Source organism: Pithys albifrons, chromosome 9 (assembly GCF_047495875.1).
Source record: "Pithys albifrons albifrons isolate INPA30051 chromosome 9, PitAlb_v1, whole genome shotgun sequence".
In the NCBI taxonomy this organism is placed as follows: Eukaryota; Metazoa; Chordata; class Aves; order Passeriformes; family Thamnophilidae; genus Pithys; species Pithys albifrons.
In genome coordinates, this window is record NC_092466.1 from 12,979,413 (window position 1) to 13,083,354 (window position 103,942).

At 41.7% G+C, this 103,942-nt stretch overlaps 2 protein-coding genes across 8 annotated transcripts; one reads left to right on the forward strand and one right to left on the reverse strand.

Annotated features, from left to right (window-relative positions):
• Positions 1–15,012: 15,012 nt before the first annotated feature.
• On the reverse strand, positions 15,013–72,099 carry CFAP58 (cilia and flagella associated protein 58). Its single transcript, XM_071563812.1, has 18 exons — positions 71,847–72,099; positions 69,720–70,001; positions 64,579–64,715; positions 62,629–62,785; positions 60,477–60,671; positions 58,248–58,385; positions 55,927–56,086; positions 55,616–55,698; positions 54,283–54,474; positions 49,864–50,025; positions 46,896–47,042; positions 43,285–43,425; positions 42,708–42,931; positions 40,564–40,675; positions 38,299–38,403; positions 20,917–21,036; positions 19,282–19,415; positions 15,013–15,136 (listed from the first exon to the last, which is right to left on the reverse strand). The coding sequence occupies exons 1-18, from the start codon at positions 71,853–71,855 to the stop codon at positions 15,013–15,015; spliced, it is 2,622 nt and encodes an 873-aa protein (XP_071419913.1). The 5' UTR covers positions 71,856–72,099.
• Positions 72,100–79,543: 7,444 nt separating this feature from the next.
• On the forward strand, positions 79,544–103,312 carry ITPRIP (inositol 1,4,5-trisphosphate receptor interacting protein). 7 transcript variants are annotated; one of them, XM_071563580.1, is made up of 3 exons: positions 79,544–79,603; positions 83,958–84,059; positions 97,285–103,312. In XM_071563580.1, exon 3 carries the CDS (start codon positions 97,298–97,300, stop codon positions 98,945–98,947), a length of 1,650 nt encoding a protein of 549 aa, XP_071419681.1. In that variant the 5' UTR covers positions 79,544–79,603; positions 83,958–84,059; positions 97,285–97,297; the 3' UTR covers positions 98,948–103,312. The 7 variants fall into 7 exon arrangements, 5 of the variants coding, with proteins under 5 accessions (XP_071419681.1, XP_071419684.1, XP_071419680.1 ...); XR_011698508.1 differs by lacking the exons at positions 79,544–79,603; positions 97,285–103,312 and adding exons at positions 79,611–79,863; positions 85,379–85,607; XM_071563579.1 differs by lacking the exon at positions 79,544–79,603 and adding an exon at positions 79,611–79,863.
• The last annotated feature ends 630 nt before the right edge of the window (positions 103,313–103,942 follow it).

The window sequence follows — 103,942 nt, forward strand, 5'->3', positions numbered from 1 at the left end:
CAGCACAGCGACAGAAGGCAATGGAGAAGGAGGTGGGGGACCAAGCCCAGGGCCCCTCTGTACATGCATAGTTGGTCCTTCAGCCCTGGCTCCTGCCACAGGCCCTGACATTCTATTGCTTCTCCTCCATTCTTCCACAGCTCTGACCTTTCCCTCTCTCCCCTACAACCTCTATGTTTAAGCCTGTGCTAAACCCTGACAGCCACCCACACAGCCCATTACTGAGACAGGATCCAAATACTTTTGCCACCCTTAAACCTCGTGCCAGGCCGACCTTTGGCCAAGCAACCAAGTGTGGAAGATCACAACCCCTCCAGGCTGATGTAGTTACCACTGTACCCCATGTGCACCAGGAAATCTTGGCAGCAGATAATGAAAGCCATCCTGTCTTTTAAATATGTGCTGTGCTTGTGCTATCCATACATCCATCACCAACACGATTATCTTCTAAGTATTTATGTCACTTGCTGCAGTACTCCACAATAAATCATACTGCAGTATCAACATCAAATCATAAGGGAAGAACATTTTATATAGTAAAGTAGTACTTTAAAATTGCTTATGACTGCTGCATTTTAATAAATAAATCCTACTCAATGTTCCAAACCAGTAATGACTTTACCTTTAAAAATGAAAATATTAAACCAAAATTAGAGCCCCAGAGGGAATAATTGTTAAAGTGTAACAAAATAAAATAAAATTAAGAGGAAGATGGGAAAATATACCTTCAGCTCTGTAAATCAGAGCTTTCCCATCCTAAACACATCGCACCACTGAGGAGCGACATGTTGGCATAGCTGTGCTGTTTTCCTTGTTTCTTAATACCATTTTTGGTTAAATTAAGAAAAATGAGACTCAGAACAAGTATGTGCTGTGCCCCTGCCCAAGCAATCAGAGAGGAGGAACCCTGTCAGCAGCAACATGGCGCAGTCAAGTCTCATCTGAGAGTAATGTGGTTCCGGGTGTCTCGAAGTCCTTTGTTGCCACTGCCTACCCCCAGGAAAGAACCAGGGAGATATGTACCCAGGAGCTGGGGAAGAGCCACCCTGGCAAAGCAGCTCTCATGTGAGGCAGTTTAGGACTCTTACTAATGTTATTTCTTTAATAAAGAATGATGCTGCTTCTTTCAAGAATCAATGTCCCTGTTATTTCTCATCCCATAATGTCTGGGTACGTGTAGGGTCACTCTTGAATGAGTGGTGGAGAGAGGATACTCCAAATAAAGAAAAGAGGTGCAAAAAATCAAATTTGCTCCTACCTGCAGAGGTCTCCAAAGCAGTGAATCTGCCCCAGGATGACAGGGCAGATCCAGGAGGATGCTGCAGTACTCAAAGTCCCATCACCCGCACAGTTTCTCTGCAGGACCAGAGGCCTACTGGCACAGCAAGGGAGCCAGGACACCTTAACAAAGGACCATGTGGGATGTAGGTATGTCATGTCCACAGAAATTCTCTAAGTCAGAGCACTCACCAGAGCCTGGTGCTCCCAGAGAGAATGACAACCACCCTCTTTCTCATCCAACTCAAATAGCAGAGTCCTTACAGCTCATCTGGACACTTCAGACATTCTTGCAGCCAGGGAAAGTCTGTTCTGGTGGCTCAGTTACCTCACATGTCCCTTTATTCATACTCTTTAGCATGTGCTCTCCTGAGCACCATTTTAAATCTCTGAGCCTGTAAGGTCCTTGCAAGTCAGGTTGCCTCTTGGCTGAGCATTCGGGTGGTACATCACACCTGGGATAAGACTTTGCAGCCACAGCATGAGAGATGTTCCACACTGCGCTAAACCCGCTGCATGCCTCATCCTTCCTTCCTCTTCTCTTGCAAACACCCACTATTAATTCTCCTGTGCAGAATATAGTCATTACACTCTCAGATTACACTATATACAAGAGAAATCCAGTTGTGCATTTGAAACACTCTTAACCAATTCATCAGGCACTGGCAGCTTCCCCCAACCTTTAATAATAGTCCTGTAAGAGCCATTACAAGAAAAGCACAGTGGATCAAGGAGTGATGGGAATACTCTGGCATTACATGAGCAGGACTTCAGGCTCTGTGCTTGCAGGTGTCATCCCAGGACACCTGACACATTTCAGTGCTCCAGCAGCTACCACCTGTCCCTACAACATCCTACTGCCAATACTGCCATCAAATTCAGCTATTGCACAGGTACAGGTATAGCTTTCCCTACCTAAGGGTGGCTTTCCCAAGTGTAATAAGCTTAGGAATAAAGCAGAAACAACCATACTGTACCAGGTTCCTGCCCACCCAACAACAGCAATAGCCGCCAGTGAGCAAAGGTCAGCCCTCACCCACATGGCTGCAGCTGAGCTGCTCAGGACCTGTTGTAATGGTGATGAGGATGTCTATCACATAGGCAGAACCCTTGTAACACCACCACAAGTAGCTCCAGAAAGGAGCAGTAACAGCCAAGAGCATCCCAGCAGATCCCAGCTTACATCAAGGCAAAGCTAATCCTGTCTCCACTCTCCTGTCCAGAGCCTGACCTCCTGACACACACACAGCTGGATCAACAGCTGGCATCAGGCTGTCCCAAGCACAGTCCTGCCTCCTCTCCAGCAGACCAAGAGAACCAGTGAGCCAGCAGAGCCCCTCACACAGACGCACTGCTGCTGCACTATGAAGTGCAAAGAGGGACTGCAGAGGGAGGGGAGAGGGAGGCGCTGTTACAGCAGCATTCAGAGGAACAATTTGTGAAGTTCCCAGAAAGACAACTTTGGGGATATGGGACAAAGAAAGATGTTAAGATCATGCAAATGTTCCTCATGTGTCTCCCAGGAGTCCCTGGCTTTGCATCCCAAATTATTCCAGCTCCTCATTAGTCTTTATGCCCTGCTCATCAAGCAAGAAAGTGTCATCCAGCTGTCAAAAACTAGCACATATCACAGAGGAAACATACTTACTCCTTCATGCTCACTCTCTGTGCCAGAAAGACTGACCACACCTTTCCTTCTCATTCCTTACTTTAATTTACCCAGCTGACACTATTTGAATGTGGGGAGTTGTTGCATCTGCACAGCCTGGCTCCTTGTGTTCCTTCCTCCCTCTCAGCACCTGGAAACACACTGGGCCTTAAGAGAAGCTTCCCACCACAACCACCTAGAAACTTCTCCCACTTGGTACTTACCATCCAAGGCAATGGGCATAGCTTTAGGAACAACCTCCTAAACTCACCAAGAAATAATTCAAAACCTTCAGTGCAGCAAGTCTTGACCCTGGGTTGGCACAAAACCATAGGCTGCATAATTAGTGCTTCTGTGGAGGAAGATGTGAACGACATGGACCCCACCCACCCCAGAGATCTTCCCATCCTATGTGAGCACTGCAGTTTCATACCCATCACAGCAACACCCCCAGAGCTCACATGGCCCACGAGGATGCACCAGGTAAAAGACAACGAGCAGCAGAGTTACTAAAGGCACTCGTAAGACAGACAGCTCAAATATGTCTGGCAAACACACTACTCTGGGAGCAAGATCAGCACAGGGGTGAAGTCCTTTTAAAGGAGAGGCAGCTTCTACCACCCTTAAACAGGAAAGCCCAGGAAGCTGAGGCCAAAGGGGCTTTGGCAAGTGAATGGCACAGTAAATTAAATTTAAAAGAGAGAGATGGCATGAAAGGGCCATAAATGCACCACAGTGATTTATGCAAAGCCCTGAGCTGTGGTTAAAATCCCGTGATCCAGACGGTTTCATTTATCACCACAGCATTCACTAAATTCTGCTCCAGTTCTGGGAGCAGTTGTCCTGGAAAATGGTTCATGTTTCTAGGGTTGCCATGTCTTTCACTTTTTGGTTCTTCTGTCTCTCTACCTCTTTTCTTTTTTTAATGAACAAGAAACTCTTCAAAGTCCTGATGTTTGCTCAGGCTCCCAGCCCTTCCTACCTTCCATGCTGCCCTTCTCCTCAAGGGGTTTTCAGTCTGTCCCACTCTAAAAATAATTCCAGAGAAATTACAGAGGAGTTGTACTCCATCTGTCTCTAAAAATGGTTTTTGTGCTCATATTATTCGCCAGTGACACTCCATCCCCACAATTACCCCTGCTATTTTATCTCTTGCTGCCTGTAATGCTGACGGAGAGAGCAGCAAACAGTGCTGGTGTTTAAGCCGAATAAGTCACTTAAATACATTTATACCCTCGGATCACAACATACAGCATAAATATAAGCATCTGTCATGCACTGACTTTATACAAATACTCACCATGATATCAGGCACAGCAATCACAAGAAAAATGCAGGATGATTTGAGCTGTAGCTGCCTGGAAGTCTTTGACAAGGGTATTAGATGAAAAATTTTAAAAAAGGAATGAAGCATCTCACCTAGATGTGGCTTTTTCTGTGCTGATTCTACAGGGAAAGCAGTGACTTGAAAAACTTCTTACTAGATTTGCAGCTATGCTTGTAATATCCTAATCCAGCAAGGGACTGCCCAAGGCTCAGCGTTGAAACTGGGTTCTTTTCATGAAGAAATCAAAGAAAAAGTGCCCAGGGCCAGCATGCTTGGTATGGGGAACCTGGCTCTGGTTCTGCCTGCAAAGCATCTCCCAGTTGCCATACCCAGCCTTGCCCCACTGCCCAGTCTGTGTGCCAAGGCTGGGAAGCCTGTCCTCACCACTGCTGGGCCAGAAGATGGGAGATAATTGGAATGATGCTTGGATTCTGCACACCTGAAACACTTCTCTGAGGGACTCCACCATAGATTTGACTGGGAAGAAATCATCTTGTGCTGCCAGCTGCCTGTCAGAGATGTGACACTGTCTGCACACGGTTGTTGTGATGTGGTTGTTCCTTGTAGTCTTCATCTGGAATAGGCTAGAGAAAAGTGAGATGTTGTTATGGACTTGACCATGTGTGCAGTCAGATGTGCTTTGTGAAGTCCACCCTCTCCTGCAGCACCACTGAACCAGAGGACAGTGGTGGAAGCAAATTTCCTGGGGGACAGATGAAGCTCATCAGAGTTCAAGTGCTTTGCAGTGGTCAGGTGAACAACTTGGTGGTGATGGTATGTTGATCCTAGGCAAGATCCATTCTCAGAGCAGGCAATTAACCTGACACTTTTGATCCAAATTTCTTCTCCCACAGCCTCAGTGAGTCCAACACAAGAACAGGGAAGATGTGAGCCTTGATCTGTAAGCCTGACACAGTAATAACACTTTCGCTTTTGCAGGTGCTCAGAGAGCAGAGGGATGAGGGTACCGCACACTCAGACTGGGGACAACATTGCAGCCTCTCATCCACCCGGGGGATCTCTGCTCCCAGTGATTGCCTGCTCACTGAGCAACATTTTGCACACAGCACATCACTATATGGACTGTGTTTTAAACTGAGGCAATTCCTAGGGGCAACATTTTTCAACAATCCCAGTCTTATTCTTTTTCCAAGAGTCTAATAAAAGCCACAGAAATGTTCATTTTTACTCTTGGGATTGCTGATTGTGGGCTCTCCCTTTAGGCATCTGCCAAGGGCAGTTTTCCAAGGCTGCCCTGCAGCCCTATGGGAAGACTTTCCCCACATGCCACTTCGTGGTGGGTTTAAGTAAACCCCACTGGCTTCTCAACAAACCCAACCTCTCACAGAGAGCTGGGGAAGAGAGGAGGAAAGGGGAGCTTTGCAAAGTGAGCCAGCAATCCTGCCCATCTCAGTTGTGGGGGATATGTCTGTGCATGCACTGGGCTGGGGGCAGAGGTGACAGGAGGGAAGCGGACAGGTTACAGTGTCACCAGAGCAGGAAAAAGCTGTTAAGTCTGACATCAGAGGCAGGGTTGTATCACAGAACCCAATACTTCTCTGTGATGTGCTCAGGTGAACTTTAGCTCAAAATTTGGCACTAAAAGTCTCAGGTTCCCATGCTCAACTCCAGAAGAAAAAAATCTCAGTGACCTGTCTTACCCCTGGTGCCCCAAGAGCGCTAAAGGCAGAACACGGCCACTGCCTCCTGCTTCTCTTCTTCCCTCAAATTCAGCTTCCACCTAGTAAAGGCAGATGTCTGCATGAAAGCAGAGTGCAGTCCTGGGGTACAGCAGAAAGTACCACCACTCTTCCCTCAGGCAGATCCTGGGCTAGTTGGATGAATCAGCTTAGGGACTGGAGGAAGCCAGGGGCAAAGCAGACGCAGCCCTGGGACATGGGATGGTGCTGGGGAAACTGGCACTACGTGGAGTAAAAAAGCATAAAGAAAGCAAGGCCCCAGCTGCAGAACGTGATCAAAGCCCAGCAGAAATCTGCACACTGCCAGCAAAGGGAACAGGCAGGGGAGGTGTGATGGGTGGCAGAGGGCTCAGGAGCTGGCTGCCAGCTTGCACTGAAGCAGCTAGGAAAGAAAAAAAATCAGTTATCCTTCAGCCTGAAGTAAATTATGAGACACATCCCTCAAGAGCACAAGGTGAAGCTCTTGATCAGACAAGCGATGCTGGCATGTAATTCCCCTTGATATCACCTGATTTGAATTTTAGTGCTTATGAAGGGTGCATGACTGACAGCTCTGGAAACTGCAGGCATCTGTTCCCGTGCAGAAGGAGCAGAGCACACAACCCTGGGCATGAGCATCCCTGTGCCAGCTCTGCTGCTGGTTGGAGCTGCAGGGAGAGGTAGCTTCTCTGGGGAAGCAGAACAGAGCTCATTCCTTGCTCTGTGCCTGGATCTGGGCACATGGGGTCCCACTGATGCCTTGTGGGGACAAGCATCTGCCCCATGTTAGGCAAAAGAATCTAGTTAGCCACCAGAAGTATAAGATCTCCCAGGGTTATGAATCTCATCCTTCTAATGCCTATCCACACCACAAGAGCTGGGTGGGAGATGCTGAAGTAGAAGGGAGCATGTATTCCAACACTGGCCTAGTACAAAAGACATAATAATTTTGATACCCATTCTCCCTTCAGACTTCCCCAGAGCAGGATCAACCATGGAGTCTACCAAAAGCTAAACCCATCAGAAACACCACCAGCACCAGAGGCCCCAAACTTTTGTAAGACAGAAGCACCTCCTTGCTGAGGATGACCCTCAACGTATCCATCCAGAGCATCAGGCTGCTTACCCTGTATGACTTGCAGTTAAATGCCACCCTGACACCCGATCCTGTCAGATCTCAGAAGCAGAGCAGGGTCAGCCCCAGTCAGTACTCGAATGGGAGATCTCCTGGGAATACCGGGGACTGTAGGTTCTAGTCCTGAGGACTTCACTGTTACCATCCAAGCTCACTTAACTGTGGCAGATGAACCTTAAGAGTTAAATGGTGGGGCCAGTTCTGCGCACGCTGTGCCTCACCTAAAAAAATCTACTGTGCAGGCTCGAAGGACACACCCACGTGGGTAGAGCCCTTCCCAAATCTTTGTTCACAAAGCCTTGCCATGATGATGATAATGTAGCACCATGGGACAGCTATTGCCCTAGGAATGGTTTGCAAGCCATCAACAATCAATATAAATGGTAAAATTCAGAAAAAAAAATAACATAAAATGAGTTGTAGATCCAGTAAACCCAAACCATTTTAGAAGCAAAGTAGAAATAGTGTCTGTTTAACTGCAAATGGAATATGCTAAACGCTCAGCTCATGTACTCAGGCAGAAATCTGTTGACTCCTGTAACCAAAGTTCACATAATTGCTCACTTCTTTCAGTTAATGCATCTCACTCTCGCTCACTGTGTTGCATACCAATTGAAACATGCATTTCTGCAACAAGGACAACAGGATCCACTCCAAAACCAAGCCACAACAGAGGCTGCTTTAAGGAATTTTGAAGGTAACTTTTGCAAGAGAAGCTGACCAGCAAAGCTGCTGCAAATTCAGGACTAGTGCTAGCATCAGGTGTTAGCAAATAGCTCACCACTGAGCAAATAAATCAATGCTGGGCTGTTAAAGAAGGCTGGTTGAAGACATTTCAGGTCTGCTTGGCTTTTTCCTCTACAGCACCTGAATCAGCAAGGGACCTGGCAATTTCTGAAGACTTGTGTACACTCAGTTGAAATAAAACTCCAGTGATGAGTTTTCCTAACCAGCCAGGAGGGAATACACCTGAACGATAGCACAGAAATTGCAGGGGATGAGGGAGGCCAAGTGGGGACTCAGAAGCAAGAACAATTATTACCCAGGCAGCCCCCAGTGTTTGCCCTGTCATTCAGCCACACCTCGAGGCTCTGCACATCCTTCATCAAAGGGAGCTGCACAGCAGCACTGCAGCTTTTGCAGAGCAAAACCAAGTGCTTCTGAGGATGTTACCAAATTTATGAGTTACTGAGCATGTGTTTGCTCATAGCCTGCCCTGATTACAAACTAAAACAGGCTTATTTAAACGGCTGCTTTGGGCATCTTTTAATTTGAAGTGACAAAGGTGGTTTAAGCAAACACATTTTACTTAGCGGTTGGGGTCAGCTAAGTACCTGTGGTCAGTTCCTGCACCTCAGATGCCACAGAATAGCTTTTCGCACGATCACATGAATACGAAAGCAGTCCTAGAAAATTATGCTTTCTGGCAGGAGCTAAGCACATCACTCTAAATATTTTTTTTAAACAAAACCAGTGGGTTTGCTGCAGAAACACTCTGTGCTTAGGATAAAATTTCGGGGTGTTCATAGGGAGGGGAGACAGGAACTCATGTTAACCATTCTTTCCTACAAAAATTATAAGGAAACTGGTAAATCAGCTACATCCCAGGGATGATGCCGAATACACCACTACCATAGTACTTTTGCTTTTATCACCCTACAGTTCTCCATGAGTCTAAGCTATCACTGAGTTTTGCCATTACACAAACATGCCTTGTTTCTACAGGGAAATCTGGAAAATTAAAAGAGATCAACAAAAGTTGCAAATACATACTTCACTTGAAGTGCATTCAAACCCCATGTAGAGATTCTCATTTCAGATTAAAACGGCCTTAAATTACTGCTTAGTCTTCTGCCAAGAAAGAGAAATGGCTCTTGCTGTGAAGAACAGTGAAGTTTAAATAGTCAAGACTGGCTGAAAGCACAGTTGTTATATCCACTTCACACCTGGGCATATTAAAAGTGCCCACCATCAGAAAGGGAGGCTCCTGGCCACACTGGAATGAAATGAATCTGTCAAGATCCAGTCTGCAAAAATAACATCCTTCAAAACAACGTTTGCGCCTCTTTCTTCCTGGATCTTAGGTAAGCTGAAGAGCTTACCAAACAAACAAACCAACCAACCAACCAAACAAAAAAAAACAACAAAAAAGAAAAAAACAACAACAAAAGACAAACCACCAAAACCCCAACAACAATAAGAATACTAAAAACAGAGAAAACAACTGGTCTAGAACTCAAAAAAGGGAGCATAACTACCCTTAAAGCCAGCATAGGATGGGCAACCAGGAAATTCACTGTTAGGAGAAACCTCTGTGCAGCACTTCATTGTCCCTTGAGGATACAGTACCTCCTCAAAAACCACAGAGTCTCCTTTAGCACACTTAGGCTATAAGACAAGAAGGATCCAAACCAGAAAATTCTGGTTAAGAAACAGTTCCACAGTTTGCCTATGACTTAGAGGTTGGGGTCCACGATTTCCCTCTCAGACAGGAGGGGAGCACTGCACAAGCCGGTGAGGCAGCAGAGAAATTTAGAGCCCTGGCAGCAATTAAAGCAAGAGCTATTGGATTCACAAAGTCACGAGGAATACCAATTTTTCTTGAAAACCAACTCCAAACCACCTCTGTGGCAGTGCCTCTGTACTGCCAAAGCCTTGGCTGACAGCAACCAACCTGCAGAAAAGCAGCACTAATGGTGTGCATTGGAGCTCCATGGTCAGATACCACAGCCTAAGAAAACTGCTGCTTCTAGCCAAGGCAGACCACAAGAGCAAGGTTTACCTTCACCTTTGTTTCAGAGCGGTCTGCAGAGTTCAGAACTTTGTTCTTCCCCTTCAATTACAGCCCTATTACCCTAAAAATCAAAGCATCTTCCCCTCCTCGGCATCCTGCTTGTAATCACTTGCTACCCAATTAGCACCGAGCGGAGACACTCACCCCCCATCTGCATCGTGATCCTGAGATTAGCTCGGTTGGTTAGAACTTGGTACTACTAACTCACTCATTCCAACTTCTCCAAGTGGCTCTATACACTTGTCATGAGATACACAAACCCACTGAGGTCAGTAGAGGGACTAAAAAGTATATGGGTTCAATAAACCTACATTGTTGCTCCAGTTCAGGGAGAAAGCACACTGAAGTTAAGGCTTAGCAGAGCAGCAGGCAGCTGCTTTCACCTGACCCACATGCAGCATAACCCACAGGTCCTGCCCTATCCCATCACACCCACAGGTGCTACAGGCACAGTTTCACTTTCATTTTGGAAAACAGGGCTCCTCAAGCAAGCCCAAGGGATGAGATTCTGACATCTTTCTGTACGCTGAACAGCACAAGTAGCTGATCTGTGTATGGCTGCTTACAAAGCACTCAAGTAGGGAACAGAAAGAGCATCAAAATCAAGTGCCTGCTTTTAGAAACACACTAAAAATACATTCTGCTAGAGGAGATGGCACAACAGCTAAACCACCTGCTAGAAAAACAATACTCAATTGCTAAAGTGCCTAAATACAAATATACATGACTTAGATACTCTAATTTGGATAAAGATAGTTGGGATAGGCCAATTTTCAGGACAAGTCATTAACGCTTCAGAGATGGTAAGCACTGGTTTTGCTGCTCACATTCTCTTTTTGACTCCCCTATTAACTTTGTCCTCTCTTAATCTCACATCGACAGCAGGGAATAAGGCAAAGGTCTGTTTCTCTCTGCTTTACCTTGTAACTTCTTTAGGACAAAGCAGCAACCTGAGATATGGAACTGTGGACTCACATGGTTACTGGCAACCCACCTGCAGGCAGTGCTCTGGGCCACGCTGCTGGACACCTCTGTAGCCATTCCTTTTCCAAAGGGCTGGGAAGAAAATCTTTCCTCCTGTTCACCTGGGCTTTCACACCCACAGATGCCTTTCCTGTGCCATCTATCCCTCTCCATCCGGCAGCCACTTGCTCTTTGACAGCATTTAGGAAAGGGAACTAAATTGTTCCTATGTTTTGCTGTCAGTGCACAGCAAGAGCCAGGTCCTCCCTAAAGGACACCAGAAACTCATCTACAGGGCTGAGCTCGTTAAATTGTGCCCAGGTGGATCTGATCAGGGTCCTTAAGCCCCATCAGTGCCCCAGAGCCCAGCACCTGCTGCTCCCCTCACAGCAAAGCCTCTGCTCTGTGGTGCTCGGAAAAGCCTCTGAGTGCCAAGTTGCCAGCCTTTCTTTCTGCCTCCCTAGTCCTGGGGTTTGTGGATCCCAGCACAATACAAGGCCTGAGTTGTGTCCTGTTTTTCACTGCTGTTGATTCAAAGGGTTCCCAGATTCACAGCAGCAGGACACCTTACTGGATGTGTAGGATGTGTAGAATTCATAAAGCAAGTGTAAATTAAGGACTGGATTTTTGTGCTGTGTCTTTGGTAGCTGACAGGTGACCACAGAAGGGTCGTGCTCCCACATTTGAACTTGATAGCTCAGTGTACACTGTCTTGGTTGTGTTCTGCTTGTGCAATACACTGAATACAGACCTGCCAGACAAGATCAGAGCTTAAGTTAGATGTGAAATCACTTAAAATATTATCTACATATTGCAAGAGCTCTGAAAATGAATAATATCACATACTTTACTCACTGAAAGACTTCAGGACAGATTTACTGTGCAAGCTCCAATCCGAAGCAATTAAAGGAAAGAAAGATTTCCTCTAACTTAAGTGCCATGGATCATAGCCCTTCACCTCCATCTTTTCACATATCCTTACAGGAACAAGAAGTCAAAGATATACTTGCTACTTCTAGGCTTACATCTTGCACAGACTGGAATTCAATTAACATTTTTCTGCAACAAAACTTGGAGAAGCACTTCAGAGCTGCTGCTCACAATGCAGAAGCCACTGAACAAATGATATTCTCATTAACGCTCTGCCTTTCCCTGCTGTGCAAGCCAAATCCTTGAACACTAAAAGTACCCCAGCATCATCTGGGTTCACAGACATCCAGAGCAATTCTTCAAGCTCCCTGACTTTTATAGAGCAGGGGGAAGGGATTTGGTGTGCTTTAATCCGTTCTTTTATATGAACTCAGAAATGGTTTTCACTCTCTAGCACTATAAATTAAACTGGCTGCAGTTATTCTATTCCTGATTATGCTGGAAGTTACTGGCAATAATTTGATGACAGTATTTTCTTGGCTTTTTTTTCCTCTTCTTTTCCAAATTAACCTGTGAATTTAGGTTCCCTGGTAGTAAGTAAATAATGCAATAAAATTGGACACAGTTTCCAACACTTTCACATCTCTGTGCCTGAAATTTTGGATGAACAAGTAAAAGCTTCTGTACTTCGTAGGTGGAATTTACTGTATTCCCTTCACAGCTCTTTAGTCTGGAAGAAAATATTGTATGAGAAAATCACGATTTTTTGCACTCCAATGTGGGGTTTTTTTCAATCTAGAAGACTAACCACTTTTCCAATATAAGTGAATTTACCTTTGCAAGTCTTTAGACAAATACTATCCCACTTATTTTAGAGGCTGGAAAAACTCAGGTCAAGAATCATTTATGGATGGAGGTTCTTGTGCAGTGCAAGGTACTATTAAATACAGCAAAAAAAGAAAAACAATCTTTTTTTTGTACTCATTATATGCAAGTAGGGAACAGATTCTATTTGCTTGGCTTTCCCTCCTTTCCTCTGACCACTGTAACAGCTTCTCTCCTAAACGGATAATAAACAGAGAGAAAGTGAGGCTACTGGTGAGGCCACACTGGTGAGGCCACACCTCGAATGCTGTGTCCAGTTCCGGGCCCCTCACTATAAGAATGACATTGAGGTGCTGGAGTGAGTCCAGAGAAGGGCAGTGAAGTTGTTGAAGTGTCTGGAGAGTAAATTCTATGAGGGGAAGCTCATGGAGCTTGATCTGTTTACTCTGGAGAAAAAGAGGCTCAGGGGTGACCTTATCACTCTCTACAACTACCTAAAAGGAGGTTGTAGCAATGTGGGGATCAGCTCCTTCTCCCAGGCAACGAGTGACAGCACAAGAGCACATTGCTTTAAGCTGTGCCGGGGAGGTTCAGGTTGGACATCAGGAAGAATTTCCTCACTGAAAGGGTGGTTAAGCATTGGAACAACCTGTCCAGGAAAGCGGTGGCCTCACCACCCCTGGAAGTGTCCAAGAAATCACTGCACATGGCGCTTAGTGCCATGGTCCAGTTGACATGGTAGTGTTTACTCAAAGGCTGGACTCTGAGGTCTTTGGAGGTCTTTCCCAACCTAAACAATTCTGTGAAAGATGTACACAGACCACTGGGTAAGTTAAGGGGTACAGTTTAGCATGTAGTACCTAAGTTACATTTCTACAGAGTGATGGTATTCTGGGAGTCTAACTGTGCCTCTCACATTCATGTGAATTAATAAACACGGCTTTGATGACTTATTTCAATACAAATTACCTGCCAGTGTCAGTAGCAGAGTCCAGCTCCAGGTTGAATACTCAGGACCTTAACAAATATCAACTTCTCAAAGTTTCAGTAAAACCTACCTGGGATTCCATCAAACTCAAGTGCTCATGTCAGCTGTTGTCAATTATTCTAACTATAAGGACATGTCAGGTACACAGAAGACAATTGAGGCAGCATGACTGTCCTAAAATGATAACTTTAGCATAATGCACTTGACAGTGAAAAAACAATAATAGCTATTTTGGGAACAAAAGAAAGGTACAATGGATCTGATGACTAAGTGTTCTGGTCCCCAGTGTAAAAGCAAGGTAGATTCCCATCGTATTTAACTTGATTCCTTTGAATTAAACACTTCCATTAAAGTTTCCCACAGTAGCTTTAATATTTAATTATGTATTCCACCAAAGGAAAGAACAAAAGCTATGCAAAGGGTTTTTTGGTTTGGGTTTTTTTTTTCTGCATGTGAAATATTTATCAGCATATCTCTTTGGACTAGTATTTTTATCCCCCAGGCAAGGGAAAAAAAATTCCACGTACAAATCAGTTTCAAAACATTTTATTTTACAGCTTGAAAGTTTTCTATACTTCAGCACCTCATGCCGTGACTTTGTTATTTCACTTGTTAATGAATGGTAATTAAATCTCTTTTGGCTGAAAAGGTTGGAGGGCTCCTGCTGCATTACAAAAACAATTTCTGAAAGTTACAGAAATGCCCAAGTGTCTAGAAATTAAGGCGTAAAGTTTGCCATGTTTTGAGTCCAAGTTTGAATCGCTTGGAAGGATTTAAGTGAGAGAACAGCATGTCCCACTCAGTGTGCACAATCTCCCCAGTTGAAGAGACATAATTATGTCACTTTGTATCTACCAAAGTAAATACAGTTGTGCTCTTAATAATGTACATTGTGGCCACAAACTTCCTTGATCTCACTAACAACCATAGCAAACACTGCCTAAATCCTATTATATACTACCTACACAAAGAACTGCTACATGTGTACATCTAAGACTTTAATTCTGCATTTGCTCAGCAGGGCTTGAAACATCAGCCTATTAATTTTTCTTTTTTTCTGTTTTCTCTTTTTTTCAGGTGCTTTGAGTCAGAAGATAAATGAGTGAGTGCTTACAACAGAAGTAGATAAAAAGGAAATAACTACATATTAAGGCATTTGGTAGTGTTACAGTGCTAAATAGAGACACATTATTGAAAAATAAGTATCTCCACTATTCACTTACATCAGTGCATGCTTCTGCTGGCATCAAATAGGCAGATTTGGTCCACAGCTTGTAAAAAAATTATGTTAATTTCAATATAAAATGCAATACAAAAGGTAAATGCAATATTAAATATACTTCCAATGTAAAAAAGCATTTTATTATATACAATATATAAAATTTTTCTGAAGGTGATACAGTGATTTTAGTAGATTCTGAATCTCTTTCAAAATTACAGTTTCTCAAACAACACACAAATAGGGTTTAGTAAGAAACTGGGAATGTGACTAGATGAGTCGATTGTTAGGCTGCAATTTTGGGAAGGGGTTTAGTCAAAGGAAAGCCCCCTATAGTGAACTGAGGTCTATCATCAGGCCTGAGGGGTGGTAATTTCCTCTTCATATCCAGGCAGGATCTCTCCTTCTCCCTTTAGGTAGAAACAAAGGAACAGAAAATACATGTTTCATTCTGCAGCCCAGAGATGTTTACAAGCTAAGGAAATCTGTGTCCTCCAGAGTATCTTTGATGCAACCATGTTATCAAGAGATCATTAAAAAAACATTGATTAAAGCCTGTTAGGCTAAACCACCAAGACTAGGTGCTGTTTGGACCTAATTACAAGCCTACTGATGGGTTTTGGAATTATTAAACATCAGAAATAAATGAGCTTTCTTTGTGCTACTCCCCAAAATGGTCAGAGCACCTCATTAGAGCAAGTCTGTACATGAGCTCCATGACTTTAGATTTCTAATCACCATCCCATCCTAGCAAGAATACGCCTGTTTTCAAACAAACAGCTACATTCATCAAAGGCACAATGGGAAGATACTTTTTCTTTGTTGAATTTTAATGAATATAGAGTGTTATCTGTCTTCACATTTTAACAAAGTTCCAGTGATAATTACCCTGTCTGTGACATTTGCAGAAAACTAACAGTATGCTCTAGGTGCACTGATAGCCCCAGGAAGTTGTTCCATCTGAGGATCCAGGAGGTCTTGAATTTGATGGCATTGAGAGGAGGGAACAAGGGTTAGCTGGTTCCACTCTTACATGCTTGGGGAGATAAGCACAGCACTACAAATATGAAAGGCAGTATTTCAAACTCACTGTGATATAACTGGATGCTTCAGAGAGAGGTCCCAAGGTATTTAAGATTAACCAAGTGGAGCTTTATGAAGTACTAGTTTATCATAACAGCAGAGGTCTCAAGACTTTACAAGAAGGTCAGTGCCATTACTTTTATTTCATGGTCACTGAAATTGAGACACAAACATGAGTGCAGCCACAATATTAGAACCTTTTCTCAGTCCCCAGTAAGGTAAAAGAAAACACTTGTTGGAATTAATACTTTTCTTTGTCCCTAAATAATTCTCATGAGAGGAGAAAGTTCAGACAAACCCTGCAGGATGATGCATCCTTTTCCAAATTTAACCCATACAGAGGTGGGAGAATGGCCAAAAGATGGCAGAGATGAATGTAACCAAGAAAACCATTTATAACTGTTTGTATCAATGTAGCACTAATGGATATGCCAGCTGACAGCACTAAAAACTAACATGCTGTATTTAGATGGCTCACCCTATCTCACTGTTGAGCTTCCAAGTTTGGGGAGAGAAAATGATCCAGAATCCATACTCATTCTTCCTTCATGCTCCCATGGAGACCACAAACAGATGTGCTCATCAGTATGGAAAATTCAATGCAACTGAATATTTGTAATATATTATGCAGAATTAATGTGCAAGCCATCACATGCAAAAGCTCCCAGTTACTACTGACACCTCTTAGTGCAGTTATTTACATATATAGGACTGCTGGATCAGGTCTCTGGTGTGAATTTAAGCTTCATATTTTCTCACCAATCCTTATCAAGATTGAAGTGGAATCCAGGTGCTAGAAGCAACTAGGAAAAGTAGTGATGCTGAAGAGGTGCAAGAAGCAGAAGGAAAGAACAGGAAGAGATGGAAAAAGAAAGACCAAGACAACTGGGAAACACAACATTCAGAATCAGAGAGCAGAAAAAGAGATTTCAAATTCACAACTAAAATCTTCAACATTCATTTTTCACTTTGAACAGAAAACAAAGCTCCTGCTGTCACTCATATTCTTTCAGCATCATATGGAAAGCTGCATTTGTTCAGTACCAAGACTTTAAATCACAAATCAAAGCTATCTTGTGCAAATCAATAAAAGCTTTAGATGATAACTTTGTGTGTGGTTATCTGAGAGTATTAATTCTCTTTCACAGCAGGGTAGTCAATAATGCTGTTAATGCTATTGTCCTGACAGGATCCTCTTTTTATTAGCAAAACCAGCTACATTTATTTCAGACATGATGTTAACATTAGCCAACAAGATAGAGATCAAGTTGGTGGTTTTGTGTCAGCTGGGATTTAGAGCAATCTGAGATTGTAGGAAGCAAATGGCCATGGCTCTTTGGCTCCATAACCTGGCACTGCCTGTCCAGCCCTGCCTGAGGTGTGGGATGGCTGGATGTGAGGGGAGAAGGACTCCTTCTGGGGAAGGACCTGACTGCACAACAGGATCTTTCTATTACAAAGCCAATGACATGTGTCGCACAATTGGCAGGTTGGAGAAGAAAAGCTGCACGGGGTTGTTTCCTCTGCACTGCTGATGGCCAACACAAACCACAGCCCAGAGATTACAGAAGTTGCTGTTATCCAGGACTGATATGCCCAGTTATACCTTTGTGTCCTTCAAAGGAGGATGTAGTCCAACAGGTTTAACTGGGGAACAAAACAGTGAAGGACAGAGCACCTGGACACCCCTCAGCAGCCACAAGACATGAGAAGTGCAAGCCAGGGCTGGCTGCACAGTGTTGATGCCTTCTGAGCCTGTGGTGGGAGCAATGAGACAATACCATCCTGCAGAAGCAGCAACAGCATCTGAATGCACTTCCAAAACAAAGATGTCACAAAGATACCATGTGCAGACACTTGCCCACAAGAACAACTTGACAAGCTGCACTAATGGCAGATACCTACCCTGAACCTGTAAACAGGGCATCCAGCACTAACTGACCTGCAACATGAAATACCATCCACTGTGTGTGATTAAAACTCCCAGTTCAGTCACCATCAACTCACGTAATATTTTTTTTTTACTTTAAGGCAGTTGTGTCTCTAACATGTAGAGCTTTTATGACAGCAATTAGTTCTAGGTGAAAGATAACAAAAACACATGGGTGAGTTTCTCCTCATCTGATGAACAAAAAGAGACACAATGCCAGGCTCCAAAATGGAAACATCAAAACTACTGTGAAGAGGACACTTAGCTGCTGAAAATGGATTATCAGGCATTATAGAAGCCTCACATATTGATCCTAAAGCTCCAGGAAGGCCATTAGCACTGCACAATTGTTGCTAATTCCAAACATTAAGGTAACATTATGCAATTTGTAGATGGACAGAAGTCACTGTTTATCACTGATTATTTTGCTAATTTAGTCATCAAATTCATTTGCTGGCTGAAACAGGATTAAGGAAGAAAAGATACAGGCAGCCTTGAATTATATTCAGCAAGGTAGAGAACTGCTGGCTTTAGTGTGTGAGGGACAGGATGAGGATGGCACCATGTGGAAAGACAAAGGGCTTTCTGTGTATACAGAAAAATTTGGTAACAGATCACATCGACTGACTGCAGAAATACAAGAAATTTCTCTTTAAACATAAAGTCCACCCTCAACACCCTCAGCAGGTTTTCAGATGACACTAAGCTGAGTGGTGCAGTTGACTCACCTGAGGGATGGGATGCCATCCAGAGGGATCTGGACAAGTTCAAGAAGTGAGCCCATGGGAATATCATGAGGTTTAATATGGGCAAGTGCAAGGTGCTGCATCTGAGTTAAGGCAACCTCTAGTATCAACCCAGGCTGGGGGATAACTAGACCAAGAGCAGCTCTGCTGAGAAGAACTTGGGAATGCTGGTGGATGAAAAGCTGGACATGAGCCGGCAATATGTGCCCACAGCCAAGAAAATCTGCTGCAATAGGACAGGGGGAAATGGTTTTAAACTACAGGAAGGTAGATTTAGACTAGATATAAGGAGGAAATTTTCTGTTATGAGGGTGGTGAAAGGTTGAAACAGGTTAGCCAGAGAGGTGGTGGATGCCCCATCCCTGGGAACATTCAAAGTCAGGTTGGATAGGGCCCCATCTGGCTGAAGATGTCCCTGCTCATTGCAGGGGGATTGGCCTAGATAACCTTCAAAGGTCCCTTCCAACCCAAACTATTCTATAATTCTCTGCTTTGATGTGAAAGACCAGACACTAATCTGTGTCCTCTGGGTATCATCTCATTGATATGAATAATTTAACAGGACTGCAGAGCATGTTCAGCACCATCTCTGCTAGATGTTCTTGTCCTGGCCATAGATCATGGTAAATCTAAGCCAGACTGAAGTAATATGAAGGATAACATTCAGGAAAATTAGGCAACAATACTATATCACCTCAGTTAAATATGGCAACATTCTAATCAGAAGGGAAAAGTAGGGTCTAAAAAATCTACTTACACAGAAGTTTTTGTAGACAAAACTGTTGTTTCCCCATACTTGTTCTGTTGTTCCTTGCGTTTCTGAGCTAGGTATTTCTTTTTCACATTTACAAGCTCGTTTTTAAGTCTTTCAATTTCACGTTTGTATTCTTTGCTCTGTGCTTCGTACATATTCAGTTCTGAGGACAAAACCTAACAAAAAAGGGACAAATAGCAGAAACATGAGATGTAGATTCACTTACACGTAACTGAGTATTTTACAAGCACTTTCTCCTTTCATATGTGACGATGTAAGACATCACCATTTTATACTCTTATTCCATCATGCTTCATTTGATCACTTCTGTTCACCTAAGGACAACTTAGAAAATTGAGGTTATGCCATTTAACCACAACACAACATGTAAAATATGCTCCAAGTTTTATGGGAATGGTATTAATATATACATTAGCTCTTAATTTCTGGGACATAAATTCAGGTGAAAACTCACAATGAAGGTCTTAAAAAATAATGTATCAGGGAATTATTTAATAATAATAATAGGGTTATTCACAGGGATCCACTGTTAAGTGGAGTAATTCAATCCTCACAGGCAAAGTAGTACCAGGCAATGTAAACATTAATACAATTCCACTTTCATGGAAATCGGTAACATTTTTGAAATGTAGGAACAGGCATAGTGATTTTTCTTCCTTTCAAAAAGGAGAATAGCTTGACCTGGCACCCCAAAATGTTACACACACCAGCACACTATAGCAGACTGTGCCTGAAATACACAGTCACAATTGACTGCATTAAGAACAAATAAGGCCTGTATAGAAAACTTCAAATCACATTCAGTTTAGCTCAACTTTGGCTTCTATTTTACATTTTCTACATTGTTTTTCTTCTCCATGGAAAGCTAAGATTTGCATAACAGCCTTTTTGTTTCTTAAGAGCCCATCTGCTCCTGCATTTTTTTCCTCATGGTTAGTATAGACGTGATTATGATGCAGTGAACAGGAGATGATGACTTCAACAGAGAGAGGAGCTGTAGAAGTCGATGAACTCCTTGGGAGGCTGATCTCTCATGCAGGAAAGAATATGGGAAGATCAGCTTATCCATGGAGTATCATAGAATTCTATCAAAGAATCACTTTTTAAGATCATGCTTTTAAAATTTCCTACAAAATTCTTTTGGAACCAGGAAATCCTCCCTTCTACTGACAAGGGGTTCCTCCCATCACCCCTATAAAATCTGCAAATCTAATATACATGTACATGTTGCCAGAGAAATAACAATAATTTAAGACTAGATTCTCAAAAAATTCCCTTTAGTTAGTTAAAGAGAAAATTAAATGGCTTTGATTTGTTCCTTAAAGATCTCAGTAGTTTAAGAAAAGGGAAGGAGAATAAGCTTAATGAGAAAGCTCACGCACAAAACACATTTATAGCATTGTGCTGCACACTCATATTTTAATAAGACTTCCTTTATTTTAATGAAACAAACTAGCCCAATGTTTAAAACAGTTCTCTTGCTGCTACTGGTTCTCCCTTGAGGAGATGCAGTATTAACCTCAATTTCCTGATCTAATCTACCAGGGCGTGCACTCTGTTCATTGGAAATCCTCCTGAAGCCTCACTGCCCATGACCCTGAGTGCAGCCACCTGCAAGGCTGCAGCCCCTCAGCCAGAGACAGGAGCAGCTCTTACTTTCAGCTGTTTAGTTTTCTCCTGCAGAGAGTGTCGGTGCTGCTGCAACTGCTCCCTGGCTTCGGGCCCGGGCTGCCGGGCCAAGACTTGCCTCAGCTCCACATACAGCTTCTCCTTCTCCTGAGAAAAAGACAAGAGGAAGAACTCTTTAAAAACTATTATAGCAGCAGCACAGCCTGTGATGAAATCAACCTCACTGAAAACTGAAATTCAATCAGGAAGATATGTGGAGAAACAAATCTGCCTGTGTGTCAGTCTTTCCTCGCTAGCCATAAGGTATTTAAAGTTGTTGTGATAGCAATGGGAGAGCTCATTATGAGAAACATCCAGCTACCTTGAACCACGAATGAAATACTCTTAAAACACCATCATCAGTGAGCACACTCCATCACAGAGAATGTACAACAGTCACTGTAAGGGTATCCAGGGCTGGGAAATGAATTACCAGTAACTGTGCTTATTGCAATCTTTCTTCTGAGTCACACTGCCTTACATGAGGGATCAGAGCTTCACCCAGCAGGATGTGAGCAGGCTACAGAAATGTCAGGGAACAACTGTACAGAAGAATAACTTCTTCCAAAGAAAATCCTGCAAAGCACGTGTACACATACACACACGCACAGACTTTTATTTATATATTTATATATAACCTCTCAGTTTAACTGCAGAGGCTCTGGGAAAGGGAAAGAAAGTATAAACAGCAACTATCACTATCACAATTACCACCAAGTAATTTTATTTTGTCATCTGTCTCCTCTTCCTTTATGTTGGAACAGTAATACTTGTGGGAATTGCGTATAGTCATGCCTGAACAGAAACCACACCATAGATCCACTTACAGCTCTCTGTACTGAAATGCTGCTTTCAGCTGTGCTTTGAGAATATACTTGTTTTTAGCATGAAGAATAAAGCTGTGAACAAAGCCACCTTCATAGTTTTGCACATTGCAATAGTTTTAGTATCTAGCCTGACAAACTAAGATCATTATTATTTAACATTATTTAATAAGATCACATCCTTTTCTGGTACCTGGAGAGCTGGGATTAAAAAGGAGACTAGCAGACAAAAGATTTAATTGAGGAAGACAAAAATGCCAAGAAGAAGGTACAATAGCTGATTATTTACAGTGGATTTGACAAAAATCTTCTTAGCTTTTCTATAAACTCCACCTACTACTCTTACTGCAGAATTCTTCCACCGATGTGGGAAACGGTGCCTCCATATCCTCTAGAATTGCTACATTTGGTCCTGCTTAATGGTTGAGCCAGGATTTTCAGAAGTGGCTTGTAATTCTGAAGATGTAAAATTTTAGGGGCCCAGTCTTCAAGAGCGTAAGGAGTATGGAGTTTTTAGACCTCATAATTTTATGAAAACCATGCACTACAATGGCCACAAGCTGGGACCCAAAAATGGAATTACTTGAAATCATGCATTACTTTTGCAAGCATTGCCCTTAAACTCTGAAGATTACTGAGGAAGAGTTCCTTATAGTTGAAGTTGTTCACAGTTTATCTCTGGAAAAATCAAAGCCTCCTGTGACTCAGACTGAAGTTTGCATAGTAGCAAAAATTAAATTCGTAATTCAATCTTGAGTAGAGTTGTTATGCCACAAAAAGTGGTTTCCACTACTAGCTTTTCTTTCTGAGGAAGTAAGATTTCAGGTAAAAACAAAGAAAAAGAAAAATCTGTCTTGCCAAAATCTGGCTGGTCAGTATTAACATTTCACCCCTAAACGGATCATAGATTTGTATTTTGGAAGAGTGAAATGGTAATTTGGATAAATATGGAGCAGTAGATGGATTGAAGATCTTACGTGCAATTGTTTTCCAATTTTTTTCTCTTCTAACCTTCTACAATGGCCAAGTAAGCTCTTCAAACATTGTGCAATGGTGTGTATAATAACCTCATTTAGAGACAAAGCATGCAATTCTATTATAAGGAGAATCTATGTTATGCAACAGAGACTCGTTAGCTGTCCAATGCATATTGTCTCCATAATCCAACAGAGGCACAACCAGATGTCTTGTAATGCATATCCTGTCCTTCCTAGCTAAGCACTGTCCATCTCTTTTACATTTAGTCAATTAATTTGTCACTGGGTTAGAAGCACCATATGTCAGCAAAACATTAAAAGAAAATCCTGGATCCTTCTTTCCTCATCAGCAGAAGTTTGTATTCACAGGTCAGCACTTCTATAATTTCTGACATTTAACCTCAGGATTGAAAAAAATCAATTAATTTCAATTAATTTTAAAACAGCAACCACCAGAGTAAGTCTAAGTGAGTTGCATGGTAGACGTAGTTCTACCACCAAAAATACATTGCTTAGAGCAGTGCTTTTATCTTTACACATAAGAAACCAGGAATGCTCAGGAAAAAGAATAAGCAAATTAATTTTAAAAAAGTTTTCTATAATAGATTAATTCAATCCATTATGATTGGGTGTCTTTGGCTTTTCCCAAACTGGCTCCCCCCCCCCTTCCCTCTGTCCTCACACCAGGCTGCAATCACAACATACATCTTGCCAGAGTTATGCAGTTTTGAGATTAAAAGAATTTAGAGTCGCAAACACACTGTGAGGCACAACTCTTCTTCTGGGGGAGGTGAAGGAAGATCCATCACATATCACTGTAACTCCATGCTGTTAAGCCTTCTCTGGTAAGAGTAATGTACACATGTTCAGATCAGGTCTAGGGTGGTAACAAAGCTTTTTTACATGATCCTTCCACTGTGAAAATCCCATGGAATTCAGCAGGTTTTTGACTGGAGGCCTGAACCCATAATGTCAACAAGCTTTGCTGGTTTATGACATAAACTAAGGCATGGTGATGGTGGAGAGATGAAGGCACATTCGTTTCGTGTATGTAGGGCACGCAGGGACACGCAGATTGAGGGTTACAGTCAAATTTCAGGCATTCCAAGGAGAATTTCAGCACCTCTGTGAATACCTGCTGTAAAAATTGTATAAATAAAACTGCACATTACTTTTAGAATAGCCTTCCCTGTCTTAGATTTGTTTTCCAGGGGATTTCCAAGGAGATCGCAGATCTGCCTGTAGGCCCAGCCATGAAAATAAATTTCTTCATCTCTAAGTCTCTCACCCATTAATTTGGTGAGGGGGAGGAGGGGGATGGTGCTTTCCCCTAAATTTAACTAGGTGCTGTCTCAGCCACATTCAGTAGTCCTCCTGGCCTGCTCACTGTACAGCAAATTAAGAAAAAATAATTTTCTTCTGCAGAAAACTGGCTCGTGCTTGGCAAATTTTGATTCATTCTCCAGGATAAAGTGTTCATGCACTGGCTCAGACTACAGCAGGAGAATCACTTGTGCCAGCAAAATCCTTCAGAAGAAGCTATTGCTGCTGACCACGACAGCCCAATTTGTTTTTCCCAGCGAGAAGGACCATCAGCACCATCAGGCACATCCCCAAAGTGACAGCAAGACATTCACTGCTTTGACAGGGAGTGGGAGGCAGTTCCAGGCTGGGGAGGGACCACTGTACCCAGTATTAGCTCTCAAGGTGTGACTCCCTTTTATGTCATCCTGTCCCTCATTGTGATACCGGGAGACTCCTGAAATGGCCCATCTTATTAGTCAGCCCAGAGTTTCATTCTGAGCCAGAGACAATGGACGACCATACATTTAATGAAGATGTATTCACAGCAGAAATACGCCCTGAAGTCCCAAGTTCCTCATTTTTATCAGACTTTATTTCCAAGTAGATAAATCAATACATTTACCTGGCATAGCAGCACCCCAACAACCTTTTCCACTAGAACCACAAAAATCCTCTTGTTCATGAAAAGCTTTCTATCATACAAATTATTAAAAACAAACAAACAAAAAACAACAAAAAACTCAAACACTAAAAGAAACAAGCACACAAAAAATCCCAAAGCCTTTGACTCAGAGTAAATTTCATTTATGTCAGCTTCTCTCTCCAGCAACTGAGCTAAAGAAAAAACACAAGACAAAGATGTAGTGCAAAAGTGTGCAATGTAGTGTATGGCAGCAAACCCCAAAATATTTAGCCTAGCTGAAAATCCTTATTTAAATTAGTGAGGTGAAGAAAGCAATATAGTAATCATGTAAGAAACTCCACAGCTCCTCATGGCTTTGGTGAGGATAACAAGTCAGTCAAGGTGCCACAGGAGGGTTTCTTGTTTATTGGCATTATAACCAAAATGTCAGCACTGTGCTGAACTCCTGAGCCATTTTGTTTACGATGCCAGGCAGCAGCAGAGCATCCTTGAGGGGCTGTGATTCATTTTCAGAAGTGTTAAACAGGACACTGAAATCTGGATTAAACACATACATAGACATACACATCTAGCCATTTTACCTGTATAAGCTGCACCTTTGTTTGTATGTTTGTATACACCATAACAATAGCTGTTGGCTCAGGACATCTATCTTTAAAAGTTTTAGGAGGGGAAGATAAAAATTAGCATATAGTATCCTTCACAAATTTTATAATAACAGAAGCAAGTTGCCTCAAGCACTGTGAGAAATGTGCAGTATAAACTTTCTGTATAAACACTTTTCAAAAGCTCCTGATCTTTCTTGTCTATTGCACATCCATCAGCAAACACCTTTGCAAGTATGCAGCTCCCTGCAACAGTTTCCATTTTCATCATCATCTAGACACTTATTTAACTGTCCAGTGTGAGGTTTTTTATTGGGTAAATTAATTATGTTTGAAACAAGACACTGAGGCCCTTTCACAGTGTGGCAACACTAACACTGCATTAGATGCTTTGGGTGTTCTTGTTAAAACACTGCCACCAAGTTGAAGAAAAGGCTGAGATAATCCCATCTTTGGTGAAATCTGCACCACCCAAGATGGAGTTAAAATAAACCTGTCTTGTAACTTGTCGCTCCAGTTGATAACAATGATTCTTAAGAGCAAATCTGTCTCCTCTGGCATGGACACAACTGCACCACATTGACTGGCATTTTCAAAACAGCTTGAAGACAGAGGGAAAAACACTTTGGACCACCTTCTAAGTCTTCACCCTTGCTTTTTTTTTTTTTGCAAGAGCAAGAGCTGAATGCTGCTCTATTATCCTCTTCCAGGAAAAATAAAGTATGAAAAATTCCAGTCAAGTGCAACTGTGACTTTTTCTTATCATTGCTAGGTACTGTGAGTATTGGATATTTCTTAGGAAGGTTGTGGGAAAACAGGGGGGTTTTCCCAACGAAGAAACAAATAGGTTACATACACTCCACTCCTTTCAGCTTCTGAACTCTGAGACACCAGGATAGCAATCTATCAGAACAAAATGGCATGGATGTGTCTTGCTGAAAGAACATCTGCAATTCCCTTTTTACTACAGACATTACACAACAGTTTATAAAATCATTAATCACAGTAGCTCATTTAATCACAGTTATATACTTTACATTGCAGAGGATGATCAATTAATTATCTCCTGTTCTATATGAATGAGCAGAAACACACACACGTATGCACACAAAAGAAAAAGGAGCTGTTCCTTGAAAGTGAGAATTATCCCTGACAATGACATGGATTGATGTAAATATTCCAACTATTTCCACAGAGCCTGCAGCTTGACAGCTGGGTCGAACACAGCTCTAAACAAACCTTTGTTTCACAATTTAGTAGCAACTCGTCTTAAAGTGTCCTGGAGGAGATTCAGAGGTTGACACAAATCTTATCAACAAAGGCATCTAAATATTCTAAGTGAATAAGTCTACAAAGCAAACAATGGGGAACCTTTGCTGTGTAATAGTTACTTTATACAGACCTTCTAGCAAAAAAAATTGTCTCTTCTTCAAATCTAGACTATTTGACCTAAAACCTCTCTATTATAATGTCAGTGTAACAGCCTGTGTTTTAGCTATTCAATAGGCATTTCAATTTTTAAAATATCAGATGAATCAAAGAAGAATTATCACAGCTCCACTTATAATGACGAGCTGTTCCTGCAGGTGTAGGCTTGGGATGGGGATTCGCAGCAGACCCAGCTTCTGCTCTCACTTCAGACTGATCTGACAGATGACCTCAAAGGGTCAGAGAAATTGCAGAGCTCCTTCTAGAAATACTTATTTGTAATTTAGGCACCCACATCTCTTTAATCACCTGCATGACTTAAATCCTTAGATTTCTCTGAAAGATGAGAGCACTTTGCTTCAAGTCCTTCGGTGTTCTGGAATTGCTACCTCTGAACAGCTGTCTCAAAGTCAAGCCACTACTTAAATCTACAAATTCCTGTCTAACAAGGCAGTAAAGCTTACATACATCTTTCTGACAGGATGGCAGAGTTTCCCTGCATATGTCAAGTACCTCAGGGAAGAAAGACCAGTCTCCTTGTTACACTTTGAAACCTATTAAGAAATAACAGTACATCTAAGAAACACACACAGCAATTCTGAAATCATGAAAGTTTTAATGCATGACTTCCTTTAGACTCACTGTAATTAGAGCTACCCTTCGAGGAGTTCTGTTTCGGCTCCCCTTGCCTGCTTCTTAAAATTCAAAGAAACTGAAAGAGGACTAAAGGAAGGGGAAAGACAGTGAATCCTAATGCCCATGTAAAGACAACTGCTGCACCCAAGTTTGTCATGCCCTGTTAAAGATCACAGCTATATCTACTAAGACAGGCATGGGAAGACTTGAGCTCTGAGCCTAGAAGCTGTGGAGCAACTGGCTGACTGATGACATTCTGGATGTCTTGAGAGAAGAATGGAGAAATGACGCTCTTTTGACACCTGTTTGTGTCCTCATGTGTCCAATTTTAAGCTCCCTTTCTGAAAAAAAACAACCAAATACTGTAACTCTGCCTGCCTCTGAACTGCTGCAAAACAGCCTTAGCCTGAAGCATCTTTCCGCATGTGTTCTCTCAACAGCACCATTCACACTCCTATAAGTATGAAAATAACTGAACTGGAATAGCTAAAATCTAGTTTGTCCCTGTGGAATGACCTTTTTTTTTTGTGGGGTTTTGTTGTTGTTGTTTCAACTGTCATATAAAACAGTAATCCATCACTGAGTGGGATGCTGTAGATTGTCCATATCTTGCTGCTGAAGGAAGAGAACACCTTTGCCTTAGTGGAAGAACACCTGAACAGTAAGGATGTACATCTGGCTCTGGGCCACGCTGTATCACCTGGGCTTGTGAACATATTGCTACATTGCTGTCACACTTCTCCACTATTTTAACTTCTCTAGCAGCTTCTGGATGGCTGACAGTCAGTATTGGATTGCTAACAGCACTGCAAAGTTTGTGCACTGCAATGTATTCAGTCAGCACAGACTCATTTATTTTCCCTTAACAAGATAACTGGTTGATTAATATACTTTACCCTGGGGTGCGCAGCAGATTTATTTCCTTCCCAGATACATGCTGAACACAGGAATGAGGAGTAAACAAGTTTGTTTTCAGTTATTTGTTATTTACTGGAACAATTCCTGATCTTTTTGCCCAAGCTTTATTCTAGCAAAATAATGGTGAAGCTAAAGGCAATTCTGACTGAGTAAGAACTTTAGGAATGGGTAATTTTACAAAATATTTCCAGTCTAATGACACAAAGTGTCCATGCTCAGGATTTCTGGGCTCAAACCAAATGTAATTCATTTGAATAATTTGGTGATTACTGTTTCTGTTTTTCTGATGCAGATTTCAGATGACAGTACTGTATCTTAGGTTTTTATATGGCCTCCTCATTTCAGTATCTGAATGCTATTAAATCTTAATGTACACAGGCTGAAGTGTTGCTACCAGCCAGGGCAGTGATCCCCTTCTACAAGAGTTCTGGACACAAAATGTTGCTACATGAATTGCCAAACTTCACTAAACTCCTTGAAGATACCCAGAAATGACACTCATTCTCCCAGTCCTCCAGAACCACCATGCTGAGTGGGTCAATACATCTGCTCCTGACTTCTCAGACACACCAGGCCTAGACTCCAACAGTGGGTTAGAAGTGTGGGACAAAACCCACAGCCATAAACCACAGTGTACTTGAAGCCAACAATCTCTTCACACGCACTTAACTTCATGGACTGGGAGCATATATATGAGAATGCAGCAAATAAATCTATACCTGACATTCATCTATCAAGGAGAGTATTTGTGTAATTAAATCAATTTTGCATGACGTGGAGGGATGGCATCTGATGACCCAACAGAGTTCTCTTTCAGGCTCAGTCTCAAGTAAATATATCAGTTCTCCTAAAAACACTTGTAAAACAGATTAAGCATTCATGTACATTTGCCACCTATAAAACCTAAGGGATTTTTACTCTGCCTGCAAGTTCTTCATCTTTGTAAATGGCATCTGAATATTTCTGATTAAAACATCATTAGAGGAGCTAAAAATGGTGCAGATCACCAGAAGTCATTTTGATCTGTTTTCTTACGATTTCTCAAATAAATTTGCACCTTGCATCTGTCCACAACCATTTATCATGGGAAACATGTTTTGTTTATGAGGGCACTGTAGCTCCACAAAGATTCAGGAAAAATTAAACCCTTCCACTAAGAAAATTATTCATCAAAAATGTTTTGTTTGATCACTAACTATTCTGATTGTTTCCCATTTCTCGGTGTCAAAAATATTTGCAGGATTTTTATTGGAAAATTATTTCATCACTCTAAAGAGCAGACTCTTACTGTCTTCACCTGGTGACATTAAAGTGATCAGCATCTTTCCTACCTGATTTTTAAAAAACCTGTTTAAACAAACATAGTAAAAAAAAAAAGTCTATTTTCCTGGGAAGACTTTATTCTCTTCCATTTGAATTGCAACATATGTGGGAGGAGGCAATGAATCTAAATGTCAGCATGTTTTTAAGAGTAATTTATCATGCTGTAAATTTCTATAGCATAGAACATCTAATTCTAGATGGACTGAGATTAGAAGGGCTAAAATAAACTAATGCTCCAAGCAGCGTATTCAAAATACACAGAAATAGAAATCAAATCCTTTCTGAGAAGAGCCAGGGCAAGAACAGAACATGCCTCAAATAGCTTATGAATTATTAAGGCTTACACAAAACATTCAGGTAGATATGTAGACCGTCAACAGACCTCCACACAGGTGACTCACACCTTTCCTGGTTTTGAGATATGATTACTTGTTCCATAATTACAGGATCGTATATGAGTCCTGGTAAGCTGCATCAAGAATTAACACAATGATCCTACAACAGGCTCAGTGTGAGGAGGTCTACCATACTCACAGAACCCTACTGGCTACACAATCCGTTTTAAAATGAATAAATAATTAAATTAATTGGGAAAAAGTCATCATTGTCAGAACAAAAGGTACTAGAGAAATTCAATTGTATGGAAAAATCATCATGCCTTACAGACATTAATCCTTCAATTTAAAACCAATACCAAAATAAAAAACATTTCCACTTACAGTCAAAGCTAAAATCCCCAGTGACAATCCTAGTTCAGCAATGAACCCTTCAAACAACAAAAAGGAAAATAAAAGAATTGCATAAGAAGGAAAGAATCTGGAAAAGTCGTTCTGAAGGATGATGTGATGCATTGGGTACCTCCATATGTCACTTTATACTCATTGGAGACTCCTGTTGAAATAAGTTTCAGGATGCTGGACTGAAATTAATTTGATGGCATTAACTCACTAGACTGTTCTGCAACACAATATTGAGCTGGCAATAAGTTATTTTTCATTCATCACTAGTTAGAACTGGGTTACAACCAGAGTTCATGGGCATAAATTATGTTTTCATTTGAATAAAAAAAAACCAGCCATTGTCTTTGGAGTCTTAACTTTAAATCCAGGCAATTCTTACAGTGTGGCTTTGACACAACAATGCCTAGTTCTGCATGACACTGGGGAAGTAAACTATGATTCATACTCAGCTGAAAGCCAAAAAGTAAATGTTAGACCTTGCTGTATTTCTCATTTCTATATTTCAATACAAATCCCCTGAAATTCTGGCTACCAGCTTATAACTGGAGTCATTAACTCAAAATCCACACTCCACCAGGTACTTCTTTCTCTCTCTTGCTTCCTTAAGGTATATAACAACACTTTGGTTTTTATAAGGACAGGAAAGCATTTTTCTGCTTTTTTTTCCCCATGTCAGGAACCATTTGATCAATGGTTAGAAGTTTTAGCAGCTTAGATTCCACAGAATACCAGGCTGGAAGGGAACCTTGAAAATCATGTGGTTCAATCTTTCTTTCATTCTCCTTTGTTTACATTGACAACAAGTATACATCTATAAGAGTAAGCAGTAAGTTTGTTGTCCCTTAATAAGACCTCTCAGGCAAGGGCTTTGGGATTAGATCTTCAATTGGCACCTTTTAAATCTCTGAATCATAGAATACCAGGCTCTAAGGGGACCCCAAGGATCATGTGGTGGTCCAGTCTTTCTCAGCAAAAACACCATCTAGACAAGATGTCCCAGTACACTGTCCAGATGGACCTTTAGTGTCCAGCATTAGGGAATCCACCACTTCCCTGGGGAGGTTATTCTAATGGCTTCCAAACATTCTCATTGGGAACAAATTTCCTCTTGTGTCCAATTAGAATGTCCCTAGGAGTAACCTGTACTCATCAGCCTCATCTTTTCCACATGACTCCTTGTAAAAAGAGAGTCTCCATCTTCCTTTTAGCCACCTTTTAAATATTGAAACATAATTACAATGTTTCCCCTAAGCCTTTCTTTTTTCCAAGGCGAAACAAATCCAGTTCTCTCAGTCTCTCCTCCTATGGCAAGCTTCACAGTTCTTTGACCATCTTTGTGGCCCTTTTCTGGACCGTCTCCAGACAGTTCACATTATTTTTATATAACAGGGACCAAAACTGAACACATTATTCCATGTGTGGCCTGATATGTGCTGAGTAGAGTGGGGTGGTCTCTGCTGCTGCTGCTGCCCCTCTTGGTGCCACTCAGCATCCTGTTGCCTTTCTTTGCTATAGCAGCAAACTGTTCACTAATACTGAGCTTGTTGGTCACCAGGACCCCCAGGTCCCTTTCCACAGAGTTGCTCCCCAGCTGGGTAGATCCCAGGCTATGTTCCACTCCTGGAGTAAATTGGTCAGGTGTAAAACACTTGCCCTTGTTGAATTTCACACCTTTTCAGGGTTGTTGTTGACCATTTCACTTCTCCTAACAAAGAGTGGGCCAATACTTTCCTTCTGTTTCTGCTTGTTGTTACCTTAGGAATCCTTTCTTGTGGTTTTTGACATCTCTGGCCAATTTCAATTCATTTAGTGATGCAATTTCTTTGTGCTGACATGGCTATGCCAGCTACTGGCTATGCAATTAGATGCAATTTTACTGGCAAGAAAGTCTTCTGCCATTCAGGAGCTGGTATAAGCCAAATCAGAAAAGGGACCTTTTTGCTAGTAGGAATGGTGCTTTTAACTATAGAAAAGGCCTAAAGCTCAATATACTCACTCCTTTAATTGAGGGCTGAAGAACCACTAGCCTGAGCTGCAAGATAGAGCATTAATCCAGTGCTTCCAGAGGAAGTCAAATCCTCCAGGAAATAGAGATAGAAAAGAGCCAAGTCCTAGTACAGTATAAAAAGCTAAAAAGAAAATTTCTCTTTTAATTTTTGAATGGAAAAATCCCTTCAAAAGGCTGACTTCATATATAAATGATAAAGGAGCAGTAAAGAAAGGATTGGATTTTGCAGTGCATTTTGCAGTTCACCTGTAAGTTTTAGTGCATACAAAGCGCTCTCCCAAACTACCTCTGTTGAAATTTCTCTAAAGGCAAGATGACAGAGAAACAATAATGGGCAGGTCAAAAAAGACTTTTAGGGATTCTACAGTCATTAGTTTCCTGAAGCGAACTGCAGTTATTTTTACAAAAACAGACAATTCTGCCAAAAAACTCCCCAACTCAGACTATCGACTTTACATGTAACATCCAAGGTAGTGATACTCTCAAATCCAAGCAGAATCTACGCTGGGCACCAAAAATATGTACATGCTGAATTTGAGAATCTCATCCGTGTTGAAGATGTAAAGATAAAATCTAAGATAAAACTGATCTGAGCCTTAAGAATACCAAAATAAAAGTAGGTGATAGGAGAGTATTCTCATTTTTCCTAGCAGGCTGTCAGATGAGAAAATCTCTTACATCTGACCACACATTTCTGTATTATGTGCTGTATAATGGAAGCTACTTGAGCACTGTGAGAGCAATGAAGGACCTAACACAAGTGAGCATCATGAAACTCCCAAGCTGGGGAAAGAAACAATTTTCAGAAGGACGAGGCTCTCATACATTGGGCCAAAAAAACATTATACAAGATCGAAAAAAATAGTATTTTTTATAAGGAGGGAGGGGGGGATTGGGAAGCAAATAAAGGTAAGCAAATCCCAAAGCTCCTTCATTTCTTGGTAGAAAACTTTTATTTCAGTAGATGCCAGTCTGCATACGCTCACATGGTAACACACTGTTCTAAAGGAGATTTCTTTATGAAACTATAGTACCAGCTCTGAGGAATAAAGATGTTATATATCTGTTCGGACACTATAGCCACGAGCACCTCAAATTGGACAGAACAGCTCTTCTACCAAGTTAGCACAAATGAAATAAAACATCTGCCTATTTTGAGTGTTTATCTACTGAATTGAGTCATAGCTCTAATATATTCATTCACACACCACTGTAAGAATGGAAATTATTTTATTCCCTTTTAACTTTATGTGAGGCATGCAAAAGCTAAGTAACGTGCCAAAGGTCACAGAGAATCTCTTGCTTCTCCCTTCCTGTATCTCACAATACCTGACATGGCATTCTGCTGGAGACAGCAGCATCTCTTCTTCTCCTCCTACTCTCTGTCAGTGGGACAGTCAGTGCTCTGGAGGGATTGAAACAGCTCAAAACTTGGCTTTATACAAGGACATGTGGGTGCTATCTGACTGTAATCTCTGAGTCAGATACATGAGCTAAGCATGCCTTTTGCCCTTCCACTCTTTAAAACTATGAGCTCAAGACACTAACAGTCTGGAAGCATCACATCCTGACTGCCCAGTCTCGGGCTTTGATTGCTGACAATTAAACTATAGTGATTAAAAATGTACAGAAAAGCAATGCTTTCACTATCACATGCAAGCATTAAATAAGGTACATTTGCCTCTGCCTCCCTGCACAAATAATCCAGGTTGCACTTCTTTTTTACATCTATGAACACTCTCCTGAGATGACGGACAAAGAGGTAACTGACATATAATGTGGATCTTTACTCTGTTATCCATTCCAAGACATGCAGCTGAGTAAAATTCTGCTCAGTCAGACATAAAATCAAATTAGAGGAGTTCACTCTGAAGAGAAAGAACTAAATTTGAAACAAATAAAGCAGTGCATAATTCACTTTTAATGGGATAAGTTCTTAAAACCACACTAATCATAATCCTAACAAGGTAATCCATTCCACTGCAAGTTTATCACATCACTGCTCAGTACACAGCAGAGTAGTAGAGCTTCAGTCATGTGAGGGATTTGCCCCACATGCAAAGTGAGCAACTGTTTTTTTGCAGTCAGGATTTGTTCAGCAGAGCACTCCTGTTTATTAATAATTATACCCTATGGCCTTACAATACGTGTTGTTCATCCCACATGAACACGTTGTTCACAAAGACTGACCCACCACTGAGATCCCTTGGCTAACACACAATTTATTTCTCCACAAAGCCCTGCAATATTACTCAGTTTAGAAAAGAACCAAAAAATGCTTCATCTTAACTGCACAAATTCAGAAGGACACTAATGACTCACACAGGAGAGCTGGCTAACCCTGAAGTAATATTTCCTATGTTTTAAAAAAATGTCACTGATTTTTGTTGACCATATAAGTATTCAAGACCTTGGGTTTGGATCTGATTTTTAAGACAGTCTTTTTCTTCAGCACAGCAACTCACAACTGTGAGAATGCCTGAGCTAAAGGAGAAAGTATGACCACCTGCTCTTCAAAGTAGCATCTCAGGATGTTGACACTTATTTAGTATATGGGAGCTGATAGCTTATAACCCAAGATGCTGTAGCTACAGGGCACAGATAAATCAAAACAAAGAAAAGAGTTTAATAATTTCTAGAACATGGGATATCTTTTTACATCTTTACTAAAGTGTTCAACTCCGAAAAGTTGTTCCAGCAAAACCCAACATTCATCATGTTTCATATTCACTACCTCTCAGCATATATCTGATTCAAAAATGTGTTCTGATGACCAGTTAAGAGATATTTTTGTATGATATTTTAGAGTCAAGATGGGTTTTTCCCGTACTGTCAGAATCCAAATATTCCGACTGGAACGTAGCGAATCATTCTGTTAATCACATAGCAGGGATTGTAGCTTGCTTCTACAGCTGCCTCATTTTCAAACAACTGACAAGTGAGAAATAATGAAAAGGCTAATAAAAAGGATGTGATTAAATACACATCAGGAGCAGGAAAAGTAAAAAGAGGCTTTTCTACATGAATCTATATACGGTGATACTTACTTAGCACAAATTTCCATTTACATACCCAGCTGAAATCTTGTTCCCTGCATAAACCAACTTTTATTTAAAAGACCATTGACAAAAAAAAATGAACAGTCACAAGACAGAACTACAGTGCATACAATACAAATGGAATTATTTTTCCCTTAGACAAACATTATGGCTCTGCATGAGTATGCAACAAGGTGAATACCCTACAAAACAAACTGCAGGTTGCAGACACCAGGCTCAACCATTTCCAGACATGGGTTATTTCTAAATTCCAAAGGTGTTTTTAATACACAATATTCAATCTGTGGAGATTTTTGCACTCTATTTTATTGCTACACTCTGATGTGAGCGAGTTTAAGTTATATAATATGCACACACAGAAATCATGGACACAGGCACTCACAAGCTTCACCTTACACAGATATCCTATTTTCTAGCATGGCCAAACACATGAGGAAAGGTTATGTACAGTAAGCAAGAGATTAAGACCATTTTAAAGCAGGGTAAGATGTGGATGAAGATGACTAGGAGTGAGGAGGTGTGACATGAAGCAAACACAACATGGGGAAAGCAGTAGCTCTCTGACTTAAGAAGTTTGCATCCCTCTCTGACTCCGAGTATGGAAGATGTTACGCCAACCAGGCACAGGGCAAATCATCAGCAATTCTCCCACTCCTGCAAGTGAGCAGCAACTGAACTGAACTGAGATGAATTCCAGAAGAGACACATAATAAAAAGACATTAAATGCCTTTAAGCATGAGGGGACTTACCAGGATTTTAAAAAAGAGAGAAGAACTCACTATGCAAAACCAATTATATTGAGGGGACAAAATTAAAAATTCCAGAAATGGGAAGTAAATTGCTGATGTTTCCCATAATTCTACAGTTCACTCAAGATCAAACCTTAGATGATCTTTTGAATAAGGACACACTGCCAAAAGGGGGTCTGGTGAAGCAACCCTCCTGGTGCATGCAGCCCAGCTCTCTCCAGAAAGTTCATGTTACTGCTCTATTCATTTCCTTCTGCTGGAAATGTTCCTCAGGCTCACTCCTTCATCACAGGAGTTTGGAACATCATGGCATCAGTTTAAGAAGTTATTAGCAAATGTTTTGTTTTAGTGAGTATCAAGGTGTCATTTTACAAAAACAGGTATTATCATCATATCAAGGAAAACCAGTCCAAAGAATAATAAAGTTACTTGCACAAGGTTATCCAGACATAAGTGTACAGCTCAGCTAGTACACTTAACTGGCGAGCCCTATGCTAGTGACTGACCCAGCAGGTCATACAGCCCTCCAAAAAATGAGCTGGGGGTTTTCCTGCACCTCTGGTTACATCTCATTCCCCACACCCTACTACAAAAGAGCCCTATTTCAGTCATTGGGGAGGACTAAAAACACTGTGGAAAAACAGAAAAGAGCTCAGAAATGTGCATGGTAAATCCCTGGAGACCTTAATTTAAGAATTGTTGCACAGGAAATTGGTGTGTGAAGTAAGGATACAAAGGAACTAGCTAACAATTCTAGCTATAATGATTAAATTTTATATAGCCAGACTCTGTCTTAAGTCCAGGAAAATAATTAAAAAACCATTAGAGTTGCCATAGAAGGACTGTTGCACAGACAGAAAGATTGTACCAATGGCTAGTAAAGCAGTGTGGGCTGAAACACCTACTATTTCAAAGATTTCCTTGGGCAGGCAACCTAATACATCTATATCTCAGTTCTTCAGCTGAAAATAAGGATGACAGCAAAATGGGAGTATACTAAGGATAAGGCAAGATACTGTATAGACTGTGTAAAAATCCAACAGAACTAGGTTTGTGCATGGGTAAAGCACAGTAAATTTGCAGCTATTTTTACTACATTTTAAGGTAACTATTTCACTGACACCATTTCAGTGCTATGAAAAAAAGACCATATTTTTCCAAGCAAAGGCATAATACACCATACATTACCTTCAAACAAAATTGCAGTTCTATTTTTTCCTGTGAAACAATAAATAGGGACAAACCCTGCCTTGATAACATCTGCTGAGCTTCATCTCAAGACAGAAGGAGGTTCCGGTCACATTCTACTCTCCACTGAGTGATACCTAACACAGGTATAAAGACTATTAGTGTATTTAAGACCAAGATGTTAAAATCATACCTAGAGCTGGTAAACTGTAGCTATTCCTACAGTCACCAGAATGAAGGAGACAGATTTTCCAGTTTTACACCTATGGATAAAGCTGAAAGAGTCCTTTTGTGTTACATCTGGTAGCAATATTTGCACTAGAGGAATACAATCTCTCCTTTGTGTTACATCTGGTAGCAATATTTGCACTAGAGGAATGCAGTCTCTCCTCCATCCTACAACATAAATCTTACTGGTATCACTGGGGTTAAGGGGCATCTGATATAGTTTAAAACAAATAAGTTATCACAAAAAATATTTTTGGCAAAGTTCAGCACAAAAAGCTTGAAATCAAACATGTCCCTGACTGCAACATATCTAAGTCACACAAACTCTGTAGGATTTCTTCTGCCAAAAGTCAAGCTAAGCACAAATTAAATCGAAGAGGGATTTTCCTTCATGTTCTAGTCATAGCAGGTTTGTTTAAGAGAACAAAAAAAAGCCTTTCAAAAAGCCTAAAACTGACTTGAAGACTAATCTATGGCATGAATAAACTGAAGCCAACCTTTAATTGTATTTTCCAGAGTTGTCCAGGTATCAGTAACAAGAATATAAAAATCAACTAATCAGATGCTGTTTGTTCTCGTTTCAGTGAGTCAGTGCTGCCACCTAAAGCTGTCTAAAGGGCATGCAAGAGAAATTCAAAGTCATGCATATAAATAACATTCAGGAAACACATCAGTAGACAGAGAATGCAGAGTAAGTCTGATACATAATAAGGTGCAACAACAATTACGCTGCAGTACCTGAAGGAGAAATTCTTTCTCTATAACTTCACTTGTCTTGCTGATAAGCCTCTTCTGTAGTCTCTGTACTTTCTGAATTAGCTCATATGTAGTGGGGTCACTGGCCTACAAAAGAGCAAAGAAGTCTCAAAAATTATACACGATAACAAGTTAGTGTTTCTTGTTTACAAATGAAAGCCATAATATCTAAGTGTTCAAAAGTAACAAACATAAAAGGGGAGAGTTGGGAGTGTTTGGTTATTTTTTTTTAAATTGCATGCATACAAGCAGTCCTGAAATTTAGTATATCAATTTTAGCAGCAAGTGAAACTTCCCACTGACAAATGAAGGGCAGTGCAAGTACTTCCACTGTTTAAGAACCTCAACAGTTGCTTTGAACAAAAGATAGAGTAACTGCAATAAAGTCTTGAAACAGGTTGAGAAGTTAAGAGGAACAAATTTGTGGGGTACACTGATAAATTATGATGAGGCTCTCAAGTGTCCATAGATGTGAAATCTCATTCTTCAGTGAAATCGAGTGCTTAAAATGGTGACAGAATGTATGAACTGTACTGCTGCCCTCTATCTACATAGCCCATAAAGACCAGGAGCTAGTAGATGTCTGTCTCTCTATTTCTCCTCACTCTTATGTCACAGATTGAATCTGGAGGAAGCTCTAAGGAATAAAGAAGTAATTCTGTGAGGAGCAGCCAGCATTCCCCACTACTTCATATCTTCTTGTTGGATCTTTTACTGAAGGGCACACTCTGACTGAAGCCTCTCCGCACTCAGGGATCCATAACACGCCTCTCCCATCTGGTTTCTCTGCTCTCATGTGGTGTCTCATAAGGATTAAAGTCACACCACAGTAAAGGCTCCAATAAAGTCCTGCTCTCTACATATTTGCTTGAGTTTATAAGGAACTTGGTATCTCATTGCTCCTAATCTTTTATCTGATTTTATCTAAATTGACTAATCAATTCAAGCATAACTAGGACACTAACACAGATATGCACACAGCACTCACAACACAAAACTATTTCCTCAGAAATCAGGCTAAAAAGTAGATCAGTCCCCATGATCCACTCAGTCCTTGATTTTTTTTTATAGTGCTTCCCAAATGTGGTGCCAATTGTGACAACTGTAGAGATACAAGGGTGTTTGTTCATTAGGAATTGAACCAAAATCCCACCAGGATTATTTCACATGGATCTGGCCATCTGCTGGCCTTTCTGTGTTCCAAATACAAACCAGTAATGCAGAATGGAAAGACATGATTTCCCATTATCAGTTTCTTAATACATTCATTTTCCCAATATTGGAAGTTTTGACTTGCCTGATTTTTCTTTGTTTACAAGGTAGTGCTGGAGTTTGCACCTACACATGTTTAACCCAGTTCAGCATCCTGCATTATATCTCCCTTCCATGAGAAAAGCAAATCCCACTGTTCACCTTTAAGCTCAGCATGGAAAGATCTGAAATTAACTACAATATTAGTAAGCACAGTCAAAGTACTCAGCTTTGCTTCTATAGAGACCGAGCACTTTACCACTCATTATCAGAGCAGCTAAGCAACCCAGGCTGGCATCAGATCACAGGCCCATGCAAGAGAGGAATCTCAGATGGCTCTGAGTTACATCAAAAATATCCAGTGATGCCGACTGATGTTCATATATTTGGTCTATGCTTGATGGATTTTTTATTTTTCCCCTTCACTTGACAGGTTCAAATCATGTGAAAATTTAGATTAGCTGTTTATGTAGAACAGTTGAACTCACATTACCTGGAATGACTGTGTTTGGGAGCACACCACTGTTTATGTGGAGGCCTCTTCCTTTTCTCACAGAGGTAATTTACCTTCTGACTTCATGTCTGTCCATTCTCCAGTCTACCTATTCCATGACCCTTTCAAATTCTGGCTTTTTTCCCATATACATCTCTCTAACAGGTGAGAGTAGGATTGTATCTTTTCCCTATCATCCTCTTTCTCATCATCCATGCTAAGGAATCACCCCCTTCTAAATTCACCTTAGGTATTCTTATTCTCTTTAGCATTTGACTACCTCTTTACAAATCCCTCTGCAATTTTTCATTGAGAAAGTGACAAAAATAACACTGATTGCATTGTGCAAGGAAACCATTCAGCAGTTGAACATTCCACTGGCGCTATGGAAATTCCAGTCTGCCCCTCCACATGATTTGCGTAACAGTAAACGAAATGGAGTTTGTGCTGGGTCACTGATTTGATAATAGGGGCTTTGGGAATATGAAATGCTCACACATCACCTCTAATTTTCTCCATCTGTGAACTTTCAAGGGCTTCTGCAGTTCTTCTTCCAAAATTTTGCATCGAGTCTGTTCCTTTAACAGTTCTTTCTGCATGTGATGAAACTCAAATCTGAAGATCAGTATAAAACAAAAAGAAAAACCCACACTGAAACCATATCAGTGCAACCAAGGCACTAACATGAACATTAACAAATCATTCTCCCATGCACTACAGTGCACAGGAAGCACTACATGAAAAACACAAAGAGTCACTTGGCCATTACAGCAATACAGTAGTGGCAAAAAGTGGCAACACTGACACCAACAAACAGGTAGAACCACTTAGACCTCTTTACTTGCTTCATCAAGTATGGCTTGGAAAAGGGACTCTTGAGGAAGCTACTCCACAGCCTGCTGGATCTCATTGTTCCCATCTTAACATTTACATTCAGGTCAGAGGGATAGTTAGCTCATCGACCTACAAATCAGTTATGGGTCATATCCAGTTATCTCTGTACTGAATCTATCAGTTTGTGTTTGAAAGAAGTTTTAAAATCTACATGGCTCACACAATCTATTAAATCAAACTCACTCTAGGACCTAAGTAAGATGGACACTTTTCCTTAGAGAACTGAAGTTTGATTTCTTTTACTCTTATTACCTCTCCTCAAGGAATTTCAGGGGTGACTTGTTGCTGAATTCATAATTAATTGAGCGCTACCAAAATTCTTTGACCACTAGGCTTTTATAGGGGGATAGGGGGCTCAGGAGCAGGGGGAAAAAAAGGCACTTTTTGAAATGGTCTGACCCTGATCACTTTAGTGATTGGATCCTGTAAGTTCTCCAAGGTCAAAATGAGGTGGAGAATCACAAGGTGCCTATTCCACCACTGAATCTTTTCCTGCTGAGCTCAGAGTTACATTTAGCTCACTGGAGAGAAAAAGGCCTTTTTTTCAACTGTGAGGTTGGACAAAGTTATGGAAGAGGAAAAAGAAATCACATCTCCAATTGGCAAAACAAGAAGCTAATTAGCAACACAAGTGATATACAGACTCTTTCGACAGGTTTCATGATGGTTTTGGACTTTGTTAAAGTATGTGATTGCTGCTGCAGTTAGCAAGAATTGATCCACCCATCATGGCATGCATCACACAATACTTCAATACCATCACTGAGTTTCAATACAGTAACAGACTTTTGGCTGAATGCATTTGGGCAGCAAGTTCAAATCCTATTCCTGTCTGCAGTCAGTCGATGAAAACTGTAATTGCTAATGTTGTGTGCCCAGTTCTCTTTTCTGTTTTACCAAATCAAACCCACATAATTCCACCAGAGTCAATGGGACTGACCATGGACTGGAGTTAATTTGTTCTGCTGAAAGCCATGGAATTACACTGATAAGGTAAAGATCTCACTCAAAATGGTGGTAGCTACATAAAATTGGTACGATGGTTATCTGCTAAAAACAGAACTGCCTCTCTTTATAAACCAAGACTGATTCTATAGAAAATGACAATAGTTTCACATCAGGAAAGAATACACCTCTAATAGAGCAGGGTTAAAAAAAGTAATGAAGCATTAAGCCAGAGAAGGAGGAGATAAATCAGGCTTGGGCTATTAAACTTCTGTTTTAAAGAAACACAACCTTCAATGAAAATTTAACTAAATCTTTCTCAGAGACCATGTCTGCACATAAATCTGGAATGAAAGGGCTCTGAAAATGTGCAGGGGTTTGTCATAAATATGTCGAGTGTTCCTGATACTCTGTGGATTGCTTGACAGAAAAGGAGTTCCACTAACCTGAGCCTTGTACCACTGTACCACTAAGCAGCTCACTCACTGAACTATGAACACCTTTTGAGCTGCTGTCTGTTAGGTTTGTTCTGTAGGCAGTAACTCACAGTACAAAGGGAAATATGGAAACTATTTCAACTTTGGCTAAGATGTCTTCTTTCTTCCTTCCTATATTTTAATGTTATTAATTGCTGATACATTGTTTTATGAATTTAATCCAGTTGTGTTTAAGGCCAAGCCAAACAACCCCCTTCTCCATGGTATAATGCTTGTTGATATAAATCTTTACCATACATAAATGTTTTCTGTCTCAAACATAAAATCATGGCTGCAGTCACTATGGCAATGCATTCAGTCAAGTTTTCTACCTGAGCTCCTCCACATCAGCCGCACTCTTGCCAAGTATTCCCTTCTCACGCCGCAGTTTTTTGATCTCCAGCTTGAGAATTCGGATGTCCTCCATCCTCTGTCGGTACTCGCTCTCCCCCCTGTTCAAGATGGCCTGCTGGATTTTTATCTTTTCATAAAGCAGAGCCACTTCATCGTTGCGACGAATAAGCTGCGTCGCCAGGGCATGTCTTTCACCGAGCACCTGGAGGCACAGGACAAGGCAATGAACTCAGTCACAGCTCCTTCTCACCATCCCCAAAGTATCAAGACTATATTTGTATCAGTCAAAATCATGTGTACTAAGAAGTTTCACTGTTATTAATGAAATAAATATGGCAAGAGCTTAATAGTATCTCCTTTACCAGTTCAGTCACCTGAATAGTATGAATTATGTAGTTCATTCACTTCACTACCTTAATGTTTTGGTGTTAATGGCACTATACAGCTTTAGTAGTACCCCATGCACAGTAGGTAAGGACCTTCATCTAAAAATACATTGGACAAATGAGGGAACAAAATGCAGGGTCTTTGAAAACTCAGATTAGAGATTCCTACCTTGTCAAATTCCTTCTTCTGCTTCAGCCTCTCTGCATCAGCTTCAGCAATTATTTTTAGGAGTTTTTTCTCTTCTGCCTCCTGATTTTCTATAAACATTTTAGTTTCCAGAGCCTGTTTTGTCATCTTAAGCACTTCAGACTGATGGAGAGAAAGACTGTAGGTGAACTGTGCTTAGTAATAACTTTGCATTACATAAACCTACAATTAAGCGTTAGAATTTTTTTAAATATTTCATACATCTTTTACCTTCCTGAGAGGTACATACTTTGTTAGTTTTTGAGAACAAATCACCAAAACAAGCAAGCATGAAGACGCATAAAGAAATATTGTAAACGCTATTTTAATACCATTGTGTTATAGATTTCTACACAGAATAGAAATCTTGACAGAATTTTTATCTATGACAATGGTTCAAGCTGTAATTCAGGGATGCCTCATTTATTAAATATAAAAAAATATATACAGGTCATATTTGGAAAGCTTTTCAGGAGTTTTTATTCTAAGTTTAAAGTCAGACAGGGATGTGAGAAAGGATAGTTCACCTTGCTGAAAAGGGCAACAATCTATGCCGTATGCTACAAATCAGTGTCAGCTCAGGAAAGGCTTCGGACTGGAATAACAGATTTGGAGTAGATGGTAACCAGACAGAGAACAGCAAGATTAAAGAGCTACAGCACTTTGCTTAGTGGATGTGGAGATGAGGAAGACTGGGAAAAGGGCTGTCCCTGAGTGAAGGAGCAGCAATGCACTGCTACAGTGACTGCACAGCACTAAAAAAACAACACCAGAATGTGCCCAATCATTCCATCTCACTGTCACAAAATTATAATTCAAGGCATGTATTCAGATAAAAACTAATAAGATCTTCTTGGATTATCAGAAGTTTCTATCATTGCTATGCAATTAGAGCCAAGGTGGAACTAGCTGACCACAGTCCTTTTTCATAGATATGAAAACTTTCAAGCCTTGACTCAAAGATTTTGCCACAGCTCTGGCCCTTATAAAAGATGATGTTCAAGCTGCCTTTTGGGAACAAGCACCATCCAATGCTAGAAAAATGAGGCTGTGATAAAGGCTGCACCTGCAAAAACATCAATTTAAGACAGAAACAGTTCCATCATCATAATAAAATAGCTTGTCCCATTCTTATTTTCTTTAATAAAATTCTCATTTTCCCATATGTGCGAGACGTATCTCTCTTAGTCAGTGTTAGATATTCATCAGAATTCATCAGCTGAATGAAAATGCAAGCCACTTCACACTGAAATGCAATCAACACTGTGCAAAAGCTGTCTACAAATGTAAAACTGCTCATGCGTTTGGTATTGCTGGATAGCATGTTTTTTAATATATCAAAATTCTATGGTCTTCTTATGTCAGAGAAATATGATTTGTAAACAAGAAGTGGCATTAGATGTTGGCAGTAAACATTCATATAAACAAATCTCCTCCTGGAATGCACTAAAATGCACTAAGTTAGAATAAATCCAAACTGCCTTGTATAGTAAAGAACATAAATAGTTTAAGCCACACAAAGGCCCAACAAGCTAACAGGACTTTCTGTTAGATTAAATATGCCGAAAACTCCATTACAAGGGTCTGTGTACATTAGGTAAGAGAAGAGGAAATGAATAAACACAGTCACTGTGCAAGCAGAAAAATGGTCAGGTCTGAAACTGCCATAAATCAGCACAGCTCACTTGAAGTCAGTTCAGAGAATTAGTAAGAACTGAAGAACAGCCAACAAGAAAAAATAAGGTATAAGCGACCTATACCAATATCTCAAATTAAATTCAAACTAAACTCTTGTTTAGATTCTGAAATATTACTGTAAGTGAAGAGATTTTCTATTGGTATCAGAGGTGAAAGGAAAATATGAGTTTTACAAAAGTTATAACTGGGACTGACCACAGAATGCTGAAATAAGAGGTCAGAGGTTTTATATCCATATTTCTAGAAAATGCTAACAACAACAAAAATACACATAAACATCTAAAAAATATACAAAGCACTTGACATGCCAGCAGTTCAAATCTGAAGGGCCTTAGATAGACTGTTTTCAACATTCGGATGCTTTGTCAAACCACCCTAATCTGCATGCCTGTATGAAGGCCAGTGAAGCCAAACGATGGCTTTGTACTGGCTTTAATGGAGCTTGGATCAGGTATTCTCTGTTTCAGTTACTGTGATTACACATGTCTAAGACCTTTATGCCATCTGAGACAAACATAAATCCATTGTCTGTATAATCTCATTCCTATGAATCCTAGTCCCCAGTGATTTAGCACATTCTTTGACTTTATTTCCCAGGAACAGCTTGCTTAATTCCATCACATCAGCACAAACAGGACAAATTGAGGCCAGCTGGCAACACAAATAATTGTGTTCTTTTGTGCCTGTGACAATCAGCTCCCTCTGAATTCTCTTCTGCTTTATTATTCAGCAGTGACACTCAGGTAGAAGACCACAGTGCCCAGCAGCCAGTCAGCAATGTCATGGCAGTGTATGGACAAACTTGCCAGTGAGCAATTGAGAGTGTAAACTGTGTAGCAATCATATATTTGTCAAATAAATGCCAGACAGTTCCGAGGTGATGAGACAGAATTGGGGACTAGTTAAGGCAGAAAGCTGCACACAGGAAAATGAGATGCTGTTTGACTTCTTTATCGCTGATAGAACTCTGAGACAGATCAGGTACAAGAACACAAATTCATCGCCTTTTTCCAAAGCCCTATTGACATCTTGTCATAACTGTAATGTGCCGAGAGGGGCTGAAAATTCAAGGAGTCATTGCAGCAAAGCAATAAACTGACAAAAGAAAACATTGTGAAAAGTGACAGAGAACTTTCAGGTTTTTCGGGGGTGTTTTTTTTTTCCGGGTATTGTTTTTTTTTCTCTAGTGCTTAGTGAAGATTAAAAATAAGCTTCTGTGGACACTAACTCCTTAAATCTTTCCAGAGCACAGCAAATTGGGTTGAGATATGTCCACAAACCTAATAGCTTATCTAAGGATGGGCTGCAACCAGCACTGAGAAGAACCAGAGCTTCAATCTCAGATTTTCTTTGATTTATGACAGATTCTTCCTGCTTTGTACCACAATATTGAAATAACTTTCTGTGCAGAGGGACCTACTAAAAGGCAGAGCCTAAATCCCAGAAGACTAATGCTTGTTAGTTAGATAGAAATACAACATTGTGAAGTGTAATGTAATGGGATTTGCACTTAAAAACAGCAGTGAGAAGTTTTTAAAAAGAAAAAGTTGAATTATAAGAGTCTGTATTAAAAAGTTTGCTAGAATCAAGTTATCCCCAGAACCCACTTTTCTGCAAGCAAAATGGAACTTTTTAGTAAAAAATGTTCAGTCACCAAGAGATTTTAAGATTCCAATGGACAATTCAGGACTTTCTGATAATTATAGGCAAAGAAAATTTGTCAGATACACAAAAGAGTTGTGCAACTACTATCACTAAAGTGTACCGAGACCCTGTGCTTCAATTACAGAATAGTTTATTAAAATACAGCAAAACAACTATGAGAGACCAGAACAATAATGCAGTCTGTGAAATCATGGCAACCCTCCTTTGCAGGGAGGTGTAAAGGGGCTTACTTTCAATGATTCCTTCTCCTCCTCTGATTTCTGATGATCTAGATGTGCTTTCTCAAGGGCTGTGTCTTTGTCTTTGAGCTCCTCTTTCAGCTGATCCACCTGACGTGTTGAAGTTTTCAGCTTTATCTTCAAATCTGCTATCTCATCCTAATAAATAGAAAGTGTGATCACCAAGAGGGTTAAAAAAAAGAGGTTACTTGTGATGAGGAGTTCAGGCTATTTAGATGTTGGAAAACATAGCCACAGTGCATGAGAGGAGATCTATTGTACATACTACCAGACACAGCCTTTTAATTCAACAGACCAAAAAATTTCATTAAATCACAATTTTTTTGTTTATGCCAGCATGACACTGCAATAAAAAAGCCTTTAAAAGATACACTGATAAAAATGACCATCAGTTATGGGTTTAATAAGCCATTTAAAGTGAGGGACACACTATAAGAACTAGCAGTCAATTTGAATTATTACAATTCCATCATATCCACCTGTTTTCATGCTTCCAGTAAGGTGTTTTTCAATAAGGTTGTATGTAGTTGGGCACAAATCTTTGGAAAGAAGCTGGTTTTGTGTAAATGAACATACCCATAACTGCAATACCTATATGGCTGCAAGGGAGAATTGAAAATGCTGATCTCCATTTTGCTCATGGTCTAGCTAGCACAAAGGTGCAAGGGGAAAAAGAGTTCTCAGAGTTTGAGGAGTCCCTGGTATGAGAATATTTAGCATACATTTTAAGCTCAAAACACAGAGCATAAAGACTGGTAGCAGTGAAGAGAGGTCAGATCACTAGGAGTACTTCTCATAACACAAAGGTGACTGTCTGTAGAAAATTAACCATTTCAGCCCATCATAGGGATGTCACATGTTATGACATGAAATGGAAGTTAACAAATTCAATGCTTAGACAGACACGCTCTTCTGGATCTAATGAAAGTAGCTTTAGAATCTATTATTCCTCTGCCAAAAGCTACCACCTCACAGCAAAGACATGATAATCTTCCATGTAAATATGTCCTCCTACAACACAAAATCAGGGTAGCTCAAGGCTCGTTCAGCACTGTCCACCACAGGTGTGGATTTACTTGACAAATGAGAGACGTTTTCTTGCATGAAGTGTTTAACAGAGCTAAGCGAGATCCTTAGTCATAGGAATCTTCACACAAACAGTCCAGAGAAAGTACTGATCAGTGGTATTAGGCCCAACTGTTTGCCTGTTCAGATACTCTTGTGAAGGCAAAAGTCTTATTAAAAGCTGTCTTTGCTACATAGCCTATAAATCTCTTTACTTTTGTAAAAGATGACAGAGATTTAACATACAGCACCCAGACATATACCCAAACACACTAATTCTTTACTTAATGAAGAACAGTGAGAGCACACCATTTTGCAAACTGGTCTCCTAGTCAACTTGCTTAAACAAATGAACTTGTAACACCAAGGAAACCCCAAGGATGAAAACACTGGGTATTTATCTCATATTAGCAGCCTGCCAGCATGTCTTTTCCAAGAGATTTTACTAAGTTGAATATTATGGTACTCTGGAGACCACTAGCAAGGTGGGCATAAGGGGATCATTTCACATTAAGCAATTCAAAAATACTTACATCCTCCTTTATCTGAACAAGCTTGGGCAAATTTGTTTTACTTCCCAAAAGGAAAAAGAATTCACCATAATGTTTAAAACAACTCTCTTTTTTTTTTTTCATGACTGGCTGACCTGTTACTGAACATTGAATGGCTATTTTTCTCATTGCTACACATAATACTGCCTTGGCCAAAAGATTTTTTGGGCTCAGCCTTCTCACACAGGACTTGCTAAAAAAGTATGCCAAGTAAGCTATTAAAGTCTAAACACTGGCCTCTAACAACTGGAACTGTGCACAGCATAGTGTATACTACCATATAACATTCAAAACCCTGCTCCATTTTTTCACTCAGCACATAGATGCCCATTCTTTATAAGTAAGCAAATTTATGTTGTGTGTTTTAAAATAAAAAGAATTTAATTTTTTTTTTAAATCAGCATTGCAATTTTGCAAACCTATTTCCTCTGAGCGATTGCTTGGGAGCAGCAAGAACCCCAACACTGCATCCACTGAATTGAGGCTGACTAAGGTCAAATAAACTGCCCCACATAAATGTCAAAATGGTTCATTTCTCATAAAATTCATCACACAGTTTGTTCCCACCTGCTTTTCAAGCAAAACACCTACCTATTCAAACCCAAGTATAATTTTAATTTGCTATATATGTTTATGTCATAAATCCTTATTTGGAAATAACCCAGGGCTGTAAATCACAGCTATCCAAGGTCCAAAGCTCGGCCAATTACAATACGATTTGTGTAGTATTTTAGATCTTTACATCAGAATAACAGAATATCCTTAGGTGGTCTGCTCTCTTCTTCTAATATTGTTAGTTAAATCCCTGAGGAGTTGATATGAATGGAGAGAATCACTTCCTGAGGAAAATGACAGTCTCTGAGAGGAAAACACAAGGTGGAAGCATTTGGTTCTTGTTAGAAAATTCCACTTCTGCTGGGACAGTGTTCCCTCTGCTTTCTGAATCGCTATTCACAGTAATGTGCATACACATTCAGGGTTCAGGAGGAAATCTTATTCCCCTTGTAGTCTATTTCACATGCATGCATACAGCTCCTAAAGGGATAGAGCAGAGTGGAGCCAGGATGGCTTTATGATTCCATAGCTCCAGTGTATCATGACTTTACGCATGATTTGAAGTAGGGCATTGCCACATGATGACTGTGGACTCCTATTTCCAGTCCAAACACAGTGCAGATAAAATTTCAGGGCCCTAAAATATTCATTTCCCCAAAATCCATAGGGATGAAGAAACCACTTTTGCCATTGATCCACCAAGCTTTCCTTCTAAAAAATTAGAATTAGATAAGAAAAAAACCCCAACAAGCAGAGAGAGAAACACAAGGAAAATTGTATCCTTCTACCTTAGCTTCGATCAGATTTTTACTGTACAGACTCCTCTCTGTTCTCAGAGTTTCACAAAGGTTTTGTTGCTGTTTTAATTTAATCACTTGCACTTGTATTTCCCTCTCATAGTCACAGATCTGTATTTGATGTACTTCAAGATCTTTCATGTGATGGAGGACCTGGAGCAGAAAGAAACAAATGAACATGATTAAACCATCATCACAACATTAGAGGGATGGGGCAAAGTTTGTGATTTTCTTCTAAGATGACAAGTTCAAATCCCTGTGATAAGCAGTTTCAGCTACAGCTAAAAATTACTTCAGTCCAAATACAAGTTTCACCGTTTTAGATTGCTTATGTGGGACAACATCCTATTTTAACCCAATACCTAGGTTTTGTTCAAGACTAAAACTTACAGAGGTGCAGATATTTAATTTAAAAACAAGCTACTGAAAGAAAATGTTGCCACTGAGCAGGTTCAATAAAATAAACATAAATGGTTTCCATCAAGAATAGACTTAGCGTATTTATAATGCAAACATAGATTTTGTAGATTATGTTGGTTTGGATGTCAGCTGTATGATGAGATGAATAAACACACCTATGTTATTCCAAGAAGCCCATATCCTAACAACCCAACATTTTTTAATGAACACATGATCACAAACAGTTGATATATAATTACCGTAATTAATGTAACTTACACTTGGTCTAAATAAGTAGGCAATCACCATTAGTTGTTTCCATGACAGATTAGAAATAATTTCATGAAGATTACCTAAAGAGAATTAAGTACTGTAGCCTATAGAAAGAAGATGATCACATGCACTATCAATACGCAAAAATACTAAATTTTATAGTCACCTTTATTAAACTGTTACCACCCTAACAGTACATAGTAATTACTATATCAGAGGGACAAAAATACAAACAGTTGCTAATCATTATGACAGGCTTCTAAATTATATTTTTAAAACATAAGAAACTTTCTCCTGCTGTACAAAGCTGAAAACTGAGGAGCTCGAACAAGCAGATTCATACAGAATTCAGCATAACAAAGAAGTAAGATTAAGATTAAAGGAAATAAAAAGAAAACTAAGGAGTACACACATAAAGAACACAATTTATCAGGTTCACTACCCAGGAGGAGAAAGCAATGGCATCCTTAAAGCTAGGGGAAAGATCAAGCATTACAGAAAAAGCTGAGGAATAGCACAGACAAAATCTGGGAGAGAAGTCCATTTCCTGCTGCAGTTCATATCCAGTTCTCCTGACTCCTTTTTGAAGGCAGCAGTTAGGGCTAAGACTCAGGTTTATATGTCAGAGGAGAAGAAAAAAAAATGTTTACATCAAATAGTCAATAGCTGCAAAGTTTGCAGTCAACAGTCTTGTCCCTTGCTTAGCAGTAAAGCCTTGTGAGGCCTAACTATGGGGCAGAAGTTTAAATAATTAAACATTTTACCATATACCTCCAACCAACTTTGAAGACAGGGGACAGCTAAATACAGAGTTTTATTACAGCAGCAGGAATACAATTCCATCACACTGTAGCTGACTTCAGATGATCCCAGGAACTGCTTACAATGCAATACAAAAACACAGTTCTAGTTTATAACCTAAGCCTGCCTTTACCTTTTCTGTTAAAACAACCTGCCAACAGTAATAGCATGGAGAAGAAATCAATAAGGCATGTTTTCTATCTGCACTATGGTGATCATAGGCTGGAGCAAGATTTGAAAGTAGGTCACTGCATTTGTAAGTGGTTTACTTAGTTTTGATACAAGATAAGTGCAGTGAGACTGTGGACAAAGTTTTCTGAGTTGTGCTCACAGGCTGGATGCTGACTCTGCTTATTCAGGAATGATTAAACCCAAATAATTCTTTCTTATAAATACAGAAAAGATATATGCAGTGTTTCACAACACAGTCCTGTGGGAGGCTGAGCATCCTCAATTCCTATTTAGTGGATAGCACACTACACCTCTCAGATTTGGCTAGGAGGGCACAAAACTAAGCAGAAGGTATTAGGTATTCATGGTTTTCTTCTGTATCCCCAGAGCTTTTTTATCTGTACTCTTAACTATCATCTACTGCTGCTTACCTGTTTGGTTCAATGAACCTACTCAGTATCTCAGCAATGGTGCTGCCCTTATTTGCTTGCCCTTCCTCCCAGAAGTGCTGCCATGGCCTTAATGATATGCTTACTGAACATTACATTTTCCAAAGGATTATGTGACTTTAAAAAATAAAATGCTTTATTTTTTCATTTTCCTGGATATGTTGTTGACTGTAAGCTTAAAATTTTAAAAGGCTTTATTTGGAAAAACAAACTAATTAGAGACTGGTTTTGTAACCCCTCAGAAGACACAGTCAGGGACCACTTCAGGTGAGACTGAAAGATACTTCACTGCCTCCTTTTAAGCAGCTTAAACCTTCCACACAGAAACTAAGAATTAATAATTTAAGAATTTCAATTCAAAAAAGGAAATATTCTACTAACAGTTGTACCTCAGTAATACAGGCTACACAACAAATAGAAAAGAGCAGATTTTTTTTCTCACTTGTGCTGGCTGATCTAAGACTATTCAACAAGTGACTCTGACTTACAATTGGTACAAATGAGCAGTCAGCCAAGGCAATAGTTAGAAGAGGAAGTCATGCATGAATTCTCACTCCTAAAATATTTCACTGTTGTGGATATAACTTCACTGACTCTGTTCATCAGTTTCTAGTAAACAATGATTCTGAAAGAGGAATTCTGCAGCTCTGTAGATTCTGTCCTGCTATAAATAACTAGACAGCTTTCAGAGCCAGCATGGCTAAATCTTTGGACTTAGATGAGTTTGGCTCTTTACCAGCACTTGCACTATTCTGAAGGTGTTCAGCAAGCTCCTCCAAAGCCAGCTTGGTGGTAAGAGGTGGTGAAAGGGCATTGACCGGCCACATAGTTACTGCCCATCAGTAGCTCATTCTCCACCAGCTGTGAAATGACTCTCATAGTTTTGCCACACTTTCTCAAGTCCACACAGTTTAAACAGCAAACCTAAATACTACCTGCTGATACAATAATCCTGATCCTATGTCCTCATTCTACCCTGTATTTTGACTTGAAGGACAAGACTATTGTCTCACATAGTTCTGTGCTCAAAACTGCTCTTGCTGCTCTTCACCTGTAAGCTGAGTCAGGAATTGTCCCTTTAGTGAGCCAAAGAAGTGTGCAAGTCCTTTGGAAACTTGCAGTCATGATGCAGGCATCATTATACAAACAGATCAAGTGCCATAAGCCATTCACTGATCCTCTGCCTTATAAGAAGTGACAGGAAATTTGCACCCAAAGTGGCAGGGGGGAAAAAAAGAAAAAGTAAATAAGCAAACATTTTTCATTTTCACCTTCAAAATATTGTGGACATCCCTACCCAGAATTAAAAGAAAGAGTCTTGTAGCTCTGAGTGTTATGAATTACTCTCTGGCCCAAGTTTACAATGTTCTTAACTCATATCTATAATGTTAGAAATGCACTATGAGGGAAAGATACAAAATATGACTTTGCAACAAAGACAAATCTCACTTTCATGGAATATTATTTCCAAGGAAACGATGAGGTATTCCAGGCAATGAAGCATATACCATTCAAAATGATTTAAAAGCCCCTAGTCACCTGAAGTTGGAAAGGATAATTTTAAAGTGAAAAGATAGCAAATAACTTGTGAGTTGAAGCCGCTTGAAAGCTAATCCTAGTAAATCAATGAGCTTCTTGGAAGGCTCTTCAATGCAATAGTCAGCAATTAATGAAACAAGTCAAAATCATGTTCCTGAGTTTATTCCATCAGGAATAAAGTTATACATAATAATGGGTAGCAGGCAATACAAACTTTATGCAGTGTTTCTCTGCAGGTGCTCCTGAAAAACTTCTATTTTGCAGACTAGTTTGAACATGTTGAGATGTTTTCACATACTTGGAGTAATCCTCCAAAATGCTAAGTTTCTTACAAAGATGTCAAGCATTGTTAGCTCTCACTGGCCTCAATTTTAGGACACTGGTAGTATGCAAGATAGGGTCCTTTGCAGAAAAGACAGGACAGTCAAAGAGTAGTTTTAAACTGCCTATGAGAGTTTCAGTTGTGGGACTCAGGTGTAAGAAGTCAGAGGCCTTGACTTGAACTCCAGCCCTAGTTTCATTTCCAAGTCAATCACTGACTGAATAAGAGCAATACATGTGTGTACTCCAAGTCTTCGACACACCCATTGATAAGGTTCTCCTAGAGAGACCTGAAACAGTAGCAGGCAACATGCACTGACAGGAAGAAATCTTTGCAAAGTATGAAAACCACCCATCCAAGCTTTCTCCCACTGGTATGTTAGAAAATTGATATACCATCTCTACATTTCTGAGAGCAGGACAGGAAAGAACCAGTTGCACAAATAGCTGTTCTTACCTTCTCTTTAAGCTCACTGGTTTCACTGATGAAACCATCTCTCTCCTTCTCCAGTTGGTAAATGATCTTCCTTTGTTTCTGAGCTTCAACCTTATAATTTTGGATTTCTGCTTCCAAGTTCTGTTTTGACTGTTCATGGAGCTTCACCAAATTTATCTGCTTTTGAGTGGCATTCGTAGCCTTGATCAAGTTCTACAGGGAACAAAAAATAATGACTCTAGAGCTGAAAAAGCAGTACTGCCACCACCATGACAAAACCCTGCCATTGTCAAAGTGGATTATGGACTTTCCAATGTTATATCCCTCATCTAATTTGTTCAGTTGATATACTTGAGCCTCAAATCTGATTTAAAAAACAAAATCTCTAGCACAGCTGCTAAATAGAGCTTTTTCTGATTTGCAGTTAAAACACTACCATTTGTGTTACAAAAAAAAAATTGTTAGGATTGTTTACAAGTGGATATTACTAATGACTGGAAAAACCTTACCAGTTTTAAGGCATTTTGATTGTAAAGCATGCCAATAGCCAGTAAAATTAATAATAAAGCCAAATACTCTTCCTTCTCATGTCCTAAATAGAAAGTTCAAGCTCAAAACGAACCAAGCTTAGCTTAAAGTTGTGCATAAGGATTAAATAGAAAACACCGAAGTATCATCTTTCCAAAATCAGGCTTCTTGTCCCACTTCAAAATTTCTTTCCCTGTACAAAACAAGTATTCATTACCTGCCAAATCTGAGTCTCTGCTAGAATCAAGACACAGGACAATGAACCTACACAAAATACATCATGATTTGGCATTTAATTTGGTAGATTACACTTCAGAAATGCCCATAAACATGAGATGCAACTCTGCAGTACAAAACCTTGGGCTGATAGGAAACGATCAGTGTGAGTAATGGACTTAAAAGCAGGGATTAGTACTAACACACCCTGCCAAGCTGCTAAGTGGTGTATCAACACTTTGGTTTGTTCCTTTACTAGCAAAGACTTAGTTTGCCAAAATTAACATCAATCTTCATATGCTAGAGTGTAAGAGCACAGATGTAATGAAGTCTTTGGATACCAAATAATGGGTTTGCAGTAAAGGTGAACATATTTTTGAACTCCCTGATGGTTTATATGTTAAAACTTAGAAATTTTCTGTGTTTATGGATACCAACACTATTTCAATGCACAGAAAAGCAGCAGTGTGTGCATCTGCTAATGGAAATCTGAATGCTTTAACTTTACATTATGTATTCTACAACATTTCTGTGTTGCTGTGAGTATTTCAACTACAGGAATTTTATTCTCAGACTCTGAGGTTTATCAGTGTTACCCATGCAAACCCACCTGGTTTAGCATATCCCTTTCCCTCATAAGCCCATCTGTAGCTCTTTTGTCGATCTCTGCTTGCTTTTTTGCTGTTTCTACCTCTAGAGAAAAAGAAAGAGAATAAATCCTGGGTTCAAAACTATACAGCTGTTAAAAATTCAGAAACAACTTAATGGCCTTTCTAAAAGCCTCAACTACAAACAGCTCAATTAGCTGTGAACAGGTTTTACAACCCAAGGTATCAGCTAATGATGTTAATACTTATTTGGGTACCTAGAACAACTTAGAAAAACTCGGAAGACAGATCCACCCATCTGTTGGGCACCTACCTTTCTCCAGTCTGGATATTTGATTTTTTAGCATGCCCTTTTCATTTTCTGCATCAACTTTTTGTTCCTCTGCAGCACGCAGCTTATTCTGGATAACATCTCTCATTTTGTTCAGCTTTGAAATTTCAAGGCGCATCTGAGTCGCTTCATCTTCTCTATCCTACAGAATAGCAAAAAGTTAAGGGGAGAGAAAGCATCCACAGAAAGAAAGAAGAAAATGCTTTTGTAGTTGGTATATATTTATTCCATTAAATTCAGGAAGTAAATGTGTAAGAGTTGTGCTTCACCTGCGAGAAGATAATTACCTAATTGAACAATATTAAAAGTAATTTAAACAAAGCCATCTAGGGAAAGGAAAATGATAATCAAATCTTACACTTTAGGGCTGAAGAACATCAATAAAGAATCCCCAGCTGCAAACCTCACACAGCACTACCCAATTAGCCCTGCTGACTAAGTCCAGGCAGCTTTAATTTCCTTTGAAGTATAAGGCACAGTGACTGTGATGAGAAAGATATCTGTAGTGTGGTCTGATTGCATGTCCCTAAGTAGCAGGTATGCATCATCCCCATCTCCTTTATAGCCTATGTCTTAAAACAGAAAGCAAACATAAGAGTTCACCTTATATGCTATACAACAGAGGAAAAAATAATCAATCGAAACACTGCATAACTGGTTACCAGGAAATACATCAAATAATCACAACAGAAATTGGTCTTTTTCTTTTTAAGAAGTAAATATAACTTCCTCACATAATTCAGTGCCACTGTTAGGTTTTACAGCCAGCAGAAACTACAGTGTTCCACTTACAGTCTCAGATACTGATTCTGTGAGATGGGAAATCCTACCATGGAAGTATCCTCTCGGAGGATGTGAATCTCCTCAGTTCTTACTGACAATAACCTTCAAGAGATTTATGAGTACCCTTCAGTTTATGTTGCCCAACACCACAGTGGAGGCACTCAGCACCTTCCGAATTAAATAAACTGCAAACACAATCCCTACAAGAACTGCATCTCAAATCATGACTGGGAGTCTTAGAAACTTTAGAATATGGTTTATTTACTAACTGGGCAGTGTATCTTCTATTTTTTGGTTCCCAGAAGTCCAGGTGAAAGACTTCAAAAGTTCCATCAACTTTTCTTGAAATCAGAATAAGATCATAGAACCAAAATCCTTTGACACTCTAGAGCCCCAATCTAAGCCTTATTTGAGCACATTGTTTTTAAAGTTTTAAATAATGGTGGTGTTGGTAGGAGCAATGATAAAACTGGCTAACCAGGAAAAGACAGCAATTTGTTTTTCAGATAGGTAAGAAAAATATCCTTCATTTTTCCTAACAAAATACAACAGAAAACAAGCTTCTACCATCCTCCATTAAAGATCCAAATCAGAATAATCTGTGTTACATTAGTTATGAATGAGCTTTTAATCTGTCAGTGGTTAGTTTATCATTCTGACTAACAGTCTCTATTGGCAGGGTGAATTAGTATACTCAACTAAACTCAAGAAGAAATTATTTTCTACTTGAAATTTTCTAATGTTTAGTGTTTTAATCCCAATGATGATACAAAATGTAAAATACAGTAAATAGTATAGTAGCATCTAACATCTATATGTTACCCTTCACCACAAGAGCTCTCAAAGCATATGCATATGCAGGAATCATTTAATCCTTCCTCAACTGAAACTCATCTGCTTCTGAGTTCTACAAAATGATTGTTAAATAATGTGAAGTTCTACAAAATGACTGTTAAATAATGTGAAGTCAGGCAAAAAACCATTTTGATCTGAAAGTAAACACCATCTTGGTTATTTATATTTAACTTCCTCAACTGTAGGAAGAGGAAATTTTAGAGTTGAAAGGAATTCCCTTCAGTGGGAGCCATCCAGGTCACCGTTATTATAATATATTAACATATTTCAATGGGTTTTGGCAAAATTCAAATTATGTTAATCATTGCAACAAAGTCATTGCTCTTATATGAAAATCTCACAATTGAACCTTATTTTTGTCCCAAGTACCACATGTCCTTTATGAACACATTGTGTTGAGCTTCTTGGTTTATGTGTTTTATGAAACAGCTCCTCCAACATTACTGTCATGTGAAATGCTTGGGGAGTACCATGAGCATGGCAGTGCCATAGACAGAATGGCACCCAGTGTCTGACACATCTGTTCCTAAAAACTTCTCAGATTTCCTCCAAAACTACCCATAGGGAGCTATCGGGACAAGAACTGAAGTTATCCCTGTCCCAGGTGGTAAGAGTGTTGTGGCAGTGATACGGCTGAGAGGATGGATGCACCTCCTGGTACTTACTTTCAGTTGTGCTGTCTTCTCATTGACATCCCTCATCACCTCATCAAACATGGCACTGTGCTGCTCGCTCTCTTGCATGAGCTTATGATTTTTCATCTTAAGTCGCTCAAGTTCCTTAGTAGCTTTTTCATTCAAGTTCTGTTAAAGAGCAATTGTATTCTTTTATATCTCATTACAATATCTGCATATACATGAGGCAAGAACCTTCCATCTTCACAGAAGATAAAAGCTGTTACAGATTGTTGTCTGCTTAAAACCCATTCCTTACTGCTGATGAAATTACTAACGTGAAATATGATATATGTTCATACTGACTAGGGGAAATTATAATTTCTAATGAATAACACATCCTGTGTAATTTCTTTTTCTTAGCAGGTAAAATAAATATTTTACTTCTTGTTAGGCATTTGGCAATCATCACGTAACACAACTTGCTACACGTAATTACTGACAATGAATATGAGATTCAAATTACTTCAATCAGCAGAGGGCAGGGGAGCCCTGTTTTATAAGCAAGCATCTGCCATTAATATGCTGATAACATTTCTCTGGCTACATGGTTTGCTGAGACCAGGACACAAGCATTCTCCTCTTTAATTTGTCTCTAGTCAAACATCTGAACACTGGTTTTGTGGTTTATATAGAGAACACATACTTCAATACTGAAGATATGAGTCTTTTCTTCTGCTTGATGGAACTTCCCTTGCAGATACTGCAGATGTAAGTGAGGAAAGCACAACTAACATATTTTTCACTACAATCATTAATGTGTGATAACCTGATGAAGTCGATACATACTATGACCTTAAAAACATTAAAGGAAGAGGATAAAAACAAGAAATATCGTTTCTTCTATTGCAAATGCCAGGATAACATTGTTTCAGGCAATCCTTTATAGAGACTTGGACAAAGGAGCTTACAGCAGCTGTATCAAGCCACTATCACCGTCATGCAAGAAAGGATATTTTATTAGAAATTTCAGGGGAATAAGAGCAGGCATTACAATTCAGTGGGCAAACAATAACACAATGACATTGCAATAGCAGTGTCACTTTCCTCTGCAGATCTCTACCCTGACTCCTGCACAATCAGATAGTCTGTGTTTTGGACAGACCTCCAGCAAAAGACAATGCAGGGCCTCCAAAGGCAGCACAGCCAAATGCAGAAGTCTGGTTAATTAGCCCAGGCACAGCACTTCATGTGAACTCTTTGTTTCTAGGACAGTATAGACAATTGAATGTCCCTAAAATCTGTGCTTTGAAAGGTTGAAAGGAACTATAAAAAGGAGGAGGAAGAATGGAACAGAACAAGGATTGTATATACAATGTGATTGTCATGGTAGATCATGGAGCTGCCCTCAAATGCTGCATCAAATCAGTGTTATTCAGAGAAATAATCAAGTCTTCTCTGTAGTTCTTTATGTGAAGTATTTTACTAAGACTCTGTGTTGACAAAAAATTGGCACAGACCTCTTCACAATTTCAGGGACCAGGAGGGAAGAAAAAGCCATAAAAGTCATAAATTTACAAGATACACACAACTCACAAGGAAGTTTCCCTTGAGGTAGGACTGGTTTACAGTGATGAGATCTACCCTGCCATTTACTGAAATTGCTTCTCTGAGAGTTTCTCAAAGTCAGGGGAAATGGACTGAAAACCTGAAAATTCACACACTTGCAGAACACTATGTTAGGATATTTTCAGATAAAGTTTTTAGAAACAGAATGAGGAAAATCAATCAAAAAGGTTTATGAAGACAGTTCTCTGCCCTTTCACAGAAACTCTTCCACAGGCTTGAGAGGTAGATAAAAAATATTGAGGAAAAAGAAAAAAGAAGGGGACGAAGGTAAAATTATTTTACCAATGCCACTACAGACAATCAATGGCAAAACTGGCAATATAGTCAGAAGTCCAGCCTGGCACTCTCCTGTTACTATCATTAGATCATTCATGCTCTTTGCAGACTATGTCTCATTTGCTGTGATGTTTTCAAGATGATCTCTAACAATATAGTTGCAATCCACTACTGATTTCTGTGAAGAAATCTACCTGAAATCTGTCAGCAAGATTTACATACTTATTAGTAAATTAATATTTATATAAAAATATTTAAGTTTAGTAGCCAAAAATAATCTCCCTCCATTTCCCTTTATGAAAATCCATTTTCTTCTTAATTAAACATCTGGCTCTAATCTTAAATCTGATGAATACAGTGTGTCATGTACCCTACCTTCTGCTCTTTAAGATGATGCTCCATTTTCAGTTGTTCCTCTTTGTCCCTCTGTATTTGTTGCTGTAGATTCTGGATCTCAGCTTGCTTTTTATCCATTTCAGCTAGAAGATTCGTCAGCTCGTTCTCCATTTTTTCTTTCTTTCGAGCCTCTCGTAATTCCTCATTCTGACGGAGCTGGAGGTCTTGCTGAAGCTGTAATAATAGAGAAGAAAACAGTTTTAAGTTCTGCTGTCTTTTACTCAGGAAAACAAGTCCTCTCACGACTCTTACTATGCTTGATTTTGCAAACAGTTCCTGTATTACTGTACCCCCTACTACATGGAATTTGCCAGATCTCCTCAGAAGTATTTATGTTCTCTAATAGTTGAACAAAAAATCCTGCATGAGGGAACCTATTTATTGATGACAAGAATTTGTTAAGGACCAGTCAGTTCACCCACACAGAAGGGTCTGATACAGTTCACACATGAAAGCATTCTTCTGGAGATGCAGTGGCACTAATGTCTTTTCTGTTATAAGTGGTACTTTCTGAATGCAGCTTTAAATTTAATTAGGCCTTGATGTTGCATTGCAAGATACTTTTTTCTGTCTCACCAGCAGAAATATTTATTACATTGATATTAAAAGAAAGAGACATGTCAGACTAGTGTTCATTTTCACAATTGATCTCAATCTTTCTGCTCTCAGTTTCTCTGTGGCAACTTTAAAAGAGGAGCTTTTTCTCATGTTTAATAGACTGTCTTGTGACTTCTGCTCTCTCCCTCCCCAAAAATGTGATGGAGCAGATTCAGCAGAGAGGAGACACAGGGGGCTGATCCACATGGAAATACTCAAGTTCAGCAAGGACCAGCAATTGAGGTATGTTCTTTGCTTAAGGATTCCTCCCCCTCTGAGTTCACAGATGAAAAGTTGCCAGAACTGACAGGGTCTTCAACAGAATCTTCAAAAGGACATTGTCATTTAAGCAGTCTGAAGTGAAGAATAATTTCATACTGGGACAATGGGAGATGATTACATACTCTGCAACAATCCTGTAAATTTAAGGGCTGATGAAGTGACTATCAGAAGATTCAGGCTGCCAAGATTCAACAAGTTTTTACAGGAGTTTCAATCCTCTCTCTTTTCTCCCATGCCCAAAATGCTGTCAGGATAACAAAGATTTTATATTCTTTTCTAACACATTCCCATTCATCTGCTTTGGAAACAGAAACAAGTTGTGGGCATGAAACCAAGACTGATCATTACTTTCCTATTTGTGATTAATAAAAAAAACATAAGCCAAACGCTGTTTCTATCTCTTCTTTATTGTTTGCTTCTTTTCTATTCTTCCTTTCTTCTGGTGTCTTGCTCCAGCCTGTTTATATTCTGCTTTAAATTCATTCATTCCACATTGTTATATTTTTATATTTGATGTATCAGAGTTCTCTATCCTATCTTTCACCCTTTTCTACTTTCTCTCCATTCTCAGCCTTCTATATCTCTAGCTGCTACACACATTTAAAGGAAGCTAAACACATTGATCACTAAAGAACAATTCTCTACTGGGATGATCAGAAAAACTGAAAGCCTAACTTTGAATAAGCTGAGATGGAACAGGACTGCTCTCTACAGACACTGGTGAGGTGAAAAATTTAAGCTGAAGAACAGTGGACCAGAATCAGTGTAAAGAAAGGAGGAGTCCTCTAACCATTAGAAAAGTGAGGTTCTGGAAAAGTTTCCCAAAAGGAGTAGGAGAGAAAATAACCTAATTATTTTTTAAGTCAGAATTTGTTACATTCTTAAAACTGATAGTATTGTATTGTATGGCAACCACTGGCAGCAGCAAGGGCCCTAGGATCAACATTCCAGGTCTAAGTTCTAAGTGTCTCTTTTGAGGCATAAGGATTCACAATGCAGAAATCACCCCACACATCCAGTATGAAAGAGGACTCTGATTCAGGGTATTGGGAGGGTACAGAGGCAGCTGCTACATGACAATACACTTTGCAAAGAACACAGCCTCGAAGTACAGAAAAATCATTCACAACGCACTCCTTTCTGAGCACTCCTCATGTCTGACATGTGAAAGAACAGGTCACATACTAGTCAATGGAGATCAACTGCAGGTACGGACAAAGCCTAAAATCACCACCCAGTGATTGGTACAGACCTGCATAACAGATTGCTCTGCCTCGTTTTTTGCCTTCTCTGTTGCCTCCTGCTGCTCTGTGACTTGAGTGAGACTTTGACGTAACTTCACAACTTCTGACAACAGTTGGTCTCGCTCCTGTGTTACCTCTTCTTGAAGTTCCAGCAAATCCTCAACACTGGAAGCAAGGAAATAATAGTCAAGCAGTGTCACAGGCCATTACTGTTCTTCATCCTATGCCAGAGCAAGACCTTTGTGAGAAACAGGAGTTTAAAAGTAATTAGTTTCATTTTAAACTCCTCTTACATTAAGACTCTGATGATCAGCTGAATTACCTGCTTTATCTACAGTGATCATAGTCACCATCAAGTCCAATAAATCACTCTTTCTTGTTATATCTTCACATGTATGAATAAACCTTCAGCTTCCCAAAGAGATAGCAGGGAACAAAACTCCCCCTTGTCCTCACACTTCAGAATTACTCAGGGACCAAAAATGTTACCCTGTTGTAACCAGTTTCTCTGTAGCTTACCTGACTGGACAACTAACTAGGTTATCTCTTACAGTCACATAATCTAAGCATAAAACTGACTTTCTGTTTTGACACATTTACAATATGAAAGAACATCCAAGCACTGTGCATTCAAGCTTGACCCAAAAAGCAGCCTTAGAGTTCCAGAAGACAATAGGGTCTTCAGGGCTGAGATCCTGCAAAGGAGTTACCTTGTCTCATGGCCTTGTGTCTGGACAAGGTATTTAAGCATTGAACTGGATAGCAATACAGAAGGACCTTCAAAAAGAAATTATAAGTAGGCAGGTCTCAGCAGCCTGGACAGAGCTGGACACAGGAGTGAGGTGTTGGCAAAGTATATGGCTCCAGGCCCTTGCAGGAAAATGCAAAAAGCAGCCAGAGAGAGATGCCTTTAGAGAGAGTTACACTCTTAAGGGAAGGCTTAATGACCAAGCTTTTAGGCTCAAGGAAACCCATTAAACAGGTCTAGAACACTTTAGGGGCAAATGGTGAAGAAGCAGATTTCTCATGGACCCAGGTGGTTTACCTCCTTGCACACTCCTTGGAGGGGAAATGTTTGAGCACAGTGATGACCTTGCTCACAGACACAAGTCTCTTTTTTGCAGCCTGGATGTACAGTGCATGCAGAGATGAGCATGCCCCACACATATCCTGAATGCATAATACAAATAAATACCTTTAACTGTTTCAAGCCATAACCAGCAGGGACAACCATCAGCAATTTCAACAGAAAGTGCACAGGTCATAGGGCCAATACACTTTATCTCATCTTTGAGTTTACACTTAATCTTACAGCAATAAGTAGAATCTGAGGACCTGATACTACAAACTGTAGATTTTGGAGGGCTTCTGAGCAGCTCCAGAGGATGATTATTATTTGCACACTGCAGTGGCTAAAGGCCACACCTCAGACTAGGTCTCCCTATGCAAATACTAACCTAAGTATTAGGTTAAAAAAAAACAAAAATACCAAACATAATCTTGAAAGTGTATACATACAAAATAAAAACAAGAACATAGACAGTGTTAATGTCCTATAACAAAGCTAGGAACAGAAGAGAAATCAAGTCTCCTGCTTCCTTGACTTATCTACTTGACCTTGCTTCTGTAAAATGTAAAAATGTTGACAGGATCCTATTCTCAAAGACAAAGTATGCTGAAATGGTAGTCAGATAAAACAGTATGACACATACTGAGAAAGTGCATAATATTGATTTTTATTTGATCTCTCAGTGTGATCCAATGCTGAATAAACCCACTCAGAGCCTGGTTCTGTACTTGCTTGCTGCACAAACACATAGACAGATAAATGTGTATTCATGAGAAAAGTAAAAGACATAAAAAATCTCTCAGTGTCTTTGCAGGGTTTAAATGGCTAAACAACATGTAGAATTATGGAAAATCAAATTAGGCTTTCCCTCTTCCTGAGGAAAACTTACTTGTACTCCTGTCCAGATCTTTTCTTCATTAAACTGTTCAGGCGTGAAATTTCCTTTTGCAGTGAATTAATCGTTTCCTTTGCTTTCTGTTCCTTTTCATAGGCTGTATCCACCATTTGCCAGGACTTTTCAAGCTCCTAGGAACAAAATTGAAAACCATTACATAAATTGTGCTTAAAATTAACCACAAATTAAAAATTAATTGCCTCCCATTTTGGTTAGTTGAGAAAATAGATTTTTATGCCATTTCATGCTTAGGTTCACAACAGTTCCCTCCAATGATTATCTTTTTTATTTTTGAGATGAGGGCATAGCAACTATTTTGAGCCATTCAGGCTATGTCAACTTACACCACAAAAGCTCTAAAACATTTTCTTTAACACACAGGTCTGAACATTATCAAATCTCACTCTATGAGGCTTTGGTCATGTGAGTATCACTAATACATAAAAATTTACTGAAAATTCAGTGCCCACAGAGGTACCACCTCCTTAAATAGCTCATGTCTGTAAAAGTCTTATTAGCTGTTAGAACAATGAACATCTAATTTTTTTTGGATGAGAAGATTATGTTACTTGGCTTTTCTGCTTCTTTGTTCATTTTCATCAGTGAGGATGCACTGTATATTGATTTTAATTATGTATTTAGACAAGCCACAACTCTTATGACAAATTTCAGCACATGGAGTTACTTGTGCCTCTCACAAGCCTAGGGTTTGATAACCACAACCAGCATAGGGTAGGAGGGTTCACTTGATTTTTTCACTTGATTTTTTAACTTCCTCTGCATCTCTCTCCTTTGAATCAGATCCTTATGAATCAAGCACAAAGTTTATTCCTTGCCAGGTTCAAATCGAGTTCCTACCATTTCTGGAATCCTGTGCTAAAAAAAATGCATAAATTCAGAAAGTGACTGGACTGGTAGGAAAGTTCCTGAAGACTCAGTAAATAATGAAGACACTACTTTTGTCCCTGAGCTGCAAATCACAGCATGATGTTCCCTCTTTCATGGTCTTTTCTCAGCTGGCTCCTAGTGGAGTTCTGGATTTGATGGATTTGTACTGATTTAGCCCCCAAGTGTGGCTGTGCAGTCCTCCATTAGCTCCAGCATCCCAGCAAGGAGAGCCAAATAGAAGCAGCACTACATCTGGCCATAATATCCCTTTCAGCTCCTACCTGCATCATATGAAATTGGGGCAAGGAAAAAAATATTTTAAAAACCACTTCCACAATGAAGAAAATAAAATAATTTGTATCAAATTGCTTACAGAAGTTCTTATTGTAATAAACATTTCTAATTCTAAAAAAATTTTCTTATTTAACATTGGACTCTAAATTAAGGCATCTATATTATGGTATGTTGATAATATATTTATTGAAGATCAAATAAATGTGATATTTAGCTGTTTACTGCCTAAACTAAAAATTCAAGCTATCAAACTAGCAGAAGTAACAGGCTACCAGATTTTGCTGAAAAGATAACACAAAATATAACATCTGTAGCCTCTTCAAACTGCAGAGGGAATATATTTTCATTTTATTTATTCAACTAGTTCAGCATATCCAAATTTGGGAAACCATCTGGAACATAAAGATCCGGAATGTTTGCTCTTTCTTTTTTCCCCCCAATCTATTAATAAAGAGTTAAACTGTGGGCTTTACTTGTTCAGAAATTCTGAAAGGGCTTTTAGTCAATTGAATTCATTACCTACAAAGAATATTTTCATTACTCAATAAATTACTTAGTTCAAAATTTAGTTTGAAAAATGTGCATTTTCACTTATGTATCAAGCATATTTAAACAGTTTTAAATACTAAAGTCAATTTTATGTCTTATACATATTGAGTTCTAATTTCCATTCAAATGCAGCAATGATCATACATAAAGTATTAAGTATCATCTAGTAAATAATACATTTTTCATTCATTATTATCTTACATAAAAATGTTCAATTATGAAATTTAAATAAATGCATGCTAGACTGAAGTAATGGCATTAAGACCCAGTGTATCATGTTGACTTGCAGGAAAGCATAAATTATAACCTTAAATAAACATGGTTCAGATTTGTCAACCAATAAGAGGCAACCACCCTTTCACTAGAAAAATGCAAATTGAAACAATGATTAAAGCTGATTACTTAAATCAAAGCTTCCTGCTGGCTGCTTAGACTGTGATTAAAATTGGTGAATTAAATCATTACGATGGGAGTTTTGGGGGATAGAACTGGGGAATAAAATCAATGTGCTCTCTGAGAGGCTTTACTGGCTTCAGTGAGTATTTTGTTCTACTGCACACTTGCAAAACTGGTTCCCTGTAGTCAATGAGGCCATTCAGATAAGCAGTGATTTCAGGTCTCCCTAAGCTGTGCTTTTTGAACTTCATCTTTCTTTTGATGTGTAAAAACAATTCTGTTGAATTTGTATTGATAATACCAATTTTTATCAATAAATTAAGGAGGCACAGGTGATGACCCTTTTATTAATCAAAATCTAAATAAGGATCTGCTACAGACTTCAGCATCAGAAAAACTGGGTTTCATTGCAATTGCTTCTTGTTCATGTCATCTACTGTGAAAAGAGGATCAACAGATTCTTTAACTTCAAAAGTAAAGAGAAGGAAAATTTTGATGATGAAAGCCTTCACTGAAAGAATATTCCCATTGTCACTCAGTGGAGAGGGAAACTTAAAGACTGCAAGTGTGTCAGCAGTATTTGCAGTGCTCTGTTAGGCAGGTAACGTGCCTGGGAATCTGTTGCATAATTAAAGAAGGAAGTACACTGGATGTTTGTGTTAGTATAATTCAAAAATTTTTACAGAAGTACTGAACTCTGGAACTTGTGAAGCAGAATTCATAAAGTGTGACTGCCTTATTTTATTTTCATTGAATAGCCCAAAAGATCACATCGGTTTCATTGCTCAGAAACTGAGAATTAATGAAATTCTTTCTTAGTATATTGGATTGATACGCCTGGAAATTGAAAATTTGATAATTCCAAGCAGGGCAGTACAGGCTCCTATAAATTTCCCTTCTAGAGTTCTTCCAGTGCAGACTCATGATCATTATCCCTACCCATGATAAACAGAATTGTGTTCCCTTCTCGATGGGCTTGGCCCTTTGCTCCTTTGATATGACTGTAAACAGCAGACTGTTACATCCAGTTTATTAAAACTACAAAAGAGAGCACTGAACAATCACCAGACAGTTAACAGCTATTGATTATTACTGACCTGAGTCCTACCAGCCACTCATCTGCGTGGTTAACCCCTGCCCCAAACAAATCCTACTGATTACAATCAGGCTTTCACAAGGAGAAAAATTTTGCTTCTGCAACTTTTTTTCATATATGAAACAGTGACCTAGAAGAGAAAGACTGTGCTCCTGTTACCCTAATGACCCATCAAGTCACCAAGATTTATGGCCTCAATTTGAAGCAACTATGCAATTTTTACAGGAGCAGACCCATCAGGATTCTGTTATCATTAATAAATAATTAAATGAGGGACATTGTTTAATTCAGCACTGAACAATATCATCTTGGCAACTTTAGCACTTGAACTTCCATCAACACTTACCTTGGACACTTGTGAAACACTTTTTTTTTTGAATGTTAGTAAGATTGTAGTGAAATACTAGAGCTGTAATATAACTTCCCTTCAGAAAGGAGAGTAATATGAAATATGAAGGGTGTACCAAGCAAAACCCCAAGAACATTTTAAACAATATCCAAATAATTCCTGAACATTTAAAGGAAAGACAAATTCTCATAACCAAACTGAAAATGTATCAGTGCTCACAGTATGCCACTAGAATTGAAATGTCACATGTTGTGCATTGCACATCATTTCTAACAGGATCACATTGTCAAGCAGTTTTTCATTAGAAAATCTCTTAAGCAGTTCAGAAGTAGGCAGTATGGTGAAGCCATCCCTGCCTGAGCTTCAAATTAGATGCTGAATTTGGAAAGGCTCTTATTTTCCCAACTTTCCAGCTCCTCAGTTTTATGATGTTACTAAGGCAATGTCTCAGCTTGGGAGCATCTTGAAGGTCCACCTCTGCTACTGTTCACACACAGGGAATTGCCATGTAATGGCACAAAGAACATTAGAAGGATCACTTCAGTTCCGGACACTCATCTACCAGGTTTTGATTAGCAGCAGTGAAAATCCACAAGATTTTCTACACTTTTCCTCCTCCTTGAGGAGGCTTTGGGCAGTACCATGGTTTTGCAAGCTGCAGCCATAGGATGACAGAGCTGCTATTTATATTTATTTTAAGTGTATTTTCTTTGTAATTTTAAGGACAAGAAACTTCATTTCAAAGACTTTCTATTTCTGCAGTGCTCATAAATCACTCTGGATTCCTACATTGAATTTATTTTATTGGAACAAAACACTTTATTGTAAGGCACGGAGTCTTCTCAAATAAATGCTAAATTAAAAGCTATCTAGATACCACAAGCTAAGTTTTTAAACCATCAGAATGAAAGAAGTTCCAAATACAGACTGCTGATCATTTGGCAGCTTTTAGGTTTCTGATAGTCAAAACACACTGTAAGCCTAAAAACATCAAATGCTTTTAGTGAGCCGACCACTTTGATTTGACAGAGTTCAAATCAATAATAACAAAGAACACATCCAAGTAAACTGGTAAAATCACATTGAAATGCTACATAGGATTCCTTTTCAAAAACACCGTGAAACATTTCTTTAAATGAGTTGCCACTTCTCTGGCCTAACTAAAATCCACAATTCAGCAAGAAGTATATTGGTTATGTTCTGGCAATGGTAAACATCCAGGCAGTCCTTCAAAAGTATTAATGAATCAAAAAATGTGTACTAAGTTGAAAATGTGCTATTTTATACAGGGAAAGCTTAAACAAAACCTATTAGTGAGTACTTGAAAGTTGATGGAATTAGTGTAAATAAACACAGAACTTGACTGAGACCTGTAAAATACCAGGCTGAGAAAACAAAGCAGTTGGTAGCAAAGAAGAGATCAAACAGCTGGAGATGCCAGCTCTATACTTAGTCCTCCAGCCAGTTCTCTACATAAAATAAGTGTTCTGGTAGGTGCTCTTCCCATTACCATGTCTTTCAATAACAATTTCAGATCATATTTCATTTTATTCAAAACTTTACCGCCTTCAGTGATGATATAGTTTCCTCATCATCTTTAGAGAGCTTTGTGAGCACAGCTACTTTAGATGACTTCTCCGCAAGCTCAGCACTCAGCTTCCTGCATTTCTCCATAAGATGCTTTTCATTTTCACGAGACTTCTTCATAATAGCAAGGAGCTTCTCATATTCCAAACGGAACTGTTCCAGAGCTTCATCTCTCTTAAGAAGGCTGATAAATTCTTGGGAGTCTTTTTCCAGTGCTTCAAATGCACTTTCTTCTAGATACGGTTTTTCAGACTTTTCCTGAGTGACATAAGGTAATAAATAAACAGGAGGAAATCAACATGTCACTTACAGCCCCAGAATATAAAAAAGTAATATACTTAGTGTGTAACAACTACTAAGAAATCATGACAAAATTTTCAATAATAACAGTTCTTTTGCTAGCATGATATGCATGTTTCAGGCTATTTTTCAAGCACATCTCCCCCAATTTTACTGAAATAACCTGTGCCTTAACCGTCAGAGTTATTGTAATTGAGTCCCACAACTGCTTTAAAGATAACTCTACAAAATATCATCATTGTGATAGGGTTTGAATAATGCATCAACCATTGAAGAAGCCCAGTATTTTAGTCTCAATTCTGCCCAGTTCTGGCAGAACTTTTACTATCTAAAGTCTGATTAGTTTATGCTTTCCATGCAGATAGTGCCAGCAAATCACTTGCAGGTAAGGTGTGTCTGAAAGCTTCACTAACGACAGTGCAAGCCAGTCCTTCCCCTGCAGGAAATACTACTGATAAACTTTTCACAGAGGACATTTTTGATCCAGCTCAGTTGTGATGACAACTCCTTATGATTGTATTTCAGAGGTGTCTCACTTGGACAGGAAAGTAGTCCTGTTAGCAGTGGCCATCTATGTATGGCAATTCCCCTTCACAGAGGAGAAGCAATGAGACACACAGTTCTCATAACCTTACAAATCAGCCCTGGTATCTCCCCTACAAACCCAAGGGATTTCTATTTTAAAATTGGTTCAGGTACCTGCTCACCATTTGAATGCAGAGTTTAAAAGTGAGTGAGAATTTTCAAAATTCTAAAAAAAATAAATTCTGAAAGCAAAATGACACATTTCATTTGTTTCAATGTTGTTTGAGGGATGGATTATGTTACTTCACACTACCTGAAAAATGTGAAATTAAAAGGGCAAAATAGACCCTTATGACTTGAAATAAAGGTCAGGCCATACAATGCATTGAGGCAGAAGGACCAGTGTCATGTGCTCTTCCTCACAGAGGCTCTGGTCATCTTTGTGTCAGAAACTTCAGTGCAAAAACCACAAGGGCAACTTTAACATTGCAGCACAAGCTCCAGCTGGCACACAAGGGCAGTGTGCAGTGTGAGGCTGAAATTTAGTGCATCCCCCCTTCAAGCCTGCTCTGGGACTTGTGGGTTTCTTTGTATTTCATCCTCTCCTCCAAACCACAGAATCATAAAATCACAGAATGGTTGGGACTGGAAGGGGCTTTAGAGAGCACCTTGTTCCGACCCCCTGCCATTGGCAGGGACACCTTCCACTAGATCGGGTTGCCCAAAACTCCATCCAGCCTGGCCTGGAACACTTCCAGGGATGGGGGCATTGACATCTTCTCTGGGCAATTTGTTCCTGTGCCTCACCATCCTCACAGGAAAGAGTCCTCTTCTAATAGCTACTCTAAATCTACTCTTTCAGTCTGAATCCATTCCCCCCTGTCCTGTCACTCTCCAGCTTTCTTGTAGGTTTCTTTCAGGTGCTTCAGTTTTGATTTTGTTTACATTTGTGATCATAAACAGAGTTAAAAGAGTGGTAGTGTGGGGGAATGGGGGTGGGGGGAAATAGCACCCACGATCTTTAATGCAGCAGCTGTTCCCAAAATGTGTTGTTACCGGCTGGGTACCAGCGGGCTCATTGCTCCTGCTTTCAACGCAGGACACAACTGAGCTCTGCTCACACAGGTCACCCGATACATAAACGTGGCTGCTGGGTGCGGGTGATACACAGGTGGTGATGTCGGGCTTATCCTGCGGGAGCGCCTTCGTGCTGTGCACACCCCGGGCGGGGCAGGGAGAGGAGCGGGGACAGGTTACAGGTCACAGGTTACAGGTTACCTCAGCCATGCTGCCGGCGGGCGGGGAGCGGGCCGGGGCTGAGGGGCGGCCGCGGGGACGGGGACGCTGTCGGTGTTGATGCCAGTGGCCGTGTGGATGCCGGTGGCGGTATCGGTGCCGATGCTGGTGTGGATGCCGGTGCCGATGCCGGTGCCCGTGGCGGGACCGGTGTCGATGTTGATGCCGGTGCCGGGGCTGGTGTGTTTGCCGGTGCCGGTGCCGGGCCGCCCCGGGCCGCGGCGCTGCCGAGGCCGCCCCCGAACAGCCAACACGCCGCGTCGTTTCGTAGCAACGGCGGCGGGTGCGGGCGGGGCCGGGCCGGGAGCGCGGGGACTGGCGATGGCCCCGTCACCCCGCGGCCCCAGGGTGAGTTTTCCTCCCAGGGCTGTCCACGTTGCTGTTGGAGCTCAGCCGTCGGGGATTTTAACCAAGGACATCGAGCACTATTTCCCATCCGACACGAAAGGCTCCGAGCCGCTCCCCGAGCCAGCCGGGCGGGGCAGCTCAGCCACAGAACCTCCGGATTGCCAAGGTTGGAAAGGACCTCTGGAGGTCATCCCCGCCAACCCCCCTGCCATGGCAGGGTCACCCACAGCATGTGGCACAGGAGCGTGTCCAGGTGGGCTTTGAATGTATCCAGAGAGGGAGACTCCACGCCGTCCCTGGACAGGCTGTACCAGTGCTCTGCCACCCTCAGAGTGCACAGTTCTTGGGCTGGAACTTCTTGTGGTTTAGTTTTGTGGCCATTGCTCCTCATCCTGTCACTGGGAACCACCAAAAAGAGCCTGGCACCATCCTCTTGCCACCCATCTTTGTGATTTACATACATTGATGAGATGCCTTCTCAGTCTTCTGCAGACTGAACAGGCCCAGCTTCTGCTGCTCCTCCTCATGAGAGATCTCCAGACCCCTTGTCATCTTCGTGGCCTCTGCTAGACTCTTTCCAGTAGCTCATTATCTTCCTTGTACTGAATCCAGTCAAGGCAGGCTCCTGTGGAAGATGATTAATGGAGATTTGTGCAGATTGGGAGCACAAATCATAGAATCACAGAATGGTTTGGGTTGGAGGGGACCTTAAAGATCATCTTGCTCCAACCTCCCTGCCATGGGCAGAGACACCTTCCACTAGATCAGGTTGCTCAGAGCTCCATCCAGCCTGGCCTGGAACACTTCCAGGGGTGGGGTGTCCTCAAATTGTCTGGGCAAAGTGCTCCACTGCCTCACCACCCTCATAGGAAAGAATTTCTTACTAACATCTAATCTACACCTGCCCTCCTTCAGCTTGAGGCCATTCCCCCTTGTCCTGTCCCTACATGCCAAATGGTTCCTGCCATGTCATTGCACCTGACTATTCCCAGTATCCTGTCTGTGCATGTGGATGGCTCTGCACAATCCGAGGTGCAGGACAAGGGAAGGCAGGACAGCAACTCTGCACTTCAGAGCTGTGCACACGGATCAGCCACTGCTGTTCTCTCCCAGCTAACCCTTGAAATGGTGGGGGTTGTCTCTGTGAGCACACAAATTGTTCCCTCTGATAGCTTTTTAGGGGGATGTATTGCACCATGTATACACTCCCTGGCAGCATGGATGTTGGTTATGACTTTAAAGTACCACTTGAAACTAATAACGATGATGGAAAACTTTTTCTGGTTTAATGGAGCATGAATTGTAGCGCTTCATTTTACTGATTACGTGGCAATTTCAAATGGATGCTTTCAAATTATCTGATTTTACCATTAAAACTGGATAATAATACACATTTTATAATGTATTCTTTGTATGTATGACTTAATTTACAAAAGATCGTATACACTGAAACATAGTCAACCATTTCAATGCAGACTTATAACAAAAAAATCAATAAAGTTCCTTTTCTAAGATTTGCACTCCTCTTTTTCCTAATTTCCTTTTTTACTGATGTTTCCTACCTAATAAAATTACCCAGAAGATGAATATGAAGAATTTCTTGATTCCAGAATTTCAGATTTTCAAGAGGACCAAACTTCTAGACCTTTAAAATAAAACAGCTGCATGTGTAATGAAGGATCAAAAGGTATGCTTTTAATTTTGCAAGCAAAATACTGCTGGAGAAAGGAGATATGCTCAGAATTAAAGAAATAAAAGAAAAAGAAAGTTATGTGCTAAACAAAAAAACCCCTTCCAATTTGCATCTTAAATATATGACCTTAATATTTATTATGATGCTTCTTATGAGTTTAACAACCAGGAATGGAAACTTACATGGGGAGGTAGTCATCTTTCTGCCTTTGGTTTGTGTTTGTGCTTGCGGATAACAGCATATGTCTGTCCAAAAGTTGCATCCATTTATTGAGACATTCCCATGAGCTTCCTGGTCTAGTTGGAGATGTCCCTGTTTATTGCAGGGGGTTGGACTGAAGACCTTTAAAGGCTCCTCCCAACCCAAACTATTCTATGATTCTACTCTGTTTTTCAAACTCCTGTCGAATTGTGTTCTGTGAGACCCTGTAGGGGTGACTGTATAGGCTGGTCTTCACAACAATGTCCACTTGAGCCAGATTAATTCAACCTCTATGAGTTTACCCTCATGGTACCTGCACCTCTAACTGCAGTGCACACATAGTGAGGTGACTGTCAGGAGTCTGTGGTAACTCATGCTAAAGCTCACTTTTAATAATGCAGCCACCATGCCTTAAAGCATCACAACTCAGGCACATAGTGTTAAGTGCAACCAGGACACAAATCTGTGACAAGACTCAAATAGTCACATTGAATCAATTCTGCAACAATTAATATTAACAACAGAATGCCTCAACAGCTTCATGACCAAGGAGTTGTATTGACATTCAAGAGGACACTTGGGTTTCTGACCTTAGCAAGAATTTACCATAGCTTGGGACCAGCCATTTAAAATTAGATTCCTTGGTGAAGTGGAAATAACCACATCTGCCATCCTGCAATGGTGCTGTGACTGTCATGGTTATAAATGATGCACTCATAACGAGAATCTCTAGACAAGGTAGAGCTCTTCAAGTGGGATCATTTTTTTAACACTGCCTTTTAAGCTGAGCCTGTTCCCAGCTCTGCAACCTTTCTGCTAGCAAGAGCAAAAATCTCTGACAGCCACAACAGCAGGGACAAGCCAGACATAGCAAGTTTCAGTTGATTGAAAAGATTATTTATTTCCCTGACTATCTGACTTTGTTCAAGAGACACATGTACTTTACAAATAAGTATAAATTATATATCTCCATATCTTTATGCTGGTAAATAAGCAGAATCACCTGTTTCACCAGCTGCATAAAAGAGAGCTTTGTGTTAGTGGGGTGTGTTGGTGTGCATGCTGAAAGGGTTACTACAGAAATGTTTTCTCACTGGTTTATTTGAGGTCACAACCCTCATGCAGTTAACTTAATGCATGTTTTAAACTGTAATAGCTTGAAAATTATAAGCCATCACTTTCTGAATGTAAGGATTTATGGGCTACTGCAGAGATATAAATAAATAGAGTAAAATCTCATCATAAGATGACCCAGGAGAATGTAAGCCATTTGGGGCAGGGACCATGACACAGTACGTGTTTTCTGGAAAGTATAAAAGGAACCTTATGGACACTGGGAGGTAACGACAAGAAGAATTTATAAGGCCAGCCCTGGAGCAGGGTTTGGAGCGTTTCCTCCCGCAGCCGCCACAGTGAGGAGCCGTCAGGAGGCGGCAGCACCGCACCGCACCGCACCGCACTGAACCGCACCGCGGCCGTGAGCGCTGAGCTGCCCCGCACAGTGCCCCAGCCCCGGCTGGGAGACGCGTACGAACATTAATTATTACATGGAGATATAACAGTGGGGTGAACATGTGCCCATGGATGACGTTCCGTATTTGAAAACAGTGATGCTCAGTTTACTCAGAAAATATCATCAATGGGAAAGCACCACCAAGGAAAGCAAAATTTATCTACCTATTTACTAATATTATTACGTTATGTATATTACAAATATGTTACATAAATATTACTTATATAATTTCAAGTCTTGAAATTTCCCCAGTGATATAGAAACCTATCAGAACCTCGTGGCCTTAAAGAGCAGTGATGCTGCAGACACTGTGTGCTGCTGTCCCGGGACATGCCCTGGGAGCCAGACTGCCTTTCAGGGTTACATCAGTTTTGCAGTTTTAAAAGGAACAAAAGCTTACTGAAAATACCTTCTCTTCAGTGACAAGGAAACACTATGTGGCCCTCAATTACTTAATTACCTAGCTGATATTTTTACTGTATTCTGTTTGAATGTCCTCTCTGCCTGTTATTTTCAAACCTAATGACAGTTATATAATGTGAACAGTTGTTCAGTTTAAATTGTATTGAGACTTTCTGCTTTATTCATAAAGACGATGCAACAGGTCTCAAATAACTGTAACCTTTGATCACGTTTGGCACTAGAGTTAATAATCTCAAGAGAAGGAAACATTTCCATTTCCATAAAAAGTTAAATCATAGGAACATTTCAATTAATAGAAGCACTCAAATAAAGAGCTTGGTTAGTTCTGAGACAGAACCTAAGCTGACAAGTGGTCTGTGTATAACATACACTTACATGCTCTACATAAAAAATAAAATAGATTACAGTTATGGAAAGTAACTAAAATTAAATCAATAATCCTAAAACTAAGATGAACTTGCTATTCCCCAGTATGGTTTGACACTGCAAAACAGTTTTCCATCCCAGTTTTTCCTCCCTGTTCTGCAAATGGGATTACTATGGCCTGCCATGCTTATTAGAAAATTCCTCTCTTCTACTCTTCTCCAAACCAAACACAGGGATTCTGCAAGAGGAAAGCAATGCTCTGCAGATCACTATCACTGCCCACTGTGGGCTCTTACCACCAGCAGCAGTATGGTTTGTGCTACCAGTCTGGCCTGGAGCTTTGGAGAGAGACATGCAGAGGACTCTTGCTCCTATGTATTTGGAGGAATGCTCTGATAGAAGTGACATCCTCCCATCCTGGTTGCCCTGCATCATTAATCCCTAGAGAGGCTATAACAGAAAGCCTACAAGGTAACAAACACACTTGGCCCTACACATCATCATGTGTTCATTAGCAGAAGCAACTTCTCCCCAGTGCTTTCCAACAGCCTTTCAGTACCAGCAGCAGAATCCAAGCCCTAATCTCTTATTTCTGTTCCCCTCACATTTATTCTTCAGCCACCAAATCTTTCTATAGATGAAAAATTAGTTTGGCATCTTTTACTATTTGGCACTTGACTTCTCTGGGAGAGAGAGGCTATTAGAAAAAAATCCTAATATCCAGAGAAGTCTGAAGAAATCACAGTGATTAAAGATGTTTATAAGATCAGGTGTAAGGGAGTAGATGAGGACACCATACGGTGAGCTGCGAGAAGGGGATCCTGTCTCCCTGCACATTTCCTTGCATGATAGCTAGGAGGTGTGAAATGTCCATGCGTGGAAGGGAGTCCCCCACTCATTTCTCCCCTTGCTCTGCTCATGCTTCTGCTCTGCTGAGTCACACTGAACTGTGCTGCTGCAGTCTGCTTCAGGCTTACACAAGGTAGGACCCCAGCAAGGCCTGACAAGAGCAAGATTATCATTCCTGCTTTCTTTGTGTTAAGTGTTCAGGTAATCCCTCTGTGTGCTCTGAACTGGCAGCTGTCTCCTGTATTCCTTGATTTTTTTATTTGCTGCTTGTAATGGTTTAAGGAAATATTGCTAGTTTTATAATGAATTAGAAATACTAGTGGAAGGAATAAAATAATTCCTCAATCTTCTAGCATGCCTGAAAGCAGCTGAGAGATACCAAGAATGTAACTCAGCCCAAATCTTGCTCTTGTCCTGCACATTCTAGTGGGATCTTAGAGTCCATTTTAGACATACTATTATTATTATATCCAACTCCTGATCAATTAGAGGCCACATCACAGACCCACAGGTTGAGTCCCAATGTGCAAAGAACTGTGATACTGTTACTCCAGCGCTGGCAGCTTCAGGTCCTGTCCGGCATCTGAGTAAGGTTATCGGAGCTTGTCTCATTATCAAATAAATTACTACCTTTACCAAGATAATCATCTCAAGCCTTCTGCAGTGCAGCAATACTCAAACAATGAATCATGTTCTGGAGTTGTCAGGATGTGTGCTTCTAGCTTCTTGTCCTCTTTCAGACTTCTGAACTGCATAAAAAATAAACTAATACAATTCAAATTAATTTGTCTTAGTTTGAGTTTTCCATTTACATGTATTGTATTGTTATCATCGTTTTATACCATCTTAGGTGGCACAGAAAGTAGATCCTGAATGAAATGGTGGATATGTAATATAATCTGTTGGGATGTAAGCCTTCCTTTGAAAAATGTTCAGGCCTTTTCGCTGTATCCCAGAGAAATTTTGCAGATGCATGTAAATGATAGTCACTGTAACCCATAGTGATTTGTATTGTCCAGTGTGTATATCTATATATATACATGGCCAGCATCAGTAATTACTACCTTGTTGGGCTTTATGCAGGTGATATATAATAGACATTTTCCATTGGCTTAGGTGATGAATAGCTGAAATCCTGGTGAAGGAGCTGTTTTCTCTCTCCCTGCTGCTGTGAAGTTCCCAGGGGAAATAAATAATGCACAAGACAGGCTATGTCCTGCAGCACAGAAGTGAGATTTCAGTATTGCTCTTGCTAGAGATGATTTCCATAGATTAGGACATATGAGGAAGGAACATACTAACAACACCCAGGTTGCTAATAAACCTGAATATACTTGATTTGGACACTATGGAAATAATACCAATACACACAAATCTACAAACACAAACCCTTTGAGTAACATTAAAACTGTTACTTAACTCAATAAGCATTTCAGGAAATACAAAGAACAGGCTGACTTAACAGTCCCAGTTATAACTCAAGAACTAGCCAGCTTCAGAACAAAGCTCTGCCACCACATTTGCCTGGTGCCCTTTTGATAGTGCAAGGCCTTAGGGCAACATAACAGATTGTCTCCCACCACTGCACATGTCCACCATCTGAGCTAAAAAAAAATCAAAGCAGTGATGAAGAACGTGCAACATGCCTGAGAAGCGGTAATATAAGCCAGTTGTTTCAATGCTGTGGAAAGAGGAAGGGTGCAATAAAGGGTGCAATAAAGGAACCTACAGTTCCCCTAAATCAGATAGATGTTACTATACTGTTGCTCAAACTTGATGCCCTTAGGCTTTTTGGTAAAAGTGATAGTTTTTGAGCAAACTTATTTCTGCGAGAAATGTAAGAGGATGGCCTTTAACTCTAGAATGAGGGCAAAGTTGGAAAACACTTTTTATATCCCTTTACCATGGCCTTTATCATTAGTTAACACTTGTTGTGCCTCTGCTCCCTCACCCCTACAAAGGCCAAGCCTGTCAGGGTTCAAAAAGCATTGGGACACCACTCTGAGGCACATGGTGAGATTCCTGGAGTTGTCCTATGCAGGGCCAGAAGTTAGACGCAATGATCTCAGTGGGTCCCTTCCCACTCTGGATATGCTATGATTCTAAGGAAAGAAATATGACTTCTGTGTCTCAGCAGAATGTTAGGCAGCTCCACAAATTTCTACTTGTGGCGCCTTTGAGGAGGAAAATGGTTCAGCATCTCTGGGATGTGCTCCTTTGCTTTGATAAGAGCACGAGGTTATGTGTTTCAGCTGCTTTCCTGACTCTCAGGCACGACCACCAGGAGGTCAGAACACATCCGAGAAGCAAGATGAACGCATTTCCTCTCCGCCCGCCGTGCCCTCGGTACAAAACCATCTGGGAAGCTGATGGGGGAGCCGGGGGGTAGATCAGACATCCCGCTGCCGCCCGCCGGAGGATGGCTCGGCTCCTAGGGCTGGCGGGGGTGGTTTGAAGGAGGAGAAACAACCCAAAGAGCGGAGGCCGCCCGCTCGGGCCGGGCTGGGCTGGGCGGGCTCCTGCCCCTCGCCGAGCGGAGCCGCCGCCCCGACAGCGCCGGTGAGCGCGGAGCGCCCCGGGAGCGGCGGCCGAGCCCGCCCGGCCCGGTGAGTGTGTGCGGGACCCGCAGCGAGCGGGGGGCGGACCGGGGGTGCGGGGGGTCCCGGGAGGGGCCGTGCCCGCGGCCGGGACTGCCGGGCTGCACAGAACAGGTCGCGCTGCTGTGACTGCCCCCGGAGTCTCCTTACGGAGTAACTTTTGCCCCTTGCGCGTTCTCCGCGCCGTAGCGGCTCGTCTCGGTGGGTACCGGGGCATCGGCAGGATCGGGCCCAAGGCAGGATACTGCCCCCGCCAGAAGTTTCTGTAGAACTGTCGGCATCCCCTCTCTTGCAGCCCCGGCGGGGCAGGAGGAGCGGCAGGAGAGCGGCCGCAACCCCTGGGTCAGAGCGGGTGGACCGAGCCGTGCGGAACAGGGACCCCCCCGCTCTTGGCTGCGGACACAGCCCTTGGGACCCTCGGGGCGGCGCTGATCTCGGGCATGTACAGTCCATGTGCGTCGTTATGCTTTGCTCTGTGTTCAGACATGGCTTGGGCTGAAAACTTCTTGTCTTCTGATATACACTGCGTCCCACTAAATGAGCACAGAGAGGAGTGATGTTTTCGGTAGAGCTGAAGGAAGGATATTTTTAATAGAGTTGCTTTTCTTATGTGGGGGCATGTTTTTGAAAGTGGCCAGCAGGTATTTGCAGCTCAACTCCGTGAGCCAGGACTGGGATAGTGGAAGTCCTGGGCTGTGAAACTGAGATACAGAACCAGAGCCTTGGTGGCCCTTGCATCTTCAACTTGACAATTTCCCACTGAAGCAGTTCTCTTGGGAAATGCCCTACTAAAATCCTTCAGGAAAATAGGACACGTTGCTGTGGGTATCTGTTACATGGTCAGGCAAGATGAGCAGCAGCAGTGTCTGTGGGTGAACATTACTATTAACATATTTTTAATGAGTGTTATTAGCCTAACCCATACTCAGTGCATCTCCTTCAGGCACAAGTGTTTGCCGTGAGCTGCCAGGCAAGGACCTGAATTGCCATGCACTTGGGCAGGAGAGCCACTGTAGTGTAGTACGCCTTGGTTTGTGAGGTTTTGTAGTTCAGTTTTGTGATGATGATAATTCTCTTCTGCAGCTCTGACTAAAGTGATATCTACCTTCACAGGCATCTGCTTTTAAAAAGTTTCTCCTAAATATATGTGAAATGTGTTCTCTCAGTCCTTAAGGAAAAGCAGAGCATAGAAATTAGGAATGGAAACTTCAAGCTGCCTCGTCCTTGTTTTCGGCACAATAGATGCTTCATGCTGCTTCCACATGGGAAATGCACACTCATGCATTAAGTGTGATTGCCACAGATGTGGAGAGAGTTGAATTGATTTGCCAAAGGTCAGAGAGTCAGTGTTAATACTGGAATCAGACCTGGGGACTTCTTGGCTCCCACCTGGTAGATGACACTGTTTTGTTAGCGTGACTTTGATGTATAGGACTCACTGATCTGTGTTTGCAGTGGCATCTGCAAGGAACACATGACCTGTGCACACCAAGGCCGTTGTACCTGTTTACCAAGAGCTCAGGGAGTGGCCCCTCCCAACCTAACTGTCTTCCTCTTTTTCTTGCTTGGAGCATTACACCATACTAAGAACAATTTATTTTTTTATAGTACCCTCTCCCCCTCAAGTCAGACTAAATAGCCCTGGTCAGGGACTGTGGAACTTTGTTTCCTTGAGTAATTATTTCAGGCCGGGTGATGACTAGGGCACCAAAAGCTGCATGTCCTGCTCCCCTTTTGGTTTTTTGTTGGTTCTATGCATGGCATTAAGAGTTTCTGTATGTTTCTGCTTGATGTGTCAGAGGGATGCTGGTGCTTGCAATTCTTCTTAACATGGCAGTGAGCAGTGGAAGGGAATCTGATCTGCAGTAACCTAACACTGGTGTTCCACAAGCAGGTCTGACTAATTTCTGAGTTTTATTTTTTAAGAAAAACTGTATGGCTTTCAAAAGGACAATTTTAGGCTGGCATTTGCACCTACCTGCTGACTGTTGTTCTGTTGTTTCAGTATCTTGGAGCTTGCTTGCAAATTAATTAACACCATATGATATCAGGAAACACACTTAATGGGTTGTATTGTGGTGTACTTCTTAGCTTAAATTAGTTCCCTGAGTGCAATGGGTACACAGCACAAGGGGTGTTTCATTTTTCTCAGTTGCATTGTTTTCTTCTGACACATCTGCATCGCCTCTAAAACAAATGCCCTGGCAAAATTTAAGCTAAACTGAGCCTCTGTTGACTAGGTGAACATTAAGAAGCAGTGTATGAAACCCATGAAGAGTCTATATGAGTCTCCCTCCCGACCTGTGCTGTCCTGTCCTGCACATTCTGCTCCATAGAATTGCAATAGCAATCCATAGCAATGGTGCAATGGAAAAGGAAGCTGAAAAAAGTGTTTTTTTCTTTAGATCCCAGTTAAAATGAACTGTTGGGTGGGCCAGCTCTTTTGCTCCCAAGTGTTATTGCAATCCATTTATACTGGAGAAAAAGCAGGTTTGCTGCCAGGTGGCATATTTTCCATCAGCACATGTAATTTCTGGGTGGTGAAGAGAGGTAGAGACTCTGGTTTTCAGGCTGGAGGGATTGTGGCCAGGGTGTGTACTGGGCAGCATTGTCATGTGTCCAACTGTGAATTCCAGGTTTTGCAGGGATGTGGGTTCAGCTGTGTAAGCAAAATCTTCTGCCTGTTCACTCAACCATGGGCAGTAGGCAGGGAAGCAGGTAGCCAAGCTTCAGGCAGCCTGAGGGATGGAGAGCTGGCCTGGGGTGCAGCTGCAGCAGGACTCTTTTTTTAGCTTGTTTGTGCTTACACACACATGTGGACCATGCAAAGTTGGCTGAGCCAACCTTGACCAGCAGTTCAGCAAAACAAACAAGTTTTACTGCCATGACCTGAAGGCCAGAATAGCTGCTGAGCTTCACTGGAGCAGGGACAGCTTTGATTTCTGTCATGGAGAGGAGGCTGTCATATAGGGCTGACTCAAAACAAACACTGTGCTGTGTTGGTCCAGCTTCTTCATGCAGATGCAGTCATGCAGATCCAGTCATTTGGGGTTTGGGATGTCTTGCTCCTGTATTTGGTGGTCTGTGCTGCCCCTGGCAGTGTCATGGCCCCTACAGCCCTGCAAGCTGGGAGGGCAGGGCACAGCCCATTTGCTCAATTTGGCCTCACAGTGAAAGACTGAAACAGAGAAGTGAAACTGTACACATGGTCTGGTCAAAGAAGGTATGTGGGAGGAGGGAGGTGAAGTGAAGGGGCTCAAGAAAGCAAGAAATGCATCAGCCAAATACCAAGCCCCTAAAGTACCCAGCTCAAAAGCCCAGCTCAGCCCAGCTCATCATGGTTTCATCAAGCTTTGGATGACAGTCGGAAGGTCTCAAGTGGTGGTAACAGGTGGAAATGAGGGTGGTGGGTTCCTGCTTCCCACCCCCTTTGTGCATAGCTGGGTATTCTCTCCCCTGTCTACCTGCAACCAGCATGTCGAGTCCTCTCCTCCCTCTAGTTGAGGGACTTTGTTCCCTGTTGCATGTAAAATTTTATCGCTTTTCTCTGCTAAAAGATGATAATTTATCTTTTGCGGTTCTGTGTTTCAGATCTTCCTGTATGCTCTTAGACTTACTTCCTGCCTCTTCTGTGTATTCTGTTTCTCCCATTAGCTCTGTAAACCCAACTCCCCAAGCAAGTATTTCTACCTTGCAAGCTGCTTACAGCAGCTAGATGCCTTTTCTAGACAAACCAATCCCAGACAAAACTGTCCCAGCCCTCGAATTTATGCAGCTGCTAATTTGACCTTAATCCATTTTCAAAGGAGAGGGCTGGTGGGCGAGGATGGAGTCAGAGGAGGGAGGTCCTTGCTTGCCAATATGTCAGCAAGGCTGACAGACCTACAGTGTGATCTGCACACTTTCCCATGGGAGAAGCAGCATTTACACTCTCCCCTGATCATTTCAAACTGGTTATTTCTGGTCTCTTGAGCTTTTATGATTATTTTATTAGGTAAAAGGGTGAGTTAATCTCTCGGTTCATCAATTCCTAGTTTAGATAACTGCATTATATACCCAGCTTCTGCCTGAACTTCCTCATTCATTTGCTTTGTGTTTTGCAGACTTCCTGGCTGTTCTTCAGCAGTGGGTGACTGAATATAGTCTGCATCACAGTGATAGTTGTAATGTGAAGCTTAATAAGCACTTGCAAAGCCGCATAGCAGGTAAGTGCTCCAGGGGTCATTCTTCCTTCCAGATTTGATGTGATTTAAGAAAGCAACTTGATGGGCTCTCACTAGGAGATCTTGAGCCTTGGAGCAAAAATGCAGAAAGGAAGTCGGTGTGGCTCATAATTTAGTAAATGTTCCCAACAGCGAGATTCAGACAGATTCTTGAAAAGTAAAAGTAGCAATTTGTGAAGGTGTAATTTGGAAAATGCTTCAGTGTAGAAGATCAGTCTTAAAGGCCTCCCTCTTTTGGACTTTCATTATAAAATTGTTTTTATCTGACTGCTTTGTACTGTTGTGATCTAGTCAGGAAGTGATGGCAGAAGGGAACCAACAGGTCTAAAGCTTTGCCGACATCAGCTACTGCTGTGTTTCCTGCTGTGCAGGAGAACTTGCCACAGCTACTTTACCCAGACTGGGCAAGTACTAAATCCCCCCTCTTTCAGGTGTTAGAGGGATAGCAAAGGTCTGAAAGTGCTTGGACAATCTCCTGATGGTCAAGGGTGACAGCAGAGGCAGCCAGATTGAAGGGAAATAGTAGCTTTCACAAGTTGTCAATGTGCAGTTTTCATGTTTGTATGAAAACCCCTAAAAACACGCTGAAAGGGGAACTGATGGGTGAAACCAGTATGTCTGTCAGTGCTGATCTGCAAGTGTGTGATGGGAGGCTCTGTGGGTACCAGTGGTGGGAAGGAAAGAACTGGAACTGATGACAGAGGGAGCTGCCAGAGCAACAGTCCTGGCTGCCACAGTGTCCTGCTTAGGTCTGAGTACCTGTTAGCTCATGTTCTCCATGTGATTTTATTTCTTTTATTTATTCTGGATCTGTGTTGGGTGGTGTCTGTCCCCTTTTTCCCATCGCAGAGTTCAAACGGCTGCTCTGCTCTAGCAAAGCTCAGCTCACAGAATTCCCTGGCATGTTCCTCCAGCCAGCCCTGCTCAAAGCTGTGAGAGCTGGCCCATTGCCATTCTCCTGTGTGTAAATGAAGTTTTCTCCTTTTCCTTTCCCTTCGCTACCTTTCTTATTATCCCTCTTCCAGAGGCAGGTTTTTCTGGCTGATCTAGCACATTATTTGTGTCAGTGATATTTGCCTCAAAGCAGAGATGCTTTTTCAACATTTATAGGGAAAGCATTTGATGCATCCCACTGCCATGTATGTGGCTTGGAAAAACCAAGCATGATGTTGGCAGGGATGAGAACCATTGCAGCCAACTGTTGCAGGCCTTAAGCCCTGTTAGGTACAGCCTCTGACTCATGTGGTTATTCTGGTTGCCTGGCAAAGGAAAACTTACTGTTCCTTCACTTTCGAAACCAGGGGGAAGAGCACGTAGAGAAGGTTCTTCTGCCTGAGGAGAAAAAGGCATGAATTACAGATGAGCCACCTGTGTAACCAACTCATCTTTGGGTTGCCTTGAGGGATGGTGGGCACCAGCAGTTGAAAAGTTAGAGTTTGTGGCCAAACACAAATGAAAACAATGTAAATTGGCTTTAGACTGCCTTGCTTTTAGCTCTTCTAAACTGCAGAGGATTTGGTGATGTGTGGTGAGCACCTGATGAGTGGAAGCAAATGGTTCCCACAATGTGTCTGCAGGAAGGTAACTCCCTAAGACAAGATACCGCCTGCCTGTGCCAGAATCCCAGCAGGGATCCAAAACAGCTTGTTTTGGAGGAAGCACACGCAGTGATAAGGAGACTTTCCTACAGGTAGGGCCAGTTAAGCAGTAGTCTAAACTGCCTTGGGAGGCAGGGATTTTCTGGATGTTTTTCAGAATAAAGTAGACCAAGACTTGCCAGAAACTAGCCAGGCACAGTGTAGGCCATGAGTGTAGGCAGAGGGAAGAAATTGTATTGCTTTTTCAGACTTCTTTTTTCGCTATTTTTTAAGCTTTTTTCTGTTAACACATACTAGACGTGGAACTAAGATGTTCTTAAGCTTAAAAGGTGACGTTTTGTATTCACACTATTGTGCTTTTCCTGGAAGGGCTTGATCTTGTGTATCTTTATTTAGAATGCTTAGATCCTAGCCTATTTCCTCCTGCGTATTTGGGTAGCTTACTTGCACTGGTTTCAGAGGAGAGTTTGACTTCTAAAGGCCTCTAGGGATTTAGCATCCAAATGCCTTGGGACTGTTGGAAATGTGAAGGAAAATAGTTGAATTTTCAGCAGCACAGACATTTCTGCACCACAGATTGCAACTCATTCATGGTAATTGAGATGACCCTTATCTATTTCTTCCAGACAAGTAGGGGCAAGGATGAGAGAGATGTCTTTACTTTGGGTAGCTGAAATCCACCAGCTGGCCCTCTGCTACTGTATCACGCAGTGACATAAATTATATGGCACACCAGGTGACATAAGCACATAGAGCTGTACTGTGGGTGACCCAGTGAGCTGGCTGTGCTCCTTCTTAAGTGTCATGGCTATGCTCTTCTGCTGCCAAAGTCAAAAGGTGGTCTGAAGATGCTTGGATGATGTCTGTCCCATGTCCCTGTTGACTTATAGCTGCATCATGCTCTTGGAATAGGTGCAGGGTTATGATCTCATGCTCTGAAGGAGTTAGAGGAAGAAATGTCAACTGAAAGGAACATGTTTGTGTTGTAAGTCATCCACAGCATGTGCTCTTAGCTCAGCCTTTTATTTGCTGCTTGTCCTGGATACTTTCAGTCTCCCATGTGAAGCTGGAAGCTGTCTTTACTCCTTGCTAAACTCCTTCCCTGCTGCAGCAGAGGGGATTTTTGTGCCTGTGAACAGGGGCCCCACAGCTATGACTCACAGTTCCCATTACATGGTAACTTAGTCTTTAAGTGTGCATAGAGGCTGTTCCTTGGCTTTCAAACAAAGCCTTCCTTTGTTGTGCTTATGTTATAAAGGAAACAAGCTATGTTTTTACCCCACACATCCCAAATGAAAACCCTGTGGCTTCACAACGTTAATATGTGTGTTTGATACTTCTGGTACAGCAGTGCAAGGTACATGGGTCTTAGTGCTGTGGAGTCTCTTCAGAGCTTTTCTTCCCAGCATTCAGTTTACAAATTCTTCAGGGAAAGAAAGAGCTTAGAGCTGTTTCCTTTGGTTGGTAAGAAGAGGGGACTGAGCAAAGAGCACATGAAAATTATTAAATATGGGTACATGTGGCAATAGGCTGGTCTCTGAGTCATTCCCTTGGGTGGAAATGGCTCTGAGTTGGTGGCCACGGGTGCTGAAAGGATGAACTTCATGGAAATATTGCACGGAAGTGGGGCAGTTTGTTTTCTTGTATGACTTTGCTTTCTTCTGCTGTTTTCTATTTATCCAAACTCATATTGAAAAGCAGGGCTAGCCAGCAGTCCTCTGCAGCCAACATATTTGTGTGTGTGCGTCTGTCTTGGCAGTTTTAAAGTTTATGACTAGTGAGCCAAGACTGAGATTACTTCCCAAAGCGTTTGTGTTGTTTCTGCTGATCTTTTCTCATCACCAGGTAATAAAGTAAGAGGGTCTGATTCTTCCTGCAAAGGCTGTCTGCAATGCAAAGTGCCTCTGCGTAGACCAGGGAGTCATCCTAGTGGGAGTCAAGGAAATGGGGCAATGCAGTAAAAGTGCTCTTTCTTGTTCTCTCTTCCTTCCACACCCTCCACCCATCCCTTCAGGGGCTTTTACAGTCTGTTGGGATGGAGTTCTTTTGTTACCATTTCTATTTTATTTAGGGAACTATATTGTGTTTTGTAAAAAAGCTGAGATTTCAGGCAATGGAATAAACATTGGCTTTTTATTTCTGTGGTAACGTTTTAGCTACAATAACCAGCTTTTAAATACAGTTCCCTCCCCAGTTGTTTGAATACAAACACCAGTAACTAATTAGCAAAACAATGGTCCAGTATCACAGAAACCTTCAGTCCCAGTCAATGTTTTTGAGTCCTGTTTAAGCAGATTTTTGGGCCTGCAGGTCTCCTGACATAGGAATGTGACTGTCACCAAGTCCAAACTGTCATGGAGTAGATGATCTCATATCAGGCAAATTCCCAGATGCAATGACAATTTCTTTTTGCTGTGTATTTGTTTAGCATTTCAGTGTGGAAGTGTCTGACAATTACTGTGCTTTCTGCTGTCTATAATATGTAAGTGCTCCTTATTCCATGACTGAAATGGGACTTAATGGTTTCACACGTACAATGTAATCCTTTTCCAAGTCATGTCTGAGTTTTGCCGATATCCTCGTGTGTTCTTCTTAGATGTGCTGGAGTGGTGTATCCCTGCTGGCAAATCAATTTTCTGATAATGTTTCCACCATCTCTTTTAATACCAAAGCATTTGTTCCAATGGCTGTACAATACACAGTTAAGTTGGGTGTGTAAGTATGCAGAGCATATGTTTACCTTAGGTCAGGAGGGACAGAGTAGCCCCTGCGTGATTTAACAGCACTGGTGTGGGGTTTTGTCAGCCTTGTTGAGAGTTAAGTGAGGGCAGATTTAAACAAACATCTTGGCAATTGAACCCTTTTTGTATCATCACCACTTTCCCCTGAGGTGACTGCCAGACCAGACTAATGAGCCATGGCTGCCTGCACGTGCAAGGAGATGTGTCGCTGAGGGAGTGACAGCCAGAGGGGGTCCCGGTGTGAGCACCAGCAGGAGACCAGAGAGCATCTGTGCAGTGACATTGCTTTATACATTGTGGTTGACACTATTAGGCTTCTGGTAAAGCAGAGGGCCATCGTGTCCATCTGTGTGGAGCAAGGGAATTACCAACTATTGCCCAGGCTCCCATCACACTGAGTTTAGGAGGGAAGTAAGTGTGGTAAGTTAACCTTTTAGTTTTCTGTGTGTCTTTCCTCCTAAAAAAAAAAGCCAACCAAAACCAGCAAAGACCACAAAAGTTCCATCTACTGTAGTTGTTTTCCTCACAATTGACAGATAAAATTTATTTGGCTTAAAAAGCCAAGCTGTTCCTGGCTGTGATCCTACTACAGCAGCTCAGTACGTGGGTGGGTTCCACATACACACTTCCTACCTTTCCTCTCCTGCCTCTCATGCAGCCAACACTGCGTTCCAATTTGTGAAATCCCTTCTTAGCCATAGCAGGGGGAACCCAGGGCACTGCACAGGCTGCCCCTGTGCTGCTTGCTGACAAGAGCTGAGCTGGCTTGCACATTCAGGCAATGGGCAGGATTGTTTGTCTCCTGATCTCCATGGGCACCCTCTCATGGGTCCACCTTTGCCGTGAATAAACAGTGAGTGATTTGGGGGCATGACCTGGCTCTGTGTTTATTAGTTGTTACAGCTGCCTTTAATGGTGGCTGCTTGCCTTGGGGGCTGCAGGAGGGAACCAGAATCATGTTTTGGTTAGTGGCATGATATCTGTATGCATTGAGAAATAATGACTTTGAAATGGCCAGATAAATACACACTTGCTGATGAAACTGAAAATCTAACATGTGCCATATCCCTGGGTTTTGGAAAAGAGCCCTAAAAGACAAATAGCTCCCTCTGAGCCAGAAAGAAAACTTTGTACTGTCTAGGCTTTGGGGTAAGGGGGACCATGGGATCTTGTGGCAACATCTTATAAATGCGTCTGTGTTCATCGAAAGCTGAGGCGGGGAGGAGGAGCTCTGAACACCCTGAGTGCTACTGCAAGGAGAAAAGAAACAAGCTGTGCTGCTTTTATGCACAGTGGTCAGTGGAGTGTTAGGGGTTCAAACTGCAGCAAGGGAGAGTTAATGAGACCTGAGAAATAGCTTCCTGATGGTAAAGGCAGGAAATGACTGGAAGACGGGAGAGAGACTTCCTGTCTTTCCTAAGACAAGTCAAGCACTCCTGCGCTTGGAGAGATGCTGACAAAATCCCTCCTTGTTTGGAGCTGGGGCTACATGGCAGTGTCTGCTTCCAGAGCACTGTAAGTACCACTCACTGCTTATCTCCCCCGAATCCGCCTGTTCGTGGGAAGGGAGCACTATCTAGTCCTGTACACAGGATGAGCATCAGCATTTCCTTGGAAATACCTGATCTGGTGACCCGCAGGAGGAAAATATTGCTTCCGAAAGTCGACAGCAGACCTGTTGGGCAGGATGTCCGACTCCGGCTGTGCGGCTGACCCTGTTGGCACTGCACAGGCCTGGGACAGGACGTCCACGGATGTTACGAAAGGCTAACGTGTTCTCAATCAAACAGCAAAACAATAGCTATCAGGCAAGTGGCCTTGTCCAGCCACTGTGCTGTGGCCAAGCAGCTAATCTGGGGTGGGGTTTCCAGGCATGGTTTGGAAGGCAGTTTTTCTGCCATACTTGACTTTCATAGTCCTGGGCAGGCCAGCTGGCTTGTCATGGTTTTAAACATGGTTATGTTACCACACTCAACACCCAGGCCTCCACACTTCATGTATTGGTGCATTTAAAGTGGTCCTTCCCCGCTTTAGGCTTTGGTAGAGAGCCAGAGACATAGTCCAGTCCCACCTGTCTGCGCTGAACTAACTACAACTGTGCCGGCAACTGGAAGTTGGTACTTTGTAGCACTAATTTAGTGCTCAAAAAAAAAATCAGAACATGAGTTATCACTGCTGGGGCTGGCACTGTTCTGTCCCAGTTGGCAGCTCATCACACCAACACGATGCACACAGCTTAATTCATAGCAGAGGAAAGATCAGAACAAGCTGGTGCTGCTCAGGCTCTGAATTGGATTTTTTTCCTCCCAGTTTTCCTGGCTGGGCTGTGTGTCCTGCAGCTGACTGTGTGCTCAAGAGATGGGAGAGCAGGAGCCTCTCCTGGCTGCTCCATGTTGGATGAACTCTGGGTGGGCTGTGCTGGGTGCTGCTACAGCTGAGGGTGGAGTGGGATGTGTGTGGGTCTTTGTGGCTTTGCACAGGTCCAGGACACATTCTCACTGCACCAATGGAGTCTTTGTCCTGGGGAGTAGAAGCCAGCTGAGGATCCTCATGTGAGCACCTGGGCTCTTGCTACTTGTGCCAGGTGAAAGCTGGGCAGGGTTACATGCTGGTGCATACGCAGTGGGGTGGGAAGGGTAGGCTGGTGCAACAGACCCTTAGTCATCCTGGGGTGTGGGTCAGTATGTGGGTGCTGAGTGTCCATCTCAGCTCTAAGGGCCCTCCAGCTGCATGAGCCTCCCCAGATAATACTTCTTCAGTAAAGATGATCTGTGAGCAAGACAAGTTTCAGGGAAGTCCTGCCAAAAGCAATTCCTCAGGTCCTGTGAAAGCTCAAGTCAAACCTGAAGAGCAGAGCATTGACCTGCAAGTGATGAGGGCAGCAATCTCAGGTGCCAGGGAGGAGACATAGACATGTGCTCTGTTTTTAAAGTATGTGTGTATAATTAAAACATGGAAATTTTTTCATTCTTTTCAATGCAAAAGAGGCAAAATTTGAACAAAAATTTCCAGCAACAAATGGCAGAGACCATTCTGGTATCTTTACTAGGGTATTCTTTTCTCTAGTGGTACCTTTGTCTTTTACTTTAAGAGCCAAGCAGCACATATCTATTCCTGAGACTTTACATGTAGCAGCTGGAAGGAAAACTGCCATCAGCACCTGTTCTGAGCCAGAAAAGGCCTTCTGACTGCTCTATAAATGCTGATAGGGAGATGCTGGAAAACAAAAGTATGGTATGGGGTTGTCTAAGTTAAATGCATCTTTCCAAGTTTTTGGTAGGAACAATAATACTGACATGCATTTCTGCAGTTCCCACTTCTCTGTCATTGTGCATGTTTCTTACAAATCAGAGCTTGTAGTCCCCACTAAGAAAAAATATGATTTCTTTCAGTGGCAGCTGGACATACCTCTGAATACCTGCAGAGGTGGCAATGGTTTCTGCAAAATGGAGAAGGACATAGTGTGTTACTAAGGGCTTTAAGCAAACTTCTATTGTTTATTAGCTCTCATTAACGTGGCAGAAGCATTTTCAGATGATACAGTCAAAGGCCAAAAAGCAATTTGTTTACTGTGTTACAGCAAGAGGACTAACCGTGGAGTTACCCAAAGCTCAACCATGAGGGAGTATGGCTGGGCCTGAAAGCCCTCAGACATCTTCCCAGTAAGAAAGTCCCAATTGCAGGTTAGTGGCTGGTTTGAGCTATTAATCTCCAGTCAAAACAAGTAGCAGAGTCCTTTCCAAACCTCAAGGACCTTTCCAATGAGAGTGTCAGAAATTGTATCTGTTCCCAAGAAAGTTCTGGTTTCAAAGTTTGGCAACTTTCAATGAAAAAACCCTCCCAACCAGCTGTGGTTTCTATCATTTTTTTGAAATGCCTCTTTTCTTGCAGCCTACCAAAGCAAAACACCACCTATTCGGTGCCTTTTGTGTCAGCCCAATCGCAGGAAGCAATCAAGTGTGTTGTAAATGATGTCTTGATGTGTTCCAGGGCATTACTGAACCACATTCAGTGGCTTGACTTGGGTTTTTCTAATTTAAGAATCAAATCTTTAGCTCACTCCTATCCAGGTCATTGCTGAACATCAGCCAGAGCATATTTTGCTTCCTATGATTCAAATTTAAGGGAATAAAAACCCTGAAAAAAATAAATCTGTATGGGAACTCTGGAGTAAAAGAAAGGGACAGATAATGAAAGGGAAATATTCTCCCATGTCTTCAGAGGAGATGGAGGGTTGTCTGGGATCAGAGCACGTGAGCAGCCTACAGAGGCTACAAGTTGCTATTTAAATCTCTTTCTTTTCCTTTGGCAGTCTGAGCAGGAGGTAAAAGTGTCTGAAGGTCCAAGGGTGTGAGGAAGGCCTGAAGGCATTTTAATTGGAAGGGACAGGACAGTGTTAAGACTTCGAGCATCATCATCTCTGTGAAGGACTTTGCTGCTCATGCAGGGAAGTTCCCTGTGGCAGGGTAGATGGTGGGAAGGGAGAGAGAGCACACATTGCCACAAGGCAGCAGCTGTCTCAGGTTGGTCTACACAAACCACATATGAGCTCTATATGTGCCCAGCAGAGGAGGGCATCTTCAAGGCAGAAGGTGCAGGTAGAGCTGCTGCCTGGCTGTGTGAAACCTACTTCCTGTGCTGCTTCCCTTTCCTTACACTGTGCTACCTGTAACCGGGCTCCATGTGAGCCAAACATCACCAAACGTCCCTCTTGTTACGGCTTCATGGCACCAACCTGAACTGCATGGTAGCAGTGTCATCTTTGCCCTTCTCTTGGGGCTCCCTGCGTCATCCAGGACCTCCTATGGGGCTGGTCACTATTCTCCAGATGGGAAGATTGCTTCAGGCTTGAAAGGATGAGGCCTAACCTTCCTGGGAACTGAGGGTGGAGCGCTGCAGGTGCTCTTGGTGGAGCCTACAAACAGGCACAGACTGATCAGCAGCTTCTATCTGTCTGAGCCCTCACTCCCCAGCTGGAGAGTGGCATGGTGTCTGCCTCTTCACTTCTCAGGGTTGTTCAGAGTAGTCATTAACCTTCAAATTGGTGAACCCCCCTAGTCATTGAAACAGTGAATACCACAGAAAAGCCCCAAAGAAAACTAGTTCTGGTGCCAGGGGCAGGTTTGAACAAGTAGCATCACATGCTGGGCAGTGAGGAGAGAGAGCTTTACATCAAGACAGCAAGGCTTTACGTGTCCTGGCCTTTCTCCCTTTCTTAAGCAGCTTTCCTTGGTCTTGCTACTCCTTTCCCTGCTTTCTGCCCACAGGAGTACAAGAGGTGCATTTTCACTTGGTTTAGGGAGGTCTCTGCATTTTCCCCTGGTCCAGGGAGGGCTGGTTTGGCTCTGGCGAGGCTGGCCTGCCTGTGATGCAGCAAGAACCGTGACACTCTTGCTCAAGGGGTCTTTGGAGCCCTGGGGCTGCTGCAAGAAGGTCTGCAGCAGGTAGGTGGACGTGAGTCTGTTACCGAGTTTGGACATTGTCTATATTTTAAATGGGAAAAAAATACCAGGGTGAGAAACTGGGAAAAGGTTGAAGATTGCTTTGAGAATTCGGTGCTCAAAGACTTTGAATACCTTTTCTTTTTTTGCCAATGCTTGAAATGTTGCTAAATTTGATGCATAGATTAAAAAAAATTGCTGTTTCTGTTTCTTAGTCTCCAGCTTGGAAACAATTGTATTCTTTCCCTCTGCTCCACACAAAAGCTGTCTCAACCAGAGCAGGCATAAATATTTAATATTTTTATCAAGCTTAAATAGCTTAGACTGATGTTAAAAGCAATGGAAAAGAGAGCCTTTGTTATGGGGAATGCTGGAGCCCTACAGCAGGCAGTGCTACTGGTTTCACCTGTATTATTGAGTCTTTCCATATTAGCCAGGAAAGCAATGTCTGATGAGCTGTGGGAACGCTCTGCCCGTGCTGCTGCCAAGGCCAGGCTCCACTGACCTTGGTCACCAAGCACCATTAACCTTAAGCCTTAACCAAGGTTAATGTTTGGCTTCATTTTCTGCTGTGATTAACTACAGTAGCAAAAGGGCAGTCTTGACCAGGAGAACTTTCTCTGTTCAGGCTGAAAACAGCCATGCTTCTCACAAATTCATGTGATCTGGAGATTTCCAAGCTGGAAAATGTCCAGTTTTCATTGTGACTCTCTTCCAAACTTCCATGTCTGTGGAATTTTCTGGTGCAAGAGATTGTGTGCATGCTTCCTAACCTACTCCTGCAGAATCAGGTGGGATGGCCTATAATGTTGGTGTGACCTGGAGTGAATTCAGCCGAGCCAGCCAGTGATGGCCTTGGGTATGTCTGGCCTAACCCCTTCTGTTACCAGGGCTTTGGGACAGGTAACCTCTGGAAGTTTTGTGCCCATGGGCAGCTGGGCATGAGAGAGTCTTGAAGGCTGAAAGAAGATCCCAGGGACGCTGACTTCTTTCAACCTTGTGCACTTAAGTAATCTGGGTAACAGTAAAACTTTCCATCCACAGGGACAGAGGTCTAGCGATGTCATCCTGGTCAAGACTACAAGAAGGAGGCATCTGGCCCCTGGCCATGTTATTTTTAAGCTTGGAAAGCACATGTGGTCTGCAAGAGCGTAGCACTAAGGAAAGGAACTTGCCAGCGCTTCCTGCCCTGCCCCAGCAAACTGATAAAGCCCTTTGCAATGCAGGGCAACCACAGTTTATTTTTTAAATGTGCCCAGGCATGGAACTCACAGAATAACTGGAACACCCAGATTTGGGCATTAATTCAGCTTTAATTCATTGCCTGATGAATTAAAGAGTTAATGTAAATATAAAAAGGACAAAACAGGCCTAGAAATGTCTGCGTAAGAACATTTATCTATGTATGTGCATGGGATCTAAAAAAAGGGCAGTTGGTAAATGTTGCACAGGGAGGGGCACGTAGCATTATCCTTAGCACCGTGTGAATTTTCTTGCTGCTTGGAGAATGCATCTCAGTCTTGTTCCCTTCCCTTGTTATTCCAGTCCCAGCCCTCTTGTAAGCAGAGATAATTGCATGCCGAAGGATGCAGTTCCCATGTACAGTAAGTGCTCACACTGAGGAAATCCAGGTTCTTGCAATGAAAAGCCAACAGCTTGTTGCACAGTTAGGATAACAAGGTCCACTGGGATGGATTTATCTTTATTGTGTGCCCTGTGGAGGCATAAATGAGATTGCCAGAGATGTTTTCCTTGCCCAGATGCTGGGACCGCAGGATTGCTGTGGACCAAAGTATACGGAGTTCAGGCCAGGAAGGAGCAGCTATTGCAGGGGGAGGGAGTTACAGCCCCGGAGCACACACAGTTCTCACCATCTCTTGGCTCTCTGTGAGACAGTCTCATTCCTACAACAGGATTTGTTAGGAATGAGATTACTAATTCTGGTCTGAGTGATTAGGTATTTTATTGATAGCCTTATTTCTATAATAAAAACCCTTTTCTCTCGACTTTTGAGGTATAAAAGCATCTATGTTAAAATATCCCTGCTGAAAGAAGAAATAACCCTGCTTGTCAGTCTTGTTCTTCTGAACTCCCTGTGCTAGGTGGTATTGCTAGAGAGTGGGACTGGTGAGCTTGCCACATCACAGCAGTGGGTGACAATTTGAGGTTGTACTGCCCTGAGCAGGCACTTGGGCCCTCAGTATCACTGCCAGCCCTCCAGAAACAGAAATGCCACCTGGAAGGGAACAGCCCAGGCTTTAGCTTGAGAACCATCTGGCCCAGCCCTCTGGGAGGTCTTGTCAGCACCAGCCAGATACCCCAGCGATGGGACCATGTCCCAGAATGTTGGGAATTAAATCATGAGCCCCATGGCACAGAAAGCTTTATTAATGTGCAGTTCGAGCAGCAGAGCAGTAACCCCATGAAGCCACTCCAAAACACAGTAGTAGTGTTGGTCATGCCAAGGGCCTGTGCAAGGGGTGACATGTGACTGTTGCTGGCATGTGGCTGGTGTGTTCCTCCCAGCCATGTTGAGGGCACTTCACATGGCTGTGAGTTGGCTGCAAGCGCAGCTGTTAAGGGAGTGTTTGGGGGACATGGATTGTATGAAAACCACGGTGTTTATTAATGTCTTCCACAGATAGGCATGTCCTATGCACCAAAAATAAACAATGTGATGCTTTTAAAACCACTAGGCCAAAGGATACCCTTTCCAGTTTCACAGTCTCTCTGTCTCTGTCCTTTCTCTCTCTGTCCTGTCCTAAGCCATCGTGAGGCATCCTGGGGGCCCAGCAGAGTTTGCCGCAGCCTGATCCTGATGGTGTTGAAAGGCAGGAAGAGCTTTGCCTGTAGTGCCTGCTTGGAAGCACAAAACTGTGCAGGCTCATTCCCACGCAGATGCACAGCACCAGTGCTGGCAGTGAACGTTGCCCTGATCCAAGCAGGCTGTGTGGGTTCTCAAACATACTTAACATGAAAGATAGTCAGGACAGCCCTGCCTGTGCCATTGCCACATCTGTAGCATTGGCCTTATGTTGAGGAAAAGCAATGCTCATCTCTTTAGCCTTGCTTTCTTATCTGGAGAGCTCCTGCCTGCTTCTTTCCCTTTCTGTCACAGCAATTTTAAAGGAGGGAGGAAGGATGGACATGCCTTCCCACACTGCTTCCAACAGCATCGCAGTGGGTTCTTCGAAGTTCACTTGTTAGGCACTTTCATCCTCACCATAAGCTGATAAAGCCTCTTTGGGAAGTTGATTGATAACTTGCAGAAGCACCATGCACTTAGGAACTTCTAGGCTCAAGCATTTTTTTTTCAAGGCTAGAAAGGATGCCAAAGTTTTTATTTCAGTGTGGACTTTCTTTCATTTTTTAACTTAAGGGATTATAGTCCAAATAATGGGTCATTCTGCCTTTCTTTCTCTTCCAGGGAAGGAACTGCCATGCCCGTGGGAATCTTCCGGGTGTGCCTACTGGTGATTACAGCTATTGTCAACCACCCGCTCTTCTTCCCTAAAGAGAATGGAACTGTCCCTGAGAACACGGAAGAAATCATCCAGAAGATGAAGGAACGTGAGGAGAGCCTTCGGCTGGAACAGTTGCGCTTGGAGCAGGAAATTGCAGACCAGGAAGCCACACAGAAGGCTCTGGAAAAGGCTGCACTGGTAGTGGAGGAAAGCAAAGAGGAAAAGGTCCGATGGGATATGTGGACTGCCCTTTCCATGGTCATCTTCCTGCTGATTGAGCTGTGGAGGCAGGATTTCCAGGAAGGGAATTGGCAGGACATAGGAGGAGAAGAGGATGACATGGCGGTCCTGGGGAAAGCATTTAAAGGAGTAGCTTTCCCTAACAAGGCCGTCTTGGCCAGCTTTTATGAGAAGCGCATCCTGGGTACCACGGGAGACATGGCCAGGATGCGGGAGATGGTGGAAGGCTTTGCAGATGACCTGCTGGAGGCCTTGAGGAGTGTTTGTAACAGGGATGCTGACATGGAAGTGGAGGATTGCATGGGTGTGGGGAGCATGTATGAGAATTGGAGAGTGCGTAAACCTTTCGTCTGTGACCTGATAGTGCCTTTTGCCCCCCCAGAGCCATACTGCTTTCGCTCCCAGACCTGGTGCTCTGGAGACTCTTTTCCCCCAGATGAACAAGGTTATGGCACTATCAAGGTGTGCAGGGCAGATGAGGACGTGACAGGTTGCATCTGTGACAAGACTAAACTAGGGGAAGATATGCTGTGCCTCCTCCATAGCCAGGTCTATACTACCAGGCCCAGCAGCGAGATGGAAGACCTCCTGTGCTTCAAAAATACTCAATATCTGGATGCTGACCAAGTCATGAAGTGGTTCCAGATTGCTGTCACCAAGGCCTGGAACAGAATCTCCCACAAGTATGAATTTGACCTTTCCTTCAGCCTCCTGGACTTGCCAGGAGCCCTGAAGATAAAATTTAAATCAGGAAAATCGATTGCCTTCAACCTCACCCCTGTGGTGCAGTATGAGAACTCTGATGTTTACTTCATCTCCCATTTCCCACGGAGCAGCCTGGCAGCTGACATCCCCTCCAGCACTCACTGGTTTCTCACCTTTGCAGTGTATGAGAGGAGGTTCATCCATCTGGTGTCCAAAACTCTGCCTGCCAATGCCTGCCATGTCAGCTGCCTTCAGATCCTCTCCTTCCTCCATGGGAAGCAGTGCAGTCTCACAGGTCCAAGTGGGCTCACCAACTACCACCTGAAGACAGTGATGATGCATCTCCTGCAAGCTCGTCCCAGTCAGGACTGGGCCCCAGAGATGCTGGAAGCTCGTCTGCAGGACATGCTGAAATTCCTGGAGAAATGTTTGCATGAAAAGAAGCTCTACCACTTCTTCATTGGCAATGGGAAGGTACCAGCAGAGCTGGGTTTCCCCATCATATTTCAGAGGGCTGAGCCTCTCAACCTTTTCCGTCCCTTTGTGCTACGCAGGGATGTTTACAGGAAGACAGTGGACACATTCAATGAAATGCTCAGGAACATGTCTGCACTGATAAATGAGTACACAGTGCACATTCCCCTTGCACACACCAATGGGATCCGTAAGGAATCCCTGTAACCAAAGCCAAACTACGCACAAGCCCAGAGGGCAACTTTTCTGAAGCCTCCTGGAGACAACTGACTTTTCCAGTCCTGGGCCGTGGTTCCTGCAGGAAGGGAGAAGCAACGTGGGGAGGATAGGGAGAAACTGGAAGATGTGGTATTGAAATAGGTTTCTGCTCCACTGCTGTGCTGGCTTGGTTTTATGCAGCTAAGAGTATATTTTTCTGTTGTGCCTCAGTCATGCTACAGTGGTGGTTGAGCAACAAGTACAACTAATTTATTCAGATACCTGCAATGCAAACAGTGGTGGTGGGGTGGTGGTGGCCAATGCTTCATTTCCTTTGGGAATGGGAGATAAGAAAAGGGTGGAGGAATCAATAGACAGGATCTTGGGATCAAAGGAGCCTGTCTGCTTAAAGACAGCAGCACAACTGGTGGGAAGAGCACTCCATGCTGGTGTGGAGAGGAGGAGGGTCATGCACAAGATCTGGACTGGATAGAGATCCTTAAATCAACCACAGCTTCAAAGGGAACTATAGTTAGGGGAAGAATAAGAAAAAAACAAAAAGCCTTGATAGGACTTGCAGCAGCAGTAGTTTAAATGGTTTGTCCTGTCCTTCAGAAACACCCCTGCACCCTGCACATTTCATCTCCAGTGGAAGGGTATAGCGGGCCAGGGTCTGTGTCTGTTTTGGAGTCTTCCGTGGTCACATAGCTAATGGTTTATTTTCCTGGCCATTTTTATGGATAAATGGATAGGAACCTTTTTTACCTCAGATAAAAGAAACATCGTTTTTGTGTTTTGATATTCTGGTTTGTTTTTCTTACCTTGGGGCAATAAGGGTGAGAACAGCTATGAGAGAAGGGAAAAGTGGGGGTTGAAGTACATGATCTTTTGAGGTCCCTTCCAACCCAAACTATTTTATGATTCTGTGACTTCTACAGGTTTTGCTTTCATAAAAGCAGCAATTCTCTAAAATGATCCTGTAATGAAGCCAATCTCAGCAGTCTGGTAGCAGAGTGAACAACCACCCTCCAAATGAGAGTGTGACTCTCTCCACATGGTTTTAATGAGGCCAAGGCTAGCGGGATCACTCTGAGCTAGGAGGAGAATGAGGGGATGAAAAAGGTGTGCATGTAATAGAGTTTGGCAGTGCTGTGTCTGCAGCTCCCTTGTGCTCCACATACACAGGCAAAAGCTCCCTTATAGGGTCTCAGTCTTTTTAAAGACTGCTGCTGTGATGAGGCTCTGAGGAGCTGCTGCCAGCAGACTGTAATATGGTGAGCTGGGAGTGTGAAGGGGAACTGAGCTGCTGCAGGCTTTCAAGCCAGGGGAGAGTCTCGGGGCATGTGGTAAAAAAAAAAAGGCAGAAATGGAGATGGCTGAAATCCCTCAGGAATCAGCATGTTTGCTGTGTCAGTGGGCTGCCCAGCCCCAGCAAGGTGGCTTTGCTGGAGGAGAGTGCTCAGGAGATCCTCATCCTCCTAGGCGTGCTTTGTGCAAGGTCCAAGCCAGGGCCTCAGTGCAGATGTGCTTTGTGCTGGTCACAGAAGCCTGACTTCCAGTGCTAAGGGGCCTTTGCTACCATTTTCTTACACTAGAATTTCCTGCAAAGTTTCACACTAGGGCTTCCCTGAATTCTGTTTACAAGAGGGTTGGTTTTCTGTGAAGTGAGACCCATCAGGGATGATCTTACCATCACTCCACAGGTCCCTTCTTATCAATCCTCTCTATCACATCAGATAGAAGATTTAATCCTGTATCACTACTGGGGACAGCATGAGGCTTATTATCCAGCCTGTTGATAAGCAAACTCTCCACAGACTCTCCCTTTTCCTGGTAAAAACTATTTCATGACCTCATTCCTGTTTGCTATTCTCTGTCCCTCTACCAGTGAGGGATACTTCATGCACAAAGGCAGAGAAAGCTCTTGCTGTCTCCACTCCTGGTTTGTAAGAAAGCAGAGGTAGGGACAGGGAATTCTTTGCACAAATTGCTGCTTCTCTCAGCTTTTATTATCATGGCTATTGGGTAGTTCAGTAATATCTCTGAATAGAAAGTAAGGGTAGGTAGGAAGTAAAATGGCTAGTGGGTAATGCCAGTAGGAAAGAGTCTTGGATCATCAGTGCTTGCTTCAGCACCCTTGGAGATGAGTGCCTGTGAGACTGCAAGAGCTGGCAGAGAGGAGGGCAGGACTAATTGCTAACGCTAACAAGTGTTGCAAGCCCTTGGTTTTCCTTAGTACAGCCAAGCAGGCCTTCCTCAGTAGGAAAGAGAACAGGAGCAGTCACAGGGGACATGACAAGCAGGTAGTGACAAGCAGAGGTGCAGGGAGGGTGGGTCAATACTGGAGCCTGGCGGCTACATCGGAAACTGTGTGAGTTGTTTTCAAACCCAAGCAGCTTGCCATTTTTACCTGCCCAGGTTTATTGCACAGTGCCTGTAGCAGATCCAGCTTTGCATGGGCTGCTGGCAGGCAGGTCACTTTGAAGCATTTGTGGTAGGAGTTGCTTCTAAATGTGTTCCCAGCCCAGCCAGAGAGAAATAAAAACTTCTATGCTGTTTCCTGTCAGAAGTCTAAATTTAGACTGTCCAAAGAATAGAAAAAAATTTGTGACCCAGGTCTCTCAGGAAATGACATTCAGGGTTGAAAAATAACTTTTATATAAGGTTGAACAGGGGGAGCATGAGAAGAAAAGGCTGTTGAACAGAAAAAAGTAACTCCCCTATTAAAATGTCAGAACAAAGCTTTGCAATGCCAGTCTTACGGGCTTGTAAACGTGTCCAAACGGGTCTTTACACAGCTCCAAGCACCGCTGCTCAGATTCAAAGGGAACCTAAACTGATAAGTGGATTGAGTCTTTTGTTCTTTGTTTTCTGTAGTTGTGTGTTTGTTCTCTCTTACTCTATACTAACCCTGATGTGTTCTCATGGGGTTTAGTTGAACCCAAACTAGAGCTGAACCAGTGAATTTATGGATTTGATTCCACTGAAAGAAAATTGCTTGGCCTAATTTTGCTTTGTACAATGTGCTCATTTTGCCCTGAGCACCCTTTAAGAGTCTGTTCTGTGCATTTAGGTTGTGAGGGAACCCACTCATACTTGCCTGGGGTGCAAAGTGCTCTGTGATTGTAAGTTGTGCTCCAGTGAGCCAGAGATCTTCCTTGTAAGCTGTGTACCAGAGGTACAGAAGTGTCCCATCAGAGGAGATGTGGGTGCACAGCATTTCTTCGGATCAGACCTCTAGAGTGGTACAAGGAGGCCATGATGTGAAGCACATCATTCCTTGGATTTCCTTGTCTCCCCTGTATTAAATCTTTGCCCACCAAGTACTACCCCATCAGTAAAAGTTTGGCTTGGCTGAAATCTGGGTTGGCCTTCATAGGAAACAGCTTTAAAGGATGGGGGTAGAAATGAGATTTTATGGTTTAAAGTGAAAAATGTTCTTTTAAAACCAAACTGCATGAGATATTAGTAGCAAACACACGTCTTTGGCAATGCTTGTATCCTTGTAAGACGTCCTAGGGAGGGCTAAATGGCCCATCCTGGACCCCTTTCATGTGTCTCAGTACTGTTCTTGCTATTTGCTAACCAGGTGAATTCAACAGATGAACTCCTAGTGCCTTCTGCTGGTTTCCAACCACTCCCTCCACCCTCTACTTGTGGTTTTTGGTTTTAATATTTTAATATAGGCTCTGTCAAAGCAATGGAAGGAGTGGTGGCTTGATAGCAGCCACTGATGTACGACATAGCCTCAGGAGCCATTTGCCTTTAGAAAATGTCTTGGTCTAAGGTTATTGCTGTTCAGGAGCTGAATGCCTTCTAAAGGGAGCTGTTGGTTGTTCACTCTTCAGTATGTGTATGTTCACTCTGTACTTTGGAGAGTATTTTTCTCTCTGAATTGCTCTGTATACAGTTCTTACAGGGGTATAAAGATGCATTTTAGCAAAAGGAGCCAAAAGTTTATTCAGTATTCAAGCAGGAGGATTTGGTGCTTGTTCACCCAACATTTTTAATGCAAAACCTTTGCAATGTTTTCTCTGTGGTGAAAAAAATGAGACTTTGTGCACCTGTAACAACTTAGTGGCTGGTCATTGAGGGGTTGGCTCTCATAGGAGCCTACCTAGTAAACAGCTTTATTTATTACTTGCCTTTTTTTAGGATTGGGGGTCTGTGTTAGCTCAGAAGCAAAACTGTGGTATGAAGATCAATGTGGCAATGCAGCTGAGATGGGCAATAACAGCAGAACTCTCCAAATTAAGGTCTTCCTTGATTGACAATGCTGTACTTAAACCGCTGCTTTTATAGCAGGACACTGTTGAATTTGTATAGATCTTCTCATGCAGCTTTATTTATAATAAAGTCTAATACAAAATCCAAGGTAATGTGAAGTCTCTTTTGTTTCTAGTTCCCCTCAAAATGCTTCCAAGAGAGCAGAAGCATTGAGTTGGGGTATTTCCAGTGTGATCCTAGCACAGTGAGCCCAGCAGCAAGAGTCCCTGTGATTCCTGACTACCTCCAGAAATAGTTCCAGAATAAAGTGCAGTGTGAGCATAAAGTGGAATAGCTATTCCAGAATAATGCCAGAGTTGTCTGTCCTCTTGAGAATATGAATCCACAGGAATTTAAAATAATTATTCTGAATATATCTGCTCAAAAATACCCTTTTGTAGCAAGACCTAAATAATGCTGGTAGATGTTGCTGGTTTTGGCTGAAGCAGGAATCTCCTGAATTTCCACTTTAAGCTGGAGGAATCCTCTTTTACCTGCTTGTTTTACAGGTATCCACAGCCACCCACCCACCACCACTTAGCTTCCTGTTTAAAACCTTTGCCTGGTTTAAGGGAATGGCACATTCTTGTTAATATTCCAGTGTTCTCTGGCTCTGGAAGCAAATCCAAAGCTAGTTATTAATTCATATACTAAAACCACCACTGTTTCCTTGGCGACAGGCCTGCCAGTCCCACAGAATGCTCTGCACACCTTAAATAACTCTGCCTTCCGGTGATC

Excerpts from the sequence above, each read along its gene's own strand:
- ITPRIP (XM_071563580.1), top strand. The coding sequence starts at position 97,298 with ATGCCCGTGGGAATCTTCCGGGTGTGCCTACTGGTGATTACAGCTATT.
- CFAP58 (XM_071563812.1), bottom strand. Across the intron at positions 58,386-60,476 it reads ATCATCTTAAAGAGCAGAAG|AACTTGAATGAAAAAGCTAC; the intron begins GTAGGGTACATG and ends GCTCTTTAACAG. Across the intron at positions 21,037-38,298 it reads AGAAAGAATTTCTCCTTCAG|GAGAAGGAGAAGCTGTATGT; the intron begins GTACTGCAGCGT and ends TCTTTTTCTCAG.